The 144,179-nt window shown below is 44.0% G+C and overlaps 4 long non-coding RNA genes and 1 other non-coding gene across 6 annotated transcripts; 4 read left to right on the top strand and 1 right to left on the bottom strand.

Moving 5' to 3' along the window:
- Positions 1-46,580: 46,580 nt before the first annotated feature.
- On the top strand, positions 46,581-53,150 carry LOC144296257 (uncharacterized). Its single transcript, XR_013363419.1, has 3 exons — positions 46,581-46,719; positions 48,321-48,372; positions 52,989-53,150. It is a non-coding gene; the product is annotated as an uncharacterized LOC144296257 (long non-coding RNA).
- Positions 52,994-53,127, bottom strand: LOC144296669 (U8 small nucleolar RNA). Its single transcript, XR_013363679.1, has one exon. It is a non-coding gene; the product is annotated as a U8 small nucleolar RNA (small nucleolar RNA).
- Positions 53,151-55,719: 2,569 nt separating the features above from the next.
- Positions 55,720-56,813, top strand: LOC144296550 (uncharacterized). The gene is made up of 2 exons (XR_013363642.1): positions 55,720-56,190; positions 56,287-56,813. It is a non-coding gene; the product is annotated as an uncharacterized LOC144296550 (long non-coding RNA).
- Positions 56,814-78,693: 21,880 nt separating this feature from the next.
- LOC144296255 (uncharacterized) lies at positions 78,694-81,669 on the top strand. 2 transcript variants are annotated; one of them, XR_013363417.1, is made up of 2 exons: positions 78,694-79,018; positions 80,821-81,669. It is a non-coding gene; the product is annotated as an uncharacterized LOC144296255 (long non-coding RNA). The 2 variants fall into 2 exon arrangements; XR_013363416.1 differs by having other exon boundaries at positions 78,704-78,823.
- A 9,663-nt stretch (positions 81,670-91,332) lies between these two features.
- On the top strand, positions 91,333-120,399 carry LOC144296256 (uncharacterized). The gene is made up of 5 exons (XR_013363418.1): positions 91,333-92,096; positions 98,921-99,092; positions 112,343-112,415; positions 115,249-115,309; positions 119,743-120,399. It is a non-coding gene; the product is annotated as an uncharacterized LOC144296256 (long non-coding RNA).
- The last annotated feature ends 23,780 nt before the right edge of the window (positions 120,400-144,179 follow it).

Genomic DNA, 144,179 nt, shown 5'->3' with positions numbered 1-144,179 from the left:
GTGGGAAAAACACAAATTAATATCTCACTAAATTAGCCCTCCATACCTGATTTGATATTTGGTTTCCCACAGTGGATAGCAATTGCCTAAATTATCGTATCCTCCCCAGCAATGAGTTTTATCATTTTATTTTAATCACTGACAAGTGAAAATGTCAACTTCTTGTTATTTTAATGTGCATTTATTTCCTTGCCTTCTGGTGAGAAATACCCTTTTTATATGCCTCTTAGCATAGCGGCTGTGAGCTGTTAGGATCATGCTATTTTAATTTCCAGCTGGATGCATTTTTCTATTTAATTTTTACGGGTAATTTCTCTGTTTCTACAGAACCCCTACACATTAGGTGCTATAAAAATATTTGCTGAATGAATGTCTGAATTAAAAAAAAATAATGAATGAATAAATAAGTCTTCAAGAGCAGAGGAGGGCTTTTATTGCTGAGAAATCCAGGCTTTTGGTGTCAGGACGGGACAGCAGGTGGCCCAGTGGAATCAGCTCAGGAAAGCAGAGACCCCTCTGACATTCAAACATCCTTGGCCATATCATCCTCCAAGGAAGTTGGTCAAGCAGTAGCCAGTGGGGAAGAAGCCAATACAGAGCAGACCAAGAGACGAGAGTGGAGAGAGAAGGGGAATCACTGTGGACGGGCTTCTGGCAGGTGGTTGGGCTGCTCTGGGATGGATGGCAGTGCAGTCCACTGCTTTCTGCCATCAGAGATGCAAGACTACGTCAGAGTATTGGTTTGTTGGAAATATATTTATTATCTTTTAAAAAAGATTTTGCCAACTATTATTACAAAAGTAACATATTTGCTATTTTAAACACTTTGAAGGGTTTAGAAGTCTATCAAATACAAAAAGAAAAAAACCCTCAATCTTACTTTTCTCATAAAATGCCCTTTGGTTTTGTTTGGTTTTAGTTTGTTTTTAAAGATTTTATTTATTTGAGAGTGAGAGACAGAAAGAACATGAGCAGGGGCAGAGGGAGAGGGGGAAGCAGGCTCCCTGCTCAGCCCTGGGATCACGACCTGAGCTGAAGGCAGGTGCTTAACAGACTGAGCCACCCAGGTGCCCCATATAATGCCCTTTAGATTATGAACATAATAGTGAAAAGAAAAATGGGCTGAGCTATTAATACTGTCTGCAACATACTTTATTTTCAGTTAAGAAAATATCATGGTTGTATTTTCAGAGATACAAATTTTAGATCAGGAAACTTGGGTCCCCAGAGGTCTCCATGGATAGACTTTAGGATACTCTTGGCTTCCAAAATATTAGGTATTTTTTCAAGGGTTTGTGGACATTCCCTTGGACTCTGAGCAAAACATCTTTTACATCATTTTCAAGTCTTTTCTGACCTCATGATCATTTAAAAAACTTGAGATGTACTTGACGTATAACATTGTGGAAATTTAAGGTGCAAATACACTTGCATGTGGCAGTATGATTGCCTCTGTAATGTGAGCTAACACATCTGTCACATCACATAATTATCATTTTTTTTTGCAGTGAGAGTATTTAAGATTGACTTTCTCAGCATCTTTCGAGTATGTAAGCAGTTTCATTAACCATAGTCACAAGGCTGTGCATTAGATCCTCAGAACCTACCCAGCTTCTGTCAGTTTGTACCCTTTGACCGGCATTCATTCTCACCCAACCACCCTTCTACTCTGTTTCTACAAGTTCAGCTTTTTTTGGATTCCACAAATAAGTGAGCTCCGACAGTATTTGTCCTTCCCTGTCTGGAACTTCCTTCACTTAGAATAATGCCCTTAATGTCCATCCATGTTGTCACGAATGGCAGGATTTCCCTCTTTCTTATAGCCAAATAAGATCCCGTTACATACATCTTCTTTACCCATTTATCCATCAATGGACATTTGGTTTGTTTCTACATCTTGGCTGTTGTAAATAATGCTGCAGTCAACATGGGGGTGCATATGTCTTTATGGGATCCTGTCTTCATTTCCTTTGGATATGTACCCAGTAGTGGAATTGCTGGATTGTAGGGTACTTCTATTTTTTAATTGCTTGAGGAATCTCCATATTGTTTTTCTTAGTGACTGAACCAATTTATATTCCTACCTACTGTGCACAATGGTTCCTTTTCCTCCACATCCACACCAATACTTGTTATTTCTTGTCTTTTTGATGATAGCTACTCTAACAGGTGTGAGGTGATATCTCATTGGGGTTTTGATTTGCATTGTCCTGGTGATGAGTCATGTTGAACGTCTTTTCACATGTCTGTTGGCCATTTGTACATCTTCTTTGGAAAAATATGCATTAAGTTCCTCTGGCCACTTTTTAATCAGATATTTTTTGATATTGAGTCACATGACATTGTACTCATTTCATTAAATTCTCATGCCCTTTTATGAAATAGCTTCTTGATGCTGAATATTTTCAAGTTCAGAAACTCACTTTATATTTTAAGCAACTCCAATGGTAGATTAAGAGAACTTACTAAGTAAGTCAAAATGCTGATAAAAATCCCAACTTGTTTGTCCCTTTCTTGCCTACTGAGTAGATCTGAGCAGGACATTATCAGAGTTCTTTTGGGATTCCTTTTGAGTCTGCTCTACTCCCTGGCCTCACTGTTGTCTCTCTATAGATCTGTTGTTTCTATGGTAGTGTGGACGGCATTGGTCTTTCTTTCTTTCTTCTTTCTTTCTTTCTTTCTTTCTTTCTTTCTTTCTTTCTTTCTTTCTTTCTTTTTAGTGATATTGAGAAGTGATTCATATACATCACTGTATATATGTAAGGTGTAGAGCATGATTTGATTACCACTGGTCTTTAAATGCATCATAGGCCAATCATCAAAGCTTCAGATCTCACTTACCAGGTCTGTGAGAACAACCTCCCCTCAGAGATTTTCATGCTGTCCTCTCCCAGAGCAGTCTTTGTGTGTGTGTGGTTCAGGGAACTGCCACCACATGACTGGCAGGCATGGCTTGGGCATCTGCTGACTGAGCCTCCCAAGCGGGTGTAGGTTGTAGGAGATGGATGGGGTGGAGATGTCCAGGAAGGAATTAGGGTAACAGATGGAAATGTAGCATCTCCTTAGGAAATATTAGTTTGAAACATTTGTTAAATGTTGTGAAATTGTCCCTTTGTGTGAAAATGACATAGCGTGTTAGCCTGGGTCCAAGGACTGTTAATTCAAGCTGTGGGCACCTCTTTGGGGATGGGCATGCGTTCTGCTTCTCCATGCCAGTGGTTTGTGACATCTGAGGTGGATGACTATAGGTTCGTGAACAGATACTCTTGAACTCGCAAGTTGGGGCAAAGCTGATTTGTCTGTTCAGGTTCTTTAAGAAGCAGAAGCCAAAGATGCCTGGATGGCTCAGTGGTTGAGCATATGCCTTTGGCTCAGGGTGTGATCCTGGGGGACTGGGATCAAGTCCCACACTGGGTTCCCTACCTGGAGCCTGCTTATCCCTCTGCCTGTCTCTGCCTCTCTCTCTCTCTCTCTCTCTCTGTTTCTCATGAATAAATAAAAAAGTCTTTAAAAATAATAAAAAAGAAGCAGAAGCCAAACTGGGATTAGGCGTATGAGAGATTTATGGGAGGATATGCCTGTGAAGGATAGATAGAGAGGGGCAGGGAGGTAGGGAGAGCCTTTGGATTGATGCACGTCTGACACCTGGGACAAGAGAGAGGGAAAGAAGGCATATATAAGAAGGACATTGGACTACAACCTCAGCTGGTGGGGGCTCCCGGGCAATGGTGCCCAACAGAGGAACTCCCAGTTCTGGTCCCTGGCACCATGTTTAGTCACAGGCTGAGTGCCACCTTGGGACAGTGTGGCCATGGAACTACCACTGTGGAGGATCCAAAGCTGGAGGTGTGTGTCTAGTAAGCAGGCTCGACCAACCCATCTACCTGTAGTAGGTTCTCTCCAAGGGAGATGGGAGCACCTCCCCTTGGACCTGCTTGTCATCTCAGTGGGGAGCCACTCTGCTGAGATACTATTGTCAGCACTAGAACAGACACCATACCCATCCTGGCTGAAGAGGAACTGGCTTTGCCAGAAGCACACAGAGTTCTTCTGGAGACAGATGTTCATCTTGTGCCTTTTCTCTGCAGTGACCCAGTAACTCAGCACCCTTACCCGGAACTGACTCTGTGTCTCGCAAGTTAGAAGCATAGGCTGCTGACCCGAGCTAAATGTTTTGCATGTGTGATTGTATCTACTCTTCATGGACACTCTAGGTCTGGGCTGTTGTCACCAGCCCGCATGCAGGGGACACATCTGAAGCCTGGGGATGGTGCGTGACTTTCCCAGAGCATGCCTGTGGTCAAGAGGGAGTTGAGACCAAAACCAAGCTCTCAGGCCTCAGAACTCTTGTACCCCACTTCCATCATAAATAGGCGACTCATGTTTGTCTGATGAATGAAACATGTTTGAAAAAATGCAAACTCTTGGGGCACCTGGGTGGCTCAGTCAGTTGAGTGTCTGCCTCAGGCTCAGGTCATGATCTCACAGTCCTAGTATGAAGCTCCACATCGGGCTCTCTGCTCAGCAGGGAGCCTGATTCTCCCTTGTAGTCTCCCTCTGTGCTCTTTCTCCACCTTTTTGAATAAACAAATAAAATCTTTTTTTTTTTAAAAAAAAAAAAAAGGCAATGTAAACTTTTGGTAGTATAAATCCTAATGGTGAGGACACAGAGGTGGAAGCTGGTGTGAGAGACACCACAGCAGGCTCTAGGGAAGCAGGTAGATCGCAGAAATCAGGGTGAATCTGAAATTCATCCATTCACAAAACACACTTCCAGCAAGGTCCTTGTTTGGGGGGTGCATGGGGCACCGGGGACACACAGGCCGGGCTGTCTGGGCTCACAGTCGAGCAGGGGTAGAGTAGCAGCCTCCTGGAGAGATAGGAAAGCGGTGCTAAGGGAGGCTGGAGGAGGGAGCACCTCATTCCGCCTCCAGAGACCAGGACAGCTTCCTGTGCAAGATGAGGAGCTGGCAAGAATCGAACAGGAGAAAGGTGTGAGCAGGTGCACAAGGTGGGGGGGAGACTCACGTAGGGGGCACCGCGTGCACGAGCCCGGAGGCACATTTGTGGGAATGCCCCGCAGTGACAACGCCATGTTGGCCACACACAAAGCCCGGTGCAGGGAAACGAGGCTGGAACGCGGGCCCGGGTCACACCAAGATGACGTCCTCTCGCCTGCAGGTGAGGATCTTCACCCCGGGGTGGTTTCTCATGGACGACTTGGCTGAGGCAGGTGGTTGATCGCTCGGAGCTGGGCTGTGGTCTCTGCCATCAAAGCCGTGTGTGTGTGTGTGTGTGTGTGTGTGTGTGTGTGTTATGGGGCAGGGGGCAGAGACTTGCACTCAACAGATGAGCACATACGCACGCAATGAGAAACAAGAGGCGGCCACTAAGGTAATGACCAGAAGGCTTGAGGACACATCTGGTTTGAAAGGACCCACTGGAAGAGGCTGAAGGACAGAGGCTGGGAGTGCGGGCGCCCATCCAGGTGGGGACCGGGGGTCTGAAGAAGGTCCTGCCCATGGGAACAGAGACAAGCAGGCCTGCCCAAGGGCCGATTCCCTGGGGCTGAGATGAGAGGGTGGAGGAACCCGAGGCTCCTTCCCCAGATGGTGTCCCTCGGGGCACTACCTCCCTCTCGCCTGATGGCCGGGGCCCAGGGCTGTCCCCAGCCAGTGTGAACCGCAGTAACCAAGTCCCACAGACTGAGGGCTCTGAACAACAGGTGTGTATTTGCCACAGCTCTGGAGGCTGGAATCCAGAGTCAAGGAGGTTCCAGGTGAGGGCTGGCAGGTGGCCTCTCCTTCATGGGCTTGGGGTGGGGAAGGGAGGGGCAGAGACCCCTGTCTCTTCTTACAAGGGCTGAACCCCTCATGACAACCCCACCCTCCTGACCTCACCCAACGCTAATCGCCTCCCAGAGGCCCCACTTCCACATAACATCATATGGAAGTTAGGGCTTCCACATTCGAGTTTTGGGGGGCACAGGCCTTCAGTCTGTAACAGGAGGCAGGGCTGCCCCACTACCAAACCAGGCAGAGGCTGGAGGAGCTGAGCAGCAGAGGTAAGCCCCTGGGGCCGTGGACTCGAAGAGAGAGAAAGAACCAGAACCAGGGCAGGAGAACAGCCCAGAACAGCAGGAGCAGCCTCTGGTGTCAGAGAGGGATGTGTTCAAGGCCTGGCGTGAGTCAGCGGGGGGGCGAAAATCTTCGTGGACCTCGGAAATTGTGCCTCGGGTCATTGTCCTCTGAACGGAATAAAGTGAAAGAATATGTGTAATGATTAGCCCAATAATTTCATGGCTTCCCCAAAGAGCTCCCCGCCACCATGCGTCAGAGCACCTGTTCCCGCATCCCTGCCAACACTGGTCCTGGTTGGCTTTTTTGGTTTGTTTGTTTGTTTGCTTATGTTCAATTTTTATTAAAGTATGGCGTTGTTTTACTTTCCTCCTCGGTTGGCATGACAAACTACTGCAACCAGATAGTCATCCTTTCACAGCTCTGGAGGCTGGAAGTCTGAAACCGAGGCGTTGGGCAGGGCCACGCTCCCTCCAGAAGCTCTAGAGGAGGACCTCCTTGCCTCTTTCTAGATCTAGGTAGTCATCTGTGTTCTCAGTGCTCCTGGGCATGTAGATGCATCACCTCCTTCCCCAGCTCCATCCTCACATCACCCTCTCTTCTGCGTGTCTGCTTTTTCCCTCTGAAAGGACACTAGATTGGGGCACCTGTGTGGTTTGGTGGTTAAGCGTCTGCCTTTGGCTCAGGTCGTGATCCTGGGGTCCTGGAATCGAGTTCCGTGTCGGGTTCCCTACAGGGATCCTGCTTCTCCTTCTGCTTACGTCTCTGCCTCTCCCTCTGTGCCTCTCATGAATAAATAAATTTAAAAAATGGACACTAGATACCTGACTTAGAGTCCACCCTACTCTAGAATGTTCTCCTCTCAAGATCTTTAACATAATTACATCAGCAAAGACCCATTTTGCAAATAAGGTCATATTCACAGATACTGGGGGTTAGGGCTTAGATGCACCTTTTTGAGGTTCCACTGTTCACCCCGCTACAGACATCCATATGTAAGGGTTCACAAATCATAAGTGGACAGTTCAGTGAATTTTTGTACATGGAGTGCATGCATTTAACCACCTCCTTGAACAACTCCAGGACCACAAGGCCCCCACAGACACCTCCTCCCCGTCCCCTGCTTCCTTCTCCCCAGAGCTGGCCTCCGTCCTGACCTCTGTCACATTCATCAGCTTTGCTTGGGTTTGAGCTTTATGTGGTTAGAATGCTGTCTGCCGGTCTTGGGGGTACAATACTTCTCCACCCTCGGTTTCTTCTAGTAGTTACACACAGAAACTCAAGAGATCACTGAATAGCTGACAAAGTAATGGAAGTTAATAAAATAGCCACAATCACGGTAAGCACACTAAAGTAAGTGACTTTTCTGTTTAGAAGCATTAAAAAATATAATGTTAAAGATATAATAGATATAATGTAAAAAAAAACCCCATTTGTAACAGCACCCATAAATAGAATAGCCAAGAATATCCTTAGTAATAAATATAAGGGACCAAATAAATAAAACCAAAAATCGAGCTGAAAAACAGTTTTGTTTCACAAAGGAACAACCAAGGATCCCTGGGTGGCTAGATGGTTTGGCACCTGCCTTGGGCTCAGGGCGTGATCCTGGGGCCCCGGGATCAAGTCCCACATCGGGCTCCCTGCATGGAGCCTGCTTCTCCCTCTGCCTGTGTCTCTGCCTCTCTCTTTCTCTCTCTCTCTCTCTCTGTGTCTCTCATGCATGGATAAATGGGATCTTTAAAAAAATAAATAAAAATAAAAAGGAACAACCATGGCTTGCATTGGAAAATGCTGGGTTTTAAAGTCAATACCTCTCCCAGTTGGAACTGGAAGAGTAAATAAGTGGAAATACCTAAAAAGTCCTCTACGGAAAGAAAAATGAAGGAGAACTTGCTCTACCAGATTTTATATGTGTAGTAAATCCGAAACGAGCGATCCTGAGCATAGCTGGTACAGGAAGCAGCAGCCGATCAATGAACAGTGAATGACCAGAAACTAATCAGTATTTATCATGTGTTAAATGAGGTGTCACTCATCAATGGGAAAGGAAAGATTTCTCAATCAAGGATGACACCATAGTTGGCAAGATATTTGGGGAAAATGTTCGCTTCTAACTTTACCACACACTAAAATAAACTGCAGATTGATCACAGCTCAGTTATTTTAAAAAATAGGAAAAAAAATAGCTCCTTGGTTTCTGGATGGAGAAAGGACTTTCTAAGTTTAAACGCAATGAAAGGCAATCAAAAGGCAAAGATAGATTTGAATTCATAGAAAAATTACATGTCAAACATCACAAAAGAATGGATAGCCAATTAGTCTTAAAAGTTTTTTTTTCTTAAGTACACAATATTGAGAAAGGGTTTAAGATGTCAATAAGTAAGTTGTTCATATAAATCGATGAGAAGAGCTGGAATATTCCATTAAGTAAAGGGGACTAGAAAAAGGATAAAAAAACTCATAAAGGTAAACACGAGAAGCTTACAAACAAACGACAACTTAGTCAATCTTACTAAGAATCAAAGAAAACCAAGTTGAAGATAAAGACCAATTTTTGCCTCCTGACCTAGTAATACTAGTGTTTGTAAAGATGCAGATAAGACATGCATTTTCTTAATCTAATGAAGAATCTTTTTGAGAATAAATTTAGCAGTTTGTGTCAAAAGCTCAAAACATTCTAATAAATGTGGAAAAAACCCACAAGGGTTTAAACTATACATATATATAAATTATATACATATTATATATATATATATATTCAACATAAAGTCAATAAAAATACTAGGGAAAATGAATAAAATACACCTTGTAGTGTTATTCTCATATTTGGTGTTCTCTATACTTTTCTAATTTTCAAATGACTGTTATCTTCAGGGCGAAAAATGATTGATAAAATAAATGGAAAATGCTAAGTGCATTCTCTCTACCACCGAAGGAAATCACCGTCGCTACGTGGTAACAGGATCAAGGGTGTGAAGGCACCAACAGTGGGAAACAGACAAACATACCTCTTTGTTCATAATAAACTGAGTGGCAGCACATAAACCCAATCAATAGGCAGTTATTTGGTGATCTCCAAGTAAATAAAATCTCCCACTAAATGGAATTTACTCTACTTCATTCAGCAGAGAAGGTCATGTTTAGACTAAAAGGTTAATGAGCAGGACTGTTTCGGGCTGAACAGCCAGGGGAGGACACTCGTCCAAGAAGGACCCTGTGCAAGGACAGGGAGGTCTGAGCCAGCTGGTGAGATGGGTGGATGAGGATGTGGACAGGAAGGTAGGAGGCTGGACCACTTAGGGCTGCAAAGGCGTTTATTTTATTTTTTTAAGATTTTATTTATTTATTCATGAGAGACACAGAAAGAGAGGCAGAGACACAGGCAGAGGGAGAAGCAGGCTCCCTGCGGAGAGCCCGATGCGGGACTCGATCCCGGGTCCCCAGGATCACACCCTGAGCCGAAGGCAGATGCTCAACCACTGAGCCACCCAGGTGCCCTGCAAAGGTGTTTAGAAGGTTCTATATAGAGTGGGGTAGGAGCAGTGGGAACACTGGATTTCCAGTGAGAATGTGGCCTCATCAGATGTGACTTTTTAAAGACAAAAATAAAAACAGAACGTCACTTTTATTGACAACGTAGGGCCACAGTGGAAATAAGACAGTCCCATTAAAGCTCAGCAGTGCAGAGAATGAACACAGAGGCGGCGGGGGAAGACTCTATGGGGACTGCTGGATTCAGAGGCTTCGATAGTGGCCCTTCTGGAAGGTGATGGAATCTGAAGCAAGGCAATTATAGTTGAGATGAACTGGGGGGACTGATGAGAATGGAGAATGTCAGCTGTTTTGATCAAAGAGCTTTTTTTTTTTTTTAAATTACTCCTGTTTTCTTCACCCTCGAAAAATAATTGGCCATAGCAGACGATGAATAAATATTTGTTGAATGAACGGATCAGCAAGAAGACACAAGATATTTACAATGTAATAGACTAGAAGGAATTGGTGGGTTCCTAGATATAAAAGAGAATAATGAAAGTCTTCAGAAAGCAGACAAATAATAATAATACCTCTAAAGAACCTCACCTCAGTACATAAATGCGTGCAATGCTGCCTCATAAATCTCCTTAGATATTACTGTACTGTAGTCATTTTGGTTATAATTCTACAGGCCATCAAAATATTTCCAAGGGCCACTTAATGTCTTTCTTATAAGTGTGCCCTTTCTAAGGGCATAAACTCCCTACCAGGATTTTTCTCCCTGCTTGGTTATCCTATAATTCAATTTTAGTTGTGTTTTTTTTTTTTAATACAGAAGTTTTATATTTTTATCTTTTCAGAAGGAACGATACGGCCCTTCCAAACTGAATCATTGTGCCAATGCTGACTTGCTAGTTGAGATGTTATACTATAGCTACGCAGAAGGTCACCACTGGTGGGCCTAGCAAGGGTTAACGGGAGCTCTCTGTACTATATTTAACAATGGCAGGTGTATCTAAAATGATCTCAAAATAAAGAACTAAAAAAATAAAAATAAAAAATAAAAAACCACCCCTGAATGATTCATCTTCCTAACCAAAGACCCTGTACAGGGTGATGTCAAAAGGAAATCTTGGATTTACATAGAGCCCCCCTGGGAAAGGCTCCTTGATCTGTCTCTTCTTTATAGATGCACCCAGAAGAGAAGGCTGCCCCTCCCCTGTTGTCATTGTGGCTTTCCTTTTTTTTTTTTTTTGGTTGCGATTCCAGAGTACACACACCTCTTGTTTACGACCTCCAAATTGCGAGATTATCACCATGGTTATTGTCACTGCTCCTCTGAGCTTTATCAGCTCCCCTCCGGATGGATGCGGTTTGTTGGGCCCCCAGCAGGGTCACTGCCATTTCAAAGGAGAGAAAGATGACTCCTTTCTGAGCCCTGGGTGCTGCGACATAATGCAATCGTGTTTACCTTGATACGATCCAGTCCAGGCCGTGTGCAGAGGATTCTGGTTTAATCGCCGTGGCCCCCCGACGGCTGTGACAAGTGCAGATGCACAGCCCTGGCTGTGTGGGTGGCAACCACAGCTCCATGTCTGTTGGCAGCCTTACCTGGGTGAGGTGGGGGGCTGCTGGGGCAGAGAGCAGCCTCACCCGAGGCTCGAGGCTCGCCTCTTCCTGGCTCAGCCAGGGTCTCTCTGGTCTCAAGGCCCCGTCGCCCCCCGACCTCTTCCATCTCTGGGCATCCGTCCCCTGCAAGGCGCTCTCCACATGCCGGTCGGATTCCCCAGCCGTGTTTTCCGTCTCCGTTGTAACCGTTCACTCTTTGAACTATTGCACAGACTCCCAAATTTCTTACAGAGTCCCCTTTGGCCTTTCTCAGACCCATTTTCTGCTTGTTTCTGATCTCTTCAAAAAGATCCCTCTTTTGCTTAAACGCCTTCACTGGCTCCTCGGGATCAAATCTGAATGTGGCACATGGGCCTCCCTGACCTGACTGTGCGCACCTGCCCAGCCTCTCCGCCCCTCCCTCTGCAGGCCGCCCTCCAGCTACCTGTCCGGGGCACATGCAGCCCAGCCCCACTCAAAGGGCTCCCACAGAGCAGCCACGGGTGCCCTGGAGCCCCGGGGTGCATACTGGGGAACATTTGAGTTTGGCATCCTTGCCAGTGTCTTAGGACGTCGGGAGAGTATTCTCACCCTTGTCCCACTTTCCCCTATGTGTCGGGGATGACGCATCTGCCGGACAGCTGCACACCTGGCTTCGGAGCTGTGTCTATGCATTCTCACTGTAAGGGTGAGGTCAGGGGGGCAGATGACATGTGTGGCTGCAGGACACCAAGAGGTCACCTGCCCCAAAGATCTTTGCCTCCTGACCTACTAGTCCTGAAATCACCTTGACAAGAGCAAGTGTACTCACCACGTGGTCCGGACCCAGATTTTAGGATGTAATGTCCACTGGTACCCTCCACGAGTTCTCCGATTCAGTCCAGTTGGGCTCTCTCAAACCTTCCCAACCACATCCATGCCCTGCTCCCCACTCCTTCTTCCCTCTGAATAGGCTATGTGCACCCCTCACTCCGTAGCAGGTGTAGCATGAAGGCACAAGCTAGTAGGATATAAATGTCTGTTACTGGGGCCTTGAGAAAGGGCTTCCTGTGATGGTGAGTAGAAGGTGCTAGAATAGAGTCAGGGTTTAAGACTGCATTTGGAGAAGGACAGTGCTGGCATCCTGAACCCTGAGGCTGAGCCCTGGCATGCATCTGGTAACATCAAGGGCATTGGCCAGAACCCATCATGACCGGTGTACTAAGGTAGGTTTGAAAGATTCTAGAACCAGGTACCATATCTCTACCTGGTACCATATGCCAACCTGTACCACGTCTAGGTAATTGAGCTTAGAAACCAACCGATCTACCTCCTTACTTCACAGTTGAGGAAAACAAGGCTCAGAGAGAGTCTGAGGTCTTCTCTGTCTCACAGGAACTTTCATGAACAAGCCAGGGCCCAAGTGCCCGGATCACAGCACGATGGCTGTAGTGGGGGCAGGGCTGCTGTTTGTGGCCGTACGGGCCTTGTCTGGTTCCTTGCAGGCTACCTAGGGGTGAGCAGTGCACAGACTGCACAGCTGTACAGAGAGAATCCGAGCCAGAGTCAGGGCAAAGTCCAATAGTGACAAGGAGGTCGCATTGCATGAGCTGGGTCCATGGTGGAAACTAAGGCAGGAGGCCGATCTGGAGCCCAGACGGCTGCCGGCAGGGCCTTTCCCCAGAAAGGATGGGAGGGTTCTTCTGGCGTTTGGTTCTGAGGGAGGCCGAGGCTCAAGATGCTGATCCCGGAGCCCAGGAGCACCTGGGCAGGGCCTCCAAGGTCATCCCTCATGGGCGGTGGGCGGTGCCAGAGCCTGGCCCGGTGGTCAGACTGAGTCAGGGGTACCGTCCACCAGGCCTTTGCAATACGCGGGCCCCAAAGCTCAAACCAGAAGCCGGGCAAGGGCAGGGTCACAGTCCACACAAGCAGGCCTACCCCAACCCGCATCGGGGAAAGGTTGGGTATCGCGGGCGGTGTATCAACAGAGTCTAACCATCACAAAGAAAACATTGAAGAATTAGTTCATAGCCCCTCCTACCTGCAGACTTTACTCTTTTGTGCATGATTGCTTTATAAACACTTGCGTATAAATGCTTTATTTAACCCCATAGGAAGCCTGGGGTGAAGGCCTTATCCCACGTTCCCCACCTGGGTTTTGCAGGTTATAGGAAAGGCCAAAAGGAGAGCTTGAACCCCTCCCTGGAGGTCTTGGATGCGAGTCCTGATTTGCATCACTTCCTTCTGGGCAGAGAGGAAACTTTCCTTCAGAGGCTCAGGGGCTCTGAGCTGGGAGCCCGGACGCAGGGAGCAGGTGGGTGCAAAGGGTAAAGGGTGAAGGGATCCTTAGTGGGGCAACAGCGAAACAAGACCTTATAACAGGTGGATTCTAGCCATGGAGGCAGCACCGTGTGCCCGACTCTCCGGGCACCCCTCTGCCTCAACGGAGCGAGTGGACTCCTCCCTGCGCATCCCCGCGTTTCCCGACAGTCCTGTTCCCTCTGGGAGACGTTCCTCCCCTCTTCCCACAGGTGAACCTTTTTTCTTTTTGTGTTCAGACATCTTTCCTGCTGGCAGGCTCCCAGCAACCAACCCAGGCCAGCTGCTCCATCTTCTGTGTTCAATTCATGCCCTCTGTGATCCCACATTTCACGCCGGATTAATTTAAGACTTCCTTACCATTTTTCTTTTTTATTGAAAGAGTATGGTCACCTTGCAGATAACGTGGAGAAGGTAGAAAAATGCAGAAGCGAAAGCAAAAATCACCTGTAGTCCAAGCCCTGAGATAGAAATCCCGTTATAATTGGTATCATCTCTTTCCCAATTTAAGTATGTAACTGAGTTTATGCCTTAGTAATAACAGCACATTCCATTTTGTTGGTTAACATTCCACAACGAGCGTGTTTCGAAGATTTTTCCGAACACTCTGGGGCGGTCTTCTCGCAGAGCATCCTGTCGCTGGTGCATATTACATAGCAGTTCTCCCTCATTGGACATAGTCATTGTCTTCAAGTTTCCTCTTTTGAGCCATGCTCTGCGGAAAAGCTTGTAGGTGAACCTTTGTCCTTGGGGTTGAGCCCTAAAAGTGAAATCACCAGTCAGAGGATCCCGGCAATTGTAAAGCTCCTGACAGTCATGATCCAACATGCGCCAGGCAGGTATGAGCACCTCTCCCGCTGCCCACCCTACCCCCCAGACAGGTGGCCAGGTGTGCGCGCCTTTCACTTTTGTCTCAAAGTGCATGATGTGCTTGGTTATCAGTCGGGTTGGACATTTTCTGAACATAAGGCGGAAATCTCTGAAGGAGCCCACAAAACGGCAGCTCTTTCCCCTGCTTGCGGTCCGACAATTGCAGGAAGACCTAAGAGGGACAGAGGGACTGAAATATCACCTCCATTCTTCACAAAGGTGAAGGCGGAAGAGGAGGCTTTGTATGAGGGCCCAGCAGCACCACTTCTCTGCATCCCAGGTAATACCAGCTGCACAGCTGGACAGACAGTCCACTCAGACAGACCTTCCCTGGGGCAGGCACCGCTTGCTGAGCCTCAGCAGGGAGGGTGGTGGGGGATCACCCCCGGCAGGCATCGGGCTCCCAGAAAGAAGCAGGGAGCATCTGAGCAAGCACCCCTCTTTGCTTTGCAGAATGGCCCTCTTCTCTCAGGCCAGCATTAGGAAGGAGCCGCGGAGAGGGCATTTGGGGAAAATCCAACTCATTAGGGTGCTTGCAGGGTGACGAGGGCTCACACTCTACTGCTTTCACCAGCCAACTGTGCCTCCTTCTATCGGTGCTTATTCTGCACATTTTCTGTTGAGTTTGAGATGCACAAGTGCTTTTTTGAGCCATTTTTACATTTTCATTTGTCTTTCCCTCTTATTGAAAATGTCTTTGAATTATGAAAGTGTTTCAGTTACTCTTTAGCCAAAATGACCTTTTTTTTTTTTTTCGTGTGCCATTCCAATCCTGGAAATCAGCCACCGTTACCATCTTCATAGCATCAACTGAGTCTCCTGTGCCAGATGTTCTGTAAGACCTGCGTGTAGGTTATCTCATGAAATCATCCCAGCAGCCCCCCTCAGGAAGAAACGGCTCTCCAAGCCACGGCTTGTCAGGTGTAGGGAACTGCCAGTGGCTCAGACGTGGCAGGGCCAGGGTGGTCTCATGCCAGTTGCCCTGTCCCCAAAGGTCATGTCACCCTGGTGTCAGGAATTCTGGCTCAGGGCTCCCATCCCAGAGCCAAGCATTTGGGAAATAAAAATGCTTATTTATATGGGCTCCTAATTACTATGCCAGGAAGTGAGCATGTCATTGGTGATGATTTTGGGGGTAGGAATGATACAGATTCCAATTTAGGAATGATGCAAAGCTACAGGAGACGCTGTGACTCAGCTTAATGCTCTGTTTCGAGAAACATCAAAGCTCCTGCAGATTTATCTGTCTGCCCAGGGATTCCGCTATTCCCGGAAACTATTCTCACCCTTGATACACTCGGTGGGCCCCTTTCATTTCATTTATTATTTTTGGTCATGAAAGGAAATCATTGACATTTTTTTTCTTAAAAAAAAAAAAAACCCACAGTAATGGATGGAAAAGATGGTTCACGGCCAGCTACTCACTCCTCCCGTCAACTTTTTAAATAATACTTAAATAATCCTGAGTACTTAAATAATAAATAATACACAATTTGAAGAAGAAGAATAGTATTGATACTTGAGTAATAATAAGTGCCCCCATTCATGAAGGGCTTCCTCTGTGCCAGGAATACAGCTGAACTCATGTGATCCACAAAGCGGCGGAGTCAGGCACTCTTCCTACCGCTGTTTCACAGGTGCAGGAACTTTCACAGGAAAGTCAGTAAAAAGGTCCCACAGTCAGTACATGTCAGAGCTGGAATCTCAAAGTCAGTCTCTGGCTCTGGAGCCTCTGCTCACAGCTGCTCTCCTCTGCTAATCCTTCTGGGCAAAATTTCTGCAGATGTCGATGCTCTTGGTTTAAATAAACACACATAGATGTAGGTGAACGTATGCAGGTCGGGCCACCACCTTTTCTTTCTCTTTCCTTTCTTAACAGCAACATTACGTGTTTTACCTGAGGACGTATTTGGACACCTTTGCAGGTGTAAGCATAGGGAGTCGAGATGTTTTATAGTAGTTGCCTCGTGTACTGCGGTTGAATATACTCTATGTGACTATTTTACTGCTGTATAGGCACTTAGATTATTTCCAGTTGTTTTCTCTAGAAATAAATATCTTTATGTGCAAACCTTTACGCAGCATGTTTTTTGTACCAGTTTACTCTAAGGTTACTAAAATTGGGATTAATGCATCAGAAGGCTTAGATAGTAAAAATTTAGACACGTCCGTCTCATGTGGCCATAGGCTAGTTCTACCAGAACGTGAAGGAATGAATTTTATATGAATTCTGACAGACAATAAAAAAAAAGAGAGATTACATCCAAACTCGATTCCATGTAGTCATCATAGCCCGGTACCAATACAACTCCATGACATCATAGAGAGGGATTATTTGCGCCTGCGTAATTCACTACTGTAGGAATAAAATATTGGAAAATAGAACCCAAGAACACACATGAAGATAATCCAACACAATAAATTCGCATTTATACAGTCATGCAAAAATGGTTTGATGCCATCAAAGGCGTATACAGAATTTATTATGTTAATCTGTCAGAGGAGGAAACAACCTGATAATCTCAGTAAATTCAGGATATCATGATAAACGAAAACAACCAATCATGATTTTATTTTCGAATTCGAAATCTTGGGGGCTCCTGGGTGGCTCAGTGGTTGAGCATCTGCCTTTGGCCCAGGACATGATCCTGGGGGCCCAGGATCAAGTCCTGCATCGGACTCCCCATGCGGAGCCTGTGTCTCCCTCTGCCTATGTCTCTGCCTCTCTCTGTGTGTCTCTCATGAATAAATAAATGAAATCTTAAACAAAAGTTGAAATTTTGGAACAGAGAGGAAGGATGTCCTTGATGTAGTAAAGTGTATCCATGAAAAAAAAAAAACAGAACAAATGTCCTCCTAGATGGGGTAATGCTAAAAGCATTCCTTTTAAATTGAAAAGAAATGATTCTAGAACAGCCCATCACCACTTTCATTTGACACTGTTAGTCAAGGAGAGGAGATGTAAGTCAAGGTCAGTATTTGAGCCATTCCAGGTGACAGCTTACCCTAAATTCTGAATCATGGCTGTGCCTTCTCACTAAAAGTGGCCCCGGGGCTGCCTTCACAGAAGAGTAAGCACATAACCCGCAGAGGGGTTCTCACAGGCAAAGAAAAAGCTTCCCCACTAAGTGGATATTAACAATGGGGGAGACAAGAATAAGTATGTGTTGTGATCACAACCCCCACATGTGCTTATTTAAAATAACGGTTATAGGCACGAAAGTCAATAGCTCGTTACCGAGCTCAAAACGCAGGCAGAAAATATCAAGAAGACAACTTCCATTCACAGTAGCAACAGAAGCAGAATAATTAAGAATAAGATAAATAAGAAGGTACAAGATTTATACCAAGAAAACTATATATAAATTCTGCTGATGGGTATTAAGAGAAAAACCTATTAAAAAGAGATACAAAGGAGTGCCTGCCTGGCTCCTTGGGCAGGGCATGAGACTCCTGATCTCGGGGTTATGGGTTTGAGCCCTAGGCTGGGTGTAGAGATTACTAAAAAAATGTTAAAAATTAAAATTAAATAAAATATATACAGAGCAGAAACCCAACATTATATTTAAAACGTTAAAAAAATAAATAAATAAAACGTTTATTCTCGCCTATGTTCGATATGACCCAATGGGTAGCCCAACAGAACTTTGGAAACTTGGCCAAATAATTTTAGGTTTTATTTGTAGGGGGGGAAAAATATGTGTAGAATAGCCAGGACATTTCTGAAAAAGAAAAATTATAAAAGGAATATTTTTTTAACCAGGTATTAACATGCATTATGAAGTTAAAATTCACCTGTTCGTTCTGCAAAGTGTATTGAGCGCCTTCTCTGAGCACGATGCGACCGGAGATGCGTGCTAACCCCCGGGCAGAGGCAGGAACCATCACGAGTGCCTCTGAAGCGCTCTGCTTCCCGGCCCCGTGACCCAGAAGGCCCCGGCCCCCCACAAAAAGGCAGCTGACATCGGCTCCTCCGCCACCTGCGCCCTGAGGAGCCTTCCAGGGGGCAGAGTAGGAGCTGCATCATCTTTGTGGACCAGACCTGCAAGTCAGCATGGCTTTGACTGCAAGCGCCCCACGCCGCCCCGGACTAAAGTGGGAGGGGACCAGGCTCCACCGGAGGCACAGCAGAGGCTGGGTTCCAGCAGAGCCTGGCACAGGGAGACGGCATCGCTGCTGGCTTTAGAAAGAACAGCGTCCCCGAGCAGGGTGTCACTGTTTGCTGGGGAGCCTGGTTTCGGCTCAGGGGCAGAGGTGAGGTGAGCAAGTGCTCCCGAGGGCTCAGCAGAAAGCAGAGGCAGGCAGCCTGGGGGAGGCCGACCTGGGAGGAGGGTGTCCTGCAGGGCCTGGGCTAGGCTGGCCTGAATGAGGCGTCTGGGCACCTTTCTCAAGGAGGCACTCGCTCTTGGGGCCATGTGACTACACACTTCCCTAAATCTGGCACACCGGGTGTCTCCCTCGTCTCCCTGGAATCGTGATGCAAATGGAACTTCAATAAATATAATAAAATATAATAAAATAAACAAAGCAGTAGCAAGAGGAAGCCTGCAGAGGAGCCGAAGTGAACAGGTCACTTCCAGGGACAGGGCTGCCGGGAGCACCAGCACGCAGTGTCCCTGGACTCCTGGTCGGCATCTTTGAGGAGGCCCGTGGTCACTAACCCTAGAGCGGAGTGTGTCCAATTTTGACAAAGGAGATTCTGATATACCAAAGAAATACGTTCCCCAGGGGCTGGGAGAAAGAGGGTGCTAGCAGGCCTGCAAACATCCATTTCTTGATCAGATCAACGTGGGTCCACGGAGGCTGGAAATGCTAATGCAGTGGAACTGGGGAGGCCCCGGGAATGTCCAGAGGGAGGTGTCAGACTGCGTCGGGCACATCCGTCCTTCTCTGCCATGCTGCCAGCCAATGGACTCCACTCACGGGGTGGGTGGCCTCCTGCAGGCGACACAGGCTGGAGAGGGCACTGGCTGGCAGCGGTAAACGAAGCCCCAGGCCCTGCCCCACAAGACCCCAACGATGAAAGCTGGGTGTTCTACGTTATGAAGAACAGATCCTCAGCGTCGGCATCAGGCTCCCAGACCCGAGCACCAGGCACACGTGGGCCTAAGTGGCCACAACCGCAGTGGCACTTGCCCCATGGCGGTGTGAGCATGCCAGCCTCTGACGCCAGGTGTTCCTGGGAAGTCACTCCCTTTCGGGAGAAGATCAATGCCATCCAGTCTAGCGCGCGTGCGCACACACACACACACACACACACACACACACACAACCTGCAGTGCCTGCCCCTGAGGTCCTGACTCCTGCGGCCTCACCACATTTCATGGAAAAAGCCACGCTGGGGGGTTAGGTGGGGAGAGGCAAGAGCTGAATGGGGAGGACAGGTCACATTTTGGATCAAATAAACAAAAGAAAGTCAGAAGGGGGAGGAGGAGGGAGGGTGGGGAACAGGAGTGGGTGAACGGAAGAGCCCGCCGCTCCTCCAGTACCAAGGAGCAGCACCAAACTACGCATTTGAGGCTGAGGAGGGCAAGTGCCAGGGCCGCCAGGTGCCCTCGGGCAGATGAAGAGGTGGGTGAAGGACCAGGTGCGGGAAAGAATCGCTCTGCTCCGGCCTCCTCTCCCCGGCCCTCGGGCAAAGCGAGTCTGATGGCGCCCCAATCTTGTTTCTAGTTCTTTGTGTATTTATCCACAGATGAGAATGCAGTGAGATAGATTTTCTTTCTTCTTTCTTTCTTTCTTCCTCCTTTTCTCCTCCTCCTCCTCCTCCTCCTCCTCCTCCTCCTTCTTCTTCTTCTTCTTCTTCTTCTTCTTCTTCTTCTTCTCTTCTTCTTCTTCTTCTTCTTCTTCTTCTTCTTCTTCTTCCTCTTCTTCTTCTTCTTCTTCTTCTTCTTCTTCTTCTTCTTCTTCTTCTTCTTCTTCTTCTTCTTCTTCTTCTTCTTCTTCTTCTTCTTCTTCTTCTTCTTCTTCCTGTCATCGGTAGCACCCTGGCTGTCTGAGCCCTCGGCTGGAGCGAGGGGTGATGGGGATCTGAGTGTCTCCAGGGGCAGGGCTATGCTAATGCACCCATCTTGCTAATGAGGAAACCAAGGCCCAAAAAGCTAACAAAACTGTCTGTCCAAGGACAAGTTAGTTTGTTGGTGGCAGAGCTTGGACTCGTGCACACAGGTCTGACTGCAGAGCCCACGGCTGCCCGGCCTGGCCCACTGACTTTGTCCACTGACTTTTTTAGCTTGGCTTCTCTCTCTCCTCTGACTCGGAGGACGCTGCAAGGACAGGTATCCAGGTCCCGCACTGCACAACTCTCACTGCTTTATCCAAACCGTGTGGCTTTCTTCAAATCACACCGGCACCCTCATCACTTCCAGTGCTAATCCTTCCACGCACCCTCAAGTCCCTGCTTTCCGCTCCTGCAGGACAGGCTACACCCTCTGCTCAGTCCCTCAGCCCAGCATCAGCCTCCTTCATGCTCTCCAGCCTCAAAGGCCTCACCTTGGGCCTCTCCTCGAAGCAAATCCAATCCCCCAGTCTTCACACCTTTTGCTTCCTTTCCTTCCGTAAAAACAACATCTGAACAGAAAAAGTGACAATTGTTTACCTGCCTTTCATTCTTATCCCTTTGCAATCTGGCTTTGGTTTCGATTCTGTCGAACTTTCTCTTTTTTCTCTCTCTCTGTATCTGGGGAGCTGAATCAGAACGGCAGTGATCCAAGTGAGTCATGGTTCTCCTCCTCCTGGAATTCTTCAGTCCTTGTCCAGTTGTAGGCATCTCCTCCTTGGGAGGAACAGCCCTCAGGAGGAGGATGGGAGCAGCAGCCCTTCCTCAAGAACCAAATTCCCCAGGAGCCCATCATTGTGGCTGACTGGGTGAGACCTCTTTAAAAGCCTGGTTGGCAGCCTTCTGAATTGGCAACCCATTTCAGGATGTGGGCTCTTTGGAAACCCTTGCTTTCAGCATTGCGGTGCCTATACCTGGCACAGTACACATGCCACTCCACTCCTGTGATGCTTGCACGTTAATGGTTCATGTAATTACTCTGTGGTGTATTCATAACGTCAGCGACTTGAGAGAGGGCCACACCTTTGTGCACCTGCATGGCTCTCACATCCCCCGAGGTGCCATCTTGTGTGGAAAAATGCATAATGATATGTTGAGGTAGAGTGAGCAGCTGGCAGAGATCCCAATGAATCAGACTCACTCAATGAGATTATATTCTTATTGATTATGACTCATTGCACACGTGTAGGGTAATGGCAATGAAAATGGGAATAAAAACACCAAAAAGTGGAGTCTCTGCAAGACATTAGGCAAAGGGTTTTTTTTTAAAAAAAGTTTATCTTAAGATGATTGTAGGTTCACAGGCAGCTAAAAAAAATGCCCTCTCATGGTGGCATCCTTCAAAATGATAGTCTATTGTTCCAGTTAGGATATTGGTATTGATTTGGTCAAGATACATGATGTTTCATCACTACAAGGAGCCCCTCATGTTGCTTTTTCATAAGCACACCTGCTTCCTTCTTACTCCTACCTAATTCTTGGCCCCTAGTCACCTCTAATGTGTTTTCCATTTCTGTGATTTTGTCATCTTAAGAATGTTATATAAATGGAATCATTGTATATAACCTTTTTTCACTCAGCATAATTCCTTGGAGTTTCATCCAGGTTATTTGTGTATCAGTAGTTCCTTCCTTTTCATCACTAATAGTGTTTCATGGTACGGGTGTACCTCCATGGTATGGGTGTAGCTCCAAGGTACAGGTGTACCTCCCTGGTACAGGTGTATCACTCTCCATGGTACGGGTTTACCTCCTTCAATCGTATGAGTCTACCTCTATGGTGTGGGTATACCTCCTTCCATGGTATGGGTGTGCCTACCTCCATGGTCTAGATGCATCTCCCTCCAGAGTATGGGTGCAACAACTTCCAGGGTAAGGGTGCACCTCCCTGCATGGTATGTATGTACTTCCCTTCAGGGTAGGGGTGCATTACATCTGTGTAACCATCCACCCATTGAAGGATAACTGGGTTGCTCCCAATCTTTTGCTATTATGGTTTCAAAGCTGTTAGGAATGTTTGTGTTCAGGTTTGTGCATGAATATACATTTTCATTTCTCTGAGATAAATGCCCAAGGGCAAAGGGTTTTTAACCCTTAAAAAAGCAGCTGGGGAAAGAGATGTTTCATAGTGCCTGAAAACCAGGAGTGATGACTTCTGAGAAAAAGAAGGAATTTAGCAATGTGCCAACGTCTTCATGTTGTAGCAGGTGCGTGGAGATGCAAATTGCTGAGTCGGTTTGTATTCCACAGTCTACATGTTGGTGGTCACTTCATCTGTGCAGATGCAAATAACATAAAAATATCTGGAGAAGTAAAAATACCATCTGTGAAAACTCTAAAGATTAATTTTAAAACCCCAATCTGAGAGTTTGCAGTCACTATCTCACTTTGATAATGACTCTGACAGGAGACTGTGGGTGGATGTCTGGCCCCACAACTGGGAAGAACCCTCCAGGCATTAACAAGGGGAGTGATGGAAATCAGGGGCCTCTCAGAGATGCCTAATCACAGCAATTATGTGGCATCTATAAAGCTCTCAAAGAAGGGGGCAGCCTCTGAATATAAATTTATTGTACTTATTGAAAAGCAAAGGAGATTTTAGGAAAATGTTATTTTTATATTAATTATGCAGAAGGATGATTACAAAAAGATAAGTATAGAACTTGCATGTGAATCAATAGCTAAATAAAAACTTACATGAAAGACAATGAACAAAGATTTGTTTCCAACAGAAAATCACATTCATTCATGTGGAGGAGAATTTTGGAAATCAGAACACAGGATAAGAAATGAAGAAGTGAAAAGATGATAGACAAGAAAGCAGACATGGAAGAATTTTAACAGGAAACAATCTAGCAATATTCCCACAAAGGAAAAAAGAATAAATGGAGCAAAAGTGATATTTGAATATAGGAAAAAAATTTTAAACCAACTCTTCAGACCTAATAAGACTCAGATATAAAGAGCAAGGTGACCAAGTGAACTTAACAAATTTAATTACAAGCTGGTAACACGCAGGCTTATCTGAACTACATTTTCAAGTCAAAGGTCATCAAAGAATTTTATAAATAATCAGGGAGGAGAAAAAACCCCAGATAGGTAATGTGTTTGTTACCTTCAAAAAGTAAAAACCAGATTAACCAGACTTCTTTGCCAGTTCAATCTAAGAAAATTAACTTGCTTTGGGGGGGGGGCAATAAGATATGACCCTTAATCATTTTTTTGTTTGGAGAATTTGTGATTCACATTTGCAAGCAGGAAGCCAAAAAACATTCTTCATACATATCCTCTCTTGTAATACAGCATTATCATTCTCTTCTGAAAATAATAATTTATCAGTGTTAAGGACCCAGGCACAGAATCATATTTAAGAATGATGTCATTTTGTTGAAAGAAATTTGGTAGGTGATAAGGATTAAAATCAGTTCAACACAGAACATGAGAGACACCTAACTCTGGGAAATGAACAAGGGGTGGTGGAAAGGGAGGTGGGCGGGGGGGTGACTAGGTGATGGGCACTGAGGGGGGCACTTGACGGGATGAGCACTGGGTGTTATGCTATATGTTGGCAAATTGAACTCCAATAAAAAATATACAAACATAAAATAAAATCATAAATAAATAATGAATAAATGAAACAAAAATCAGTTTAACATATAGATAAATAAAAAACATATAGATAAATCACAGTAATTCTTTTAAATCTGCATGTGAATTTGAACTCATAACAAATAATAATTCAAAAAATAATTTTAAAATGAATCATAAAAATCTAAATAATGATACAATGTGGTTTACAATCTCAGATAAAATCACAGGAGATTGGGTGGTAATGGAATAGTAAGTCAAAACTTGATGATCCTCATCTCTCATGATAGAGAAGAAAAGGAACTTGGTTTCTTTTCCAGCATGTGAATACTTACACTTAAGTCCAAGACTTTTTGAAAAGCTATAAAGTAAAAGCTAGTAACACTAAAATCAGATTTTAACCTTCCAGGTTGCTGGAGAAGTGTAAGCAAATAGAACAGTGTTTGTAACAAAAGATGGAGAAAAAGCTAGAAGATAGAGCAAGAAGATATACAAAAGAGCAAAATATTATGGCAATGAAAATGGTTTGTTCTCTTATTAAATAGCGTGATGCGTATCATATCATTAAAACTTTATTAACCGGTTTTCTGTTAAAAAAAATCCATTAAAGGGATCCCTGGGTGGCGCAGCGGTTTGGCGCCTGCCTTTGGCCCAGGGCGCGATCCTGGAGACCCGGGATCGAATCCCACATCGGGCTCCTGGTGCATGGAGCCTGCTTCTCCCTCTGCCTGTGTCTCTGCCTCTCTGTCTCTCTCTGTGTGACTATCATGAATAAATTTAAAAAAATAAAAAATAAATAAATTAAAAAAATAAATCCATTAAAGAGAGAGAGAAGGTTAAACATAAACTCACGTTTTAAAAATAGGCTCCACACCCAACATGGAGCTTGAACTCCTGACCCTGAGATCAAGAGTGGCACACTCTACCGACCAAGCTGGCCAAGCGCCCCTGCCCCTGAATTTTGAAAGTGGTGAAGTGCCATTTATACTCAGAGTGCCATCTGCTAAGGCTCGGAGCCTGGTGGCTCACCCACTGTGCAGGTTAACACTCTTCTAATGGGGAGGGCGTTCTGGTGGCAAGCCCACCAGAACTCTGGGGTACGGTGGTGACATGATGGGACAGCACCCCTGATCTGGCCGCGTTCCCCATTCACAAGCCTCCCCTTAAGTCTGATCCCTTTAGGACCAAAGGTTTCACCCCTGTGATGAGCATCCTCAGCATCACCCCTGTGGGCTGTGCTTGAGAAGAAGTGGCTTTATAAATTTCCTTTTCTTCCAGTTTCTCGCAGGAGATGGAAAAGCTTAATTGCTGAGTGTGTGGGTTTATTTTTCTGTTTTGTGCTGCTATGAGATATTTTAAGGTATTATTTGAGGGGAAGAAATAATTCCAAGAAAGAAGCTTCTGGTGTTGAAAACTCTAGGGTTTTCATGTGATAAGATGTGGCATAAAAGGAAAGAGAAAAGACTCTTTAAATTGTCATTGTTTCTGAATTTCTCCAAGGAAAGGCTGTCTGCTTGTGCTGTCTCAGGAACGGAATTGCTAATGTTCTCTGAGGAGCCATAGGCTGCTTCTGCTTACAAGTCAGGATTCTTAGGGACACTTAGTGGAAGGAAGAGCTGGGAGGAGCCTCTGAGATCCAGGAGGGCAGGGACTTCCAGCTCAGGGAAGGGACAGCCTTGTCTCTCGCCAGGCTCTCTCCACAGGCTGCAGCCCACGTGTCTGGTTTCCACTCCTCTCCTGATAAGAAGCCGAGACCCCTTCCGGACCTTGCCTTCACTGGGGGGTCTGTAGTGTGTCAAACTCTGGGCCAGTTTGAGCGGGGCTAAACCTGATTCCTGAGAGCCCGGGGAGGGGACGTTGTCAGAGTCACACCTCCAAGTGACAGGTGTCGGCTGGCGGCCCATGTGGCTGTCGCGTGGTTTAGCGGCAGCTCCGTTTTTGGAGCCTGACCCGTCTCTATCTACTTCTGTTCTGTTCTTTTACTTTGAAGATTACCCATCGTACCCCTTCTTGTTTTCAAATTTAGTCATAGAAAGTAAGAAATGGAAGAAAAAACACTTTACCCTTCCAATCTGTTGCCTAGCATGTAGCTACTCTTAACAGGTGGTGGGTAGCCTTCCTGAATTCGTCCTAAATTCATTCAGATCTATTTATATTCTTAGGCAGACTCATTTATAAAAAACAGAATCATGATCTGTGTGTGTGGGGGGGTATTTGCATAAGTACAAATAGAATTACTTTTTTTTAATGTCATGGACATATTTCTAGATCAGTTTGTGTCGCTCTTTCTTATTTTTAATGGCTTCATAGTGTTCTTCTTTCTGATTCTACAGTAATTTATTCATTCTCCTCTCTTAGAGATGCACAGGCTCTCCTAGGATTTTCCTTTCACTGCTTTTTACGTTGTCATTGGGTGCATGAGCTAGCCTATAATCCTCACAGCAATGATTGCTTAGGTGGGCAGGATTTACCACCCTGCAGAGCAATTGGATGTACTCATTAGTTTGAAATTGCCTTAATTTGGGGGGCTCCATCTATGTGTGAGGCAGCATTCTAAGTACAGAGATATGATAGAGCAATCAATCAATTAATCTTTTTAAAATAAGTGCTGTGCTCCTGATTAAGAAACATTGTGCAGGATTTGGTTAATACTTTATATAATAATTAAGGAAGATAAGAAAGTTTAACAATCACCAGATCTTCTTCTTCCATTTATTCTTTGTTGGAATAAATAGCAGTTGTTCTATTTTATTGATTTTTTTTTTTGAAGAAACACCACTTAGATTTATTCACCAGTTCTTCTGCTTTCCTACTGATTCTTCTGTTTTGTTCTTATTGTTTTCCCACTCCTTGCATTGCATGTGTAGCTTTTAATGTATTTTAAAGTTATGGCCATGTTGAATGCTATGAATTTATCTCTAGGAACAACTTTGGCTGAATTACATTTATTTTCCTACGTAGTATTCTGATTACCATTTTCTAAATATTTGCACTGAAATTGTGATCTCCCTTTGATGCAATCAGGTTTTTTCTCCCTCTGATTGTTTGTATTTTTATTGTTAATGTTTTGTTGGTAATTCTTCATTTTCTTTTTCCTTGTAGTTAGACAATGTAGATCATTTTTATTTGGGGGGATGTATTGAGAGATTTTATATATATATATATATATATATATATATATATATATATATATAATAAAAGAATGAAAAGATCAGTAAAAGAAAAGAGAAAATTTCATCATAGATTCCAGTATAGTTGAGAATTAAATATATGACAAGTATGTCAGAAAAGCACTCATTGCTAATACACAGTGGTGACACAGCTGGCTCTCTGTGCAAGAGAAAGCACAACTGTATCCTTACATTCCTCACAGAGCAGCCACTGTGGGCCATGGAGAATGCAGAGTCAGCTAATGTAATGAAGAGCTAAGGATAAGAGGGTGTCTGGACAAGAAAGGAAGGAGCAGTAGTCTCAAATTCAGTAAGAAAGGGATGAAAATGTCTTTGGCTGGATTCAGCAACTGGGATGTGATTTATAACCATAGTAAATGCAGTTTTAAGGAGCAGTAGAAGCAGAAAACAAATTGCATTGGACAGAGCAAATGGGATGAAGAAATGAGACACTGAAAGGGGATCAAGAAGTTTGAATAAGAAGAGGAGTAGGAATGGCTGGGAGAGACAGATGTGAGAGCCATCTGGTGACACTTATCTGTGGAAGGAAAAAGAGCCTGTTCAGAGATCTAACTGTAGGCACCAAAAGGGAAGAGATCCCTTTGGATAGGGTGGCCATGCGTCCCAGTTTTCTGGGACAGTCTTCAGATGCCCCTGTTGTGAAGCATCCAATTGAGCTGACACCATATTTCACTCCCCAAAGTGTCCCAATCTGGACAATACATTATGCAGTCACTCCTCCTATGGAGCATCTTCCCAGAGGGGGGTGTAGTCCAAAGCACAGGTGGAGACAATGGCCTTAAGGAGAAAGAGGGACATCTCATCTTCTGAGGCATGAAGGAGGTGAGAGCAGAGATGGGGCTGAGTCTTCAGCATAGGATGTCCAAGACTCCACAGTCAGCCCCAGGACCTGGAGCAGGGGCATGGGAACAGCGGGAGGCAAGCCCCACCTTGAATCGTCTTTAAAACTTATCAGGAGCTTCCAGAGTATAAAGCCGGAGTGGTCTCCATCTCCCCCTGCCCCCACCCAAACTTCCGCTGCTATCTACTGACCCTCAAGGAGGCAGCTGTGGAAAGGAATGGTGGTGTTATCTCTGGGAACATGTAGCCTTGTCCCACAACCAGGATCTAAGTTGACTTTCTGAAATATGACGAGGTAGTCATCATGCCAGAAAGATTCATTCCAAAGCAAGAGAGGCTTGACTTGATAAGGAGGCCAAAGTAGGACTTGAAGAGAACAGTGGTAGCCATGATTTAGAATTTATCCCCAGGACTTTGGAGGAGGGCTGCCAGGTGTGTTCTGCTTGTCAGCAGCACCCATGATGAGAATGTCCTGATCCTGAGCTCCTAAAGCACACATGCACTGTTGATTTTATTGACTAGCTAATGCCTACAATGAAAATGGTGTAAAAATCAGTGAAGGGATGTGGCTGGGACTCTGGCGATATAAGGGGGAGCCCTCAAACAAGCCGGCTCCCTGGTAATGGAAGTGACCTTGTAAGAGCTGAGGACCAAATGGAAGGCAAGGAAGTAGAGACGCAGGGTGTAGACACCCTTCTCAAGACTGCCGAGGGAAATAGTGTGCTAGGAGGTAGATGGAGAGGCGTGTGCAGTCAGGAGAGTAGAGTGAGCTCAGTACATTCGAATGCTCGCTGGCAAGAGCCAGTAGAGAGAATATTAATAGTACAGAAGTGGAAGGAGATGTCAGTAGCGTGAGGACCTGAGAGAGAATAAGTAGGAATACTGAGCACTGCCTGATGGCCCCTTTCAAGCTAGCAGTCCCCCTGGCCATGATGCCTTGCCTGCTTCCAGGAACATGCAAGCTCTTCGCCCCATCTCTGGGCTCATCGTCACTGCGCTGCGAAAGCTGGTTTGCATCCTGGGTCCTCCTGGTCCTACAGGAGGAAAGGGGACAACATGAGTCCCAGTGTGCAAACCTTCCCTCATCATGGGCTGCCCCCTGGATTCAGGCTTGGCCTGAGCTCACTGACTTGGGAACGAACAGTCCAGCAATGGGAGGTGAGGCATCCACCTAGAGGTTAACTCAGGTCTAGTTACAGCCAAAGCCTTGTGAGCCTGCTTGAAGCTGAACTCTGATAACTTCACGGTCCCCTACTCCCCTCTGGTAACCTCACCCTCCCCTAAAGCCTTCGGTGGCTCCCTGTTGCCCACACAGAACCACCTAAAACCTTCCAAGTGGCATGCTAGTCCTTCCACATGTAGCTGTGATCGAGCTCTTCCGTATTTCCCACAGAGCTTCCGTATTTCCCACAGAGTCCAGGTTGTCCAGGTCCCTACTTTCCTTTGTTCGTGCCTTAAACTATGGTTCCTTCAGGCCCATTGCAAATGCCATTTCCTCCACGAAGCATGAGGCAACCAGATTCCTAACACTCAGAAACCATTCCTTGTTCTCCTCTGCCATAGCACTTCTTCTGCACCAGGATTCCCGTCCTAAGCCTGAGCCACCTCGTCTTGGCCCTCGGCCAGCCAGGGTGTGTCTTCAGGGCACCTGGACAGAAGCTACCAGGGATCTATCTACCTAGGAGACTTTGGAGCCTCTTAGGAAGTACTCATCCCACAGGAAGACAACTGAGGCCACAAAAGCTCAATGACAATGGATCTAAGACTCCAGACATCTGGGCATCAGAATCCATGACAACATTTCCAGCCACATTGCAGCTGATGTTATGGGTGAGGACCGGCCCCAAGGGGTGGGCGGGGTGGGTTGGTCAGTGTTGGCAGCTCCAGGGGGCACATCCAGACCCTCTGGTGACAGCAGGGATCACGTTGGCAAGTGGAAGAAAGTGAAGTTGAATCAGCTGAAGCTGAAGAGGAGGAATTATTGGCGCACACATCTGGGAAGGCCAGCGGTGGGGCTAACCTCTGGAAAGCTGGATCCCAGCAAGCAAATGATGTCCCCAGTGTGACTTTGTCTCTCTTCTCCTCTTTCTCTGTGATGGACTCATTCACTTCACCTGCAACAGGCTTTCCTGTACGCAGCAAGAGATGTGGACATAGTGGGGACCCCAGCCCAGTGACCCCAAGAGAACCTCCTTCTGCATGCTTCAGTACAAGTGAGGATGGGGTTGGCTTCACAAGAACCCCTGTGCCCACCCACAGAGTAATCAGTGTGGCTGGTGGTATGAGGAATACGAATCAGGAGCCCCACCCCGGTGACCTGGTTGTAATAGACGAGGGAGCAGTTTCCCAAAGAAAATGATCCAATTACCAGAAGGGGCAGGGGAGGTAGGAGAGGCCTCAGATGGAAGTCATGGGCATCTTCTCTGCAAGTGTCTTCTGTGGGCGTCGGGAGCAGAGCTGCCCCTGGAGCATCCCAGAGAGCTCCTCAGGAGGGGGCACATGGTGGATCTCAGAAGAGCAGAAGACCAGGGACTGAGTTTTCTGAACATTGAAGGAGGACCTGAGGAGGCCCAGAGAGCAGGGGTGGGAGCTGCTGAAAGCCCCCAGGGCAGCGGCACCCCTCCCAGGAGGGCCTTTACCCTTGGTGGTGGGGGGGGAGGGGCTGAGTGAACTGGCTGACTCAGGTGTTCCAGACCTGTGCATTCTTTTCCACGTTTCAAATTCCTTGCAGCAGAGCCAGCGTCTGCTTCAGGTGTGGTCACCCCAGAGACACGGCCCAGCACCAAAGGAGGTGTATGCAGAGGATGCAAATAACCATCAAATTCATATTTATTCTCAGCAAAAGGCCCAACTCACCTTCTTTTCTCTTTCATTTTCCCCACATCTGTCTATTCCTCCCTCTGAGTCAGTCCCAGACAGCCGAGGTACATGGGCCTCTGTGGATGGTGCCCCTCGGGTGTCCCCAACCAATGTGCCATCAGTGGGCGTTACCAAGACTCAAGTGTAAAGAGCCTTCCCTCCTCCTGTTGTGACTGTGGGTTTTGGAGATCCTCTTTCTCCTGGTCCCCATGGTGTGTCCGGGCGGGGAGGGCGAGGACTCAGGGGTGGGACCTGACTTGCTCCCGGGACAGGTAAGCACAGGGCAGGTCCAGCAGCTGCATGCTCGTGCTTCTTGCCCAGGGCTGGTCTCTGCACATCTCCCTGCCTGCTAGTAAAGACCATTCTGAGTGAATGAATGACTCCTCTTTGACGTGAGTGAGGTTCTTGCCCAAAATCTCCCTTCCTTTTGCTGCCAGCTATACCTTTTCTAACGTAACCACTTCTTGCCATGATTCGAAGACCTAGACCCATTGGGACAAGTCACAAATGAAATTGAAATGTATGTCGTCATTTGAAGCTTCGTCTTTGGATTCCCCCAGTCAAGGGACCCAGGGCTTCCAGAGCTCTAGGGAAAGCAGCTGGGTAACTTGATCCAGGTGATTTGAAAATCGCCCAATGAAATAAGGTATATCCTCTCTTTTGCTGCCCGTTCCCTGGTGTTTGCCCCGACCCCTGCCCTCTGCCTCTTCTTGGTTTCATATCTTTGGCTCACAGGACCTGCATCTGAGTCACAGGCCATCCCATACTGAATGTGCTCGGCCAGTGCCAGGAGATGGTTCCCACACATGCCCCTTAAAACGTGCCGGAGCAAGCCAGGGTGAAAACTGCATTTCTAATCTCTCAACTTTGAGAGACTATGATGCCTTTGCAGACCCTCCAGAGACATCAGACAAGCTGGCTCTGAGTAGACATTGTCTCTTGCCGGTGGGGTGACGTCCTCACCTCCTCCCTCTCCACTCACGGCAGGACGGATGCCTACAGGCAGCTCTGGCTGGAGGTAGACTGCTCTTCAAACACAGGTGGGCCCTTTGTGGCCTTCCCCCCATATTGGTAGGGTCCAGGGGTGCTGTCTCCACACCTCTAGCCTCGATGGTGAGGAGTTCAGTATAAGGGCCCGAGCTGGTTTCTGACAAAACCAGAGCTAAACTGCATGGTTGCTAGAGGGGATTTGCGAAAATCATTCCTGACATAGTGCCCGAGGGTTTGAACCTTCACCTTAGTTAAATTTTCTTTTCTTTTCTTTTTTTTCTTTTCTTTTCTTTTCTTTTCTTTTTTTTCTTTCTTTCTTCTTTTTTTTTTTTTTTTGTATTATTATGTAAGCTTCCTGAGGGCAGGATGCCAAGTCTCTTGCCCAAACCTTGAATCTCTTGGCCTGTGAAAGGGCTCAGTAGGTATTTGTTGTGATGACTGATGTTTCTAAATTCGTACTGAAATGTCCTAAGCTCAGGAAGTTAATGGAAACTTTTCCGTGGCCTCTTCCCATCCTGAGTCACCACATACTCACTCCGTGAGGATAATGACGATGCTTTTTACGTATCAGACCCAGTGTTGCACACTCTATGATGGATTCCATCATTTAACTCTCACAGAAACCAATGGTGTTGGCACTGCCATCATTTGTATCTTTACCACCAATGGAACCAAGATATTTCCAGGCTTTCCCACCTATATGCAGATGAGCAGAGATTTGAACCCAGGTCTTATTGGCTGCAGAGCCTGTATCTGTCCCTAGGTATCTGTCAAGAGGCAGATATGCATGAGGTCACCTATATGATGACCAGAAAGAAGTGACTTTTCATTAAAGCTTCAGCAGTTTTCAGTGACTTTTCATTAAATGCAAGAGTAACGTGGCAAGACTGCCATGATTTTGACAGTCAATGAGGATGAAATCCATAAGGATAGCCAACGCCAGACAGCCAGGCATCCCCTGCCCATCTCACGGAGAGACCTACAATTTCTTGAAAGGCCAGGACATGACCAGGACTTGACAGAGTAGCATTTATTCCAGAAAGATTCACCTGCTGGGATCAGCAAACTAGGTCACATGGGGCCGGGATCACTCTCATCTTGACGGGAACGCAGACCAGGGGCCATTCCCAGCCCAGTCCTCACTTTCCTGGGCTTCTCAGGAGTGACAGGATTCCTCAGTCCCCAGCTTGTAACAGGTGAGGGCTAGATGTGCCCTGCACCCCTGCCTTGGACAAGTGCCCTGATCTCCCTAGATCTCCTTAACTTATATGGGCAGTCTCTGTTTCTCTTAGTTCAACTTAGACGAGGATGACTTTTTAATATAAATTTTATCAAAGATTTTATATATATATAACATATCTTTTGTATATTTATATATATAGTTATTATTATATATATATATGACATATACTCTCAGACAATACCACACATACACACACACACACACACACACACATCTCTACCTAACCCAGAGTTCTTGGCCCATGATAACGAAAGACCATCCAGCCACAGTTGGAACAGGCTAGGAACAAAGGCCAGTGCTTAGACCTATATCTCTCTTTTTCAACCCTGACCTGGTTGAAGAAATAACAGGTTCATGGATGAAGGGACATTTGCTTTGCTTTTAGAATTTCCACACCTCAGGATGCCTGGGTGGCTCAGTGGTTGAGCATCTGCCTTTGGTTCAGGGCATGATCCTGGGGTCCCGGGATCGAGTCCTGCTTCTCCCTTTGCCTGTGTCTCTGCCTCTCTGTGTGTCTCTCATGAATAAATAAATAAAATATTTAAAAAAAGAATTTCCACACCTCAACAAGAAACTTCACAGGGTTTCTCAGGTGTCTGTCCAAATGGTGTTTCTGATTGTTTCTGTCAGGACCACCCACTCCTGGTTGTATTCAGCAATGAACGACGGCTACCCATCTTCCACTTGGACCATGCTTGGAGAGGGGGGCACCTCGCTGGGCTATTCTAGCAGCATCCAGCACTGTGAATGTGGTTCATGTCTCTACTGATATTTCGAATGAGTGACTCCTATTTCTTTTTCTAACAAATTTGCATTTAAGTATCGTTAGTTCCTGAGCTGGTAAATTCAATGCTTTCCTACAAAAAAGTGTTAACATTTAGCATTGAAGACTCTCCTGGTTTTTATACGTTGTATACATATATATTTTTTATTGTGTTTTACAGATTCTAGAAACTCTAACCACTTTGGTTTTGGAGCTGCCTGATAGTCATATCCCATCTTTCTTTTGCTCCGTGGATTCTTGAAGGTTCCAGAAAGATATATTTTGGCCTCAATTATATTTCTACTCAGCCCTGAACAAACTCAAAATCCTGATTGCTCTCCAAAGCAAATCTTTACTATAAAGATAAATAGTTACCTTGTTGATATTTATTTTAATGTTTTAATAAACATCTTGTTTCTCCGCCGAAATACCGAACAGGCGCAGTTGGCATGCAGTGAGCATGTACAACAGGCTCCTCTTGTGTGGTAAAGTACAGCACCATCTGTACCCTCCTTTGTTTAGCCAAGGTATCTTGACTGTTTCCATCGAAAACAATAAACAATGAAACCTCATCTGTTCAGGGAATGGCAAAAATGAACTTCGAATTCAATTATGTATTATAGTTATTAATTATCTAGTTACTGGGCTGAGGAATACTGTTGCCTATAGCAGCACATATTATTTTGATCAAACAGTATTTGCTTCATCAGATTTTACAAATGAACTAATGGAACGATAAATACAAGTCTCCATACCGGCCATTTGATGACGGAGTCCTGTCTTTGTGTTGAGGAGCTTACAGTCTCGCAGGTGATACACTTGTTGGTTTTTGAGCAAGATGGCAGGCCGTGCCTCTCCTCTAAACAGCCACAAGCTAAATCTGAGCATGTGTCTGTATCTCTCTGTATGTCCACAGACAGGTACCTGCACATCTAACATCATAAAATAGAAATGCTGGGTATCTTCACTGCCCAGTGAAATTAAATGTTAAACATTAATCCCATCCTGGAATCCATGGGGGAATTTCTGAAAATACAACATTGAAGGATCCGAACAGATTGATCTTGGAGAAAAGCTTCACAGCCAGAGATACATATGCCTGGTAAGGAAGTATGGTAGGCCCTGACAATGCCCTCCATCTCCTTCAGTTTAAAAGCACAGACTTTTGGGAGATGGGCTCTCCCTGGGATTCTCTGAAGCACCCCCCCCACTTGACTTTGCTTCCCATCTGCCCAGCAGAATCCCCGAACTCCACTGGGGGCATGGACTCCCTCCTGATGGGGCTGATGTCTCAGGCAAGTGTGTGTGTGTGTGTGTGTGTGTGTGTGTGTGCGCATGTGTGCACAGGCATGAATATGCAGGCATGTGAGTGCGCATGGGCAGGCACAGATAGGAACGCATGTCAGCGCATAGGAACGTGGGTGTGAGCATGCTGGCATGTGGGGATATGCATGTGTCAGTGTACGTGCCCTCATGTGTGTGCTGTGGGCATGAGCACTTTCCATGGAGCTCCCAGCAGCTTCTTTTTAGGGAGTAAGACTGGGGTCGGGTGAGATGAAGCTGCAGGCTGTCTCCACTGACCAGTCGGTCTTCGCTGACCCCTACTTCCCACCCTAGATTGCCCTGCGCACCAGGATTCTGGCTCTCCAAAGTGTCCATTCATGGCCAATGCTTCTCTTGCCAAGGAAAGCCAGAGAAAATACAGGACATCTAGCTAAATTTGAATTTCAGGTAAACAACAAGAACTTTTAAGGAAAAGCATGTCCCAAATATTCTGTAAAACATGCTTATGCCAAAAAATTCTATTGTTGTGGGATTCAAATTTAAGTGGACATCCTGTTCTGTTCATTTCTTTGCTCTTGTTAAACACTCTGCCCTGAGTGACTGATATGGTATAGACACCAATCTCAGCAAGGTGGAGAGTTAACAGCAGGGACCCTTGGCACAAACTACCAGGGCTCTACCCCCAACCACAACACTTATGGGCTGCAAAACCCTGGACAAGTTACCTAACCTTGCTGGACCTCAGTTTTCTCATCTGTAAAACGGGAATAATAATAGCACACCCCCTCCCTCATAATTTTATTGATTCAAATACCAATAGTTAGGCAAGAGGATAACTGTTGCGGTGGTGGAGGCTGGCGTTCATTCTGGTGAAGAATGACCAGAACAGACTTGAACTGTAGGGCCAAAGTGAGCTCCTGAGTGGACAATTGTATATTCCTAACGCAGATGCATGTTGAAGAGAATACTGAAACAATATAATCAAGAGGGGCTCATCTATGATGTTTTTTTTTCACCATAAAAAATGAAATTCTTGCATTAAAATATAAACAGATAAAATCTTCTAAAACGCTGGCAAAATTGTAGCCCCCACATGGGAAAATGTTAATGGGAAAATAGCAGGTGCATGCTTACCACGTCAGTTCCCACATGTGGTCCTGCTGGTTACTTGGCAGCCACCCTGGAAATCATGAACGTGACCAACACATCTATTTTCACGTGTTTGTCTGCCAAGAATGGATGAGACTAAAACAGTGAGTTTTTTTTTTTTTTTTTTTTTTGCTGTAGGACCTGGTTGCCCAGTGCTGAGAGGGAACCAAGGATAGGAGGAGGTGCTGGTGGCTTGTCCCACCAGCTCCATTGGCCAGGCATGTCTCCTTCTCGAGACCCTGCTATCCCTTGAGAATACAGATCTTGTTGCAAGTTTGCTACAAATCTCTGAACATGGGTTTATATAAGTCCTGCCACCTCCTCCATCTCTCTTCTTCTCCAACACAGATGTGTGTTCAAAAGCCAGTAACATGAGAACGAGAGCAAAATGATGTCAAAGACAGAGCCGGCATCCCACCTGAGTGATGCTCATGAATAAGGAATCAGCCAAAGCAGCATTCAATTCATTCATTCCAAACCGATTTCTTGATCTAGCCTCTACCACATACAGGTGGTACACTTCTTTACATTTTCCTGAGAAAGCCACTGACCCCGGGATGAGGGCTGGGAAGTGATGAGTTGCATTTCAGAAAATCTGAAGAGATGTTACCTTGCTCAGCAGTGGCCTCCACACATACTTTCATTTCAAAAGCAAACAAGAATTTGTGTACAATGCATTATTGTAAAGTGACCAGTTTATAATTGTCACAGGCAGCTCATAAAATCAGCTTCAATGCCACGCATCACCCAGGGCGCCTGCCCAGGCTCACTTTCTGTGGTGACCCACCCATGCTTTGCATTCAGCAGGTGGGCTTCCCATTTCATGCCATCATTCCATTTCATGCATTAGCACTTTCAAGAGAGGTTTCTCACAATTGATGAAGTGTTACGTTCACTTGGATCTTGAGAGCATGAATCAGATATTTTCTCTAAGATTATTCTTTGTCTTCTTTTTGAAAAAGAGTTATTTCAAAAGAAGACAGGGCCTCCAGAGAACCTATCCTTCTGGCTTTCTGGAAGAGAGCTGAATTGCCCCTGGCTTGAGGAGTCTTCCATTAACTTGTTGGAGCAAGGCCTGTGTTTGGCCAGAACCAGCCTATTGACATGCAGGCCTTCAGCTGGACCCTGCCAGAGGATCAGTTTAGAGTGAGCCTCGACTCAGAACTTCATTCTTGGCTCATGACATGGTCAGGACTCCAGGGATAGCTTTCTCATTGAGCCCATCTCTCTGCTTTTTCCAAGGTCTCTTTCCTCTATCCATTGTGGTTTGCTGCTTCTCTTCTGTTGTCCTGAGGTGGAACCGGAGTTGAGGCCAATCTTAATGGAGATTGAATTAAGGCCACTTTTATCCAAGAGCAAATGTTGCAGTTCCGGAACTTTGAGAACCTGTAAGGGTTCAAGGCTTTCAGCCAGTGGCTTGAGAACCGAGTGTGCCTTGGCACAAAAATCGATGGTGCTGATCAGGAGTCACTCTTTTCTCTGGCAGTTCCCCCCTTTAATAAAACACTGTGTTTTAATTACATTGTACCTGCTTTAACAAATATAAATCAACTGAAAAAAATCATATATGAATCACCACCTAGAGCTAACCATGCAAGATTTTGATGCTTAGTGTTTTCTTTCTCCTTTTTTTTTTAAGATTTTATTTATTTACTCATTGGGGAGGGGGATAGAGAAAGGGAGAGAGAGAGAGAGAGAGAGAGGCAGAGGGAGAAGCAGGCTCTCCATGGAGCAGAGAGCCTGATGCAGGGCTTGATCCTCTGGGATCACGACCTGAGTTGAAGGCCGACGCTCAACCAACTGAGCCACCCAGGTGCCCTTGCATAATGTTTTCTATCACCCATCTACCTACATTTTCTAAACAAAATGGATTGCATCTTGTGTGTTCTTTGTAGCTGTGGACAAAAATGTGACAAATATTCCTCTCCTCATTCTCTAGTTCATTCTACCACTGATTCCTGGGTTGCCCCTCATGTTAGACCAAAAGATGGGTTCTTGGAAAGACTTTGCAGCAGAGGTAAAGAGAGCTAATGGAAGAGGCACAGCTTCCCGTAAGAGGCTGTCTGCACTATGATGAACTATCTATATGGGTTCATTTCCGTATTTCTGAGACCCTGTGATCCCACAGTCCTCACATTTCCCACTTGCATGCTCTTGAGAAATCTCATCTATAGCATTTCCAGGACAGGGAAACCTGGCAGGAGGAAGATCCTGGAGTAACTGGATATGCTTGCATTTCCCCTATCTTTTTTGTGTCTTGAGTGTTGAGAATGACCTATCTGGAAAGCTATTGACTTGGAATATGTTGAAACCAGTTGATTAAAGGTAGCCAGTGATCCCCATCCACACTGTAATGTGCTTCTCCGTAAAGTATACTTTCTCTGGGAAAAGTATATTTTACTTGTGGACAAGCCTTGGAATGGACAGTGTTCAGGGTCAGCCTTGGTGGGCTCGTGGATCAGAAGCCAGGTCATCTTTCTGTATCAGAATAATCAACCTGAACACTAATTGTTAATTTGGCACAATAGAGACTAAGAGTAGAAGTTTGAAGTGAATAGCAAAATCAAAATATGCTTGTAAGGCTTCCAGGACCCACCAGCCCCAGGGCTCTAGTCTGTGATTCACTCTCTTTCCTTGACTGTTAGAAATGTCTCTCCTTGTTGACTGTCTTTTACCTGCCAGGGCTGAGTCCTTTCCTCTAAATAGTTGAGGGATGAGTCATCAGTTAAGAAAAAAAAAAGGCATAATGAATGCAAGTGTTATTATCTGACTTCACATTTATAAAATATGGTGGCATCTCTTGTTTCCAATCAGGTTGATAGAAGTGTAAGCTGAACAGCAGGAGTGTGGCACCTTGTCACCCCAAGTCTAGGACCTTGTGTAAATGCTCAGAGGTTGCATCTGCTCAGCAGTAAACCCATTCCCTTCAGCTGTTACCACCACACATACCCTCCAGTCTGTGATCTTGTTTGCTATAGATCTGTGTAAAAATTGCTTTCTAGCTGTGACCCCAGGAAGGGCAGTGAGCAGCCCAGAGCCCTCTTGCTAGTGGAAAACAAATGGAACAGCTGGTGCCCCCAGGGTGGAAAGGAGAAATCCCCTGGAGGAGACAGAGAGGCTGGAGATGCTGCAGCAGTTGACCAAGAACTTGGCACCATAGAGGAGAACTGTGTTGGTTCCGGAGTCAGAAGACAGAGCTGGATGGACAAGAACCAATATGCCCAAGAGAGCCGGGGCACTGGGTTCTGGAGAGCTGCTCTGCCAAAGACTGAAAGTTGAGGGAGGGAGATGGACGCAGGTGGAAATAGACAAGATGAAGATTTCTCACGGAGCCACAGTGAGATCTGAGTTCAGACACTTGAATTGGGTGTGATCTCTGGTAAGATCTATCTTGATTTAACTAAGACTGGATAATGAACATTTTGTATGTCTTGAACTAGCACCCTTCTTAGAGTTTGAGCTCCTATAAAGTCTTCAATGTGTTATGAAACAGCCCATTTTACCCTACTTAAAACCAGTCTAAAAGATTTCCATTAAAGATGCATCACTAGAGAAAAAATGAAGAAGAAATAGAAGATATTTTAAAGAAAAAGATATATTTTTTTCTACTGATCTACTTCATGGTAGAAAATCTGGAAAATGCAGGAAAATATAAAAAAGATAAAAAGCAAGCATACACACACCAAACGTGCACATACACATCAACCAATACAAGTGGAATTTCGTATTGTCCAGTCTTTTCCAATGAATTTAATGTAGTTATTATCATATAAAAACTATAGTTTATATCCGGCATATTTGGCTTAATATTGTAATACATGCATTTTTGTTACTATTAAGAATCTTTTTTTAAATTTAATTTAATTTATTTCTTTTAGAAAAACACAATTCTTTTTTTAATAATAAATTTATTTTTCATTGGTGTTCAATTTGCCAACATACAGAATAACACCCAGTGCTCATCCTGTCAAGTGCCCCCCTCAGTCCCCGCCACCCAGTCACCCCCACCCCCCGCCCTCCTCCCCTTCCACCACCCCTAGTTCGTTTCCCAGAGTTAGGAGTCTTTATGTTCTGTCTCCCTTTCTGATATTTCCCACACATTTCTTCTCCCTTCCCTTATATTCCCTTTCACTATTATTTATATTCCCCAAATGAATGAGACCATATAATGTTTGTCCTTCTCCGATTGACTTACTTCACTCAGCATAATACCCTCCAGTTCCATCCACATCGAAGCCAATGGTGGGTATTTGTCATTTCTAATGGCTGAGTAATATTCCATTGTATACATAAACCACATCTTCTTCATCCATTCATCTTTCGATGGACACCAAGGCTCCTTCCACAGTTTGGCTATTGTGGACATTGCTGCTAGAAACATTGGGGTGCAGGTGTCCCGGCGTTTCATTGCATATGCATCTTTGAGGTAAATCCCCAGCAGTGCAATTGCTGGGTCGTAGGGCAGGTCTATTTTTAACTCTGAGGGACCTCCACACAGTTTTCCAGAGTGGCTGCACCAGATCACATTCCCACCAACAGTGTAAGAGGGTTCCCTTTTCTCCGCATCCTCTCCAACATTTGTGATTTCCTGCCTTGTTAATTTTCCCCATTCTCACTGGTGTGAGGTGATATCTCATTGTGGTTTTGATTTGTATTTCCCTGATGGCAAGTGATGCGGAGCATTTTCTCATGTGCATGTTGGCCATGTCTATGTCTTCCTCTGTGATATTTCTGTTCATGTCTTTTGCCCATTTCATGATTGGATTGTTTGTTTCTTTGCAATTGAGTTTAATAAGTTCTTTATAGATATTGGAAACTAGCCCTGTATCTGATAACGTCATTTGCAAATATCTTCTCCCATTCTGTAGGTTGTCTTTTAGTTTTGTTGACTGTATCCTTTGCTGTGCAAAAGCTTCTAATCTTGATGAAGTCCCAATAGTTCATTTTTGCTTTTGTTTCTTTTGCCTTCGTGGATGTATCTTGCAAGAAGTTTCCGTTGCCGAGTTCAAAAAGGGTGTTGCCTGTGTTCTCCTCTAGGATTTTGATGGAATCTTGTCTCACTTTTAGATCTTGCATCCATTTTGAGTTTATCTTTGTGTATGGTGCAAGAGAGTGGTCTAGTTTCATTCTTCTGCTTGTGGATGTCCAATAGACAATACCAGTCTACTGAGACATCAAATTGTCTTATCTTTACACATTCTTGAACATTTAAGATCTGTCCAATAATTTAGTAACTGAAACAGTTTTGTAGGAAACATATTTGTAGATAAGCTTTAAGTAAGATTAGGATTATTTCCTCAGAAAAAGTCTTAGGAAGAGTCATAAACTCTGAAGTATTTTGGGATTATTCATTAATACTATCATGGAAATGCTATTTCCTTCCCATCATAACTTTCCACGATAAATAATATACAAATTGACTATAGATAACAATTTTTAAAACAGTTTAGGAAATGTCTATCATAGGTAGGCTTTTTATATCCATTAGAAATTCTGTTCAGGTACAATAAAGGAGATCTGTTTAATAGTGGTTTAGGAGAGTTTTTGTTTCAGGCAATGAGAGCATGGAGGGTAGGACATCCAAGGGTGTTGTGGTAGCTCTACAGACATTAAGGAAGCCAGGCTACTTTTAGTTTTCTGCTTTGTCATTGTTGGCTTATACCTTTCAGTCTCTTGATTGCAAGATGACTGTGCCTCACCCATCAACGTACATTTCCAGGCATGTTGAGAGCAAAGGGACTCACCTTGAAAACTCTGCTCCTTAAACAAGCTCTTCCCAGGGACTTTTGCTTATATTGCATGACCAGAACAGTGCCACATGAACATCTTCAGCAACAAAGAAAGCTGAGATGATACACGAGCACGTTGCCATTCTGAATAGAATCTGTTGAAATGTCTACATTAGGTGGACACCAGTAGTACCTGACACATGTATAATTATGTTGTGTTAAAAACTCTAACATATTTTTCCCCAAAGCCAGTTAAATAGAAAGAAATGTAAATTTTTTATAGATGTTTTGAAAAATTGTTCTAAGAATATGGGCAGTCACTGGTAGGAAGGATCCAGCTTTGACTAAGTCAAATACAGGTATCCCCACTTTTTGAAAGTTCATGTTATACCACTTCATTTTTACAAAAGACCTAGCACTAGTACGTGTTTTCATTAACTGAAGGAAATCCAAAGAGGATTTCTGCTCTTATGAAAAAGGTGAAAATTGGCAATAACGGAGCATTCAACATTGGCTCATAGCGAGCAGTTAGATGGGTAGTATATACCCCTAGCAGTGAAAAGGGCCCCATCCAGCTCCTTCCTCTGGAGCCACACTTAGCAGCCAGAACCTTGAGCTGTGTCTGGGCATCTGTGCTTTATCTTGATTTATTTTATGCATCCGTTAGCAAGATATGCCCTAAGGTATCAGAAAAGCTTAAGAGAGGTCATTTTGGGGGTCTTAGAATGCTCAAAACTTTCTCCATATAAATTGATGTGAATTGCTTCTTTGCTGTATGCTATTTCAGCTTATAAAAGTTTTCATAGGAACACTTTACTTTCGGATACTGGGGGAAACCTGTATCAAGAATTTGGGGAGGTAGGAGGTGACTTGCAAGAAAAGTAGAAGACAGGAAGTATTGTGGTAGCACATAGAGAGGCTAACTCCCAGCTGGAAAGGACCACACATCTCCAAAGGTCCTTGCAGGGTTCCCCCACAACCCTGCCCTCTCTGTCTCTTGCTTTCTCTGTCCTCTGGATGAAGGACACTTTCAGTGCAGTGTTGTCTTAGTGAAGGGAAACATACCTGTTCTGTAATGCTTACACAAAACTGGACTAAAATTTATTTTTGAAAAATCTCCCTCTGTTTCTTAATTTTTCCTCATGTTTTCCAGATCAAAGTGTCTCTAAAAATTCTAAAATATATTGTATCACCGTATCTAGGCATCTAAAACCACCTGTTTGCAAAAGCACCATGTATCTTATCCTTAAATATATAACCTCATGGAGGTTTTTTTTTACTGTGTTCTCATAGAAATTGAAGAAGGGTGCATTGTAGACATCATTGAACATTAAGAGGGACCTTATTGTCAAAAGATTTGGATTTTGCATGTTTAAATGTCTGCAAAATGTGTATCAACACCTGCCAATAAGGGTTGAGGTCCTACCCATCTTGCTCTGCCATCTGAAAGTCAACTTTGTAAAGTTACTCCTTTTTCTTCCCTTTTTCCTTCTTCTCCTCCCTCTCCCTCTTTCTCTTTCTTACTAGCAAAATAGCTTCAACCTCCATGTGACCTAGTTAACAACTAGTTGGGTAACTTTAAATAAGTACCTTTCAAAGTCTGGATTTTGATTAAAAAAAAAATTAAAGTTTAGGGCCAATCTTTAGTGTACCTTACATTGCAACAATAAATGTGTTTTTATCACAAAAATCTTGCAATTTCAGGGCCAGGAGAAGTCCTTGAGAGAATCTCTTCATATGTGAGCAAGCCAGGGTCCAGGGAGTGGGAGTGACTTTCCAGAGTCGAGTGGAAATCCTGTGGCAGAGCTGAGATCAGAACGTGGGTTTCCATCAGCCAACATGGATTTGATTTTCCAGTGCTATGTCTTGGACTTGATTTTAACAATAAAGGAATTCAGATTGTCATTAAATTTCTCATCTCTACTGTGTTCATTATTCAAATAGAAAAATAAAATCATCCTTTTTCTCAGGCCGCTCAGCCCAAACAGAAATTATATCTCTTGTTGTACTGTTAGATCTAACGTGATTGGATTTAAATATTCATTGCACATCACATTGTCTCCTGGATTGAAATGATTTCTAACAAATTTTTGAGATCTCCTTGAGTGATTAGATAACATTAGGTCTAACAGCTTTTTTTTTTTTTAAATCAACACTTGAAACTTTTGAGGCTTTCCACTGGATATTGGTTTCTTTCAGTAGAATTGCTGGAAAAAGAGTGGTTTATGAGTCATGCCATTAATAGGCCATCATACCTAAAGAATGTTCCTGTGTGTTGTTTCATCATACATGTGGCGAGAGGGAGGGAGAGAAAGAGGAAGAGGGAGGAGGAGAGGAAGGAAGGGAGGAGGAGGAGAGGGAGGGAGAGAAGAAAGGAGAGAGAAGGACAGAAGGAGGAAGGGAGAGTACTACTTTCAAGTTGAAAGAGAAGAAAATGGAATCACCAACAACAAATCAACTTATTCAAACAGAAGGAAAACCAAATAAACAATTAGCAGGGCAAATAGAAAGCACAAAGTAAGGTGAAAATGAAAAAGAAGTCTTCATATATAGTAATTATGGTAGATTAAAATGAACTAAGCTTTGCACTGAAAATAGAGTTCATTTCTAGTAAGAAGAAAACCTATGACGCCCTATTTAAATGTGACACTCTGGAAACATTTGCATCCTGCGAGCTCAAAGATGTAAGGGCTACAGGGCAAATACTAAAGACATCTGAAGCAATTATAGCAATAGCTGACAAAATAAATTATAACAATGGATAATAATGACCACTCTAGATTGCGTGACAATGCCGAGTTTGTATGATTCCTGACTAGCTACACAAAATACATAAAGCAAAAATTGAGAGACTACAGGGAGACCCTGAGATATTCTTGAGGAGGTCGCGACCCACCCTTCTCAGTAACTGATGTGTCAAACAGACACACACATTAGTATAGAGATAGGGCATTAGCCCAACACTAATTCACAAACCGGGTTCAATAGGCGTTCAAATATCTTGGCTTTCAGCGATGGGGAAACACACATTCTTCTCACGTGCGGATGGAATATCTACAGAAATGGAACCATAAAGAAAATCTCAACATTTAAAACACACACACACACACACACACTTCTTACAGATTATGTTCTTTGACAACAATGCAAACTAGTTAGAAATTAACTAAATACATTTCTTTTCTCAAGTGTAAAGTTCCATGTGTTCCATAGACAAAGATGCCTGGGAAGCACTGGGTGAAATCCAGATTAATAATAATAAGGAGAAGGAAGAGGAGAAGAAGAAGAATTTTTTGGCTGCAGGAGTTTTCAAATGCCTTCCTAAACTAATGTCTATTGTGTGTTTCCAGGTGACAGTGTTTATTTAATGCAATGTCTCACATGTTCCCTTTGCCATACGATTTTTTACTCATGGAGTAATTCGTGGGACCAGTGTTCTGCAGAACACGCTTTGGGAAACAGTGTCGTGTTTTTGTGTAGTATGTTTGTTAATGCTATTTCACTTCCTCTGCAGGCACATGGCTGGATGTGACATCTAACACCGGAATATATACAGCCTGATAAAACCACGCACCGATGCTCCTGAGGAGGAGCATCACCAGACCTTCTACAGAGCATTGCAAGGAACAGGATAGAATCACTTCTGCAGGAGGAAGCCATGTGCAGAGAGGAATATTCGTGTTTTATTTTTTTTAATTTATTTTTTATTGGTGTTCAATTTACTAACATACAGAATAACCCCCAGTGCCCGTCACCCATTCACTCCCACCCCCCGCCCTCCTCCCCTTCTACCACCCCTAGTTCGTTTCCCAGAGTTAGCAGTCTTCACGTTCTGTCTCCCTTTCGTGTTTTAAAGTTGTTCTCATCTTTCAAGATACTTGAGCTACTCAAATCGGTGTCAAAGCCCTGAGACCCGCTATACGATTCCTTAAACTTCTTCTCAAACTTGTCAGGACAGCCATGACTCTCTTGGGTTTGACTCTCATCCAAAAGCCCCACTTCCCAGACAGTTAAGAGACCTGACTTTCTTTCCAGCTCAGTGAGTCTGTGACAGGACGATGAATCACTCTTCGGATGAAGAGTTAATCTATTATGTTGCCTACAGCAATAAAGCCACTTCTGCCCCTTTCTGGGGCTTTCTCACATACTCTCCCTCTTGCATTGAGATAATTCATTAGTTCTGCTTTGTCAGGGGCCCACCTGTACCATGTTAATGAGCAACCAGATGGATCAGAGGGACAGAAAAGCAGAGAATCCCCTTCCCCTCTGGGGCTGGGGCAGTTCTGAGCCTTGGGTTATTTTCTTCAGGAATCTGAACATTCTAGGATAAGAAATAAGCTCACACATTATGAGTTCATGTAACTGTATTTTCATACATCTGAGAAGATACCTATGTTAACTCAGGGTGGTGATTTTTAAATGTGTCCAAAAATTCTTGATATTCCTTCTTCCAAGAGATGGAGCTAAATTCTCTTTCCTGTGAGTGTGGGCTGGACTTAATGACTCATGAGTGAATAGACCATGGCAGGAGTCAAGGGATATCATTTCTGAGATTAAGTTACTAATGAAGCTGCGGTCCCCTATCGGGTGTGGGCTCTTTCTCTCTCCTGTGTCTCTTGCTCTGGGCACTCCGTGGAGAGGTCCATATGGCAAGAGATGGAATCTTCCTGTGACAGCCACATGAGTGAGCTTGAAGGTGAGACCTCCAGTCCTGGTCAATCTTTAGAGCCTGCAGTCTGTGTCAACAGCATTACTGAAATCTCATGAAATCTCATACTTAAACATTAAGAAACTAAATGAAAGGAGCTTTCTCTTTCTTTCTTTCCTTCTTTCTTTTCCTTTCTTTCTTTCTTTCTTTCTTTCTTTCTTTCTTTCTTTCTTTCTTTCTTTCTTCTTCTGAACCAGAACCACCCGGCTAAACTGCTCCTGGATATCTGACCCTCAGAAACTGTGTGAGTTCTTAAGTACCTGTTGTTTTAACACGCTAAATTTGGGGTAATTTGTTATGCAAATAGATAACTAATATATCCAGTGATTGGAGCTGTTGAGGGTGTAGGGAAGCCGTCTTAGGTCACGTGTATCTACTCCATGTGCCTGGGGCCATATTGGTCTGGTGGGGAAAGGAATTTCCTATCATTGGAAGGCTCACTTATTGGAGAGGACGTGAGGATAGAAAGAAGCTCACAAGATACAGGAAGGGTCCTGCAGCTCAGCTCTCTACCAAAAGCAGACAGAGGGGCAGGATCCTGACCACACAGACAGCTGTAGGGTCAGCAAAATGTCAGACATGGAGGTGGTGACAAAGGTGTCAATGAGGATTGTCTTATCTGTGACAGACCCTGGTGTGACGAGGGTGTGGAGAAGCCAAAGTGCTAGGTTTGGTTGGCAGGTCACTGTGGCCATGATGGTCACGGGGAAAATGGACCAACTCCAGTGGGCTCCACCAAAGTCTCACTTGAGCTGCTGACAACAGTGGTGCAAAGAATTTTGCAGAACATGAAAAGGAGTTGGCTCATCAATGCCTAGGGCTTGAAGCCTGATGGATTAAACTCTGATGTGAGCAATCTTGATTTCTTCTGCCCACAGAGGATGAATAGTTCTCATTTAGGCATCTGGTTTGGAATATTGAAGTTAAAACCTGAGATGTACCTATTCTTTTAAGGTTGAGATTTACTTAAACATTAAGAAAGTAGATGAAAGGAACTTTTTCTTTCTTTCTTTCTTTCAGATTCTGTTTTTAAGTAATCTCTACACCCAATGTGAGGTTCGAACTCACAACCCTGAGATCAAGAGTCACATGCTCCACCGACTGAGCCAGCCAGGCAGAAAGGGGCCTTTTTTTAAAATCATCTCTCCAATAACTTATTTTGAGATGTCATGAAAGAAAAAGAAAACAATTCAGAAAATGTCTTGAAAATCTTTTTTTTTATGTCTTGAAAATCTTAAAGAATAAAATTTTAATAACCACTGCCACCAAGCATACCCCTCCCTCCAAATTCCTATTTCATGAAAACTAATTCCAATGTAGTCTTGTTATAATGTCTGTCTGAATAAAAATTCAACATGGAATCAGTTTTCCACTCCTGATGGGTTCTTTGTTCAAGCGCTGTCAAGGTGACGTTGTAATGATATTTTTTCTGGGGAGAGGAATTGATTCATTGTTTTAAAATCTGTTCCAAGAATAGATTTTCACTAATAATTGAGTTTCATTAACAACAAAAAACGCAGTGATGCTACACTACAGTGTCAGAGTAGATGATAGAAATAAAGGAGCAAATTTATCTGTTTCTTCGACAGGTGCTCGCTGGACGTCCGCCATGCATCAGCCAGGGTATGAAAGCCCTAGAAGGTGAGTAGTGAATAGCTTGAAATGGAATAGTTGTCAGGAGGAAGGCCAGTCCAGCCATGATGAAGATGCTCCTGCTGCTGCTGTTGCTTCTGCTGGAAGCTAATATTTATTCAGTACTTTATGTCCAGAGCTGGGCTAAGTATTGTACAATCATCAGCTCACAAAATTGTGACAATTAATACTATGAAGTGGTTACAGCTCCCATCCTCATCTTGCAGATTAGAAAAACAGGCACATTAAATTAAATTAATTTGCCTGACATCCTACGTATAGGCTGGAGCCCATACTGACAAACAAGATCTGATTCTAAAGGCTGGGTTTTTCGTTTCCGCGTTAGCAGGAGAGATGGCAAGGGAGCTGTGTGCACTGAGAGAGTAGTGTTAGACACTAGATAAATTTCAGAATTAAAAGCTGTACATGGAAGCCATAAACAGAAGAAGCGCTCTCTGTGATGGGGAGGAGGAGCTGAGAAGTTCTCTTAGAATGCAGACGAGAAGGACAAAAAAGTGGAACACTGGAGAATGTGAAACATTTCAGGTAATTGGAATTTCTGAGGAAGAGATAAGAAGCCATGGAAAAGAAGGAATAGCATGTGCTAGAATACGAATTTCCTGATTTAAGGAAAACTCCATTCTGCACCTTGAAAAGATTTATCAAGTACAGGCTAAAATTGCCAAAAATAGGAGCAATAAATATATTCTGTGTATTTTTATCATAAGTGAAAAACGAGAACACCCACAGATCGTGTTTGGTTCTATAAGTTTCGACACACAAATAGAATAGAAAATAATTCCCAAGCCCTTAATCGTTCTTACTCCTGGAGGCAACCACCATTCCGGTTTCTCTTACCGTATAGATTAGTGTTGCCTGTATTTGAACTTCATATAAATGCAACTGTACGGTGTGGAACTGTCCGGCTTCTTTTGCCTTCCGTATGTCTTCACAATCCATCAGTGGTTTATTTCTTTCTATTGCTGAGACATACTCCATTGTATGAATAAACAACAATCTGTTTGTCATTTCTCTTGCTAATGAACGTTTGGATTGCTTCCAGTTTGGGGCTATAATAAATAAACTTGCTATGAATGTTCTCGTATGAGGCTTCTTGTAGACATATGTTCTCACTTCTCTTGGGTAAACACCTAGGAGGGGATTCGCTGAGACAGGGTGAACTTGTGTTCAGCTTTACAGGAAACCACCCAGAGCCCTACAAAGTGGTTGTATTGCTTATTCTCTCACCAGCGACGTGTCAGAGTTCTCGTTGCTCCACATCCCGGCCAATTTCTGATGCTCTTGGTATTATTTATTTTAATTTGGGTCTGAAGTGATATCTTGTTGTGGTTTTGATTTTCACTTTCCAGAAGACCAGTGGCACTGAGCATCTTTTTCCTGTGCTAATTGGCCATTGTCTTCCTTGGTGAAGTGTCTGTTCAAATCAATGGCCCATTTTTAACAATAATGGCCCCTCAGGTGGGCAGGTGAGAAGTTAGGAAGACCTCAACTGAGGTTGTCATAATGGTGATAACAGAGTGGAGTGACAGTGAGGGAGGGCCAAGTGTAGGCTGACCATCAGGTGTCTGCTGTGGTGGGTAATGGCAGCAATGGTGAGTTCATTCAGACATGGGGAGCTGTGGTCCTAAGCATTTCCACTCCTAACACGCCTCAGCAGAAATCTTGGAGGAAGATTTCTTTACACCTGGTCTTCACCCAACACCCATTCCCAGCCTTGACTGTCTACATCACTTCTACACCTGGTACCCTCTTGAGAACACACCCAGAACTAAAATAACTGTATTAAATTAGAAGCTTAGAAGTGCATCAATTACATCCCCGTTAATCTGAAGTAATCTACGTCTCATTGAGTCAGGAGCTTCTAGAAGGTCTCCATGGGAGAGTTTTTTAAAGTGTTAAGTTTTCAAAGTCAACAAAAGCTACCCTTTTGACCAAAAAATGAGGTTTTGTGTAATTTTTGTGCCCCCTGATGCCCAGGTTTAATTTAATTTGGTTTGGATTTCTGTAAGAAATATATGTCATCAATCTCCAATAATCCTGTTCCTAGAACACAGTTTACTTGGGATTATCGAAGTCAGGACTCTTATATACTCTAAATAAATTGAGTGGCTTTTTCTTGGAGTCATTTGTCATATACATATAATGATATTTTCACCTACTTTTTATGGAGACCAACCTTCGGATAGAGTAAATCCACTTTTCTGTTATCCAGAACTCTTGCAACATGTAAGTATTTATGCTTCATTTGGAATAAGCTTAGTCATAAGATGCTGCACTTCATGAAGCCATGATGAAAACCTCTTTTTAAAAGCCTTTTCTGAGTCTTTTCCAGAAAAATCCTGATGCTTTTGTTGGCTTCCACTTCCCATTATTCCCCTTCACTTGAGCATGTGTTTGAACACATGACTCATTATAAATGCTTTTAGGTGGAAGTTCCCAAAGCAGGAAGTATGAAATGAGCTCAGTCAGCTTTATTATATATAAGTTTAATTTTACTTAGCCATTAATGTGCAAATCATGGTATTAGTTGTCTAGTAATCACATTGGTTCAATCCAAGAACTATGTTTGCACAAAATGAAACAAATACAAAGTGCATTTTCGATGGTGTGAAAGCCAGCAGCCTAACATCACCTAGATTGTAGCATATACACCATGGACCCATGGGTTGTGATGTTGGTGTGCTGTTGATTTCTGATATATCTTGCTTCATTTTGCCCTGAGAAGTATGGAGAGACATGCAATGCTAAACTGTAATAAAATACTGTATTATAGCAGTTGATTGAAAAAAACCCAACAGCATGAGATGTTGATAGTAGAGACAAGAAACCAACTCTAACTATGAAGGGAATTCTAAGAAGCAGATAATGTTGAGTGGGAGTAGATTCAGTAGTCATAGAAATAATATCCAAACAATTTTCTTGGTTGAAGATAGATACAAGCCTACATGTCAAAGGGTCTACCAACACCAAGAAAAATGAGTAGAAAGAGACCCATAGATCATGATGATGTATTTCAAGGGTAAAGGGACTTTATTCCTAGACCTAAGGAAAGCGTTTTAAAGGTGAACGTGCAGTCAGATTGGCTTCAAACTTATCTTTTGCAGGACAAAAAGCGAAAAATCAACATATCAATATCTCTACAATTCTGAGGGAAAATTATTGTAACCCAGTTCTTTAAGTTATCAAGCTATTGTTTATGTGTGAGAGCAACATACAGATTCTCAGGTATAGAGGAATCTAGAAAGTATACCCTTTTAGTTGCCTACTGTTGTCATAACAAACCACCACGAACTTAGTGGCTTAAACAATGCAGATTTATTCTCTTAAAATTCTAGTGGTGAGAGGTCCAAAAATCAAAGTCTGCATTCCTTCTGGAGGTTCTAGGGGAGATACCTCTTCTCTGCCTTTTTCAGCCCCTAGAACTCATCCACATTCCTGGTCTTGTGGCTCCTTCTTCTGTCTTTAAATCTAGCACAGTTGCAACTCTCTGACCATTCACCCATCCTACCAGCTCCCTCTGATGCTTCTCTCTTCCATTTAAAAGGATGCTTATGATTACACTGAGCCCAACCGGATGACCCATCATTTCCCACCTCAAGATCCTTAATCTAATAATATCGACGAAGCCCCTTTGTCAGGGCAGTTAATAGTTTCACAGGTCCTGAGAATTAGGACTAGGACATGAACGTCTTTTGTGGGTGGGGAGCATTATTCTCACTACAGCATATACCAAACAAGGCTCTTCTTGAAAAAAGGTAAAGATCATATAAATGTAAAATTCAGTTGTAAGAAAACATGAGAATAGAAAAAAATTGAAAATAGAAAAGTAATGATTGGGACATACCCTAATAATCTCTAAAGTTGTAGAGCAACCGTACAATTGGCACCAGGACAGATTGGAAGTCCACTAATAGGTCCAAACATCCATATGAATTTAAAACAATGAGAAAATGAGAAAAAAAATCCAAGTGAGGTTATTAGGAAAACTAACAAATCATTTGAGGGGGGATAAAAGGTTAAAACCTGAAGTCACATCATATGCCCGCAGACAGTAAAGATATAAATATGCATATTTTTAAAAATGAAACCATGAAACTATTGGGAGACAATTTTATTAATTTATTTTAAACGATTTTATTCTTAAATAATCTCTATACTCAATGTGGGTCTCATACTCAAACCTGGAGAACAAGAGTCACACACTTCACAGACTAAGCCAACCAGACGCCCCTCCTGGGAGAAAATTTTAGTGAATGCTTCTGTAATTTTAAAATGAACATGAATTTCTGACTGTAACTGCCAAGCCAGAAACCCTTAAAGGAAAATAATGGGTGTATATGAAAATGTAAATAGCTAAGTAATAATAAAAATGATTTCTACGTGACCAAATAGTTGAAAGACCTATGATAAATTATTTATAACAAAATTGACAGAAGTTAATATCCTTCTTATAGAAAAAACTCTTACAAATCAATAATTAAGAGACAAAAGAAAAGTGGGCAAAGGTTGCAAATTGAATTTTACAAGAAAAGGAATTGAACAGAATGAGAAAACATGAAAAGAGCTTTACCTGTCACAGTAACCAATGATTTTTTTTTTCCTAGAAAGAAGCAAATAGGAGCAATCAGGGTGCTGAAGTCCTGATTATGCAGAGATGCTAATCACAAATCATGCAAACTTCAATCATCATGTTCCATCTGCCCTCTAAAAGGAGGAACTAGTAAAGATTTTCCTACCTGATGATTCCAATTATTTTTTTAAGCTAGTATTCTGTCTTTGTGTGAGTGGTTTTCATTGGTTCTAACTTTCTGCAAACTAAGAACATTTAATAGAACTTCAAATGTGTATATTCTTTGTAGCAGCAAGTATAATTCTTCACCAGGTGGCGGGAATAATGCCTTGGCCAGCAGCGGGGCAGGGGTTATGCAGCTCCCATGGGCTCCTCTCTTAGTGACGGGTGGGGAGATACTTTATTTTCACTCAGTATCATCCTTCTCTCCCTCCCTTCCACTCCCTTCCTTTCCTCTCCTTCTTATGTGCTGACCCAGCAGATCCCTTTAAGTCCTACTCAACTATTGTGAATTCAGGGGTGGGGAGGGTAGTCACGGCCCTATGAGAACAGCCTGAGTGTGGGCAGGCATAATGCATCCATTACACCTATGGCCCAGGTTGGGGCTGGCGGAGCCTGACACACCTGAGACCTTCCATGAATTCATGGAGAGTCTCCTCTCCTGTTAGGTCTCCAAACACAGCAAAGTCCCCGCCTTTTTTTTTTTTTTTCTTCTCAGAGTTTGAAAGATTTATGGCAGGTGAGTTTCACTCTCTTCTCTGTTTCTCAGGAATATTTGGGAAGTTTCTCTCCTTGGCCATTCAGTGGGGAACAAAGAGGGGGGTATGGTTACCTTAGCTAAACTTGAAATTCAAAACAAAACTCTAAGTCATCATAGCATTTGACATCCTAACAGCCTGTGTGTGTGTGTGTGTGTGTGTGTGTGTGTGTGTTACCTCTATAATTAGATGTTTACACCTTTGAGGATACAGGTCTGTTGCTTCCCTGGGGAAATAGAGTCTGGCGTCTTAAAAACGGAATTAGCTGTTGCTTAGCCAGCACGCATCAATAACAAGAAATACATTTAAAATAAGTTAATCCCTTATATAATTAGAATATTAATGCTGACTCTGGGGCGTGTGCCTTCACTTATGCACACATATACTTTCTCCTTCAAAAATCAGAGTTTTGGGGGATCCCTGGGTGCCTCGGTGGGTTAGCACCTGCCTTCGGCCCAGGGTGTGATCCTGGAGACCCGGGATCAAGTCCCTCATCGAGCTCCCTGCGTGGAGCCCGCTTCTCCCTCTGCCTGTGTCTCTGCCTCCCTCTCTCTCTGTGTGTCTCTCATGAATGAATGAATGAATGAATGAATAAATGAATAAATAAATAAATAAATAAATAAATAAATAAATAAATAAATAAAAATAATCTTTTAAAAAAATCAGACATTTTTTATTAACAACACGTTAACTTCAAATGGGCAAGACAGATCCCTATCTCCAGATTCAGAGCTTAAAACATCAGGAGACTCTAATCCATCATCTTCTATGGCCCAATCTCGTCCTCACGCCAGTCCCCACCACTGGCGGGACCGACGGGCAGGTGTAAATTCCAGGATGGATGCAGGAAAGGCATAAATGTGAATTAATTTTATTCCTCCTAACAAAGCCGAGTAAGAGTAGCAGAGATTCAAGAATTGACTTCCACATGGTACAGGTTCCTGTCCCTCTTAGGCTCTCAGGTGGCTAACCTGAAGGGGCATCTGTGTAGAGAGGCGACGGGCCGATGGCCTCATCCTAGACTGTCCCTGCTGTCAGCCTGGGCTCCACCTGTGTCCTCTGGCTCGCAAATTCCGTGTCTTCGCTGTTCCGGAGAATCCAGCTCCCTCTATAAAGTGGAAACTGATACCGTGAGATGTACTCCTGATTACATTCAAATACATCAAGAGCCATTCATTTCTGAGCCTCACAAGGCAGCGGGAAAGCCGAAGGGTATTTTCACATAACTACTCGCCAAAATAGAAAGACCTCACTAATGTTGCACACTTGTCTGTAATTGCGCTAGCCCCGCATTCTCATTAGAATAAAATCATCCTGTTTTTCATCTGGATGAGCTGCCGTTTCTGTTTTTCCATTGTGAAGGGTGGGGAAGACTTGATTGCTTGCGTCAATGTAAGATGTGCAATTTTTCCAAAAAGGCTACTTACGCAGATGCATTTTCAATCAGGGCTCCAGAGCCCAGAACACAATTTTGATTAATAGTCCATTGAGGGTTTCAACATATGGTTCAGTGTTTAAAGGATTTGAGATAAATCCACCAAAGGGGATGCAACCCCGGTTATGAATTTAACAGTATCTGGCTTTCTGGTGGAACCGTAGCCAGTTGAATATACAGACACGGGATGTGTCCTTGGTCACATAGGCCGTAAGCGCCTCGCAGGCAGGAACCTGGTGTTATCCGGAGGGGCATCTCTAGCATGTAGCCTAGCACCCAGGACACAGTGGGGACAATATGCATTCCATGAAGTGTTTTTCAACCTAATGAGATATGTGAGCAGAAACTGTGAGCAGAAAACCCACAATTTTTTTTAAAGATTTTATTTATTTTTTCATGAGAGACACAGAGAGATACAGAGACACAGGCAGAGGGAGAAGCAGGCTCCCTGCGGGGAGCCCAATGCAGGACTCTATCCCAGGATCCTCGGGGTCACGCCTTGAGCCAAAGGCAGATGCTCAACCACTGAGCCACCTGGGAGTCCCAGAAAATCAACAATTTTTGACAGATTCTCTGCAGACCATGTTTCTGCTGTTGCTCCCATCACTGCATAAACTAGCTAAGCTCTTCACTGGGCGTGTTTAGTCAGCAAGCATGCGCCGGGCACTCGCCTCCTACTAGACTCTGACCCTGGATGTGGCAAACAGCCTGTCATCAGAATCCATTTCCTCTTTTTCTCTGAGTCACTTCCCTGTCTCCCTCACAGTGACTGAGGCCTGTGGCTGGTTCTAGCCATTGGGAAATGAAGAAAAGGGTCTCTCTTCAGGCCTATCCTATGAGTCCCCCAGTTCCCACCTCCATGCTCTTCCTCCTTCAAATTGGCTGCATCAGGAACACCATGGTGGCCATGGAAGCCGTGTGCTGACGATGGGAGAGACCTTGAAAGAACCCACCACCTGAACACCTGCCCGTGACTGTTAGGTGAACAGAGAAAGAGCTTCTATTGTGCGGAGCCCAATCCCAACCTGAACACGTGATTTAAGGTCAGAGGAGATGTGGCCCTGCCCTGTACCGGGGCATCTAACCCCAGCGTAGACTTCAAAGGGCAGATCACCATGTGGCCCTTTATGCCTCCACAGGAGAGCTGCAAACAGAGAGGGTCCCTCCAGGATGCCCGCTCCAAGATCACCAGGCCTTTCCAAAGTCTTCAAGAGAAGGCCCTGGTTGGACACCAGTGGTCAGAGACTCTCTGCCCTCAGGGATGAACCCAGTGCTACAACCGGTCCGATGTGGGGCTGATGACTCTGACCACTCACGTCTCACCAAAGTGGATCATCAAGTGCTTGCCAAGGGGACGCTCACCAACGGAGCACTTCTGACGGAGGCCCACCTCCCAGCACGAGGCATTCTGTTTGCTAGCAGGCAAACTTGTTTCTAGTATATTCATTTGAAGGGCCTTGGTATCCTCCACTTTTAAACTACTTTTAGGGACACCTGGGTGGCTCAGTGGTTGAGCATCTGCCTTTGGCTCAGGTCATGATCCTCGAGTCCCGGGATCGAGTCCCACATCGGGCTCCCTGCAGGAAGCCTGCTTCTCCCTCTGCCTGTGTCTCTGCCTCTCTCTGTGTCTCTCATGAATAAATATTTAAAATCTTAAAAAAATAAACGATGTGTATATGTATGTCTCATTTAGTCCTCTGAACGATCTCGCTGACCAGTGAGGCAAGTTGGCTCAAGGTCATGCAGCCAGTGGACGTGTTGGAACTCAGATGTTCTGACACCCGAATCGTTCAGTGTCCTCGCCACCAGGTCAAGCTCCGGTTTGTGTCAGGGCTGGGGACACACTGTCCTCCCCAGCCCCTACTATGTCTTAACATCCCCTGTGAACTCACGAGCTTGCAACAGATTTAAGCTCGGCCATGGAGCCGGGACCACGGATGCTCAGCCCCACCCCAACCACTGCCCCACCCTGGAGGCAGCATTATGGCTCTGCAGAGCTTCCAGAAAATGTCACGGGTAAGGTTTAAATGTCACGGTATCAATCTGGGTCTGGTGTTCAGTTCCCCAGGCAGCATACAAATGAGGAGGACCTGAGGACCATAAAGGGAAGTTTTTTTTGTTTTTTTTTTTAAAAAAAGCTGAGCTATTTATTAAGAATGTCAGGGTGATACTGATAGATCTCACTGAGGTTTCACTGGTACATTTGAATTTCAGTGTCCATAGAATCAGAGCCCAGAGCCTCAACCGTTATATTCCCCTCCCTCTTGCACTTTTTGCACCTCACAAATATTCCCTCCACATGACTTAACTTCAATTCAATAAACATTTACTGGGCATCGAACCAAGGGAAAGGCTTGCTGCTGTCTGCCTGCTGTCCATCCCCATGATGGCATTATGTCAAGTGCGGAAGATAATTATTTACAAACATGGAAATTGATTGTTCCTAAGTTCTGCAAGCTTCTGGAGGCCCTGGCCGTTAACATCCAAATGAAACTACCTGAGTCCCCGCCGTTGACGGAGGGAAGCCAGCGCTGTGGCTGGGATCTGAGGGTAGTGGGCAGAGAGCAGCAAGGGTCCAGTTACCACTCAGGACGAAGGAATGCTACGGGCCCAGCTCTCAACCCGAAAGCTTCTCTTTCGTCCCTTAGCTTCATTCACGTAGGTCTTCAGCAAGGGTCTATGGGACTCTTACCAGTTCCCAGGCCCCATACTGCACGATGAACAAGGCAGAGAGCCCTGCTCTTGTGACCGTGCTCCTTACAATCTAGGAAAAGACCCAGACAATTTACCAACCAGCAGTCACATAGTCGAACAGCTACTCTCTCTGAACATGGACACACCTGCTCCTCCATCCTGCCCTCCCAGGCTCCACCAACTCAAGGACGCTGTGCACAAATCTTTTTGTTGCCAGTTTGGGGGAAATAAACTGATGATTATGGATTCGTACTGAGAATACCTTACAATTTAATGCCGTACGTCACTATTGCTAAAATTTCTCTGCCCATTCTCCCACCATATGGCATCCTTTCCAGAGATCCCGGGGAATTCAATTCGACCTTTGAGCATTTTCTTCAATCTTCCCCTTGTTATGGGGTGAATTGTGTCCCTTTCCCAAAAAAGATATGATGTTGAGGCCCTAACTCCCAGGACCTCCGATTGTGACCCTGTTTAGAAAGAGTCTCTTCAAAGATAATTAAGTTAAAATGAGGTCATTTGGGAGGGGCCTGCACCATGATGACTGGTGTCCTCATGAAAAGGAGAAAATGCAGAGACAGACATGGATGCAGAGACAGACATGTACAGATGCGAGGACACACAGGGGACTGGAGAGACGTGTCTGCAAGCCAAGGGGTGCCAAGCATTGCTGGCCAGACATCAGAAACTGCAGGAGGGGGATCCCTGGGTGGTGCAGCGGTTTGGCGCCTGCCTTTGGCCCAGGGCGCGATCCTGGAGACCCGGGATCGATTCCCACGTCGAGCTCCCGGTGCATGGGGCCTGCTTCTCCCTCTGGCTGTGTCTCTGCCTCTCTCTCTCTCTCTCTCTGTGAGACTATCATAAATAAATAAAAATTAAAAAAAAAAAAAAGAAAGAAACTGCAGGAGGCAAGGAAGGATTCTCCTCTACAGGTTTCAGCGGAGCCTGGCCCTGCCAACACCTTGATTTTAGGCTTCTGGTCTCCCGCACGTGAGACAACACATTTTTGTGGTTTAAAGCTCCAAAATGTGGTCCCCTGGAACAGCAGCTCAAGGAAGGTAAAACACTCTCATCACGGAGACTCAAGCTTCTCACGCCACCTCTGGAGCCCCCATGCATTAGGCTGCCTGCAGAAAACTCAAACGCTTTGCTATTTCAAGGCAAAGTAACTAACTTCAATCTCCCATAACCTGACCCCCTATAAGGCTTTCCAAAAGCAAAAATATACCACACTCCCACCCCATGAATTTTGCCACTTCCCTGCAAGAAGGAAAAAGATGTTGGCAAGTTGTTTCAAAATGATGAAGTGTCAAAGCTCTGGGTGACACAGGGGCTGGGGACCTGGGTCTCTGCCCACCAGGGCCTCTGTGGCACCCAGTTGGGAAGCCCTTGGGTAAACTACTGATAGTTGAGTAGCTACCCTCCCTGTGCAGGTCGAGGCACAGCCGGGCTTCCAGATTTGAGGTCCAGCTTCCTGGGAATCTGAACGCACAATGATGCCCAATTTTGGCGTCTCTCAGGATACCAAGAGGTAGGCAGCCCCCCGCCAACTCCCCTTCCTCAAGGATCTGAATCAGAGTAGTTGGATGGGCTGTTTGGATGGGGTGAGACGTCTCAGTTCTGTAGCGGAGAAGAACCATGAAGAGAATTTTGGCAACAAATGGATAGAGTTGGGTTCAGGGAAAGAATACGAAGACAAAGATGGCATCCAGGCCTGCATGCTGGCTGAAGGGAGGAGGCAGAGAGGCAGGAGATGCCCTTGATGAAACCAGAGGCCTAGATGGGCTGAGGAAAGGGAATGTGCCATGTGTGAAGTACATGGGGTTCCTTTCCCTCCCCTGCCCTGGAGTTTCAAATCTGATCCCAAAGCAGGAGGATGATGTGCGTACGTGTAGCCTTTCTGTGGCTGAAAAGGCAGTAGAAACACACTTGTCCTCATGGAAACTCCACTTTAATTTACAGAAATAGGCCAGTATACATGATTTGTGAATTAAACACCTAGTGGGGGCATTTGAGTGTAGAATGACACCAAGTATTTTGGAAAAGTTGCAAGGACTAATGAGCCATCCGCAAAATTGATCTCTGTGGCCCAACACAGGTCAATGACAGTTCAGTTAAAGGTCATTAACAAATACAAATTGTGATCAATTATTTAAATATAATTTAAGACAAACGTAGTGCAAAGCCTTTCCAAACCAGACACCATCGATTTACTGAAAATAATGTTGTACTTCCAAGAGGCCAGCCAGGCCCAAATCAATAAAATTACCTCTAACTATAAACCTTTTATCCAAGACCGATTCATCATTATCAATACCTTTTAACAAAACAAGCATTTGATGTGCCACTTAGAGGATCCTCAGTGGTGATTTTCCTGAAAAAGCTTATAAGCAAACAGTGATTTATCCCTCTGTTCACACATGCCATCCCCTCTGGGTGAGGTTTTTGTTCAAAGGAATCCATTCTGTTATCTCTATGCTTCCGTTCTGAATAGAAACTGCAGGATTCAGTGTTCAATCCAGCCTGACAATCACTCATTGGCATCTCAACAGTGGATCTCAATCTTTTTATTCCCCAAGAGCAAGATAACTGCCCCATGATGGTCATACACACAAAACCTTCCCCAGGGTGGCCCGAGACAACCCTCAGTCCTGCCCTTCCTTTCACACTTAGAAACATGTATCAGGATCCAAGAAAAAAATGATTGTGACAATTTTCAAGGATAATCTTAAATGCATTCTAATTCTGGCCAATAAAAATAAAACTCATAAACTTTGGTGCCGAAACCGTCATTAGAGCCACTCTAATGACACATTAGTGGTCGAAAGCCACAGATGTACAAGATGTTCAGTGTTTGTGATCAAACCTTCTTCCATGAAATATTATTTTAATGACTTTTAAAAGAGATATGCATTCATGGAGAAGAAAGGAGTGTGACCTTGAAACCTGTTAATTAGACAAATGAGCGTCTGGTTCCTCTGTTAATGGCTCAAAACCCATTCTGCCTCTCAACGTGGTTTTGCAAATCTCTACTCAGAGATCTTGCAGCAAATTTAACTCTTTGTGGGGCAAATCTGGTTTTCCCACCTGCCAAGTCCTTGGAAGGACCCTGGAAGGGGGTCGCCCTAGATTACAGGCAGAGAGACCAGAAAAGGTCTGGTGTGCAGATCCACTTCTCCTCTGGCCACTTCAGCAAGGCGGGTAGTTGGGGTAGGTGACAGGGGCTGGGACTAGTCGGTTGGCATCTCAATTGCACTGAGAGTTGGTCCTCAACTAGAATGCACAGGTGGGGGCCTTCCAGTGATTTTCAGCATGCACCTTCTCATCAATCCTTGCACCGCCCTCACCAAAGCCACATGTGCAATACACTTTGAACCTTTATTATGGAAATTTTCAAACACACGTAAAAGCAGAGAGAGTAGTAGAGTGAACCCCATTTGCCACCACCAGCCTTCAACCGTTACCCACTCATGGCTGATCTTGTTCGTCTATACTCTCAGATTCCCTCCTCAACTGGATTATGTTAAGAATTTTAAATTACCGCAAATGCCCCCATTACTCACCTGCTACACTTTGGCAAATTCCTTCATCTCTGTGATGCTCAATCTCCTTGTGTCTAAGAGAAGAGCATTTCCGCTGGGGAGATGGTGGAAATTAAGTGAGCTAATACACATGGAAGCCTTACAGACAAAGCTTAAAAGGTGGTAAACGCAATGTTGGCTTATCCCTGTGTTCTCTCCTGCAATTCTAAACGTAGTCAGCATATCAAACCAGAGGATGCATTGCATAGAAGGGTCAAGGGATCTTGTCTTCAAATGAAATCTGTAGTACTGGGTTTTCTCTGCCTTGATGAAAACCTAGGAAATCTCATGTTTTCTGGCCATGCTTAGACAACATGCAGTCCCCCTCTGGTTGTCAGAATGTCCAGTCCATGTAGGGGTTCAAGCTTATGCTTCATTCAGATATGCAGCTTCCCCTTCCTACCCAGCCCAGGCCTGCAGGCATAACTGGGCCTCATTTGGACTGGGGCTGTTCCTTCTTTATTTCCCCTCATCCTGTGCCCTCATACAACCACCCCCTCTACACACACACACACACACACACACACACACACACACACACTGCAGAGTGCCTGCTGTGGAGAAAAGAGCTGTGGGAAAAGAGGTAGTAATCTGAGTAAGAATGTTCTGAGTTGAATAGCAGATGTTTATATCATTTGTGGTGGAATTTCTAGGTCCTTTGGAGAAATCCTGCCCTGATCCCTGGATGTTTCTTATCAATGTTGTTCCCATAACATGGATAACCTCCAGCCAGCCTCTTACCTTTTTTATTCCCCACTAGGAACTCACCAGCACCTCAGGCTTGTCTCTGATCCACTTCATCACAGGACCCAATGTCTTGCACTGTGGGCTGACCCATATGGACCCAAATGAGGAAACAGCCCTGAATGCTTTCCCCCAACAAACGACACACACATTAGCCCTGGCATGCCCTCCTCTCCATCCACTCACCCATCAGCCATGAGACAGGTCCTCCCGCCTTTCGTATTTGCTCTGAGGAGTCAGGTGCCAGTTCACTGTGTTCCCAAACTACAGGGAACATGCCTCAAGCTTTCCAAGAGGGCCTGGCAAAAACCCTCAAGCCAGCCTTGAAGGATGAGGAGTAGTGTTTACAGCCATGATAGCCTCCTCCAAAAACCAATCTCAATATGGGCAAGGTTCTTAAAGAGCTATACCACTGGGTTTTTAAATTACTAGGTTGAAATTTCTGCATGGAGGCTTCATTGTTATACCATTTTACAACCAACGAATATACTGGATGTAACAAAGCACGTGGCCAAAGTTGGAAGTGTGTGTGGACCCAGCCAACCTGCCAAAGTGGTTTTCCAAGGGGAGGGAGACTGAGCACCTGACCATGGGGACAGGACCCAGAGCTTGGAGCCCAAGGACAGGGCACCCCATGGTCCCTGCTGGGGCATAAGAGGCAGCAGCAGCACCTGTTGTGTAGAGATGCCATTAGAATGTGTGGGACATTTTCAAACGTTTCTCTGTGTGGCAGCAAGAGAAGTGATGCCATTGCCTACTCAGATGCTTCAGTTTTCTCTCCAACCAGCAATGAGAGGCAGGGGACTTCTGTGGGCCGTGGGCTATAAATCACCAAGCTTCCGGGGCTTTGTGACATGGTGTGGAGATAGGCCAGGGTTTTGGGAGGGGGATGCTAGACTTCTTAGTATTAAGGGAAGTTGAGAACTAAGTAATTATTTGAAAAATGAGAGAGACGTGTGTGCTTTCAACTGATCAATCAGTTATTTTTTGCAATACCATGCTCAGTCCTACCCCTGGGCCTCAGCACATGCTACTCGCTTTGCCTGAATGCTCTTCTTACGGCTATCCTTTGCTCTCCCACTTTCTTTCTTTTTTTGTTTGTTTGTTAGTTTGTTTAAAGACCCATTTATTTATTAAAGAGAGAGGGAGTGGAGGGGGGAGGGGAGATATAGAGGGAGAGAGAGAATCTCAAGCAGACTCTCTGCTGATGCAGAGCCCAATTCAAGGCTCAGTCCCTGACCCTGAAGTCATGACCTGAGTCATAATCAAGAGTCGGATGCTCAACGAACTGAGCCACCCAGGCATTCATTCTAGCCTCTTCTTAAATGTTACCAAACCAGAGAAAACTTCTCTGACCACTTATTTTGAAGAGTCATCTCCATCCCAGTCAAGACCTGTCTTCCCTGCTCTATTTTTCTCCAAAGCACATGTGATACTTGGTATGATGCATTTTCATCTTATTACCTATCTCCCACTGAAAAACACAAGTTCTGTGACAGATTGGGTTTTGTTTTCTTCATTGCTCTGTCTCAGTCTCCAAACATTGCCTGGCACACAAGAGATACTCCAATGCTTGTTGAATGAATGAATGGACCTACATCCTGTTGTTCTTTGGCTTTTGGCCTTTGAACTGTTTTTCCACTTCACCAACTCATTTTTTTTTTTTTTTTGCAGTGGCCAAACTATGATCCCCACCTCCCTTAAAATAAAAAATATTGCAGTCCTGTTGTTCACCTGAAATCCATTTCTTCTGACCTAAGTGGAGGTTTCCATTTGAACAATTCAACGTCATTCAGGATTTTTGTTAGTGCATTCTGAAGTGCTTGATTTCTTGCAGTGGGTGTGTTTCATGGGGAGAGACACCTCTGCTCTGTTTTCTCAGATTATTTGCCCTTTCTTGGCCTCTGCATCTCTGCATGTACACCGATGACTTTTCTGTGTTGGTCATTCTTTCAGGATGTAATTCTTCATAAATATGGAAAGTTGAGATGAGTTTTGCTTTCGGTATCAAATGGAGAGAAAAGTAATAATATATATTATTACAAAAACTATAAAGTTTTTGTGAAAAAACCACTAAAAACAAATCTAAGATAAATGACAAACTAGGGGGAATATTTTCGATTTATGTGAGCTTTACTATATAAAGACCTCTTAAAATCAATTAGTGAGAATACTCTAAGAGGAAAATAAAAAAGACATTTAATTAAAAAAGAATAAAAATATATGGTGGTTTAATCTCAGCATTAATCAATAAAATGATTAAAATAACCACATGATATTATTTTTCATCTTTAAGCTTAAGGATAAAGAAGAATCATATCCCTTGTTAGCAAAGACTAGGGAACTTTCATATATTTCTGCTGGAAAAATAATTTACTATAATTTTCCCTGAAAGGGCATTTCTTCTGTTGGAATCAAGAAGCCTAAGCAAAATGCATGCCATATGATGCAGTAGTGTTTGCTCTGGCTCAGGGTTAGGGTGCTGTTCCAGGCCAGGCTGTTTGCTGAGTCCGTGGTGAGGTCTGAATTAGGGACAGGTACCTCAAGCACTGTGACACAATGCAGGTGCTTTTCTAACAAGGTCTGCATGGAGGCGTGGCCAGGCCAGACTCTGAGCAAATCCCGACGGACCATGTTAGGACTGAGCCACATATAATCACATCTAAGACCCCAGAGCTCCAGCCTAATTTGCCTTTCTATATTCATCATCTTTTGCTTCCGCTCAAATATGTACTTGTCCTCTCCAGAGGGCTAATTTAGAAACTAGAATAAAAACAAAGGAATACAGAGCAAGTGTTTATTGTAATGAGGATGAATTTGATTTGCTTCCATAATTATTCATTACGCATACAGACATTCTTGAAATATTCGACAGTATTCCATATATATTCCCCTATAGCGGGAGGAGCATATATACCAAGCAGACAGATTTAACCTAAGGGAGAGGGTGTTGATATATACCATCCCTTTCTTCATAGTCCGTGCTTTGAACAGATGAGACATGGAAAGAGAAGCCAGGCAAGAGATGAGAATATTAGCTTTATCAATGGCCAAGGTTCAGTGGAGATATGGCTTGAGATTGCAGCCAGGTAGGCTCCTAGTACTTGGCCACCGAATTAGTAGACACCCTGCTAGCCATGAACAGAGCTAGACACCCATAGGACGTTGCCTTCAGGGGCTGGCCCTGACTGCAGGGCAGGTCTATAGACCAGAACACACTTCTCTGCAGGCAGTCAAGCAGGGCCAAGAAGTGAGGTGAGCAGGAGCTGGGCTGAAGTGCCCAGATGACTCCCCAGGAGTCACCCAGGAGCCATGCTCCTCTTCTTCCTAGGGAGATAAATGAGTGGCAGGTGAGGAGGAAGGAGGTTAATGATTTTCAGTCCTAGAACATTAGAATCACCCTGGCTCCCTAAAAAGCACAGATGTCCCCACCCTACCAATGGGATGGATGAGGGTGGTAACAAAGCACAAGCACTTTCAAAGCCCCAAGGTGACTCTGATGTGCAGCCAGCATTGAGAATCCCTGCTTAGGCTGAAGCCCACTCATGAGGAAGCCTCAGGTATGGGGACCAGTGCCACATAGTGAGTGGAGTAGCCTGGACCGGGGGGACCCAGTGGTGGTCCTGGAGATGACTCTGGGGGCTCTATTATCGGTTCTTCCTACCACCCACAGATGATCCAACCAGGACCATCGACCATATGAACTTTCTATGGATCAGGCCAGTGACCTCTTCTCCGAATGTCCTGACTGTATTGATCCAACCCTGTGGCTTCCGGCAAGCCTGAGTGCTGGAAGTACACACCAACAGTAGGAGCAAGGATAGGGAGAAGCCACTTGCGACACAGATATTTTTCCAACTCATGTAAGTCCAGGCAGTGGCAGCAAGTCCAGTCATGTCCTGACTCCTGATGCTGACACGTCACAGAAAGAGACACAGGTCATGCCTTCCACCACTGCAGAGCTTCTGTGGAAGGTCTACCCAGGCTTTCAGTCAACAGGTTCTTATGGAGGCTGCTTCTAGCAGGTTCCTAATCATACCATACTTCAACTAAAGGGAACTAAATGGAAAGACCCAATCTGTGGGTTGTAAATAATGATTTGTGCAAAGAAAATGAGAATCATTTTGAGGCATTAACGACAAAATGAAGGTTTTTCATCAGAATAACTTGCTGCCACCAAAACAAATAAGTTTAAAGTTGATCCATACTAAATGTTCATGTACCTGTGGATCAGGGTTAATAGTTACACACTTTGCTCACGTGCGCAAACATACTAGTGCTCTTTTGCATCACTGTCTCCTGTGGATGTAAATCCCTCCTCTGGGATCCGAGAGGTGTCAGGGCAAGGAGGCAGGACCAACCATGCCAGTTTCCTGCTGGAGGGTGTTCTGGGCTCTCTTTCTGTAATTCTTGTGGCCCCTCCCAGCAAGATTCCACCTGCATAGAGAGGAGAGTGGACCTGGTCTCCCAGCATGGGAGCGGGAAGGGCTTGAGTCCACAGCTGGTTCCCGGTGCCATACCTGGGTGTTGTCCACTAGGTGCCCACCTGCCCCCGCCCCCACACTCTGGGCCCCGCAAAGCTGGCCCGAAAGGACCCCATCCATAGGCCTCCATATCCTGTGGCTGCCTGCTGGTTCAGCAAATGGGGATGTTAGCAGGAAGGGAGAGGAGGGGAGTGAGACCAGGGAATATATTTCCCTGGTTCCTTCCCTGTGGGGTCCCTGAAAGCTGCCTTGTCCTTTGACTAACGGTCTTAGCCCCCGGAAGGCAGCCCCCTCCGTGCAGCCCTCCCTTGTCTCTGGGTTTAGTATGTACTCCCTCTCCTTGCCCAGGCTCTGCTCTGTCACTTGTGGTCCCCTGCCCTCAGACACACTTTGGAGATAGCTCCTCTATCTCTACTTCAGGTATCCTAACTCGAGTGTGTTTTGTGTTCCCAGAAGGAATTCTGAACAAGGCTTGGGTCCCTCTCAAACCTCTGAGCGAAGCTCTGGTTCTGTTTGTGTACTTCAGGCCCAGCTGCAAAAGCCTGAGGCTCCCTGGGCAGAGCCAGGAACTCCCTTGGTCCCACATCCATTCTCACTGGAGCTGTGGATCCTCAGGGTCTCAGCCACCCGAGCAGCCTTGGCAACACGGGCAGCCCGCACACCCCTATGGGACCTTCCAGAACTCCTTCCTTCTCCCAGATCCCATTGGACCACAGTTTCTGCCCCTGGTTGGTGTGATGACTGGTCATCAAACCAGCTCAGCTGGTCTCCCTGAGCTACAAACAGGAAGTGGGACCAAAGGCCCCCTGCTTTCAACTTTACTTCTTTTTTTCTAGGGTCTCTATCCTTTTCTATCCCTAGAGAGTGCCGCCCTAAAGGGAGTCAGAATTCTGACTTTCAGTTCTTTACCTTTGTCCCCTTTCCCTCTTTCTCTCCCCTCCCATTCTGAAGATTCTTCACCCGTTCATTCCCCATGGGGACCTCCTCCAAGTCAGATGCATCGCCTTTCCCACCCTGAGAACCTTTATGCTCCAGAGTGTTCACCATCTTCTTCTTAGAGCCATCAGGTCACGTGGCTGAGTCTTAAGGACAGACGCAGTACAGGGAGAGGAACATACCAATACTGAAAATTTCCCTACTATACCAGGATAGGTTCAGAAATTCATACTTGACGAACATTTGGGTTAGTATCTCCTTGAGGGCTTCAGGCTGTGATAATGGTATAAGCCTTCTTGAAAATGTAACTCAGGAAGAAGGCAAAGACATGTACTGTAGGACTTGTCAGAGCATTTTCTGCACCGCTGTACTTTAAGACTGCCTTAGGGGGTACACAGTATGCCTCCTTCCCCATGAGGTTTGACCACAGATCTTTTTCCCACAGAGCATCTCACAGGGCCAGTACTCTGCCAAACACACGGGAAAGCACTGCTCTGATAGGATTACATTTAGAATGTCAAAGTTCAAAACATTTCAGAAGATAAGAGCAAGCTAAACGCATTTCTCTATGGCAAAGGGCAGATGAGAAATGGACTGGCAGGGAGCTTTCAGGCCGAGAGCACAAAACACAAAAGCATAGCAGGACAAGACATGGATTAACCCACTTACTAAAATACAAGATGCTCCCTGACATGCTACTTACAAAAATATCCCCCCAAGGGGGAAAAACAGGGAGATGAAAAATAAAGGGATGAGCAAACATACAACATGTGAATGTTAGCACATAAACAAAGAAATAGAATTGCAGGTAAATTGAATTCCAAGCAAATATTATTTCATGGAGCAAGTTGGGCCATCTTTAATGGACACAAAACCCAATCTAATGTAAGAGGATAGTGTGTTAGAGACTTATATATATACTGACTCAAAATTGGTAAGGCAAAAACTATTATAATTGCAAAGGACACTTAACAGAAAAGCAACGACAATATTGTCAATATTGTCAGTCCAAGGGAGATAAAACACACACAAAATGAACATTAACATGGGAGACTTGATCAATGTAATTAATAAGGAGAAATGAATAGATATTTTGTGATTTTTCCTAAAATAAGTAAGTTTTCTTATTTTTGTGTCTGTGAAAATTTAGAAAATTGGACACGTTTACCTTGACAGATCTCACACATTTCCCAAACTAGAAATTGCACAAAACACATTTTATTACCAACAATACAGTGAACTTACAAAATAATGAGTTCAAAAGAAAGCACAAAAATCACTCAGAAATTAAAAAATAAATAAAAATGAAAACTGATAGGAGTGAGATGTAAATGAAAATATACTATGATCAGTTTCTCAGATGAGAGTAGAAGCGAGATCACACTATCTCAAAACACATATGCTACAATAAGGTCATCAGACAGAAAGGTACACTTTTAAAAAAGGAATAACAGAAGGTACATGTACTAATATTGACCTCAGGCCTCATTTTTAAAATTTTGCTTTTAAATAAAATTAGTCCTAAAGAAATCCAGGAAAAGGAATAAGAGAAATATGGCAGAAATTAATCAGCAAAAAGAATGGAATCCATAAATACAGCTAAATATTGCTTTCTTTCTTAATTAGTAAAATAGGCAAAACTTTGTTAAATCTAATTTTTAAAATTCCAAAATGGAAAGAAATAAAATTAGAAATTTATATGTTGCTATAAGAAAAGGCATGACACCATTTCTTAATGAGTCTACTTCGTGAAACTGTATAATAATAAATTGAAAATGTCAATAAAAAGAAATATTTTATACACATTTTTTAAATAATAGAAGCTTTTAAATAACAGGGCCAATTACTAAAAAAAATACTATAAATGTTTTCAAATGATAACTCCTTAAAGTTCTGATTTCAGACATCTTTTTAAGTAAATTGCATTGATAATGTAACAGGAAATATGTTTTTGCAGTGCTAGCCTAAACCTGATTTCTACATGTGACTAGCACAGCACAATTATGACAACTGTAAATCAGTCTCATATTTAACTAGAGTGTAAAGATCCTAATTAAAAATCCTACCACACTCTTGTGTACTAAATCTGAACATACACATACACAGAAATATAGAATTTATTTATTTATTTATTTATTTATTTATTTATTTATTTATTTATTTATTTATAAGAGAGAGAGACATGGAGAGAGAGAAAAAGAGCACAAGCAGATGGAGCAGCAGGCAGAGGAAGAAATAGAAGCAGGCTCCCTGCTGAGCAGAGAGACCTGGGATCATGACCTGAGTTGAAGGCAGACACTTAACTGACTGAGACACCCAGTCTCCCCAGAAATTTAGAATTTATATCTAGGATCGGAAAGATCCTAGGGCACTCTGAAACCTGGAGGGGGCTGGAATGGGCATTATGACAACGGCTGCTAATTTATTCATTTATTCAACAATACTCATTGCAGGCCTGCCAGGCTCCAGGTGTTGTAGGTGTTGGAGACCTCGTTAGGCTCTGAGTGGTCATATGATTGCTACACTTGTTGCTAAGAATGCTGCTGTTACAATTACATCGCTCTTGTGTTGGTTGCCACACACCTAATATGCCAAAGTGCACTACGATGTAGCGCATGTCAGCAGGGAATCCACCCAAGTATACAGACAAATTCAACACCTGGAGTTTCCCCATATACCCAAAATCCCAAGGGAGAAGACTTGATGGTAGAAGAAGGATCCCATTCACTATAGTAACACAAGATATCCCAAGGAATACCTTGAAATCATCTTGAAGACTAGCAAAAGCTACACTGAGAGCCATAAGAAAGCCTTGCTGAAGGAAAGGAAGAATGTCGATTCTGCACCCCAGTAAGTCAGAATATGGTAAAAATAGTACTTGCCTCCATGTTAATTTCTAAGTGTAGACAATTTCAAAAAGTCATCCAAATCGAGGTGGTTTTTGTTTGTTTATTTTAGTATTTGGGAATGGGAATTTTGAAAGTTAGAGTTCTAACTTTCCTTTTACAGAAAAATAAGCAGATAAAAGAAACAAAAACATTTTTTAAAAAAGCATGATGGGAAAGACCAGGTCTATTGGATGGGAAAACACGGTAGTGGCAAACACTCACTCATTCATGAATTTCATGGATGTTGATTGCATCCTCCCAAGTGGCAGACACTGTCATGACTGTTGCAGGCTACGACTGTAAATGAAGAGACTCTGTCCCAGCTCTCCTGGATCTTGTGAGCCAGTGTCAGGCCACATCAGGAGGTGGTAAGTGCCACAAAGAAAAGGATGCAGAGTAGAAGGGTAGAGAGTAATTGAGAGCACAGGGCAGAGCTCTTCTGGATTGAGTGTCTGAGGAGGTGACTTTGACCAGAGACCCCAGTGAAGAGCGGATGGAGCCCAACAGATACCCGGGAGAGCTGAGTTCAGGTGGTGGGGACAGCACCTGCTAAGGATGAGAGAGTATTTGACAAGTTTGAGGAAGAGCAAGGACACCAGAGTGATGGGGAGACCTGTAGGCACAGAAGTCAGGAGGTGGCCAGTGAGCAAAGGCTGTCATCAGTACACTCCACTGGACATTGTTCCAGTTTCCTCAGGACAGGTCTTGTGCACTCCTGCTGGCCCTATGTAATTGATAGTGCCTCATTTCATCCTCTAGTTCTGTTTCTTCTCTTTATAGTCCACCACAGTTCCACAATTCAAGCAGCATCATGGATCTACACACTAAAAATAGGATATTAAAGCCCATAGAAGAAATCATGGGAAAAACATTTCACGATATTGAACAGAGCAGAGATCTCCTAATTGGAATACAGAAAGTGATGACCCTAAAGGATTTCATTAAGAAAACATGCTCATCAAATTACTCTAATGATGAGCCTGGAATATCTTATGCCATAAAGCAAGGAAGTGTTCAAAGATTGATCCCAAGCATGGCATGTTAGGCATGAAGGACTTCCCACTGGTTAAATTTAGGGTGAGTTGGAACACCTAGGTGGCTCAGCAGTTAAGCATCTGCCTTCGGCCCAGGGCATGATCCTGGAGTCCCAGGATCAAGTCCCACATCAGGCTCTCTGCAGGGAGCCTGCTTTTCCCTCTGCCTATGTCTCTGCCACTCTCTCTCTCTGTATCTCTCGTGAATAAATCAATAAAAATCTTTTTTAAAAAATTAGGAAGAGCTGATTCTCCAAAAGAATGATGACAAGAAAGAGTAACACACTGAATGGACAATGAATATGGGAGTCCACACTCTGCTAATAAATATAGAGGAATGAAACATAAAGGAAAGAAGGGAAGGATCCTTTTTTAATGACCAAATGCCAGCTAACAAGTGTAGAAGGCATCGTGAAGTTGGAAAATCATCATTTTGTGACTACCACAGCGGTAATTATTTCAGACAAGAACTTGGGTCAATGTTTGTTGGGGAGTCTGGTATCAACATGGTATTATCTCTCCATAGATTATATACTAATTACATAGAAGGAAAAGATAACTTTATGGTGGAGAAATTGGGTAGGGGGCACTGGGTGGCTCAGTATGTCTGCCTTCAGCTGAGGTCATGATCTCAGGGTCTTGGGATCAAGCCCAGCATCAGGCTCCCTGCTCAGGGAGGAGTCTACTTCCCCCTCTTCTTCCACATGCCACCCCACTCCCATTCGTGTGCACTCTCTTTCATTAATTAATTAATTAAGAATCTAAAAAAAGAAGAAGAAGAAATTGGGTAGAAATCGCTTTATTTGAGTGATCAAAGTGACATCATGACTTCCGGAAGTGATACATTGAGGGCACAGCATCAATTATGAAATCTCCAGAGAGGAATGAAAATCCAAACTGAATCCTGAAGAAGCAACCAGAAATATCCATACTAGAGTACATTCTACAAAACAAGTGACCTGTATTCTTCAAGAATGTCGACACCATGAAAAACACAGAAAGATTAAGAACCTATTTTGACTAAAGGAGTCTACAGATCTGTGATGATTAATGTGGTCCTGGATCAGGGAAAACACTATCACAGACACAGTGGGACAACTGCTGAATTTCTAATATAGATTACAAGTCATATAATAGCAATATAAAAATGCTAAATTCATCCAATTTAATAGCAATATTGTGGGTTTGAAAGAAATGTCCTTGTGCTGAAGGCATCCCCTCCATAAGTATTTAGAGATGAAGGGTAACAGCGTCTATAACTTATTCTCAAATGATTCACAAAAACATTGATAAGTAGGTAGATAGATACATACATAAATCAGTAGATAGATAAAACAACTATGGCAAATTGTTGATAATTGATTAATCTAGATGGAAAGATATATGAGTGTTCATTAAATACTTCTTGCAACTTCTCTGTAGATTAAAAGCTAAAACAAAAAATTAAAAATTTATAGAAGACAAAATAAGATTTTAGAAGTCCAATGAAAGAAGACTCAGTAGAGAAATGGACAAAAGTTATTGGATAAATGGTTGATAAACATTTGAAGTGAGACTCGACATCATTAGTCACTGGGAACAGCATTAGCAATAGAATAAATAAGTTGTGATTTGATGTGGAATACTGTATAGCAATGAAAATGAAAAATAGTTGCTGGACTTAATACAAACGAAACTCACAATCCTAACAGTGTGTGAAAAAAAAAAAGCAGACAAATAAGCATATAGTCTGATTCCACTTACATAAATTTCAAGGCAAAATACTCTTTAAGGAGTTAGAAGTCAGGGGGCACAAGATCCAGCAATGCCACCTCTGGGTACATATCCAAAGAAAATGAAATCAATATCTCAAAGAGCTATCTGCACCTCCATATTTATTGCAGCATTATACACAGTAGCCAAGACATGGAGATAACCTAAGTGTCCATCATTGAATGAATAGATAAATAAAATGTGAGATATAGGTATTTATATATATATGAACATACATATATTTATATATATACACACACACATATTCATATATATAATTGAATTTTTTTAAAGATTCCATCTATTTATTCATGAGAGACACACAGAGAGAGGCAGACACATAGGCAGAGGGAGAAGCAAGCTCCCCGTAGGGACCCTGATGCAGGACTCGATCCCAGGACCCTGAGATCATGCCCTGAGCCAAAGGCAGATGCTCAACCACTGAGTCACCCAGGTGTCCCTATATAATTGAATATTAATCAGCCTTTAAAAAGAAGGAAATTCTGTCATTTGTGATAGCATAGATGAACCTAGAGGACATCATGCTTAGTGAAATAAGCCAGGCACAGAAGACAAATACTATATGATCTCAAGGTATGAGAATCTTAAAATTTCTAGCTCACTGGGACACCCAGATGGTTCAGTCGGTTGAGTGTCTGACTCTTGGTTTTGGCTCAGGTCATGATCCTAAGCTTGTGAGATTGAGCCTGAAGTCAGGCTCCATACTGGGCGCGGAGCCTGCTTGGGATTCTCTCGCTCTCCCTTCCCTTTGTCCCTCCCACCCCCCAAGAAAAACAAAAACTAAAAACAACTAACTCACAGAAGCAGAGATTAGAATTGTGGTTTCCAGGAGCTGGAGGAGTGGGAAATGGGGAGATGTTCGTCAGGGGTACAAAGTTTCAGTTACGCAGGATAAATACATTCTGAAGGTCTAATGTACCATCTATGGGATGGTAATTAGAGTTAGTAGGACTGTATTATATATTTGAAATATGCTAAGAGAGTAGATTATAATTGTTCTCTCACACACATACATTGTGAAGTGACAGATACGTTAATCAGCTTGATTGCGGTAATCATTTCACAATGTATATGTATTAAAAAATCATGTTGTACACCAAATAAATGTGTGTGATTTTTATTCGTTAATTATACCTCAAAAAAGGAGGTCAGGGGCACAGGGGCTTTTAGGGTGCTGATAATGTTCTGATTTTTGCTCCGGTTGCTGGAAACACCAATGGGTTTATGTTGCTAAAATCTAAGCAGGCGATATATACTTATTATTTATTTATGCTTTCTTCTGTATTTTATGCTTCATTAAAAAGGATTTCCAAAAGAAAAGCAAATATAATAGTCTTCTTCTGCAAAAAAAAAATATCAAAACCAAAAAAACAAACAAAACGAACTCTTAGAAAAAAACTTTCATTTCAAACTCAAGAGAAGTGGAAGGAGCTTGCCAGCTTACTTTGCTCTCACTCATTTCCTGAAGTACCGACTGGATAATCCCTGTTATTAGCTCTGGAGTTGAGAAAAGGTGAGTCACACTGATTAATGCTGCATAGTTTTGAGAGGAGCCTTGAGTAATTCCCACATGAATAGGAACCTGCAATTAATCACTGATTATTAAAGCAGTAAAAGTGTTTGAATTAGTAGCCAACAAAATAAAACAAAACCTATTAAAACATGTTTTTTTTTTAGCAGAAAATTTATGCTTCAGAGTGTGTTCCAGACAAAACAAGTGTGTCATCTGCTGCACCGACAGGAGTTCCACTTAGCATGTGTGTGAGGACGCCAAGCCCATCACAACAGTGCAGGCAGCACCAGGCTGTCTCATACAGGAATCCCGGCATTTTAGCCTTGAGATTGCAATTGCAATACAATGGATTACTTTTTAAAAAACTCTATTAGCATCCTATTATTTATTTTTACCCTTTGCATTGGAAGCTAATGACAGCAGAAAGTATTAATTTGTCACAAAAATGGGGTGCTATTGGGATGCCTGGGTGGCTCAGCGGTTGAACATCTGCCTTTGGCTCAGCGCGTGATCCCACAGTCCAGGGATCGAGTCCCACATCAGGGTCCCTGCATGGAGCCTGCTTCTCCCTCTGCCTCTGTCTCTGCCTCTCTCTGTATGTCTCTCATGAATAAATAAATAAAATCTTTTTTAAAAATGGGGTGCTATTAACCTGGGAAGAAGACAGTGTGGAATTTAAGAATACACCCTCCCAAGATAAGGCCACCAGCCTGGTTGTGCGGTTGAAAGATATGAAGGCTGAAAGGTACTATCCAGGAAGATCACCCTAAATCCCACTGAGCAGCAGCACTTGGGTGGGTCCCCAAGTTTGAGGTCCCCTCCCTGTCCAGAATCTCGGTTGGTCAGTATAGCCAGAGCTACAAAGTGTCATCTTAACCAACATCAGCAAAACCTAGAGCATGCTCAAGATTACCAACCTACAAGTTCACAATGAGGAACACAGAATAAACTCATGAAGTTGGGCACATTTATGGTCATTGTACCAACAAATCTACAGAAGAAAGCAAAATGTCAACAGAAAGTTATTCTGAGAACCAAAATGAAATAGGCTCATTGGATATTCTTAATGACTAAAATTTTTTTTTTAAAAATTGTAACAGCCAGGAGAAGAGAGATATGTATGATGGGCATAAGCTCTCCCTTAAGAGGGCAGAATTTGGAAGTGATGGGTTTGGACCTTGATTCTGCCTTTTCCTGTTTGCATGGCCTGGAGCAAAATTGCTTGGTTTACATGAACGCCAGGTCCTGATCCATGAGATGTGGATGCTAGTACTTATTTCTAGAATGATAGGGAAGATGAAGGAGATGATATATGTGGTAGTGCCATATGCATGGAAAACATAATCTTTTCCATCTGCTCTGCTCTGTACAACTCCTCAGGACCTGAAAATCTCACTTGGCAGCTGGGTCCCACAAAGGTCCTGATCCATCCTTGGTAAAGCTTGGGGTACACCGGCCCCAAGGGTAGTATGATTTCAATCAGTGTTGTTTCAATGAACAAGATCCTCTCCAGGGTGTCAGACCTTTGCCCAGGGCACACACAGGCCACAAAGTTCTTTCTAGTCTTCCTCCAAAGTCTTCTGTTCTATTCCAGTTGATGTATCAGGCTTCCCACATGGTTCTTGCATTGACTTCCATTTCTTTGTTAAGTTGGTTTTACTGATACCCATTCCCCTCGCCTGGATGTTGATGGCCTTTCTACACCTTACCTGGTCCCTCTCCCTAGAGTCCCATTGGATTTCCTTACCATTACCCCAAGTCAGTGTCTGGGCTTCCTCTCAGTATTGGAACTTCGTGGAAACAGATATAATATTTCCTGCAGTAGGGCTTGAAGTGCCCTGGAGGTCAACATAGCCTCACTCCAGCACAAATTTGCCATGAATCAGGTCACTGTAGCATTCATTATGAATACCATCAATTATAGCATGTGGCATTAGGTATTTATTTTGCTCCCGAGCCTGTGAATTGGCTGAGGATCAGCAAGTCTAGGCTCAGCATGGCTAGAGGTGGCTCTGCTCTGCGTGTTTGTCATCCTCCTTCCAGGAGCAGCAGGGCCCCTTGGTCATCTATCCCCTTGGACAATGGTAGAAGCACAGATGTAAGTAGAATCACACGTGTACATTCCATGCCTTCTGCATTCAGTCTGCTAACATCCCATTGGTCAACGCGAGTCACATAGTTGGGCCCATCACGGAGGCATGGGGAAGTTGCCCTGCCAGCAGGTCGACACTGAGAACTTATATGGTGAAGAGAATGGCTACCAGGAGTTCCAGGGCACTCCGCCTTATCCCTGTCTTTCTCAGAGGCTGGTTCAGATGTTCTCATGTCTGTTATATCTAGCCCTAAACTTAATCACTTAATTTAAAGCCAATTTTATTAATTTAATCATTTAATCCCAAATATCCCTGCTACCCCTTAACAAAGATTCTCTGCTTGACCAAACTTCAGTCAGACTCCTGAACACATCTGTGCACCACCTTGTAAAATCTAGTTTTAGCACGAACCTTGGTTGGGGAGATTGACCAGGACCACGTACCCTGGATATCTGATCGCCCTCAATATCTGATCAGGATCCTCGTCCTCCACAAGCCCCCAAGTGATATCTGGTCACTCTGGCATGTCTTTAGCAAGAATCAGTAGGTAGGTTTAGTGAGAACCCCCTTTACTTCTGATGTTTCCTCTTAGAAATTTTCCATCCACTGATCCCTACCCTGCTTTTTGGCTATCAATCCCCACTTGTCCATGCTATATTTGGAGATGAACCCAATCTTTCTCCTACTGTAAAACCCCATCATGGCGATCTCTGTGCTGATCACAGCAGTCCCAAATGGAGACTACCTTTCCATGTGTAACAGATGTCATCAGATTTATTTTACTCTTTATAAGCCCCTTTTTCTCCTCTGTTGGTACACACTGCAATTAACCACTTCCACTTATGCTCGCATCTCTCCTCAGAGGAGTCTTCCATGGTCCCCCAAATAAGTGGGGTCCTCCTATTTCCTTCTCTCATGGTGCTCTGAAGTATCCCTTCTTGGCATTTATTTCTGGGTGTGAGAGTAAGTAAATCCTGGGATCATAAATACTGAGAGCCTACAAAGACCTGTAGATCCTCTGGTCCAAGTTTCTTGCTTTGGCGACATATAATCTGAGGCTCTGGGGGGAACCCATGCTTCTCTGGCTGGTGAGCAGTCATTTAGTTAATGTTTCTGCAGACAAAGGCCACATTTGTCCTGAACTGGCCAAATCATTCAACAAAAAACATGAGCAACCAATAAGCACATGAAGAAATAAAAAAGTAAAATGAAATGTAAAAGGAAAAAATGAAAAGTAAAGTGTATATGCATAAGGATGAGAATACATGTATGTATATAAGTATACATATGGACTTATATGCATATACGCAAATTTTGTTGGGTATAATTGTTCCCAGGCCCCAAAACAAAAGAAAACACATTTTATTTTATTTTTTTTTAATTTTTATTTATTTATGATAGTTACAGAGAGAGAGAGAGAGGCAGAGACACAGGCAGAGGGAGAAGCAGGCTCCATGCACCGGGAGCCCGATGTGGGACTCCATCCCGGGTCTCCAGGATCGCGCCCTGGGCCAAAGGCAGGCGCCAAACCGCTGCGCCACCCAGGGATCCCGAAAACACATTTTAAACTTCATAGAAAACATCTAGCAACACTGATGAATAGTATGAATCAGTAGTACAACTAGGATAGTCCCACAACATGTTACTCTGGTTAGTTGTTTTTGATTGTTTTTTTTTTATTTGGAAGAGCAGGCTGGTGTTAGCTCCCCGGTTTTACTTCTTCCCAATGATTTGTTTGGGAAAACTGAGCTGAGAGCAGCATGCAGAGAATCAATTGACAGGAAATGAGGCAAACAATCCATTGTTGCTAAGAAACAGCACCCTTAAAAGAGCAGCAGCTTTAGCCACCCTGTGCCTCTGGAGGCTGAGTCCAGGTAGTCCAACAGAGAGCCCTACAAGGGAACCAACACCATAGTGAAGAAGAAAGTTAGCCATGGTGAGCAGCGACATGGGTCTTGGTAGAAGCAGGAAGTAAAGTTTCTGTACCAAAGGGTGTATAAGAGGAGTAAAATCATAAAAACTGACTTTGGAAACCCATTGAATAAAATCAGCATAAATTCAGAGACTCCTGGAAGCTGCAGCTACCTGCCATCTTCAAGCCATGCCCGGTAGAAACCCTGAGTTTTCCAAGGTAACTGTGCAGACTTGACCAAGCAGTCAGTAAGCAGTAATGCCTGTTGGCTTTAGGGGACAGGACAGGCTGGGCAGATATTTAATGGTGTTTTGCAGGGAGTGTCAGGGCTACTATCATCTTCACTGGAGCCTAACAGGAGGTGATGTACCCTTTCCAAGGGAAGGACCATCCTTCCCCGCAGGGAGACTAGAGCCATGAGAGGTTGCAGTGAGGGGTCTCCAGAGGTAGAAAGGTGAGATATCCACAGTTAAGGTCACTAAGATTGCCTGGAATCTGCAAGTTTTTCATTTTTACCAACAAATAAAGATTCAAACCCCAAAGCTTGAGGTTTGGACAGATGTATAAGAAGTAGCCAAGGCTTAGCAGAATTAAGTCAGATATCTTAGCAAACAGAAATCAGGCATCCTTGCAGGATAGAGTGAGCTAGAGCAGGCTGGACACCACAGGAGAGAATTCTGGAGCCCAGAAGGGAGGAATGTAGGTCAACATAATTGGTCTCTTAACCGGCCTGGCCCAACAACCGCCACACCCTCAGCACAGCTGAGCTACAGAAGAACACGTGCTCATGCCATCGATTCTTGATACATCTCAGTCTATGCACATGCGTGATGAATTCTAGGTGGTTGTCACATCAATGTGGGTCCCGGTATTCTTTTTTTTTTTTTTTTAAGATTATTTATTTATTTATTCACGAGAGACACACAGAGAGGCAGAGACACAGGCAGAGGGAGAAGCAGGCTCCATGCAGGGAGCCTGACATGGGACTCGATCCCGGGTCTCCAGGATCAGGCCCTGGGCTGAAGGCGGCACTAAACCGCTCAGCCACTGGGGCTGCCCGGGTCCCAGTATTCTTAAAGCAGTCTTATCTTCATCAAGATATCTAAAGTCTTTTTTTTTTTTTTTTCTAAAAAATCCTTAGGTATTGCTATCTGTAAATAGCTGGACTGGGTGCACCTATTTCTTAGCTATCATCACCATTTCCTGACCCCAAGTGTGCAAAACAAGGACATAGCCTCTAGGTGCTACTTAAGTTTCCTGTTCTAAAGGAAGAGAGGGAGGAAGGGAGGGAGAGAGGGGGGAGAAAGAAATAATAGTGAACTGCTTATTAACAATGGACTGATTTTAATTTTAAAAGCTATATGTGTGTCAATGTCATTCCTATAATTGTCAGTATGGCATCACTGGGGTCCTTTCCCTAGCATTGATAATTCATCCTAAGAAGTACTTTTGTGACATAGTGTGGGGCTGGTTTAGAGAGCTACAACAGAGCTCTGAGCTAATTTCCTCTTGTCTTTTCCTATGGAATATAGTTGCTACAGGAAATTCCCTTTAGCAAAAATATCTTCAAGGTGTTTTTGAAATGTTTTGAACTCTCCTTGGCATTTAAATAAATATATATCCTTAACAACCAGCATCAAAATGCTAACTTTATAGATTTAGAAAGCAAAGCTCTGGGAAATCATTGTGATAGAGATAACTTGTGTGTGTGTGTGTGTGTGTGTGTGTGGTCCGTGCCTCGGACATGCCCAAAGTGTTCCACACATTTCACTGTGCGTAGTTTGGGGTCTGAGAACCGCATCCCGACACATCCAGGTCTCCTGTCCTCCTAACCCATCCTGAGCACTTCACCCAGACCTCTCACCACCTTCTCCTGCATGCATTTGGTTCTCTGAGCTCCCACGACCATCCTGCTCTAGTTCTGCACACTCTGGGCACACCCATGACCATGTCCAAAGCACAGTGGCCCTCAAACCCACGTGTTTAACCTCCTATGTCCTTTTCTATGCCAACTATTGCAGCGAGCTCTCCACCCAAGCATCCTGGCTCACCTGGCACACCAAGGAATATACAACTGACTTCAAATTGGAAGTTACTGCCTGTGCCACCCTCTGCAAAACCACTGTTTCCTGCCCTGATCAATGAGATCTGTGTGGCCAGTGTTCACTGGAAGCTGGAAGTTGTACCTCAATCTCTTCTCTCACCTCACCTCCGTATAACCCCACCACTGCTCATCCCCGGACTCTCTGATGCATCGCCTAAGGCCCCACGACACTCTCCCTGGACTGGATGAACTGCAAGGCATCATTATGTTTGAGGTCTCCCAACCTTGGCCCTTCCCTTTCAATCTATCCTCCTTGTCACTCCCCGGTACATTCCTAAAAATTCATGTGCTTTTGTTTTAATATTCTCCACAGCACCTACAAAGTAAAGTTCTACTCCCAGCTACCTTTCTGTCTGGGATGGGCCTTCCAAGCTCATTGCTTGTTGCTCCCAGACTCTCCAGACCTTCCAGTCCACCACCTTGCTGCTCCCAGACACTCCAGACCCTCCAGTCCACCCAAAATGCATGGAACTCCTCTAATACAAATGTTCTTTTAAGGTTCTGTGCCTTTGCATGTCCTGGTCCTCCTGAAAAGCACCACCTCATCCTCACTGAGGCTCTCACTTCAGGGCCACCTTTTCTGGGCTGGTCATGCTCCCCTCTGTATGTGTACCCCACATTTTGGCATCTACTTCAGCATTTATGAGATCTTTGTTTATGCATTTGCTCCCCTCCCAGAGGGTGAACCCCTCGGTGTCCTCATCAGCACAATCCTTGGCAGTTTACAGAATGAGCGCACGCATAAACATCTGATGATTTCATATTATTAACCATGGTTTCATGGGGAAAGCAATGGAGGCACCTAAGAATTAGGTACATCCCTAACAGTTGAGATAATGCTAGTGTCAGTCTAATACAAAATTAAGCCAACCAAGCACACCGGTACTGGGCAGAATAGTGTCCCCCTCAAATTCATATCTGCTCAAAACCTCAGAAGGTGACCTGGTTTGGAAATAAGTTTGTTGCAGATGTAATCAGTTAAGAAGAGGTCATACTAGAGTAGGGTGGGCCCTCAATCCATTGTGACTGGTGTCTTTAGAAGAAGAGGAGACCAAACCCAGGCATGCAGGAAGAATGTAATGTGACAACAGAAGCAGAAATGGGACAGATGCATCCACAAGCCAAGGGACACCAAGGATTGCCAGCAACGCCATCGCTGAGAGAGAGAAGCTGGCACAGGTTCTCCCTGGAGATTCAGGAAGCATTTGGCTGGCTGTGACCTTGATGTCAGACTTCTGGCCTCCGGAATTGGGAGAGAGTATAAATTTCCATTGTGTAAGCCACCTAGTTTGTGGTACTTGGCTTTGGCAGCTCTGGAGAACTGATACTCGAGTATCCTAAGAGGAGGGGACTGGTGGGAGCACCAATGAATTGCTGCATCTCTTCACCCTGGAAACAAAGGGCTTCCCAAAACAGATGATCCACGTGAAATGTGCTGTGTTAACACTAGCTTCCTTCTTCCTTTCCACGAAAGCCCCCAGTGCAGCCATGGTGCTTGAGAACACACCTAACAGAGAAGCTGTCACATTGGGGATAGAATATGTGACAAATAAACACAATGGCAAAGATTGGGGGCCAAGGCCAGAGTTACTTCTCTTCTTTTCCTCTTTGATTGATCTCTCAGTGTGGTCCTTTAGACAACCCTGAGATTCCAAGTGACCTATGGGGCCATTTTTAGCTCTAAATCCAATCCCGCTCAAAAGGGATGAGAGGTGGGGGAAAGGCAGCCAGCAGGTCTTGGGGGTGGTGGTGAGGATGACCCCTAGAGCTTGTGAGTGTGGGCTTTCTGGGGTCTCAGTGGTGAGAAAACATCCAGGATTACTCCCCGGCCCATCTCTTGGCTCTCTGCTGGTGTCCACTAACTGATGTTTATCTGTTCAGGAACAATTACTATACTGGCTTTTCAACATTATTGTTTTGGCTTTGCATGTACTTGAATATGTGATAGAGCAAAATCCGTCCTCCTTATATTCTGTTCCTAAAGGTGACACCAGTGACCCAGAAAGCTCCCAAGAAAGAAAAGGGCCCCTGTAGGATTTCTGTTTGAGTCTGAAAACTCTGGTGGTGCCTTGGCCATTCATGTACTTTTATTGACTCAGGTACATGTTTCAGTAAAGTAGTATCTATGCTGGAAAAACCCTACCTGCAATTTTGGTTGGCAATGTATTGAATCGATAGACTCATTTGAAGAGAAACATCTCTAGGATGTTAAGTTATCCTATATGAGATTATGGAGTTCCCCCCTGCCCCCCATAAATCTAGATTATTTCCCCTTTCACTAAAATTTGATCCTCAGGAATATTCTACAGGGTTCCTGATTAATTCCTAAATACTCATCAAAGTTTTGATGCTTTTGTGAATGACTTCTTAACTCTTATGTTCTGGTTACTTATTACTGATATTAGTAAATCACAAAGATTTTTCTGATTCTAATTGTTAACCTGTTAAGTCTGTTGTTTTCCTTTTCAGGCAGATGAAGACATTGATCCTCAAAGAGTGATAATTTCATGCTTCACCTACTAATCTCTTATTCCTCTTTCTTCAGCTTGGGCCAGAATTTCCAGTTCTACAGTAAACATTTGCACTGATAACAAACAGTCTTGTTCACAAACTTAAAGAGAATGTAGCTAAAATTTTGCCATTTAGCATATTTTCCATAATAGCTTGTGAGTATACAAACTTTCTCCAGTGAGGAGATTCCCTTCTCTTGCAGGGTTGCAAGGGGTCTAATCTTACCCAACGCTTTTTCCTCATATTTGGAGATAATTGTGTGATTTTCCTCCTTGAGTCTATGAATGTGGTGAATTACACTGATTCCTTGTCTGATTTGAAACGTCCTTGCATCCAGAGCCAACCATCCTTCATCATGAGAAGTTAGTTTTGAGGGCACTGTTGGATTTGGATAGCAAGCCCTGCTGTAGAGGCTTTGCTCTTCTCTTCATAAGTGAAATGGGCCGATGGCTTTCCCTTCTGGTGTCACCCCTCTTGTCTAATTATAGAATCAAGATTACAGAGGACCTTCCAAGGAATGGTAGCCTATTCCTTCTGCTTTCTGGAACAACATTTGTGATACAGAGTTACTGTTCCTTGAAAGTTTGGTAGAACTCATCTGTAAAACTTTTTGGAATTGAGTTTGGGGGAGAGGTAAGATCTTCAACGACAATTTCAGCATCCTTAATTTTCCTGATCCATTCATGTTTTCTTTCTTCTGGCTCCAATTCGATATTTTACTTCTTTTTTTCTGGGAACGCATCTACTAGGCTTCTGTATTTTTAACTCTCACAATAGGCTTTTTATTATTTTTAAAACTGTTAGGCTGTAGTTACTTGTTTTGTATTTTTTATTTTGATTATTTGCCTCTTTCGTCTATTCCCACCCCCACCCCCCACCCCGGATCAGCCTTAATGGAGATTTTAATTTTTTAAAATTATCTTGTCAAAGAGCCAGCTTTGATTCTGTGACTCTTCTTGGTTGTTTTATTGTTGTTGTTTTATACTCCACTTGATTGATTTATGTCCCTAAGTGTATTATTCCCTTCTGTTATGTCTCCTTGGGTTTGCTCTGGTGTTTTTTGTTTTTGTTTTTTTTCAACTTCTTGAGTTGGAAACTTCTACTACTTATTTTTATTTTTTTAATTTAAATTCAATTTGCCAGCATATAGTACATCATTAGTTTCAGATGTAGTTTTCAATAATTCATTAGTTGTGTATAACACCCACTTGCCTTTAACTTACCTGTTTCCTGGTAACTGTATTTAAAGTGATGAATGTCTCTTTAGATGTTGTCTCAGATATATCTCAAAATTCTCAACATGAGCTGTTTTCATCCTTATTCGGTTTTAACCAAGTTACTTTAACTGAATTAATCTTAATTTACTTGATAATTTCCCTTGAACTTTACAAAGATAAGGGATTTTAAAGCTGGCCTTTCATCATTCTTTTACAATTTGTGTTACATTATGATTGGAGAACCCAGTATGCAAATATTAGTTTCATAGACTTTGCTATATAATCAAATGCATCCATGTTTTTGTGTAAGTTTTAGATGTGGTTGAAAAGGACATGGGTTCTTTGTTTATGTGGTACTGAGTTCTTTTTTTTATTATTTAAATTCAATTTGCCAACATGTAGTATAACACCCAGTGCTCAGCACATCACATGCCCTCCTTAATGCCTGTTACCCAGTTACCTCATCTTTTCTTTTTATGATACACTTTTTGCTTTAAATTTTCTTTTATACAATATTGATATTTCTTTTTTTAAGTTTTTAAAAACTTATTTGAAAGACAGAGTATGAGTAAGGGGAGAAGGAGGGGAAGCAGACTTGACACGGGGTTCTATTCCACTACCCTTAGATCATGACCTCAGCCCAAACCAAGAGTCTGACACTTAACTCACTGAGTCACTCAGGTGCCTCCCAATATTGACAGTTCCACCTTGCTTTCTCCTGGTTTTACTTAAGTGGTTCTTTCTCTTTTCACCCTTTCCTTTCCAGCCCCCATGTGTCCTTTTCTCTCAAGACTGTCTTGCTGACAACATCTTATTGCAAATGCTAAGGGCTGGGCCCACGTTTGTGTGAACCTAATTAATTTATGGAGGGATGGGAATTGACTCCAGCAGGGAGAGTCCAGAGCACACAGGCCATTGGTCTCAAACCTACAGCCACCACGGCCCTGGTAGGTGCTCTGCTCAGGGGCAGGCAGCACCAAAAAGGCAATCCCTTGGGCTGAAATCCATCAGCGTTGGTGGCTTGGAGGCAGGGATGGAGATGGGACTGCCCCCGAGAGGCTGGGCACTCTCTGTACACCTGTTCTCTTAGGTCCCCACCCTGCCATTGGTACTCTACTGTATGTGCATGTGCCGTAGCCCCTGGGTTGTTTACTTCTTCACTGCTGATGAAGACATTTTACCTCAAAAGCTCACTGCTGCAAGACTCAAATTTTACACCCCAGTTATTTACAAAGTAGCCCAAAGAAGTAAGTTGCATATCCTCTGAAACCTCACCCAACATCTGTTATATACTCATGAGATAGAGCCTGTGGTTAGAAGGCCCTAAGCCCCACTAATCTTCATTCAGTGATCTCTGACCTAGACACTGTAAGGCCCCCTTCCTAGAGCTCCTCAGTCCTCTCTCCTTCTGAGAAGCCACCCCTGAGGGACTTTCCTCCTTTGCAAACCTGTCAAAGCAAGGCAGGAGAGAGCTTGCATGTGCTATCACAACCTTGTGGTCATGTCTTTTCCCATCACACAGTCCCCAAAACCCTCCAACCTCCAACCTGGCCCCCCAAACCTGATGTACACTGGTCACCATCAAGGCGGGAGCTGCCAATTTCTGCATTGAAGTGGCAGGTAGTGACTGTGGGGGCAGAACCTACGATACTATTCTCTAAGCTGTCCTCTGGCTATGCCTCTGACCACCTTCCTTCCACTCCAGCTTGAGACTTGGCCTCAGCCCCTAGCACTGAGTTCAGGGAAGCACCCATCCCCCAGGGCTCTTCCTATTTTCATCAGTGGCAGTAGAAACATGGTTTACTTCTTTGCTTGTTCTTCTGCTATTGCCAACTTAAAAAAAAATTCCTATTATCAAAGTAATGCTCAAGTATTTTTTTTTTTTTGAGTTTGGAAACTAAAAGAAAAGTAGAAGAAAGAAAAAAATTGCAAACATTTTTGTTATCAAAGACAAGCACAGTTAATATTTGAGTGTATTTCCTCCATGTCTTTTTTTCCATTTGCTTTTCATCTTACAGTTCTAGAGGCCCTGTGGTACATTCAAAATTGTGCATAATGATATTCAAGTCTATTTTCCCTGGTTTATAAGGAAGTTGCATGCTCATCACAGAAAAGCTGCTTCTTGGTGGTTATTGACTATTCTCCTCTAAAAAATATCCCAAGACTCAGGCCCGTCATTATGAGTTTGGAAGATGCAGAAAACTTCCACTTTCATTTTTTGGCACTAGAAATGCCATTTTGTTGTTCTGTGCATCTCTGCTGCTTGTGGAGAGAAGAAAAAGCCTTTTTGTTCAGCTATTCTTGCCCCACAACCACACAGAGCATGGCTGTTATTAGCAAGTGCCAAAGCAGAATGTCAAAGATCCTGTCTGAGTGCTTCCACCAGTCAAGGAGAATAAGGGTCTAGCCAGAAACTGGGTAAAATAAAACACATCCCCGTCTGCAAGGAGAGCCATACTCACCATGAATATATAAGCCACTTGGAATTTTGTGAGACGCTGGGGTGCCTGTACCTTTCTTGTGATGTGCTGGAGGTGGTGTGTGGGTTTATGAGAGCTGACTGTGCACCAATCTTCCCACTCCATATTTAGTGAATCCATGTTGGTAGCTTGAAATTGGCTATAGTGGTAGTAAAAAAGTGGTAAATGCTACAAAACAGGGTTTACTCCCCTACTCTGAAAAGCTTATTGTTAATCATTTATAAGCACATCACTGTCTTTGATATTTTGAAACAACGGAACATAGGAAAAGCAGCAAATTGCATGTGCAAGACCAATAAATAGTCTTATGTCCTGCATGTATGAACTACAACTCTTGAGGTGCAATGTGCCACCAGGACCGCACCCCACTTCCTGTTCTGTGGTTTTCTGAATGTAAGGTGAAAAAGAGAGAGATGGGGATGGGTGCCACGGGTGGAGCAAGGCTGACTTCCTCAACCAGCTGCTCCATGTAGCAGAATGTTGCCAAATTACCTTATTGGCAGAGAAAATGTCACTTCTTTCTTCTTTGCTATATCTCTCACATGTTTTCTTCAACTCATGTAATAAATATTTTTGGCACCTGCTGTGAGCCAAACCCTGCTCTCTGTACTTCAGGTATGGAGATAGACTAGACAGCCAAGGTCCCTGCCTTCATACAGCCTATGTCCTGGAGGGAGGAACTATCAATAAGCACACAACTAAATAAACAGGAAAACAAAAGGCAGCATAAGTGTTCTGCTAAAAATAAAACAAAGTGAGATAATGCAGAGAGACGGAGAGAGAGAGAGAGAGAGAGAAGGGAAGGTAGCTTGTCTCAGGAGGGCAAGCATGGAGGTAGAAATATGGGAACACCTACAACTACTCTAATCAGAAACAACTATTTTTTTTTTTTACACAACAGAAGAAACTCTTAAGAAAGGAGCTCTTAGATCAGCTACTGAAAAATTATGAAGACTTTTGGAGTCTATTCGAAATATTATCAGGAACGCAAAGGCCAAAGAAGTGTTTTTAGAAAGGCCACATTAGGAGCTTATTGTCCAGACCCTTAGTGTGTGTGGCTGAAGTGGTTTAACCACACCCCTGTCAGTGCATCCTGGGAGCAGATGCCTGAGTTCCTCTTGTGTGCTCTCCTCTGTAACCTGCTTTAATATTCTCCTCGCTGGCATGGCACAAGTAGGCCAGCCCCTCTGGGAGGCCTTCAGGACCATCGGAGCCCATCTCTGCCTCCAGTTGTCACATGGGTTTCTCCCTGTGGGTCTGTCTCCAAACCTCCTTCTTATAAGGACATCAGTCATTGGATGAACTCCATCCTAATCCAGTATAACCTCATCTAAACTTGACTATATCTGCCTACTTCCAAGTAAAGTTTTATTCACAGGTTCTGGACAGACATGAGGTTTGGGAGGACACTGTACAACCCAGGACATAGGTCACTAGGGGAGGACGTGAGAACAAATAGCCATGGTTGCCTGCCAAACATGCATCCCACTGCTGGGGAGGAGCCGTCTGGGTTGGGTGGTACCATTCCCACAAACAGCCTGTGAAGACAACCTCTATGGTCCCATCCTCCATGCCATGGTGAGTGGTTCAGAAACCACGAAGACACATTCCTCTGCTACAGCTTAGTTTTAGATGTGGATGAATGATCCAAGTTGGTCCATTAAAAAGGAAGCTAGGACTTGTATTCCAGGGTTGAGGAAGGAGAACCTCTTTTCTTCCTCTGATTGTTTTTTGGTTTGGCTTGGTTTTTCAGTAATATTTTTAATCTTTTAAAAATATACATTCATTATAGAAAATAGAGGAAAGTACCAGAATTGTAAAATTGCTCCTAGGCAACTAGAAATAATCCACATCATAAAATACTCTTTCAATCTTTTGTAACATTTATACACTGTGTTTTTTTTCAGTTTTATCGAAATATAACTGATGTATAACATTGTGTAAGTTTAAGGTGTGCATAGTGTAGGTCAATTTTTTTTCAAATATTTGTGTAAGTACAAATGTATGTAAGCACATAGGAAATGTTCTAAAATAGTACCCATTTACTAATCTCTGGAGAAAAGAGTTGACATAGAAGTCGCAGTGAAAGAGGCTTTCATATTTGACTCTATGTTTGCCCGTTATGGTAATTTAGCAATGTACTACTGGGTTGATTTCTAAATAATTTCAGAAAAGCAAGAAAGAGATAAGCAGAACTGAACAAATAAATTATAAGGCAAATATAATATTTGGAGCATATTCACGGGGTCATTCCTCAAAATCTATTTCAAATGCCCCATCTGCTTGACTTCTTTTTTGACCCTTTCGACCAAATCTATTCTTGTTCTCCTTCAAACCCCTCTTTTCCCAAGGCTCCTATCATCTTCAGCTTTAGCTACTCTCAGGGTTTCTCCTTCCCTAGACTGCCAGTTTCTTGAGGGTAAGTAAGACTGTTTCTTCCTTGATTTATTCACTACGTAATATCCCTCATACCCAAGCACTGTGTCTGCACACAGACGATATTACTCAATTATTTATTAAATGGATTTTGAAATAGTCCTTTATGGAATCCACTAATCATCATTGATTCTCTTATTTTAATAAATATTCTTTTCTTTCCAGGACTATAATCAATACCACTTTCCAGGGCAAATTTGTATGCCCTGGCTGATGAGCTCAGCAGGTTAGACCTCTGTATTAACAAAACCATGGTCCTGGTTGGCACTCATCCTCTGGTCCATGGCCCCAAACTGTGCCCCTAGTTCCAGCCAGCTGTTGCCAAATGTCAGTTTTGTATAATAATTAATATCAGATGGGAAAGCCAAAGAAATTGATCTAAAACTGTTGCCATTGCTCTGCGTAAAGACATATTTACTAGACATGCTCTCTTGGGATTATTTCCACTCTCACCTGCTTTTTTCATTTGACAACAAGCCTCATTTATCCTTGGGTCTACTTCAGTGCTCAAAGCTATTAGTGTGTGTGTTCAATAAACAATCACTGAATTGAATTTTACCAAGAATGAGTATTTTGCTGGTGGCACATTATTGCAACACATGAAGGTCAAGTGGAAAAGTAACCAAGGAACTAGTATTTTAATTGCTTTCTGTGTTACAAGGACTGTTAGTAGGCTTTTGAATCTTTACTATCTTCAATCTGACAACAGCCTTAAATGATTCCATCACTGTTCATAAGAAGGAAAAAATGAGACAATTAGGACATTTATGTAATAAATGGTTGAAGTGATATGTAGCAAATTTAGAATCTAAGCCTATAAAAGTTATTGTTATGATTTAGAAACACTTAGATTTCCAATCCAGCTAATCTTAGCTTATAACAATAGATCTCTATTGTCAATGGCCCCAAATACCATAGTGAGGTCAATAGAGCATGCGCAAGTCTTAAAAACAATCACCAGCTTATGAGGTCATTGGATCTGAATCGTTCTGGAATTCACTTTGGGTTTGCTTGACTATTGCCTGAAATAATAAGACTGTAAAATTGAGAGGGCTTATATCAGTAAGATAGAAAAGGCAGGCCCTAGGAGGAACAGGACCTCCTTTAAGACCATCTTAATAAGTGATATTGAAATTTGGATTTCTTCCTTCATGAAACGTAGCAAAACCAAATATGGGAGGATGAGTTATGTTTGACTTTTCATTGGTTTCAACATAGGAGTGTGATATGAGCCATGTAGAGGGAAGATCTTGAAAACTAAATTGATGTCCAAACCCAGATATCCAACAGCCCATTCTGTATTCCCTCCAATTGGCACAGATATCTTAAATCTAAAATCATGCGTGCCATCTTTCCTGAGAAATCTGGTGTGGTAGGCAGAAAAATAGGTTCCCCAAAAATGTCCACATCTTAATCCTCCTAGAACCTCTAAATTTTACCCCATATGGAGACAGGGACTTTGAAGATGTGATTCATTTGAGGATCATGAGATGGAGAGATTATTCCTGGGTTGTTGGGGTGGGTCAGACACAGTCACAGAGTCCTGATAAGATGGAGGCAGGAGGGTCAGAGCCAGAGGAGAGGTGACAGCAGAAGCAGAGGCTAGAGGGAGGTAGACTCACATGTCAGGCCCCTAGAGGCTGGGTGAAACTAAGAAACAGATTTTCCTCTAGCGCCTCCAGAAGGGATTGCAGCCCCATCATCCTATTTTAGACATCTGATCTTCAGAATTTCAAGAGAACAGATTTGAGTTCTTTAAGCCGTTCAGTTTGTGGTAATTTGTTACAGCAGCCACAGAGAACTAACACATCTGTCATCTCCTATGAGTCAAAAGACCTGTAGGTAACAGATGACTCATTCAAAACAAGTAACTGAAGACAGTTTAATAAAGGAGCCAATTTCAAGATGTGAGCACAGTTGAAGAAAAACAAAGGGGTGGGGAGAGGGTGATGCATCTCTCCTTGCATGGGTAGCATCAGGCAACCATCATTCTGCAGGACCAAAGGAGCCCTAGAGAGAGCAGCAGGGAAGGGCCTACAGGCTGGCAGGATGGGGAACCAGTGAATAAATGCCCTCACCACTCCCTCCTCCCACTCTCTGGTCTCTGCTGGGGTTGCCCAAGGGCTAAGCCCAGCTACAAGCCACAAAGCGAGGGAGCCCAACTGAGCAGTCCTTAGAGATGGGCCCCACTGGGCACGGAATGGAAAAGGAAAGAATGGAGAGGATAATCAGCGTTCTTCTACATGCTCTGGATCTTGGGGGATGGTAGAACCATCCTCTGGCAACCTGGCCACCTTGGCCTACCCCTGGTCCTCCCTCATCTCCTCACAGATTCGGCTCTCTCTGGTAGTCAAGGTTCCCTGATTCCTCCTATCTCTGGGGCATCTCCACACTGCATCCCCCACACTTAAAAAAAAAAAAAAAAACACTCCCATAATCTATTGTAACCAGAAGCAAAAAGAAGAAGAAAACCATTAAACAACAGGAGAGTGAGTTGTTTGGTCACTACAAATCTTCACTCCGTCTCGGGACACAACTCCATTGCATTCGTAAGATTATACTTTTTCACTAAAGATGCACTATAATTCTTCACTTGAGAACACTCACATTTATCCCCATTGTGTGGAAACTTTATGGGGTGATGAATTTGAGATATGGAAGTACAATATAGCAGAAAATTAACTGGTTATGTTGCCAGCATTCAGAGAACTTTGAATAATACAGTGAAGGCAAGGGAGACAATTCTATGAGGAAAGTAAGCTGAATTGATTGGCCCCTCGCCTCGCTTCCCGCAAGAGCATGGTAGTTTAAAATGATGTATGTTTTTCCCAATTATAAAACAGCATAAAGCATTGTAAGGATTTGAGAAAATATGTAAAAATATTAAAGTAAAAGATGGTCTTCCAAAACTGGTATTGTATAAACCCTTCACTTTTTTTTTTTTTATCAATACGTTTGCTTGAGATACAGGGCGCATTCTATTTGTTACAATTTTGTTTCATTCAACTCATTTTATATGATGTCATGATGAGTATGTTCCCCTGTCAACAAAAACTGCATAATTTTAAGTCACTGGGGATTTGAGAAATGGCTTAATAAATAAAGTTGAGACAATTTATTAATCAGTTGGAAAAGAAAAGAAGATTCCATCAATTCTTGAATGAGTTTGAATTCTTACTACAAAATAAATTCCAGATTATAAAAATTTTAAGCATTGAAATACAAAAACATAAGAACTCTAGGGTAAAGTTTTGGAGAATATATGTGATTTTGAAGTGGGGAAGCATTTTCAAAGCATAAGACCTTTCAATAAAGAATAAAATGTGCCTGTAGAAACATTAGTTTTTATGTGAAAAGAAATTGTGAACAAAGTTTAAAAAACATGACAAAGAGGAATAAAATGTCTGCAACCTATCTGGCAGATAATGGGCTAATGTGCAAAGATTATTCACAATAAAAGTCAGTTAAATGACTTAAGGGGTCAGTCACAGAAGGATAACTACAAATGTTCCATATTTTCATGTTTGTACCTTGTACTTTATTTTCATGATTAACATATATCCTTTAAAAGCTTGTAAAATATCTTTATAATAACACTTCTAAATATTTTTATAATAATCCATTAGGTGGCTGAACCATAATTAGGAACCCTTTGCCTTATCTTGAAAATTTGTATTTTTCCAAAGGTTTTGTTGAATGCATAACACTACCATAAATATTTTATTGCAAAATAGGTTTACTTGAGTTTCATTAGGATGGATTGCCATCAACAGCATTAGTGGATCAAATGGCATGAACGTTTCCTGACTCTCCTATTGTTGGTTTTTTTTTTTTTTTTAAAGATTTATTTGTTTATTTGAGAGAGAGAGAGAAAGCACGTTCATGTGAGGGAGTAGGGGCAGAGGGAAAGAATCTCAAGCTGAATCCCCACGCAAGGCTCCATCTCACGACCCTGAGATCACAACCTGAGATGAAATCAAGAGTGGGACAGTTAACTGACTGAGCTGCCCAGGTGCCTTACGACTCTCCTGTTTTCTTATTTTTCATACCACAAAATATAAACTTAATGAAATAAAACAGAAGAGAATAGGACAGGAAGAAAACTGATATTTGGAGAAATTCCCCACATTGGCAATTTGTTGGTTGATAGTTTTACTTTGCAGAGCAGTGTCGTTTTACAAGCTTTATGGGCAATTTCATGAGAAATAAGTCTGGGCTCACTGGCCTCCACCCTAACTAAGAAATCCAAGCACTCATATGGGGCTCAAGCCACCCTGAAATCCTATTTCCAGTTCACCACCTCTGAAGTGCATACAGAGCTTTGGGCTATTTATTTAACTTCCCAAGCCTCAACTGACTACAAAGAGAGATCCAAATGGCCCCCATCCAGTGATGTAAAATAAATATTTTGGAGTGGGCTTTTAACATGTATGAAGGACCTGGTTTGTAACTGTCTGACAGGTGTGGCTCTGCTGCATTGGTTGGTAACTGCCTTAGGAAACTGTTGCCAAGGATGGAGAGCAAGGGGGCTGGGAGCTCTGCTGGACAGAAAAAGAATCAATACATTGATTAAAACACATTACTGTGCGGTCTTTAAAATGAGCTCCTTCCTCTCGTCGGCTCTCCAAAGCCCAGGGGAGTGAACCTCTGCTGGAGAAAGGATTTTGAAAGGGATAAGAAGGGTGCTTTTGAGACCTGTAGGTGACCAGACTCATCCTTGAGCAAAGATAGAAGTCACTTTCTCTAACTCTGGTTGTCAGCTGGGGTGATCTTATGCCCCAGATGATAATTTTGGTGGCCAGCAATGTACAGTGGTGGGGACGCTGATACTGGCATTTGGGGGTGGAGTCCAGGGGTCCCAATAAACATCCTACAATGCACAAGGCAGCCCCCCCACACACACACCAGGAATTATCTGGTCCCAATTGTTATTAGTGTCAACGCTGAGAAACTGCTCTATTCTAAAACGATGTATTCTAACACTTAATCCTATTTTTCTCTATTTAGCAATATCTCTTTAGTCTCCAAATTTACACACCCACATTAACCACTTTACAATTGTGATTACACGTCAAGATTGACCATATGTTTTCTAGTTGGTTAGAGCACTTCAGGTCTTTACTGGCACTAAATTAAAAAAAAAAAAAAAAAAAAAAGTAGAGGTGAAACAAAAACCAAGTGAAAAAAATGTAAACGTGGCTTTAGTTAATAAAAGGAATCAATGTGTAGTTACATTCAGAACATAAATACCGCTTATCAAATACCATAGAATTTGGGCAAAGCTATCCCCAAAGGAAATGTCAATGTTTTAAAAGCTTCTATTACTTAGCAAAATAGAGAAAACTAACAATAGACCAAGGATTTATCTTAAGGACTTAGAAAAGGAGTAGGGGAAGCAAAACCCTGAGGGAAAAAATAATGAGTCTTCAAACCAAAAATCCATGAATTACAAAAAAAAAAAAAAAGAAGAAGAAGAAGAAGAAGAAGAAGAGTTAAATTAATCCAAAAATGAATTGTTTGAAAAGGCCATGGCATCTACCAGTTTTTCAAACTTAGGTGATCCTAAGTGAAATTTCCAGGTCCTTCTACCCTCTTCCCCAAATTTAAATCCAGGACTTTGGAGGAGAGGCCCTGAAATCTGTGTTCGTAACTCCCTCTCCAGGAGACTCTTGCAAATGGGCAACTTCAGGAAACCCTGAATGTAGCCAGTCTTGAACAAAACTCATCAAGGTAAAAAAGGAGAGGTAGTTCAAATAGAGAAGCTCATGAATATAAGAAGAGCCAGACCCACATTTATGGGGGAAAAAAAACTCAAAAAGTATGAGTGAATGCAGTGTCATCTGTGACAGGAAAACCTTCTATCATGGCTCTGTCTTTTGTTGCTATTTCCATTCTGATGACAGATATTTCTAATCTCCTGAATTTGTCCTCCATGTCACTTACTTATCTCTACGTGTCTCTTGTGTATTTATTTATCTGGCTAGCTCCGCTCCTCTCATTAATCTCTGCACACTTTTCCTCTGAGGATCTCCGAGCACCTGCTCTGGACTTCTCTGCTTCCACTGGCTTTTTTTCCTGTTGTTCCCGGGGTTGTACTGTTTATCAGAAAACCTTCTTCTCTGCTCACATGTCCTTCTCTGGTCAGACACACTGCCCACTGGGAACCCAGACTGGAGAATCTCTAAGCCTCTCTTTGCGGCCAGTCCCTTATTCTACCCCCAGGAATTTGGGGCCATGGTGAGGTGATGTTTGCCCATCATCCCCAGAATGATCTCTTTGGGAAGGATCTTTCCAAGCATCTGGCTGTTTTTCTCAATTTGCTCATCATGTGTAGTTATGATGGGGCACAGGTAGTGGAATAGACTTCCAGAAGTGATGCAGAGACCATGCAGCATGCTGCTGGAGGGGTCTAAGCCCAGATAAGGGACAGAGGAAAGCCATGACTGATCATGCCTTTGACTTTCATAGGTCGGAGGGCATGTTCTCCACAAGGGGCTTCCTCCTGGCTTTTTCATGGCCGAAGAGCTTCTTTGCTGAAGGAGGCTGGGTTGCTGGTCACTTTTCCAGCTGCTATGGAGCCTCTTGTTAGCAGTGGGAAGTTATAGTGCCCACAGCGTCAGGGGGTCCCTACCTCCACATGGGGACCTTGTGACGAGGCCCTCCAGTGCCATCTCTGACTGTCAGCTCCAGGACACCCACTAAGAGGGAGGGTGGCTTTCCATTGCCCCTCAAGTCCCCCTCTGCCTCTCGTCTCTGCAGCATGGCCATAAGGTATAGATGGAGCCCTGCTATGGCATTCCCAGAAGGCGTGGGACACACATGCCCTCCATCTGATTTCCATTGCATGACATTTTGCAGAGATCCCACGAAGTTTCTGGCATGCTTTTGAAATGCACCGTTCCTGGTTTCCAGTGTGAATGTATTTTCTTCTCTTTTGGATTACTTTCTTGATTTAAAATGGGGAACGGAGTCGGGGGAGGATGCAGTTTTTCCATTCACCATTTTAACTGAGAGATTCGTAGGGAGATTTCTCCTTTCTTGCTAAATATAGAACAAAACAAGGGGGATATGGCACAAATGGGTTTCTAAGGTGAGGGACAGCAGATGCCAAGGAAGCCAGCTCTGAAAGGTCCCAAGCCTCCAGCCAGGGAAGTGACATCAAGAGCTGTTGGGAGCCTAGGACCCATGCAGCCCCAATCCCGGGAACCTCAGCTCCCTTGTCACCCACCTCCCAGCCATCTCCCCACCTTTCGACAGCAGTCAGTGGGAAGACCATCTTTCCACAATTGGCTTCTAGCAACCAGACAGCTTCCTACTACTATTTCATTTTAGAAGGTTGAGATCTGATTTTCACAGGAAACTCATTCCAGAGTCTTTCCCTTTCAATTCAGATCCAATTATTGGAAACAAAGATGCACATGGCAACCCTTTTTAAAAAAAAACTGAAAATAGTTCAAACTAAAGAGCAGGAGAAAATGAAACCTCAGCCATTTGTCAAAAGCCCCATTAAGCCCATTATTTTCTGAAAGGAAATCTTTCGGCAGCCTTTTGTCAGTTCCAAATTTAGAGGCGCTCACTCAGGATGTGATAGTGGGAAGGATGAAGCTAATAGAAGCTCCATGTGGGCTATTTTTAGGCCAATCCATGTGTCCTCATCAGGAGGAATGCAAAATTCATTAGGAAAGGATGTCTTGCTGGCTGAGAGGTCCCCTTCCATTGCTGTCAGCGTCAGTGCCTCTTAGAACCATCCAATGACCCCAGCTGCCCCAGAACCCCTACAGCTCCACAGCTGGAGGCTGGCAGAAGCTGCAGTGGCCCCAAGCACAAACCAGAGTCATTCCTGGCCTTCCCAGCTGGGGCTCCAGGGGACTCCCAATCAAGGCAGCTCTCCTCCTTCCCCACCCCTAGGCTCCCTTCTCCTTTCCTGAAAGGAAAAATCAGGTGTGAGTTCTTGGTGATCCACAGGTCTGGGCATTCATATCCTCTTGACTGGACAAGCCCTTTACTTCTGGTACTTTCTAACTTGCTGGCTTCTGATACACATCACCCCTCCAGCAATATCATTGGTGTTTGCAAGCAAGGAGCCTTGAAGTTGGGTCTTGAATACCTGTTCCATGGCTTTGAACAGCTGCTCTGTGCCTTCCTTGTTGAACGACCCTAGAAAAGCTCCTTGATATCTCCAAGACTCAGAATGATCAATGCCCTTACAACTGGGCAATTGCGAGGACCAGAAAGGATTATATTCATGGAACACTGTATTGGGTTGAATAGTTTCCTCCAAAACCCTGTGCCCACCTGGAGTCTGTGAATGTCATCTTACTTGGAAATAGGGTCTTTGCAGGTGTAATCAAGTAAAGATTGAGGTCACACCAGATTACAGTGGACCAGTGACTAGTGTCCTCATAGAAGAGGAAAATTTGAACACAAATACACAGAGGGAAGAAGGTCCATGTGATGACGGAGACAGACATTGGAGTGATGCAGCTACGAGTCATTGTCACACAGGGGCAAGCCAAGAGGTGCCAAGGATTGCTGACAGCCATCAGAAGCTGGAAGAAGCAAGGAAGGATTCCTCCCTAGAACCTTAGAAGGGAGTATGGCCCTGCCCACACCTTAATCTCAGACTTCCAGGCTCCAGAGCTATGAGAGAATACATTTCTGTTGATTAAGCCACCCAATTTGTGGTCATTTGTGGTCATTTGTAGCAAACAAATTCAGATGCCTTTAGCACAGTATCTAGCAAATATTAAGCACACAATCAATGTGGAGGTATATTTTGTTAGCCCAGCAAGTGTCTGACACATAGTAGGTGTTCAGTAAATGTTTGTGGAATGAAATGAGTTAACATTAAATATCTCTTTGAAGTGTATTTTGAGAACATATTTCTAAATAAAGAAAACCTTTACTCATAGTAATATTTATACTAATGGCAGAATTATATAAAGTAATTAAAAACATTTGCAAAGATTTTAATAATACCATTGAATATTATTAACATAAAATGTATTATCTGATCTCCTAAGATTTTTTAGTATCATAGAAAGTAAGTTCTGAAACGTATTCATTATGAAACTAAATGTGCTAATATAACCATAGTTAATTTATATTAAAATATATACTAAAAAGCTGGAATAGTAGTTGTCTTCGGGTCATTGTGATTGTTTTTCTTTTTTGTGTGGCTCTTTTCCATCTACATCCGCTACAGTGGGTGCATATTATATTTAAAACAAACAGAAACTTTACCTTTAAAAAAAACAATTCAAGTAGCAAAGGCAATATATATGAAAGTTACAGCATATAACTCCCCACCAATCCTTCTACCCTAGCACAGATTTTGCAAACTAGAGTAATGTGTGCTTCTGTCTGGTAACAGCATTTACAAAATGAATTACGTGGGACCAAGTTGATATCTGCAGCATGAAGAGTAATCATTTGTTGGCTTGAGAAGGCACTGCATCTGGCAGAAGCTATGTTCCTGTGAAATGATTGACCAAGGCTAAAAAATAGAAGATGGAAAATGGAAGATGTGTGAAATCAATCAGTCAGTAAGTCCCATTTTAATGTTCATGGTGTGCCTGTTATTATACCAGGGAACTGGAGGTTAAAAAGAAATGGAACCTGGGAACTCCAGAATTTGAAGAGGAATCACTGGTCATCCAGTTTAACATCCAGCATAGAGAATAAATCTTCATAATAAAATATAGCTAGCTGGGTACTGTGATGCAACATGGCTTTGGTGGCCTCCAGGAAACTTGATGCATTCACATCCTCATGCAGTTCCCTCCCCTTAAATTTTCACGGACCCAATGACCTGCTTCAGGGGGTGGAAGGTGGAGGAAGTGATCCCATGCTTGCCCTAAACCTCAGTGGGGCCTAGTGACTTGCCCTGGTTTATGTGGAACTTGCTGCAACAGAAGAAGTCCGGCCTCCCTGTGACCACCATGCTGTGAGAAGCCAGCCCAGTCACGTACGGAGGCCACGTAGAGCAGCAAGAGGCTTCCAGTCAACAGTCCCAGTGGAACTTCTAGGTGACAATCAGCACCAGCCTGCCATCCCTTAGTGAGGCCATCTCCAGGGTGGATCTGAGCCTGCCACATGAGGTCCCATGAATTATCCTTATCAAGCCCGGAGCAAATGCTCAGAACCCTGAGCGAATCAATGCAATAGTGGCTGCTTGCACCACTGAGATGTGGGATAGTTTGTTGCATAGAGGTGGATAACCAAACCGACATCTAGTCTCAGCTCAAACACTTTTAGGAACAAGAGACTATGCTTCATGAAGTCATCCGTTCCATTTTTAATAACAATAATTGCTAGAACATTCTTTTCTGTATTTAAAAAACCTGCCTTCCTCACTCACAACCTGTCTCTATGTAGAGTAAGTCTATGGTAGGTCTTCTAGAATCTTTAGAGGATTGTGACCTTCATTCCCTACCCCTCTAGCACAAGACATGTACACATCTCATCTTTTCTTAGAAGTAAAAATCTCCAGCTTCTTCAAGTCCTGATTCTTTCCTTTGAAAGCTCAAACTTTTTTTGGTAAAAATTTGATTTATTTATTTGAGAGAGAGAGCATAGGGGGAGGAGCAGTGAGAGAGTGAGCGCAGACTCCCCACTGAGCACCGAGTCTGACTCTGGGCTTGATCCCTGGACCCAAAGATCATCACCTGAGCCAGAACCAAGAGTTGGATGCTTAATTGACTGAGCCACTCAGGTGTCCCCCAAAAGCTCAAACTCTTATTGGTAAACCAGATGCCATCTGGAGACACACAGGAAATCCACATTACTGGATAATAAAACAACACAATCTAAAAGCGTACCAGGGCTAAGTCGAACGTGTTTCCTCGACCCATCCAATCTGTCCTGTGGGTGCATACCTGTATGTACGTATATAAAATCATTTTTGCCCTTGCCCTAAGATATTTGTGATAGCATGGGAAATGCAATGGCCAATAGCACCGTAGGCTGGATAACCAGATGGGAATAAGCTTTGGGTCTGCCTGTATCTGGGAGACGAACGATGTTGAATGGAGTCTCCTCCAGCTACAAAATATGAAAAGTTACATGCTTTCCTTGCCTTTAAAGGAGCACCAGTATTTCAGTGTATGGTTGCTCAGAAATATTTTCCTCAGAAAACTACTGGTTAGAAAAAATTTACGACTTAACATCCACTGCAACCACAGGGAAGATGAAGGAGTCTGTTAGCTCTCCAAGGCTGAGAATTATCTTTGAGTCATGTGTGTTGCTCCTCAACAGCCTTCAGGACCAGGCTGTTCTTATGCAGATGAGGATTTCTCTAATATGGCACAGTCTGTTTCTAAGTTACTGCTGAAACAGCCTGTGGCACTGGGAATTCAATTATTGATCCAACTTTAGGATCGATGCTGGTCACAGCATCACAACAGACATACGGAGCTCTGCATTTGGAGGGAGATAGCCAACGGATGGGATGGATGTGGTGCAGGAGGCAGTGTTCCTTTGGTCCTTGTTTGAGTAAGACTGTGTGTTATAACAAGATGACAACTCAGCCGTTTTTAAGAGTCATTCGGGATGGCGTTTGGGGCCAAAGTGAATGCCTATCATTGCTCCAGATATTTTACTTTCCCCAAATACTGTGGTATTTGAAAATTGTGGTATTCCACAGAAGGGTCTATAAGGGGAGGAATGCATGCATCCGAAGGCTGAGTTTGTCCCTCCGACTCTGTCACTCGTTGGCTTTCTTATAATGAAATGGGTTACTAAATCTCTCTATGAATTAATTTCAACATTTATGAAGCTGAAATAAATACTTTGCTGAATTGGTGGAAGCACCAACAAGCTCCCTGTTAAATATGCTATAAATGACAAGTCGTAGAGACGGATGGGCCACAGTGTCCATGTAGATGTCCTTTAGTACACTAGACTCCTCAAATTCCAATGACCTTCACCTTTACTGCACTGTCTCACTATTAAGAGGAGCCCTAACAGAGCTGTAATACCTCCGAGACTCCGTGTTTGCTGGAGTGGCTCGTCAGCCAAGAGTAGTCATGGTTGCCTCTAAGTATTGGCTTTTCCACCATGCATTACACGCATCTACACCAGCGGCTTCCTTCACTCTCTATACTCTGATGAATTCCACATTGTTTTACCTCCACTCAGGCTGAGCCCAGGCCCCAGCACATCTGACAGGCCACACCTCATTTCCGCGTGGATGGATGACCCACAGGCATCTCAGCCTCAGCATGACCTCGAACTCACACTGCGGGTTCTCCTTCCCAAACCCACACTCCTCCCATCAGCGTTGCCCGGAAAACACAGAATACTCAGTTACATTTGAATTTTCTATAAACCACAGTGAATATTTTTTTTTAGGAACTGGAGGTCCCATGTGATATTTGCAACATTCTGATACTAAAACATTATTCGTTGCATATTTGGTTGCATGGATAGACTACAACTACTTTTTTTTAGTATCAGAATATCCCAAATATCACAGAGACCATACTTATAAGAATGATTTCTATAAAATTCAAATTTCTATAAAATTTCTATAAAATTCAAATCTCACTGGGTGTCCTGGATTCTTATTTGCTAAAGCTGACAAGCCGACCTCAGCATTGTTGGCCACCCAAGGGTCACCTTCCACTCTCTAAGTTTTGCATCACCTCCCCCTTACCCTCAGGACAAACCCTCGGCCTGAGCTAAGGTCCCTTGTGATCTGTTTCCTTCTCCTGCCACTTCTTGCTGCTCCCCCCATGTCCCAACCCATGCGCCCACCAACCTCACTGGGCTCTACCTCTCGGGTGTCAAATTACTTGCAGGCTGCCTGAAATGTGCATGTTTTCATCTCTAGATCTGCATCCAGGTAGCATTAACCCCATTTTAGATCTTCCTTGAACTATCCTAGACAGGGAGACTTCTCGGGGCCCCCAGGGTAGAGACCTCAGCAGGGCTTCCTGCATGATTTCGTTCCTACTCTGCTCTCTGTGACCTCGCATGTGACTCTGAGTGTGCAAGTCTTCATCGGGGTTTAGGGAGGCATGTGATTCCCCCATGGGAGTGTGGCCGCGCAGCTGGGTCTCAAGTGACAATGGCCGGTGACAGTTCCTTCCTGACCCATGGAGTGTGGCTGTGTGACACTTCCCAGGACCAGGACGACTGTGCTAAGAACACAGATTCTGACTGTATCAAATACTTGCTGTGTGGCAGTGGGCAAGTCTCTTGGCCTCTCTGTGCCTCAGTGTTCTCATCTATTAAATGGGAAATGTTGGTAGCCTCTGTCTCTTTCTGTTGTAATGATGATTCCATGAACTTATGTTTGTGAAGTGGCTGCAGCCCTGCCTGGCCTGCCCGAAGTGTGACTTTCATGGTGACATCACTCAGTTTTCTCACTCTGATCGCACTGTATTTTATTTGGCTCTTAGCTTGGCATCTCTCCCCTCGTTGGAAAGATCTTGGTGGATGGAGACTTTCTTATCCTCCTTTGCATCCTGGGGTCTGGGGACTAGAACACATAGAAAGTTCCAGTAAACATTTATCCTAGCCACGGCGGTGGCTGAAGAAACCTGACAGGGTGAAGATTAACTCTGCCTTGAAGATTATAGAATAGCTTTTCAGAGAAAATGACATTTATGCTGCATCTTGGGGTGATGTAAGAGCTTTCCTGGAAGGTAGGGGCAACTAGAAATCCAAGCAGAGGAAATTTCAGAGAGAGTCGGGATCCTGGGGCAAAGCCCAGTGGGCACTGCTGCCTGTGTGGGATCACTGTTGGGAACGTGTAGGAAGCACTGGGGTGGTCATCTGGGAGCTCAGATGTCTTCTGCCGGGAGTGGCCGCAGTTGTCCTGCAGGCATCAGCCTTGTCCCTGGAGGATTTGAGGCAGAGGTGTCAGGGAAGTCATCTTGGTGGGTTGGCCTGTGGGAAGCAGGCAGGCAAATGGGAAGATTGTTGCTCAAGAGGTGTCAGGAATCAGTGACCTGACACAAGGCAGGGACAGCCAGTGCACCAACAGCCCGAGGGTGCCACACACGCAGAGGGTCCTGGGGATGGTACCCCTGCAGGGAAGGAAAGGCTGGCACCACAGACCCAGGGGCTGGAGGGACAATGAGGACAATGGGGATTCGTGGATCCACAGAGGGACCCTGGGGAGGGATGCAGAGCCCCTCCCTCCCGCCTGTGACCTCTGTGGGTCTCTGAGTCACCAGCATGTGTCCATCAGGGCCAAGCCAGCAACAAGTCTCCCTCCCAGACTTTTCTTAGCTTCTGATTTATTGGTTCTGGTTCAGAGGCCCACAAGATAGTCACAGGAGCAAAATGTGTGAAGTTTGAGGAATAAAAAGATGATATAAATCTCAAAGGAGACTTCACATTCTTCCCCATTATAGGTCCAAACTGTGCACCATAATCATCCCTTGGAAACTGGCAATGTCCTCAAAGGAAGAAGGGAACCCCATCCTGTTGGGTGCGGACCCTGTTCCATCAACATCTTGGATGCCTTCACAGCTCAGTGTCTCTGGTATCCCAATATCAGCCTCAGAGCTAACTGGTATCAGCCCACTTGACAGATGTGAAGGCAAAGGCTCAGAAAGGCCACATGACTTGCCCAAGGCCACAGCCCTCCTGAGTGGCAGAGCCAGGGTTCACCATCAGGCCAATGCCTACAGACAGGCCTACACCACTAGGCAGGGACCTCACTTGATGGCCCTCTGCTCAGGGTTTCAGAAGCTGGAAGTTTTGCTCAAGGCTATTCTTGGACAGTCTTTCCCTCGAGTCATCAAAGCCCTACTAGGTCTTCAAGGACCCTAGGCTCCTTTGCCATTTAAAGCCATCTCCACAGAAAAACTCCCATGAACGTGGCCAAGGACATAGCCAAGGTCATAAGAAGGTCCATGTGGAGTGTTAGTGCATCCCTCACTGATGACCTGAATCTGGCCCACGGCTGGTCTCATTCCTGGGTGGAGGTGGGGGCCCTGTATGATGGGCAGCCTTTGCCCCCCCCCCCCCCGCCCCATGGTTTAATTCTGGACCTTGTATTGCACTCTTGTCTCCTTCAGTCCTCTCCTCTTCCTTCCTAAGAGTCTGGGGTTCCTGAGGTGGACTTCCACTTACATGAGCATTGTGAGCAGAAGCTAGGAGTTCTAAATGAAAGAGGAAAGGAAATGGCCCACACAGCAGCCCTGAGCCATTGGCACTTGCATTATTTATGTGGAAGACGGGAACGTTTCTTCCTCTCATCCAAATGAAACCCGGTGTTCATAAGAACCTTGGGATGCATAAATATGGCTACAAGCAGACTTCATGATAGAGCTAAATGAGGGTGCAAAGTCAGGCGTTCCTTCCACATGTGTGATTGTCATTCGACAAAGAGCTCGAGACATCAGGGAAAAGGAAGCAGCAGCTAGGGAGGAACAGATGCAAACATAAATAGTTACCGGAAATAAATGCAGATGTCAGGCCTGCAAGGCATAGTGGGCTTCGTGGGGGAAATTATTGATCAGGTCTGAAGATTAGATAAGATACAGGACGTGGTGCATACTTGTGTTTTACTCCAGTCCTCACTGGGACAGAGGCAGAGAAACTCAGACTCGTGTCTCCTCCTCTGACCCTCTGTTTCCTTCCGGCCAGCCTCAATTTCGGATCAACAGACATTGTTGACCTCGAAATAACTGTCCACTTCTCAGTTATCCCATGAGCGTGGCTGTCCTAGCCCTCACCTGACCAGGTGTGGCCGGTCCTCTGGGGGATCTGCCGTTACTGTGAGCTGCCTCCTGGGCCGCTGTGGGACTCCCTGGCCAGACCCATATCGCATCCCCCCTCTCTAGATCAACCTCTCTTCCTGACCTTGAGCCTGGTTTGCTAAATCTGCTTCTATTCTCTCTTGGCACTACACACACACGTGTGCATGCACAGCTGCCCACACCGTACACAACACATGCATACATATAACCCATACAGAGCTCACATACACATACACACAACCTGTACAACAGACACAGCACATACGAAATGCACACACAACACACACATGCACAACACATACACAATAGACATACAATACCGATGATACACACCCACAACACGTACACTACACACATACCACACACACACACACACACACACACACACCTTCTTTCTGTGTGCACTCTAGGATGATAACCTCATCAGATATCTCGTTTCTCCCTTTGCCTAATTATGACCCTGGAACCTTTATGACTCACCCTGCCTTGTAGACCAACTGAAACTCTTCAAACCCACTGGGCCGACTCATCACGCAACTATGAACTTGGTCCTGCCTATAGTGGGTGGTATGGAAAGCCTGAATTGAGGCTCATCATTTTGAATACTGGAGTCCTTCATCCAGAGTGATTTGAGCTCCCATTGCCTAAATACAACTCACCTAAGGCTTGTCATCGGGTCTGGAATTGTATCACTAACGAATCACTATACTGACAGAGCAACTCTTTGTGTGCATAAGATACAATATGTAAAAGAAACCTTAACACGTATGTGTGGGACTTACAAAACACACTCTAGATTATTCATTAGGATCCAGTTGTTCCATCAGTTGGTTGGTTGCCCACATCTGTTTGTTCAAGTGGGTGCTGACAGCATTCTGTGGGATAGACAGGATAGGACTGGGGCCTCTTCCTCACCAATGTGAGTACAGTTTACTGAAACCAGAGGGTGGTGTGCTTTCCTGGCTCCAGAGAGTTTTCAAAGTCTAGAGCACAAATGAGTATAATTCAGTCTCTCAAGGAAACACCTGGATAATACCCAGAAACAGGCACCATCAATAGCTCTTTTTCACTACACAGCCCCAACTGTTTGTAAGAGACATTTCCAGGGCCCCAGAGAGCACCAGGTGATCTTCAGACATGTCACCAAAGGAGGAGGGGGGGAAGATGTGGGTCTCCATCATTTCAGAATAGGACAGGGGAGAGAACATGGGATTTGAGGTCAGAAAGAACTGGGTTTGAATTCACCCAGTTGAATGAGTAAGTTTCCTCTGGGCAGACCCAGTTTTCTTATCTGTAAGATGGAGATTACAGCCTACTTCACTGAGTCATTCTGCTAACTAACTGAGTGTGTGGGACCCATCAGCGGTGTTGAGGACATGGGGGGATGGTCATTGTGTATACATCAGGCAATAAGTTTCCTGAATCATTTCAACTAAAAAGTCTCCCCAGATACATCATCTCAGGGCACAGATGGCATTGTGCTGGGGGGTGTGCTGAGCTGAGAGTCCCAGGAACATCATGGCAGGGCCCCTGGCAGGCTGGCCTCAGCTGGTCTCACCTGGCCAGGTGGTCTCACCAGCAGGATTCTTAGGGCTTTAGACATGGTGACTTGGACCCCAAGAATAAGAAACGGAAGCTGCCTATTTCTTAAGATCTTAACCAGAGAACTAGTGCCAAGTCCCTTTCTTTGTGTTGTGCGGGTCACACATGGACCCCACATCTCAAAGAGAGGAGTGTCAGAGAATCAGGGGCCACCTTTTATCCATCACCCTTTCTCACCTCCCTAAATGTCACCTCTTCGCTGAGCCCCTCTCCCCACTTTAGTCCCTCCCTGCAAGCCCCGCACTCCCCAACCCCTTCCATGGTTTATTTCTCTCCACAAAGTGGTGACCAGCTGATACAGTGTATTTTGCCTATTTGCATGTTTACCATCCATCTCTCCCCGCTGAAGTGCAGGCTACTTATGGACTCGTATTTTGGTCCATGTTGTTCCACGCTGTAGTCCATACGCACAGCCATGCCTGGCACATAGCAGTCATTCAGTTCACAGCTGGGGAAAAGATGACCATGTGCTATGGCAAACAGCAGCCTTTGGTCCATAATCAGATGCACCCTGTCTCCTGTAGACATCTGATGGAAAGAGCTCAGACATAGAGGAAGTTTTCCAATGTAGACACAAGGTCTTTGACCTCCTTTTCCTCAAGGGGTGGGGTTATTGCCCTTGCATGTGGGCAATCTGTGACAATTGCCTTGCATGTGGACAATCTGTGACAATGGTGAGAGTGACACTGTATAACTTCTGAAATTGGGTCAGAAAGCTGAGGCACCCTCCACCCATTCTCTGGGGAAATTTGCTCTTATGAAGTGCCACCATCAAACCATGAGAAGCCAAGGCCACCCAGAGAAGCCACATGCAGCTGCTCTGCTCAAGAGATCCAGCCAAGCCCAGACTCCAGTGGTCTCAGCTCGAGGCCCAGACTCATGAGTGATGGATCCTCTGAAGACCCCAGCCTCTCTGCCCTTCACCTCATCACAGTGGAGGCCCCAGACCCCATGGAGCAGAGAAGAGCCCTTCCTGCCTGAGTTCCAGACTCATAGAACCTCTGAATGTAATGGAAAGGTGGTTGTCGTATGCCACTAAGTTTGGGAGTGGGTTTTTACCCAGGAGCAGGTGACTGGAACCCTCATCTTTACTTTCATCAATCGAGTGCATTTGGTCAGACCCCCACCCACTGAGGTCAGGACATCCCACTCAGTTGGGCTTTGGGAGTTCTTTCTTCACTACCATCTTGGGGCGTGGACTAAGAATGTGAAAGAATTTTCTGTCCTGATTACTTTGGGAATCATCTCTCCTCAGCTGGAAGCCCATCTTTTCAGGCTAAATGAGGGAGCATCATGCACAGATGTTTACTGAACTAGGCTCTGTCCCAGGCTCAGGGACACAGCAGGGAACAAACAGAGCACGTCCCTGCCCGCCAGAGTTATGTGTCAGTGGGGGACACCAACAGCAAAAACAGGCAACCACTGACTGAGGTCTAAACCTTTTCACTTGGTGGGAGGGTCTTGTTGCTGCAATCTATCACTTCACTGCACACTCTCTACTGTGCAGCTGTGGGGATCCCTCCACATGCATCTCACCTCCCAAAGCCAACCTGAAAGGGCAATGTGTGGGCTCATCAAATTCTCATAAGCAGAGTCACATGTGTACCTTGACTTTCATCTTCTGCTCAGTGAAGCTTTGCACTCACTCTCACTTTGGGACTGGTCTTTTCTTCCCTGGCACTTGCATTAGAAGTTTGTCCAAACCCTCACCTCTCTGTCGATTGGTTAATGATCTGAAAACAATCAAGACTAGAAATGCAAGCAGCCCTGGTATAATTTAAAGACCCATCACTAATGTGCTTCAAAAAAAAAAAAATTCAGTCTCTCAATGCCCATATAATTGTTTTTTAATGTATTGGCAATCAAAGACACAGACAATAAAATTTTAGTCAATCCTAGATGACTAGATGTGGAAGAAATGAAATTTCTTAAATTTGGTCTCTCTCTCTCTCCTTTCATCTTCACCCCAAATATCTGAGTTTCCTCCATTGTATAATCCAGGACCTTGGTTTATTCTGTTCATTCTCCTGGGCACTCTGCTTCCATTCTCACACCCAAGCATTGCTTAAGAGATGTTCCATTTTAACAAGGACAAAATCCCATAAAAAATGAGGTGTGGAGAGACCTTTAGCAACAAGTTGGCCCAACCCCTCATTTTGAAGCTGGGGAGCCAGAGGATGAGAGTGGAATGACTTGCCCAAGGTCAGCAGAATCTTGGAAGCTGGAGAGAAATCTCTGGGAAGGGGATGAAGGAGGGACTCTATACACTCTGACAGTCCAGAAGAATTATGTTTTTGCAAAGGGGCTTCAAATCACACTCTGTAGGCAGTTCTAATCAAAAGGCAGACTCTAAATATAATTCATGTGAAGTGTGTTTTGGAAATTCTTTTTGCTTGATATGTCTTCAATTATTAAGAATCTTTCGTTGGGGCGTATATTCTCCTTAAATCAAGAATCATTATCTCTCAGGGGCAGAAATGTGGCTGATTGTTCTCTTTAACTTTTCTCTTTCTACTTGACTTGGATTCTTTACCCTAATTGTATATGATTTTTACAAAAACAAAATAAAGTCTTCTTTTTTTAAAAAAAGGAATATTTTAAGAAATATTTTACTTGAATTCCATAGGTAATTATAGCTTTGCAGACCTGAACTTGCAGAATTGGGTTAAAAGCTAAGTATGCAAGATGATAAAAGAGTTTTTCTTTTAAAAAAATTCTTAATATACCTCATGATTAATGTGAATATCCCTTGGAGCAGTTATAAATGTCCGCAGGTACATTTTCATCTGAACATATGCTGGAGTGCTCAGCCCTTGAATCATTCCAAAATGGAAAGAGCTCTTTCAGAAAGCAACAGCACAGATTTTTGTAGATTGATATATCATTGAAAGTTAATTTTCTTTCTTTAAAAAAGATTTTTGTTATTTATTTGAGAAAGAGTAGGAGAGGAGGGGAGGGGCAGAAAGAGAAGCAGACTCCCCACTGGGTGGGGAGTCTTACCTAGGGCTGGATCCCAGGATCTGAGGATCATGACCTGAGCAGAAGTCAGACACTCAATCGACTGAGCCACCCAGGCACCCAAACTGTAATTTTCAAGGACGACTACTAGATTTATCCAGAAAGATGCATAGGAATTGCTTGGAGTTAAGGGTGTGGGAGGGGAAGATCCAGATAATTCACAAAAGTAAAGCAATAAAATTAATTAGAAGGAATCACTACTGAAATGGGGAGATTTGTTTGAATTTTCTGAGTAATTTATGCTAAGCATTCAATTCGATGCCCAATGTATAGTCAGCACCCCATTGATACTGGCAATCATTGTTACTATTATGCACTTCTGGGGACTACAACTCCCAAATGCACTGCTCCACAACTCGTCTTCCATTCAGCCTCCCTTCCTAGTCTCATCACCCTTCTGGGAAGAGTAGAGAGGAGAGTGGGTGGGGAGAGGAGATTCAGCCCCCAAGGAGGAGAAGCAGATGACCACTCAATTCCCTTGATGGTGGAGGCCCTAGTTCACTAAATTCACAGATAAACAGAGTGATTTTGTTTTTAAGGTCCTCTGAATTCTTCTCAGGCAAAGCTTGGAGTGCCATCCGTGCCTGGGAATTCCCAGAATTGTCTGTGTGTATTTGTTTGCTGCTTTAATTTTACCCAGCTCTGTTTTGTGTTGTAACTTTCATCAGTTCTTCCCAGATCATGGTGTTAACGAGTCTGCCAATTGAAATGAGTTTTAGTATTTGCTAAATACAAGGCCGTGTTAGTAAGAACTAAGAGAAGATCCTGCATGATTTTAGACTGTAATTTTGATAAAATGTCTGAGTGATTCTTTGAGCTATTTTAGATTTTAGAACAATCCAAGCATCACGTATTGCATAGAAAGATATCACACAGTTTGTTAAAATACATATGGTGCACTCTTTCTCATGCCTTAAAATGATATGAAGCATAGATTATTCAAGAACAGGATGAAATGGCTGTGACTCCACCGAGACCAAGTCTAAAATTTTTGGTAATCATATTTTATCTTGAAACTATTTTGAAAGCTGGTAAGAATAATATCTATTGTAATTTTAATGAGATGGAAACTACTGCATCTATAAATTAAGTTGAGCCCTATGAAATTGTTGGTTTTGTAGGTTGAAAAAAATAGTTGTGTATTGGCGTTTCATATGGCTTATCCTAGAAGTTGGGTTTTTCACCAAATATTTCTTAAGCCACCTACTACGTGCAGGACTCTGCTATAGGGCTCATAAGATTGACTAAGACCTAGCCCTTGCTCCCCAAGGAGGTGTGGGCATTGTCTTTGAGGAAGCTTAGGAGCAAAGTGGCCTAAGAGGCAGCTCATCAGAGATTTCCTCTAGACTGATAGAGGTGAGGCTGACAGATCGACACATGACATGTGTAGGCAGTGAAAAGCTTTTGTGTTGTTTTTTAAAGTAGACATGGAATATTGAAGTTTAAGGAAGGCACAGAGGGCAACAGCTAACATCCATCACAGGGACCAGCCATGATTACTATGGCACCTGTTTGCTCTTGGATGGCAAAGCCAGTAGATATGGGCTGCTGGTCAAGAAGCTATTAATGTAGCTGCCAAGAGGATTCACCATCAATTGACAGCAGGTTGGCTTTAAAATCCACACCATAAGCTGGCTCTGGTAAAAGGTGATGACATCAAGGAGTACTGTGAAAGCAACCATCATCAACCATGGTCAAAAGAAATCATCACAAGGTGAAGAGAAAGAATCCAAGTGGGGAGAGAGGGCCTCCCCTCATCCCACTGAAACCCACCCATGGCATGCAGAGGAAACAATAAAATGTTGTTTCATTATAATTATCGCTCTGGAAAAAAAGATGAACAATTTGTCAAGGAAATCTATTGAGTTTGAAGACCTAAAATTTCAGGGTGAAGGCTCACATCAGCTACCAAGAGTTGAACATTAGCCAACTGTAGGATGCCCAATGAAGACCAGCCAGAGAACAGACTGTAAAGGGTCATTCACATATAGGAAGCTTATATATGGTATCAATCTGCTCAAAGAAAAGATGGGCATTTGGAATTGCTTGCATTTTTCTCAGTGAGTGAATGCATTTTAATTTTCCCTTAATTGTGTTAATATGTGGCAAAGGGAAGACCTCAGGAGAGTCAACAAACATCAATTTTTTTTTTAATGTTTAAATATCAAAGTGAGGATGAGTAACATATTGTGGTACAATTAGGCATAAAACAGATTAATTGAATACAATTACAGAAAATATATGGTAATTTAAGTAACTAAAAGGGAAGAAAAGATTCTCTTTATTCAACCATAAAATTATCAATAAAGAAAGTTTCATGAGTGCCATCTGTTGAGATATTTAATATTAAACTAGATAAATAAATTAAAAAGACTACCTCCTGCAGTTAGAGGCAGATCCCAAACTGAGTCACAGAAGATCCTGAGATAAATACAATCATTTTTTTTTTTTTTTACTAGGGGACATGAGATCTTGTAGGAATTGTAATTAGTTCATGAATAGCTGCCATGAAGCCCTCTTCATAATTTGGAGGTAAGAGAATTGTTTTCCTAGTAATATGAATATTTCTCAAATATAATCAAGGAAACCAGTGTGCTTCCAAAATCTCCCAGAATAATTATAAGAAACCTCACTGAATTTGATGTGAAATTGGAAGTAGCTATAAATATAGACACATACACACACATACTCTTCTATATACATACACAAACACACAAAATATAGCTAACTATCTATCCATCATCTATCTATCCATCATCTATCTACCCATCATCTACTTATCCATGTATGCAATAAAAAGACAAAGTAATAAGTGAATGTACTACAAAATGTTTGCCACATAGTAATATGCTTACAGAACAGTGCACAAAAGTAAATGGATACAGGAAGCCCTCTTTCTCATGGCCATAAGTAATCTGACCTCTAAACTGAATCAGTAGAAGAGCAAAGAAGGCCTATCAGACTCATCGTAACAGTCAACACGACACATCCTGGGACATAACATATGAGGTAGGCACGAATTTATTAGCTCTTCTTGTAAAAAACAAGGGCATATCCAGCCTCTGTTTTGTGGTTTATGCCCACTGACCTCTTCCTGGTAACTTCATTTCTTATGGGCTTTACTGTCTGGAGGAAACACAGACATAGGGATTCCAGCGGTTAGGAAGAGGCATCCCTTGCAGGAATCAGTGCACTTCTCCAATATTTCTAGTTCTTTTCACTCAGGATGCTCAAGGAATTGTTCTCTGCTCCTTGGAGACCAGATGTGGTTGCATGACTTGCTTTGGCCAAGCCATGTGACTGGAGGTGGCACATGGAGAAGGCATTTAAGTAGCAGACAGGAGACCTTGCAGTGTGTTCTTTTCCTGCCTCATCAATCCTAGCCGTATCGTCAGCCCCAAACTACCACAGGGAGGACAGCTGCCCTGAAGAGTTCTGAGGCCTGTAGTGGCCTTTGCACCAGCAGCAGCTTTGTTGCTCTCTGGCCCTGCCTTTTGGAGCTGTCATGGCAGCACAGTCATGCCTATACTTATTGATACAAAACCCAACAGTAAATGAACCACATTCCCAAGAGATTTGTGAATCAATCTCTTATGAGTGTACTTAGTACAAATCCATTTCCCAAGGCCTCATTGATCTTAGGGCAATTGAAAACATGAAATATCTAAGTCTTTTAAGCTAAAGAAAAGCCCCGAAATTGCAGAGACCCACTGGGGCACAAATTCAGGAAGAATCAGCTGTGTCTTATCATCATTAGTCAACAGAGGATCAGGAGAGGGCTACAGACCTCAGCTCAGGGAAGGCCCCTGACCATGAATGGAGGGGAGTCCACATTCCCTGTGTCTGCACACGATGCTAAGTAGCATCACTCCAACCCCAGGCAGAGGTGCTTGGGCAGAGTATGACCTCCGATCAGGAGACTAATTGGTGCCCAGAGTACCCTTGGCACCCCTTATATAGCCCAGAAGTGCAGTAGACTCAGCTTTTCGTATACAGCCCTGTACACTAACTGTCATGCAATTGAAAGTGTTGAAACCTGGGCCAGATCATAGGAAAGAAAAAATGGGAACTTGTGCATGCAAATGACTGACTATTAAATCATTTGCCTTAAAAAACTGTCAAACCTCTGTCAGGGGAAAGTGGACGGGGGAGGGAGGGACATGAATATCTGCCAGTAGTTGTATTTGCTTTGTGAGCCCAAGTGTAGATAATGCTCAACACACAATACAACAACATAAATGAAGTTGAAAATATTATGCTGTTGAGATATTTAATATTGAGTGAGGAAGCCAGACATAAAAGGCCACTCAGTGTATGACTCCATTCACATGAGACACTCGGCATTTGAAAATGCATAGAGGAGAAAACAGGTATGTGGCTTATGGGGACAGCCAGTGCTTGCTGGATTGAAGTTTCAGCCTGACCCACATGCCGGGACCTCCCGTCCCTCCAAGTCAGCATTTGTTTTTGTGGCCTCAGGGGTCACCTCTCCCCTTTGGGCCTCTGGCCCCTGTGCCCACAAATGCCGGGGATGGAGAGTCACATTACATGAACATGAGCATCTGAGTCCATGTGTAAGTGGCATGCAGAGGCACCACCATGGAGCAACTGTGTGATTATTTTCCCATCTCCCCACTCTGGGGGATTCTTTTCCATGGCCCCAAATGAGAGGAAGAACAGTTGGTCTTATTCTTGGCCTAATTTTTCTTCCTTGATGGAGTTGATTCTGCCAGCCCCATGAATCTGTTCCTGCACCATGTGTTGGCCCACAGACGATGCTCATCTATCTTCACCCATGACACACAGTTCCTTCCTTTATTAGAACTAATATACTAATTGCAAAAGGATTCAGCCTGGAAACTCTTCCAACAGCCCCAAGGCTCTGCTTGCATTCTTAATGAGAAAGAACTTTGACCACAAACTCTCTCGGGGTTTTAGGGGAAGCTGAGCAGGTCTGACTGAGCCAGCAGAAAGGGATTATGTTCTAAATAAGCCATCAGAAGGCCCTCTGCTCAGAGATGATTCTGGTTCCCCCCCCAAAAAAAATTGAGGCAAGCTGTTTGTCCAATGCAAGTGAAGTTTGTGACCAGTACCTTCTGCTAGATCAAGGCTGGCTGAGATCAGTTACCTACAAGCTCTGGAAATCAACTTCAGGCTGAGAGGGGATGCCCCCTGTCCTCAGCCAGCCAGGTCTTGTTCAGCTCTGATCCCCCGCTGCAGAATAGCATGGCTGCCCCACGTGAGCAAGCAGAGGAGTAGAGGAGGCCCCACCTCAATTGTGCCCAGCATGCTGGGGATGAGGATGAGCAGAGAGCAGGTTCTCTCCCTTCATTGCCCTGCATCTTATGTTGTCTTCATCCCCCAGGAAGTCACCCTGGAACTCCAGGAACAGTAGAGAGGGGACAGCTCCAGGCCATGAGAACTGGGTAAGACTGGCCTATGTTGGGAGTTTGGGGAAAGGGTCACACTGATGCTACTGACTGTTGGATATTCAGATGCTGAAAGAAAGAGATGACCAAATGTCGTTGAGTTCAGGTGGCTTTGTGTCTCCTCCCACATCCTGGACAGGAAGCCCATAATGAGGGCCAGCAGGGTTCCAAGCAAGATTTGGCACGGCTGGGTCTGCCCCTGCCTCCCAGACTGGCAGGAAGAAGCACGTTCTCCTCTCTTTCTCCCCAAGAACTCGCCTTTGTGGGGAGTCAGGTAGGCAGTAGGTTCCCCTAAGGTAGAGTCTTCAAGGCTGGGACCCTCCTGACAAGGCCACTCTAAACCTATACAGAGAGAAAGAGGGAGGTCTGGAGAATGTACTGGAAGCAGACTGAGGGCTGTGCAGATAGTCGCTATCAAAAAATTCAAGGAAGTTAGGCTTAAGGTACGTATTAGAAAAACCATAGGCTATCCCTTCATATTTCTAGCTTCTGGTTCACCCAGCCAAACTCAGGCTGCAGAATTGAATTCATCTGAAATTGCTTTGTTTCATGATTAATGTTGCAGCAGTGTTGCACTTCAGCTTTCTGAGACAGAATAACCAGCACAATTCTAAATAGATATTCGTCATACATAATTTTCCAAGCTTGGGTATGCAGGGTAGACTCTACCCTCATACTGGTCATCTATAATTCAATTTTCTCTACCTGTCAAGGCAGAAACAATACAGAAAGCATTTCTGAAGATCAAGACTCAATTCTACCCTGACTTGTTTGAAAAGCAGTATCCGGAGTTGTGACTTCCTGTCCCTTTGATCTCATTATCTGAGTCTATAATCTAAAGGCGCTGAGTAACACCGTTAGTGGTGGGATACCCTGGAAATGCTTTGCGGAGCATCTCTGCAAACTAGTTAATTATCTACTAGTCTTACTAGGCTCCCCTTTAACAGTCTAGAGGTCATTGCCAACTGGGAGCCCCTGGGTCCTCTGGGTTAAATCACTTGTTCCCACAGAGCTAACTGGGAAGAAGGAATCACCGATGCTTTGCCAACCTGTCCCCAAGACCTCCGGTCTCATGAGTCTATTGGGTCACTGAGCCCACAGCAGAGCCTCCTCACACCTTCCCCAGCCCATGAGGAAAGTTGACTCCCCATGTCTTCATGATGACAGCTCAGCACCCTCTCTGGTGGGACCCTGAGACATCCAGTCAGATTCGACCCATTTTATGTAGCGGCCAGCAGGAGGGAGGACCAGCCCTACAGGAAATAAGAGAAAACATATTAGAACCTGAAAACGCAGCTTCATAAATAACAAGCATGACACTTGGTATTTGGCAAGAGCGTCCTCTCCCAAGAGTCTTCGTTCCACCTCTCAGTTCTCTGAGAATCCGGAGGCCCCTGGAGGCTGAGTGAAGAAGCCCACCTCTCATTCTCCTTGGAAAGGTGAACACCAACGATTCCATCTGTGCCCAGGCTGACACTGGGGCCATTTTGTGGCTTCCTCCTCCAGGCAGCATGGTTGCCTCTTCCTTTAACACTGACTTTCTGGATGACCTTTGCTGACCTTGGGGATGGCACACACTCCTTAACATTAGGAAGTCTCCCTCGGTGTCTGTAGATGTGATTAATGTCTGCAGAACTCTCTGAACACTCACAGTCTCCTGTTAATGAGAAGCAGGAACAGGAGACAGGATGTGGTCTTTCCCTGTCCTGAGTTAGTCAAGTTCTGGGCCTGGTGCCCCACCCTGAGTCACCCGCCTGCCCACCCACCCCCTACCCCCATCCAGCTCTCCTGTCAGCTTCGGGATATGGAAAACACACTGACAGCTTCTCTTCATAGGTTTAGCAAAGGGTCTAGCGTAGATCTTTGCAGTTTAGAAGTAAAGAACCCCATGTTTGTTGAATGAATTTTGTGTTTAAAACCTCTTTTTATAGGCTTGGCAGATAGTAAGAGCGCTTAAGGAGAAAGCGAAACAAGAATTGTCATAACATGCTTTGGTGATTCTAGGTACTCTTTTGAGCTTCAGGCAAAAAGGTAGCTAACAGAAGATAGAGATCCTGCTAGTAAATGCCTGAGAGCCCTTGCTCTCATCAGCCAAACCCTTCTGGAATTTCTGCAGACGGCCCAGATACCTTCCTGTTCCATTCTCCCCCTTGCAGAAATCAGATTAATCTGCTATCACGAGGGCCCCACGATGGCTCTTCTGGGCCCTCTTGCCTTTGTAGCTCCTTCCCATCCTAGTAGATTTTTGTGGGGCCTGTTATGGCCTCAGTTGTATCCCTTGCAAATTGATATGCTGAAGTCCTAACTCCCAGGACCTCAGAATGTGACTGCGTTTGGAGATGGGGCCTTAAAAGAGGTAATCAAGTTAAAACGAGGCCGTTAGGATGGGCCCTAATCCAGCATGACTGGTCCTCATAAGAGATCGGGACACACAGAGACCCCAGGGATGTGCTTGCACACACACAACGAAACACCGTGTGCAAAGGCGGCAGGAAGAAGGTCCCCTACAAGCCAATGAGAGAGGCCTCAGAGGGAAGCAATCCAGACAACACCTTGATCTTGATGAGAAAATAAATTTCTGCTGTAAGAGCAATTTTTGTCTGTGGCATTTTGTTATGCTAGCCCTAGTAAACGAACACAGGCCCTAAACTTTTTCATTTCTTTCTGATGTAACAACATTCCGTCTTTTTTTTTTCTGATTTTAAAAGAAATGGATAAAGTGTGTGGGCTCTGAGCCCCCTGTGGGGATGGAGACACAGCTCTGGTGACCTGGAGATGGTTTTCCGCTGAAGCTGGCTTCCCTCCCTGCATTCCTCATTGGTGCCCTTGGACAGCCGCTCACATTTTATTCCGGCCTAGAGCTAGGTCGCCGGAATAAGACAACTTTGCCACTTAGTAACCCAGCCTCCTCTGAGAATCTCTGAAGGGTGAGGCAATTTAGAAACACTTTGATAAACGCCAATTTAATAATCGGCAACATAGGTGTCAGATGACATAATCATAGGACAGTGTCGCCTCCAGGTGTCTGTGCCCCAGCAGCCGGCAAACCTCCAGTCCCTTTATTAAACTCTCTTTTGCATTCGAAATCAAAATAGGAGATGGGAAGTAGAAATGACTAGTAAGAGGTCACAGTTAGTGTTTTATTTAGCATGAAACAATTAAACAAATTTTATGTGTGACTTTGATGAAACAGCGAGATTATTAATTAGATCTAGAAGCCCCTGGGGTTCTCCTTTTTGCCATGACATTAGCTCCCTATTTGGCAGGGCTTGGGCAGACCTGGGGCCCAAGGCCAGAAGATTCTGCAGTGGCGTGTGGGTCCTCCAGTGTAGAAGGAAGGGACATGGGCTTCCCAGGCAGGAGGCAGGATGTCTACAAGGACACAGGCATGGAACAGGCTGTTGCCATCAAGACAGCCAAGTGGGCTGGGGCTGAGTCAGGGTGCAAAAGGAGGAGAGAAGACTCAAAGGTAGGAGGGCTGGACCGGTGATGGGGGCTGTATGTGCTCCCCTTCACAGAGCCTCATGGAGCTGCAAAACTAAGAGATCCTGACATTTCCCAGCATGCAAGATGTGAATCTGTGTGTAGAATGAGGAATAATGCCCCATACCCCCCCCCAAAAAAAAGATGTCCCATCCCAATCCCCCAAACCTGTGAATATATTGCCTTCAATGGCAACAAGGGACTTTGGAGATGTGATTACGTCAAGGATTCTGAGATTAACCTGGATTATTAGATTCGGGTGGGATCCCAGTCATCACAAAGACATGATTATAAGAGAAAGGTAGCAGTGCCAGCGTCAGAGAAGGAGGGAGACGGGGAGGCAGGGTGATGTGACCACGGAGAAAGGGTTCATGAGCCAAGCAACACAAGTGGCCTCTACGAGCTGGAAGCCAAGGAAGCAGATTCTCTTTTAGAGCTTCCAGAAGCAACACAGCCATGCCAATCTATTTCAGACTTCCGCCCTCCCGAACCGTAATATAATAAATTAGTGCTGTTTTAAGCTACTCCGTTTGTAGTAATTTGTTATAGCAGCTGCAGAAGACTCCTAACACTACGCAAGAAATGGCATTTCATCCAACCCTGGGAGCACACAGCCAGCCATCTCTCCGGGTGGTATGACAGTCCTGCCCAGGGGATCCCACATCCAGCCGGCTCACGGTCCAAGTGCTATACTCCTCCGTTCTTCATCTCGAACAGGCATTTTTGCAGTGAGTTGGGAGAAGCTATCTCAGAGGCTGCTAGCTCAGTGCAATTTTAAACCAGAGGTCCCCTCCCCCACCCCATCTAGCAGTTTGCTAGATCTTTAATGATACTCAAAACAAGAGTAGTTGCCATGGTAAAATACTGTAAATATCACCCAAGCAACTCTCAGGGATGCTTTTGCTTCAATAATTAATTGCCATGTTGCCATTTCTCCTGCCCTGTAGGTAAACACCGGCAGTGTGTGATCTTTCACAAGATGGTTGATCTCCAGAAGTGGATCCTAGTCCTGTTTACTTCCTCTTCTTTTAAATAGAATATCCAGAGCTTCCGAGGAAATGCTTTGGGTCTGAAGTGAGTTCTCTATCTTTGACTTAATAAAAGACATGTTGCTCCAGAATCACTGGTGAGAATTACAAAGATGATCATCTTCAGCTCTGTTCATGGAAGGGCTTTCTATGAATTAGATCAGGAGAATGGGATCTGGAGGAGGGACCCCCTCCCATAGGAATTAAGCAGAATGGTGTGAGATACGAGATCTTTTGCTGCCCTCAGAAGTTACCCAAGAATGCCTCCTTTGCCATGAAGATGGCTCGCACAGTGAATTGTTACAATCCTCCAGGGCCACCATCAGAGAAGCCTTGACTCCCTGCACCCCATGGGACAGAGAGGCCGAACTATCCTTGGGAGAAGTCCTACCCCTGGAAGCAGGACTGGAAGAGTCAAGGTTGAAGTGTCTGTGTGTGTGTGTGTGTGTGTGTGTGTGTGTGTGTGTGTGTGTGGACATCTTTCTATGTCAGTGAATCTATGGGTGTAGATGGATATTCATCCCTGTTAATGGCCGCAAAGCATTCCACTTTACTAGCATGTCACAATCTATCTATCCCAATCCATTATTTCTTTTTTTGTTTTTTTCAAATTTTTACTTAAATTCTAGTTAATTAAAGTATTGTGTAATATTGGTTGCAGGAATAGAATTCAGTGATTCATCACTTGCATATAACACCCAGTGCCCATCATCACAAGTGCCCTCCTTAATACCCATCCCCCACCCACCTCCCTCCAACAGTCCCCGGTTTGTTCTCTATCATTAAGAGTCTCTCTCTTTTTTTTTTTTAAAGATTTTATTTATTTATTTTAGAGAGAGAGAGAGAGAGAGCACAAGCACAGAGGGAAGGGAGAAGCGGGCTCTCTGCTCAGCAGAGATCACAGGGCTCAATCCATCCCAGGATCCTGAGATCATGGCCTGAGCTGAAGGCAGTTGCTTAACCACCTGAGCCATCCAGGCGCCCCTCATTAAGAGTCTCTTATGGTTTGTTTCCCTCTCTTTTTTTTTTTCCTTTCCCAATTTTCATCTGTTTTGGTCCTTAAATTCCACATATTAGTGAAATCATATGTTTGTCTTTCTCTGACAAACACCATTCTATGTATACTATATGTGTGTATATATGTATATAAACATACCACTTCTTCTTTATCCATTCATCAGTCAATGGACATTGAGGTTCTTTTCAGAGTTAGGCTATTGTTGATAATGCTGCTGTGAACATCTGGATGCATGTGCCCCTTCACATCTGTATTTTTGTATCCTTTGGGTAAATACCAAGTGGGTTTTTTGGTGCAGAAAACTCTGAGTTTAAAAAGCCAAACACATACATCCCTCCTCATCTCTCCGTGAACCTCGTTAATTATGTGTATACTTTTTTTCCCTTCTTCTTTTTTTTTTTTTTAAGAGAGGGTGGTTGAGGGGAGGAGCAATGGGGGTGGGAGAGAGAATCTTGAGCAGGTTCCATGCCCAGTATGGTGCCCAATATGAGGCTCCATCTCACAACCCTGAGATCATGACCTGAGCTGAAATCAAGAGTCAGATGCTTAATGAACTGAGCCCCTCGGGATCTTCTCCTCTTCTTTAATATCTCATTTACTTTTTATCATTATTATTATTATTATTATTATTATTATTATTATTATTATTTTAGAGATTCAACTGCTTCATGTTTTGAGGTTCAACAGCCTTCCCTGGCTTATCAATTCCCTGATTGTCAAAGACAAGCTTTGGTTTAGTTGGGGAGGGTGGGTAACCACAGAAGAAATACACACACCAGTCCATGATGGCAAACTAAGATGCTACTAAAGGAAGGGAACACGGTGCTGTGAGTGCCTCACAAAAGGACTCACCCAAATGGTGGAGGGGCTTGAAGGCTCCCCTTCATAGGAGGCTTCCCTAAGAAAACGACATTTTTGCTAAAGTCTGAGGACCATCTCAAGCTTCTCCAATCACTCTGGTCTTGCATCATCTTGCCAGGAATTTAAATTTTGATGCTCACAAAACTTAAGTTGAAAAAGAGAAAGGTTTGAATCACAACACCAACAGCAAAAAAAAAAACGTGATTTTAAATTCTGCTTTCCAGCCCTTGTGTCTTGGTGGAGGTTGGGCACAGGAGGGTGTTCCCATGCTGCTTTGTGCCCCGTCTGTCCACACTGGAGTGGACCATGGGGATAGAACTCCATCCATGTCAGTCGGGGGCCTTCGAGACCAGGAACTTTACTGAGCCCAGAACGTCTCAGGTGGTGGCCCGGTGCATCTGGGTGATGTGTCAGTGCCATTGAGCTGGCCCCCAGGGGCTGTTCACGTTCACCTTGTCACCTAGAGAGGTTTTACCTGACTTAACGGGCTTTTTAAAGCTTGACCTAATTGCACTGGGCTGTGTGGGATTCTTTGTGGTTCACATTCAGTGTTCCCACCAAGATCCAACTAATGTCAAAAACTTGACATCATTATAGAAAAAAGAACTCCCTTCAGTGAAGTGAATCACGAGTTGCAAATGTAACCTCAGGCATTTGGGGCTGAGGTAGTTCTAATATCTCAGAGAACAAAGGCATGGCAATTTGACAGCTTTTGTCGAGTGTCATAGAAATTTTCCATGTGAGGGAGTCCATTGCTTCATCCTAGGAGGTCCGAAGAAGCTTTATCCTGGCCTTAGGAAGGATGCAAGTGGAGCTGTGGCAAACTAGGAGTCCTTGACATTAATTCTGTTTTCTGCTTCCATGCTCTCCCCCAAAGATAGATCTTGCTGATCTTAAGGCTGCTCAGAAATGATGCCCAGCACTCTCCTTACTGTGCAGACTCACACGGGGATCTTCTAGAAAGTGCTCTGACCAACGCATGCCACAGCCTGGGGAAGGAGCCACAAGTATCAACAACTTGCCCCCAGGCCCTGCTCCCCACCCGCCCAGGCAGGACTATTGTGATGCTATAATTTCAAGGCCATGGAAAGAACCCTCTGGTCCATAAATGAACTGAGTTGAATAAATCTGTCCATGTTGGTCATTTCAAAAGCAACACAAAACAATGTAGAGTAATGACTCTGGGCCAGGAGCCCTGGCTCTGAATCCCAGCTCTGTCATCCACCAGCAGCATGATTTGGGGCAAGATCCTGAATCTCTCTGTCTCGGTTTCTATGTCTGCCAAGTGACAATGAAGACGTGCCCCCCGCCCCCCGACAAAGTGTTAGTGTGAGGATTAAATACGTTGATATATGGAAAGTGCTCAAAACAGCACATGGCCAGTGGTAAGAGCTTCATAGATGTGGTTACTATCAGACCATCCTTAAGAACCATCTGGGTGGTTGCAGGGTAGCCCTGGGGTGCAGGCTTGGAGCACAGTACCTAATGGGACTTTAAATACCCATCACCTCCCATGCTTGTGGGACAGATTTCAGCAGCTGCACAGCACCCTGACCAGTCTCCCCTGGGCTGGCTCACTGGCTATGCCCCACAGCCTCAACAGGCTCAGGCAAGCACATGGAGTGGGCTGCGTCACACCACTTGGATTAAGAACCAAACTTATGATCCTCGGGCGATGTCCTTGGCCCCACTGAGCCTCTCTGGTCTCCAGCCCAGGGTCAGGATGACAGTGCCTTCCTCATGGGGCCACCAGCCCAGCCCAGCCCAACCCAGGTCTGCAGGTCCCAGGTCTGGCCAATGCCTGGCCGCCATCTAGTGCCCAGGAAGAGGAAGTGAGCCTCTCCAGGCACAAAGGGACCCTTAACTCCAAGAATGTATGAGGGAGGACAGAGAGACTGTTCAATCCTGAGGACAACCCACTTTAGGAAGCCCTTCTAAAGGATCCCAGACCTGGTCTTTGCTTAAAGTCTCCCAGTACAGGGACTTCCTACTGCATTTTCGGACAACTGTAAATCCTAGAGCCCTATTCCTCAGCTAGAGTCCTGTTCCTTAAATTTTTAACATGCTGCTTTACCCCAAAGCTCCACTGAAGAATGGCAGTAGAAAGCAGGGAGAGATGAAAGGGGATGGGTGTGTGAATCACTGGTGCGGACTCACTGCTTGCAAGCTTCCACTTCTGTATCATTTCTCTCCCCTGCTTGCGAAACACCTGCCATGGTCCCTCCATGAAGATGTGGGAATAGAACAGTAACAAAAAACATCCAGCTTTGCCCCCCCATGGCTGGCTAGGAGAGAGCTGCAGTACCTCAACAGAAAGGAGGGGATTAACTCCATGGTCCTCATCCTCACTGCACATCGTGGCCACCCGGGAGCCCTTGAAAGCCATGGCCAGGTTCTCACTGAAGGTCAAATGTAACTCTCCCGGTCCAGGAATGGAGCTTTACAACTCTGTAAACTCCGTGTGGTTGCCTCACGGAGGGTAGAATTGACCCCCACCCCAAATTGCTTAGGATGTTGAGACTGGACCCCAGGAAGACATGAAAAGGGATATTTTTCACTCAATGGAACTTCTAGGGAGATGAGCCAGCTCATGGGCTTGAGCGGAGGCAGTGGTGGCAGTGGTGGCTTTGGTTTTCATCAGGGTTAGGAGTGGGCCAGGTTGACGGTTCCTGCACATGGGCCAGGTTTGAACTCCCCACGTGCCAAAGAAGGGGCTATCAGCATCCCTCTCAGCTTTCCCAGATGTGGGGCAGCTGAGGAGCAAGATGGGTGGTGCCTGGAAGCTGTCAGTGGCTAAGCATGGCAGGTGGAGTCTTTCTCTTGTTTATATCCCCAAGCAGCCCCGGCCCAGAACCACTGGATGAGACTAGTGTTTCCTCAAACCCCTGAAGAGAAGGATTATTAGAGGGAACTTGTTAAAACACAGATTCCTAGACCCCAATCCAGCCCCACGAGAAGAGGCTGGTAATCTGCACATCTGTCCAGAGGGTGCTCATCCAGTGGGAGGGCTGGGCAAGATGCTACAGATGGGCTCAGCGTCACTGTGGCCACTTCCTCTGTGAGCCCCTTTACAGTTTGCACAGGGCTTTCACACGCCATGACTTGACCACCATGTGAGCTATGAGGTAGACAGGGGACGTCCATGCTCTTTTGGACTGAGAAGGCTCAATGCTGTTGGTTTCTGTGTCTTACTCCCCCACAGGCACCAGCAGCCCTATCTGGATGGGGGTCCTGGGACAGAGTGCCTTTAGCATTCTGAGCTCACACCTCATGGGTGGGCCATAATCTCTACATTTTAGATCTCACTGTTTTCAAGTTGATAGACACGACTGCAAGAACTCTGTAGAGTCTCCTATCGAATGGAGCACGGGAGGCGAATGCTCGCCCAGTGGGCCTCCCCAGCCACACTGTGGTCCCATGGTCACCAGTCCACTCATGTGAGGGGTCAGCTGGATTTGGAGAGTTTATGTTAATAATTTAGCCACTCCAGACAGAATGCGCCAGGCACTAAGTCAATTATTGCATACATGCTCTTGCAGAGTCTACACCTCTGACAGGACAGTACTTGCTCCACCAGGCAGCAAGCTACATGTTTCCAAGGAGTTTGCTCATCTGGCTGGCGGATGGGTCTGGGACTTCCTGCTGGCCCTGTCCACAGTCTCAAGGGAGGAGGACAGTGACAGTGTTGGGGCACCAGGTATAAAATAATAGTCTCAGTACATTGTGTGTTTCAAAGGAATCAAAGTCTGGTTGGGTTGGCACAGCCACTTCTGAAAATAGTTTGTCAGTCTCTTAGTTCAGCACAAGCTTATCCCATGACCCAGCAGTTCCATTCCTACATAGGCATCCAAGAGAAATGAGAACGTGTCCACACAAAGACATGAATGTGAATGCTCACAGCAGCATTACTCACAACAGCCAACAAGCAGAAACAACCCAGAAGTCCTCTGACCATGAGTGGGTAACAAAATGGGATCCATCCATGCAATGGGAAATTACGAAAAGGAACGAAGTACTAATACAGGCAACAATGTGGATGAGCTCCCCAAATGTGCTGAGAGGAAGTAGCCAGACACAAAGGCTGCATATTGTATGATCTCATCCATATGAGATCTTCTAGAAAATGCAGAGCTGTGGCAGCAGAAACCGGGCCAGTGGCTGCCTGGGTGAGGATGGGAAGAGGTACTGACCATTTTGACCGGGTGATGGAGGTGTTCTTAAATTTGACTGTGAGGTTCATTGCACAGTTGTATGAATTCACAAAGTTATTGGACTGTATGCTTTAAAAGGATAAAATTTACCTTGATAAAACTCTTGCAAAAATCTAGTTGAATTAGGAAGCAACTGGTGAGGTCATGGAAGGCCTCACCTTTTCAGGGTATTGCTTGATTGTGATCCATCTTTGATCCATCTGCTTCTCCAAAGTAGATTACACAGGGTCTGTGCCCCAGAGGACATCCACAATGTGCAGAATGGTGAAGAAATGTGTTGGCATGCATGCTCACTCAGGGCCAGGCACCAATCTGAGCATCCCACATGTTACCATCCCAAGGTAATCATAGGAGGCCATCATTTTAGCAGTATCATCCCCATTGTAGAGCTGGGGACAGAGAAGTTGTGGAGCTTGTCCCAAGTCACTGACTGGTAAGCAATGGGCTAAAGCGGCCACCCAGAGCCACCTTCCAGGTTGCCCCTACACAGTGTGCCCTTTTATCAAGGGTTCTGGCCTTTTCCCACTTTCCCCTGGTCTCAGCCTTGTGGAGTAGATGTCATTGCACACGAGCCTCATTATGCATGAGGCCATGCCCAGAGTCTGTCTATGGCTCCGAGCCAACCCCTCCAGCAATGGCCTTGCTGCTCGCAGTACCTAGGCATTTCCTGCTGGGTGGAGGAAGCCCCGTAGGAACGCTCTGCTAGCAGCTTGTCCTTGCAGGGGCCAAAATCAAGCTGTTTGCCTCCTTTTGTGCTCCTTTTACCCCATTTGTGCACTAGTATGCTTGGGCTGCCATAGCAAAGGACCACAGACTGGGTAGCCTAAAGAACAGAAATGTCTTCTCTCATACTTCTGGTGGCTACAAGTCCAAGACTGAGTTGTCAACAAGGTTGGTTTCTTCTGAGGCCTCTCTCTTTGGCTGGTAAAGGGCCATCTTCCCACTGCCTATTCACATGGTCATCTCTCAATCAGTGTGTTCCTACGTCCTAATCTCTCTTCTCCTTATAAGGACATTGGTCATATTGGATTAGGGACCGCCCCAATGACCTCAATTTAACTTAATTACCTCTTCAAAGGGTACATAGAGTCACATTCTGGTGTACTCTGGGTTAGCACTTCAGCATATGACTTCAGGGAGGACGGGGAGGACACAGTTAGGCCTGTAACACCATGTCTCCATTAAAGGCACCATCACCTTCTGCCTCCAGGACAGAAGCCTGGGGTGCTACCTTCCCTCCCCTTCTTTCTCTAATCTGCCCACACTCACTGCACCCCTCCATTCTGACCTCCAATTCCTTGGTCTAGACTCATTACCTCCTTCTAGATGGTGACAACAGCCATCCTAACCCAATGACGTTCGCTTCTGAATAACCTCTCTGCAACACAACTCTCTGACCTGACTGTAGATCACCTCATGTCTTGGGCAGGGGCCTTGTCTTGCCTATGCCCCCAAACCCACAGGGTCCCGTGTGTCACACCTCTCCCTCCCCTGCCCCATTAAGTTCTAAGTAGCTCTTGCACCTCACTGACAATCAGGACTGCCAATGCCTACAGACTTTTGATGAATGGCCATTGAAGATGAGAAAGGACATGAGGGTAGTTGACACAAATAAGAGATATCCAAAGGGAAAGAGGCAAGTGAAATGATGAGGAAAGTTGCTGCCAAGAAGAGCCAGAGGATGTCTGTGAGATCTGGCCCAGAAATAATGAGGGTGCAGGCTGTGAGCAAGTGCTGTGCATCCGAAGCTCACTTGGACCTTGCTCATGAGAACAAAGAACCAGCTGTGGTCCTGAGAGTGGCCAGTTCTCTGCACAACAGCACAGAAGTGATAGGAACAATGCAGAGTCTTACAAAGATTCCAGAAATCCAGGATCCACAGGGAATCCATGGGAGCCATGGCAAAGACTGGGATCACAGAAGAGATGTTTAAGGACACTTTAGAAAATGTGGACCATCAGCAAGAAAAGGAAGAAGCAGCAGAAATGGAAACTGCCAAAATTCTGTGTGAAACTGCAGGAGGGCTCTGGGCAAAGCACACAGTCAAGGGATTGACACCTTTCTAGGGCCCGGACCTCCAGGAGTGATGGCCGCCTCAGAAGAGGAGCAGAAGGAGGAAGATCTGCTGGCTCGCCATGCACTGTAGCTAGCAAGCACCTAGCCATGTGCACCCCCAGGCCCCCCACCCACAATCTGCGCTCTGTGGTGATAGCCACTGCTTGTGTCTCTTGCTCTGCACCTGTCATGAAGCGTTGCATTTTGGAGAAGATTCTCTGCTAATATCTCCTCACTCTCTGCAGAGGTCTGGGGAGCTGTCTTGGATTCCAAAGGAGTATTTCTTATAAGAGATGGTATAATTAAATGCATTATTTCCAGGTGTATAAACAGAAGTATCTTGCTTGAGGGAGGACAAAGAATACTACCTTTTTACAAAGTACTTCTGAGAATAGCTTTGCATGTTCTTGCCTGAATGTTGGAAACTCTGCACATTTTTTACATCAGTTAAACATTGTATAAATGGATTTTAATGCATTTCTGCTTTGCAAAGAGGGAATGGTACCCAGGGATTGGGCTTTCCCTGAATGCAGGTCATATCTTGAATATTCCACATGCCCAGCATATAATAAATACTAATAATAAAAGTTTTAAAAAGTTAACTATGAAACAATGATGATGACGATAGTAGTGATACAAGAGTTGATGCTGTTAGTGATCTAGTCTTACCTCCAGTCCAGGCCTGTTCTGAGACCTTTGGCCTCTGTGTGTTGCTGATGCGGACGCTCTTTGCCTGTTCGAGTCTCCCTTTCTGGTTTATATTTCCACCTGACTTATAGGTACAGGTACATCATCTCAGCTGATGGACATCCTCCTAAGAAATTCTCTTCCTTTTTTCATTTCCTACCTTCTGTCCTAGCCCTACATTTTTTTTTTTTTGGTACCAGTTCCCCATTGAATTTCTTTTCTATCTTCCAAAATCCTTATCTTGAGATTTTTGGGTTAAGAGTTCATGAATCCTAAGTCAGTTACAAAGGGCATAAATGGAAAAAGAAGGGACTAGAAACTGAGAGTGGAAAAGATGGTAGAGTTAATGGCCAAGACAAGGGAGAGATATTTACAAAATGTCTTGGAGAAGATGAAGATAATGAACCAAGCCTTGGGCATGTACCTGGGCAGTCTGTAAATGGGGCCTGTGGCCTGGCTTTGGTATGAAGCGCTCTCACGGGCAGAGCAGGTGCATATTAGCCTGTGTCTGCTGGTCAGGGGGATCTGAGAAATAGTGAATGGGAACCAGGAAAACTCATTGCTGAGCTTCTCACCTAGACAAGGACACTTACATCTATCAGTGCCTAGAATTGTTACAATTAACAAAAGCCTTTTGGTTTCACCCCATTCTACCACAATCTCATTCCCATATTGTCTATCCTTCTACTCTCACTCAAGTTTTCATTCTTCCTCTGTCTCCCAAATAAATAACCTCCATGGTTCATATACCAGCCTATATCAAGAAATACTTCACCAAATGTTCCTTCTCCATCCTTGCCTTTACAGGAGTCTGGCTGCACCTGGCGGCAGTGCTCCCCAATCATCCTTTAGTGGAGACTGATGGTTCTCCTACACCCCCATACTCTCTCCCTTCCCTGCTACAATGAGGCAGTTATTCCTCCCTCTTCATAGCAACTTCCCACCAGACATCTCAACCTGGATGTCCTATCTCAATTCACCATGGCCAACCTTAACTCACATTTTCATTCCCAACCTGCCCCTCCCACCATGTCCCCATCTCAGCAAATGACTCGCCATCAATCCAGTTGCCAAACACAGAATCCTTGCCCCATTCTTTATTCTTCTCTTCCCCCTACAGGCAGTCAATTACTGAATCCCTTGGCTCTGCTCTCCAGATATCTGTAGCATCTTCTCCACTTCTCTCTGCCCACCCTTACAAGCACTACACTAATTCAGGGTCCCATTATCTTTCTTTTGGGTAACTGCAGCAGTTTGGTATCATTCTACCTGCCTTCCTTCTCCCATGACAATCCATTCCCCATATAGCTAAAGATTTCTAAAATGCAAATCTGATCACGCCATTTCTCTGCTTAAAACATTTTAATGACTCCCCACTGCCTAGAGTAAAATTCAAATTTTTCACCACGGATTACAAGGTCATTCATAATGGAACAGGGATAAAACAAAATCTACTAGGTAAGTATTTACATTCCCTCTCCCCTGTGAGCCCTCCCGCTGCCCTCCACACACATGCACACCTTCTAATGAAGGAGGCAACCGTGATCTGAGCTTTAATTCACTGCTCAGGGCAATGAGTGAGCAGCAGAACTGGAAGAAATCCAGAACGCCTAGATTGATTCACTTCAAAAACGAATGAAATCAAGTTGCTAACAAATTCAAAGGCCTGGCCTCAGGTCCCCAACGGGAAGGTGGGCTCAGACCTCTGGCTTTAGGACTGCCTGGGAAGTGCAGCCAGCCTTGTCACAGGGGCCTGGCATCCAGGGGCAGGGCCTGAAAGAGGCAACTTCCAATGGGATCCCATTATTACAAATACCAAAAAAATAAATCAAAACCACTGCCTGAAGAACTTGCATAATTATTTTAGATGTGAAGAAAAGTGTACACATGGAGCTTAAAATTTTAATGAACATATTTCCTTAAAAAGTGTGTCTACAGACTCAACTTTCTTTTAGAAATTATAATAATAATAAATATCTCAGGCACTTACTCTATGATGTGCATTTTCTACATGTTCTCTTTTTACTCCTCTTACCTTTATTATATCCATTTTGCCGGTAAGAAAACAAACTTACAGAGGTTAAGCAACAAATATACATAGCTAGGAAGTGGCAGAGCCAAAAAAAACAAACTCCAACTTGCCTGGTGGCATAGCCCAAGCAGATAGTGGCTGCTTTAGAGTATCAGACATCTCTTCTGAAACAAGACCGATGTCTCAGCTTAAATTCCCTAGAAGCAGAGCCTGAGTCAGAGACTCAGGTACAGGTGATGTATTGAAGAAGGTGCTCTGTAGGAGATACCTCTAAGGGAAGGAGAAAGCAAGAGAGGAAGGAGAAAGAGCAAAGCAAGAATGTGCCTTCAGATAAAATCTAGTCTTGGATTAATCAACAAAATGGAAGGAAGGGGTGTCTCCACAAAATTGTCCCATCTGGAGGCAAAGAGAATAGGCTCTATTAGTCAGCATGCTGAAAGATGAGTGCCCATTAGGTAAAGAGTATCTAATAGATTCTATACTCCAAAAATACACAAATACTCAAGCAAAAAGGCCGTGAAATTTCTCAAACTCTCTAAATCTAAGTTGGGAATAAAAACGCCATTCTTCTTCATTCATCAAAACAAGTCTGTAACCCCCTTAGATAGTCCTAAAGCATTAGGCTGGAATCACAAAGCATTGGCCAGTAGTAAACAAAATCCTAAGGTGGCCCCATCACCCTCAACCCTGCATTAATGCCCTGAGTGAACCCCTCCCCGTGAGTGCTGCAGGGAGATGCAGACAGCTGCACTGTGAACTGGCTATGGAGAGGGCCATGTAGAGGGAACCATGGGAGGCACTGAAAGCCACCAAGAGCAGTCCCCTGCTAATGGCCAGCAAGAAAACCAGTACCTCTGTCCTATTGTCCTAAGATCAGTCATGCCAACGGCAGGAGGGAGTGTGGAAGCAGATTCTTCCTCAGTCAAGCCTCCAGATGGGAACGCAGCCTGACCAACACAGAGACTGTAGCTTTGTGAGACAGCAGGCAGAGAACTCAGCTAAGCCATGTCCAGACTCCTGGCCCATGGAAACTGTGAGATGATGAAGTGAGAAGGTGCTCTGTAGGAGACACCTGTAAGGAAAGGAGAAAGCAAGAGGGAGGGGAGAGAGCAAAGCAAGAATGTGTCTTCAGATAAAATCTAGTATTTGATTAATCAACAGAATTGAAGGGAGGGGTGTCTCCACAATATTGTCCCATCTGGAGGCAAAGGGAGCAGGCTCTATTAGTCAGCACACAGAGTATGCTGATTTATGCTACTAACTTTGTGATGATTTGATAGTAGCAACAGAAAACTAATATAAGGCAGCATTGAGTATTGGACTAGATTTATGAGTCATGCATTGATTGACACATAGATGTGTAAATATATTCCAAAAGTGCAGGGGCTATTATTATACCTGTAGGAAAAGGGCTCAGAAGACTACTGTCAGGTACAGTGTACTTGTTCATTGAATAACACGTAATTAAGTGCAGCAGAGTTCATTTTGGAACTTATACAAGACGTTATACATATAATTTCAAGCATATCAACACACAACAAATCATAATTTAGCAAGCTACAAAAACATCTGATTCTCTAATTTGTTAATAAAACCCCACATTTCACATCTCAAATAATTGCTCTATATTATTTATAATATAATTACAATTGCTCTATATTGTAGCAATAGGAAATTTCCCATTTTATTTTCTTTTTAAGAAATAACACTCAAACCTCAGGGTTAGAATAACAAAGGTTGACTAGCTATATTTTATCTTATTTATTTAATTTTTTTAAAAGATTTTATTTATTTATCCATGAGACCTAGAAAGAAAGAGGCAGAGACACAGGCAGAGGGAGAAGCAGGCTCCATGCAGGGAGCCCGACATGGGACTCAATCCTGGGACTCCAGGATCATGCCCTGGGCCAAAGGCAGGTGCTAAACTGCCGAGCCACCCAGGCGTCCCTTGACTAGCTATATTTTAAACGACTTCAACCCATTTCTCATTTTAAAAATCATAAAGATAGTCAAAAATGGAGAGGAAAAGCCAGAGGTCAATTTCAAGGTGAAATTTCTGCTGTGGTAGAGACTAAGGTAGGTGGATCGAGAAATACATGTGCCATCTTCTGAACTTAAAAAAATGTATACGAGTCATTGATTTTCTACAATTTCTTGTTGACAACAAAAGTCAAAAAGCCAGCTAGCCATCAGTCAGCTTTGCAGACACTTTTTTCTGAATGAGGAAGATCAGGGCACAGCAGCCTCCCTTCCCACCCTTGACCCATGAGCACCCTCCCCGCGCTCCCCGTCACAGACCATAACCCTCTGCAGGCAGCAGAAGGGCAAAAGGGGGGAATGTGCAGAGGCCACCGCTTTCTGGGATGCTCTCTAACCATGAATAGGGTAGCTTCAAGCCAGGAGCCCAGACTGCAGGGGAAGCCCGTCCTGACAACCACAGCACTTAGCCAAAGAACCACACCCTACGCATCACCACTGATTTAGTTACAAAAAATAAAATGACTGATAAGGCAGGACATGAGTCAATGCTAGTCATGCACTGGAAGTAATCAGAATTTGCTTACTGTAGCCCTGCAGCTGTGCTCATCTGGTTGAGTTAAGGTCTAACTCTACAGCCCTGACTCCTCGCCACCAGGCCATTGCCCTTCCAGAATTGGGAATGCCTGAAAAGCTTTGCAAGTTGGCCATGGGCCTAGATACATAGACACATGATAGATGGATAGATAGATAGATGAGATGATAGAGATAGATGGTATAGGTACAGGTACAGATATAGGTACAGGTATAGGTACAGATGAAGCTGCATTTGTGTTTAGATCTTATTTCTGGAAGCCTCCAGCCTTGGGGAGGGGCAAATCCTGCCTCAGCCAGTCTGTTAGCAAAATGCTCAACCTAAGGTGGAAGTCTCCACATTCCTGAATGAATGGGAGAAAAAAACAAAAAAAAAAACAAAAAAACAGCAGCCTCTGCCCTCTGTAGCTTCTGCCTCATAATGGTATGCAAATGATGATGCAAGTAATTAGCATTAGTAATTAGAAAATGTGTCGGAGATGCTGAGGACCTCTCCCAGAGATGCCGTTTGCATCTCGAGCAGAGGAAAGATTTGTTAGCAAATTACTTCCCAACAAGTCTATTAGAATTTCATTTCTGGACCATTTATTTATTTATTTATGCTGCTCACGATATTCAGGAATCAATTTATTGCTACCTGGAGATGACTTTCACTGATGAGGACAAAGACATTTTCCCGTCACTCTTAATACCATCATTTGCATGCGTCCCTGTGGCCTCACTGGCTGCCCAGGAGCTGCCAGTTTTAACATCCCAGCACGATTTGCAAATGCAACCTTTGCTATCTGAGGTCTCATCGGTCTCCAGGTAGAGCCTGGGTGTGTGGCCAGGAGAGCCTCTGGTACCTGTGACACCCCGGAGCTTACCCCCGACCACTTCTGCCTCAGGGCAACCTTGACTCTGTCCAAGAGGCCACCATGCCCCTCTGTTCCCTAGCAAGCTGGCACATGGCTCTGGCTGTTAGGACAGACCTCCTTGCCCTGATTCCCAGCCTGCCTTCCCGGACTCACACCCTGGTATCCTCGTTCTGGGGCCTTGCAGAGCATGGAGTGTGCCCAGGAACACCCGGAGTCCTGAGAAGGAAACAACTCCTTTTCAGAAACCAGTCGAGCTATTTGGCACAAGGCATGCCTCTGTGTACTGTATAAACAAAACAAATTGACAAAATGATGAGGGAAACCTCTTCCCCTTCCAACCTGCCCTCCGGGAGAGCTGGGCACAGCTCAGTGTGGAGGCTGGAGGTGAGTGGCAGGGCCGGCAGCAGGTGATTGGCAGTGTGGAGAGCCTTCTTGAGCCCCAGGACCCCCAACCACGGGATGGAGGACATGGTAGATGGTGGACACCCACCCAGGGGTCTAAAGACAGCAGCAGGGTGATGTGAAAACCACCCCCTCCTCCCACCATGGACTCCAGGAAGATGAGATTGGGCAAAAATCTCCAGGAAGAGCTGACTCTGCGTGTTAATCAAGCAGGCAGGGGTGGGGGAGGGTTCGGAGCATAGATATTTATGGGATTCCCATAAAGTAATAGTTTTATAATTATCGATGGGGGCAGCTGGAAAAACCAAAGGACTCCCCCTTAGTGATACTCTTATCTTCAAAAAGATGGTCCTTCCAAGATCGGAAAAGTTTGTGTTGATATCTATGACCATTGTTTTATGCAATCATCTAACTCGTGTACTATTAATTAAAGCCTTTTACAATTTGTTATTAATTATCCTTCCTCCTCCTAAGTGAATCAAAAGAGGCTGTCTATTCCTCACCCAAGAGGAATCTGGAACTTGGGCAAATATGTGTTTAATGGATAAGAGGTATTTAATAAAACTCCAGGCTTACAAATAAAAATATAAAATCCACTTAGCTCAAATTATCTCTTGGAAGGCCTTTGGCTTCATCAGATTAGGCTATAGAAATCTGCATACTCCAGTCAGGAAGCTAAAGAAATAATGTCAGAATAGGGCTCAGAGGGGTGCTTTGGATGTTTCTTTTTCTCCTTTTCTGGTTCAAGCTTTTCCCAGATTCCTGCTGTTTATTGGGGTGTTTTTGTTGTTGTTGTTGTTGTTTTTTCTTAGCAGCCTGATACAATCAACCAGGCCTCACCAGGAGCCATTCCGCATGATGAAGGACGGGCAGTCACAGCCAGCGCTCCATCACCACATAGATGAGGTTTCTCTGCTACGGGCTCGTTTATTTTCTCATTGTTCAACTACCTGGTTTCTTATCTCACCTTTACCCCAGAGATTCTCCGGAGATCATTTATATGATTCTATGATAGCCTTGCAATATCCACGCTACCGAACATCACAGGGAGCGGTCTTGGAGGAGGATCTGCAATCAGAGCTGTAAACGTTGATCTTTTGTTTCAAGACTTATAAGTCATGGATTTGTGTTGCTAGGGACGTCTATCTGTGTCTTTTACTTTGTTATATTGGCACCGCAGATTGCTCACATAATTCGTTACAGGGCATCCACGTTTCATAGGAATGTTACGGAAAGTAGTTCATAGTCCCATCTTTGTGAGATTTGAAACAAGCTCGACACGGACACTTTTCTACTTTTAGATTTAAGCCAAGGTCGGGCTAAAAGCAGGGGAAGAGTGAGAAGTGGCCCAGAATTTGCTACACTGCCCATCCTGGTGCTGGACGCTGTGCCAGGGGCAGGACACACCATATGCTGTGTCAGCCTTCCTCGTGGTTCCGTCCAAACGCACAGTTGTACACAATCATCTTCCCATTATCTGTGGGAAGGGGTAGAGTGTGCAAGGGGGAGGAGAGGGAGGAAGTTACAGAGATGTCAAAATCACCGCAGGTAATCCAGAAGGTCCGGGCCGGACTGACCTCCTCTAAAACACAGGGGGAGGGGCAGGCTCATCTCCCCATCGGACTGTGTCATCAGGCAATCTCTGTCTATCCCTGATTTCTTAGGATCGAGCCCTGGGAGGAATGGGGGTGGCCACGCTGGTGGGATCAAGTTCAACTGAAGCAGTTGTAAAACAGGTTCAGGATCACTCAGAAGCATGGTAGAAATGGGGGCCCCACTTGGGCTTGCATGAGTATGTCATGGATATTACAGGAAGGGCCTAAAGGCAGCTGAAGCAGCATTGTTGAATTAGGAGAAAACAGTCATTCCTGGATAAACACAGCAGCTGTTGGATACTTTAAAGGTAAAATCATGAAACACGATGATACTTGTCATTTTTAGACCCTATCCTGATTCTGGACACTAAGGTAAGTTGCTTTGTGGATATTCACCCACTTTATCACTTTATCCTCAGAGCAAGTCTATCAGAGGGGCATTTATACTCCACGTGGCTCAGAAGGAAGCTGTGTGACCCATGTGGTTCTGCTAAGGTCATACAGACACCAAGCACCACACACAGGAGCCAGCCCAGCCTGCTGGACTCCCCCGTTGGTGCTCTCCAGGAAGGACAGTTCCTCAAAGGGGCTCCTGCTCTAGCACCCATCACAGGCAGGCTGGCTCCACTGGCCCAGAAGAAGGAGAGAGTCAGCCAACACAGTTAATTTTGAAGAAAACAAAATTTCTTCAATCTAAAGAACATTCTTTTTTTTTTTAAGATTTTATTTATTTATTCATGAGAGACACAGACAGAGAGAGAGGCAGAGACACAGGCAGAGGGAGAAGCAGGCTCCATGCAGGGAGCCTGATGTGGGACTTGATCCCGGGACTCCAGGATCACACCCCGGGCTGAAGGCGGCGCTGACCCGCTGAGCCACCCGGGCTGCCCTGAAGAACACTCTTTAACTTTAATATTGTCCTTCTGAAGTTTTCCTTGACATTAGAATGTCTTTTCTTCCGTAAATTGATAGTGCTAAGGGTAAGTAGTATTTTCTTTAAAGAATATCATTTTTTAAAAAATAGAAATCTGGGATCCCTGGGTGGCTCAGTGGATCAGTGCCTGCCTTCAGCCCAGGGCATGATCCTGGAGTCCTGAGATCGAGTCCTGCGTTGGGCTCCCTACATGGAGCTTGCTTCTCCCTCTGCCTGTGTCTCTGCCCCCCTCTCTCTCTATGTCTACCATGAATAAATAAATAAAATATTTTTTAAAATTAAAAAATAAAAATAATAAAAAAATAGAAATCTGCCAACACATATGGTAACCCAGAATATAAATCTACACCATGTGAGCCAGGTTACCCAAGGGTCTGTGAGCGACCCATCCAGCATCTGCATCTGTCACATGTGTTGGCAAAGAGAGGATGGTGGCGGGTGAGGGGCAGATGTTCACCATCCCTCTGGCCTCAAGGCTGCCCTCAGGCCATTCTGAGAACATCCTATCATCACCGGATCAGAGGGAGAGGATCTGCTTCACGTCCCATTCCTGGGACCAGGTGCCCAAGTCCACCCTCTACCCAGTGGCCTTGCCTGCTAGAAAGCAAGTGTCTCTAGAAGACATGTCCGTGGGATCCATACTCAAAGAGGCTAAGTGGTTGTTATGCTCCTTCTGCCCTGCCCTCAGGACAACCTGCAGGTCCTTCTTCCTTTTGTGTTGGCAGGATTCTGTTCTTCTTCTTCTATCTCCCCAGTGGTCTCTTTCCAGCAGGCTTCCCCTCCCCACCAGCTGCCCTTGCTGGTCCCTGGGAGTGGAGAAACTGGTTCTCCAAGAATCCTGTGGCTTGGTGCTGAGCTTTTTTTTCCTCAGAGGTTCCTTTGAGTCTTTCTCTCTGCTTTGGTGTAGGCTGCGGTGACCTGGCAGATGGAGAAGAGCAGAGGGGAGGGTCAATATTCCAGCTGTGCTATGGACTGAATGTGTGGGTCCCCCCGAAGGCATAGACTGAAGCCTAAATCCCAAGGTGATGGTACCTGAGGCAGAGCCTTTGGGAGGTGATTAGGTCAGGATGGGGTGGTGGGGAGGGACTGGTGGTGGGGAGCCTTCATGAATGGGATTAACACCCTTATGAAAAGAGGAGGAGACTCGGGATCACCTTCTCTCCGTTCTCTGCCATTGAAGACACAATAGAAGGCCGTCTGCCAACCAGGACCCAGGCCCTCATCAGACACTGGGTCTGCCAGTGCCTTGATCTTGGACTTGCCGCCTCCAGAGCTGGTCAGACCAAGAAGACTCGCTCTCCATTTAGTCCTAACAACAATTCTATGTGGAGACTTTTATCATCCCGATCTTGCAGATGAGAAGGCTGACATAGGATGAGTTTGAGTAAATTTTTCCAAAGGTCATGGGTGGTGAATCAGGACCAAGTCTCAAATCTGTCTAACTCCCAATGCCGCCTGGTCTCGGTCACGCAAACAGCAGCTGCCAGCACCTGTGTAGTGTAGTGTACCCCGGTCGTGTGCCTCCTCCTCCTGTCTGGAGGCACTTCCCTTATGCATAACGAGGTGCCTCTCCTCCTGGCTGGCTGAACAAGTTCAGCTGGCCCCCCACTACTGCAGATTCCCTCCAAAGGGTTAAGTTTCCATGGGTAGAAAATTCATCAACAGGCCCTGTGCTTTCTTCATTCCCTTATTCAGAATACCAGATGCTTCATGGGAAAATGTATTCAGAAGATAAAGCTTCCCCTTGGCCTACCTTACAGGGCTTCCCTCTATCTGCGCAGTGAACTCGATCTAAAAAAGCCTCTCAGCATTTGAAAGCCCTTGCCCTGTGTAGTCAAAAGATCACAGACCTTAGGACTGCTTGCTGCCAAGAGTAAGAGCAAGATATCACTTACCTCCCTCTACCCACCTACTTTCACTACCTCTATCTGGAGATCTTAAGTTTTACTTGAGACTTGGATGCAATTCTCTCCTCCTGTCACCAGTGATGACAGGATCAGTCAAGGGTCTTTGAGTGGATCCAGGGTAAACTGCAAATACCAGTGCCTTTTGGCCAGGTAGTCTGAAAATATTACATGGATGCTGGGAATCCATATATTGGAGCAAGGCAGAGGCTCCCTGCTTCTATATCTGGTTTATGAGGATCACATCCAGAACATAGACCCACAGCCTAGACATCAGAACACATGGACACAGGGTATTTGGGTCATGGGTAACAATGAAGTCTTATCTCAGAAATATACATATAAAAAAGTTTCAGTCCAATTGTAAAATGTCAAAGAACCTTGAATTCCAGATTTTCAGTAGTTTGAATATAGTTACTAAGGTTGTATCACTTTAACATTTTACTCATCCCAACTGTGATGCCAATAAGAAAATCAGTTGTGCAAAAAATTTATTTATAATCTGGGGGAACGACTCTAGAAATTTTCAGCAGATTTGAAAAGAAATACCTGAACAATAACGGGAATAATGATAATTTTGGAGTAGGTATTCTTTTGAAACTTAAAGATTTGTAAATGGGACTCTAGGTAATAAATTACCATCTACTCACTCAAAACAAGTTGAGAAAAATAAAATATACCTGAAACCTACAGTCAAAAATATCTATTTCTCATAAGTATATGTTTGCCGTTATTGAGTTTTTATTTTTCTGAAGAAAAAAAAAGGAAAAGAAAAGCTTTTGCAACTTATTAGTAATTGACCTAAAGATAAAAAGAAGAAAGAGCTCAAATGATGAACTCAGTTTGATTTCTATAAAAGATCCAAAATTCTAAAATATATCATTAGCACATCTATTATTTCCTATTGCTATATAACAAATCATCATAAAACATAGTGGCTTAAAACAACTATAATTATATTTTACCTCTCACAGATTTTGCAGGTCAGAAATTCCAGAGCAGCTTGGTTAAGTGGTTCTGGTTCTGAGTTTCTCATCAGGTTGAGTTAAAAAGTTGGTTGTCCATAATCATCCGAAGGCTTGCCTGGGGCTGGAGAACAAAATTCCAAAGTTGCTCCCTCATGTGACTGGCAGGTTGGTATGACAAGTTATTTCCCCTCCACGTGAACCTCAACATGGGGCTGCCTTTCCAGTGTGGCTATAGCTTCCCCCAGAGTAAGTGATCGGAGAGATCAAAACAGAGACTGAAACCCCTTTCATGATCTAGCCTCAGAAATCACAGGTTGTAACTTCCACCATATTCTACTGGGTTCCAGGGCCAGCCCTGATTCAATGTAGATGGGGTGATACAAAGTGTTCATACAGGGATGAGAACCATCAAGTGCCATCTTCTTGCTCTTACAGAATAATAAGACTGAAATGTATGAGTGAGGTCACCATTATCTAAGACTATAAGATGATACATAATAATATATTGTTCAGGTGCAATGAAAAAATAATAGCCAATCTAATAGTTCATATTTTCTTTTAAAAAATATTATATTATATTTTATTTATTTATTTATCTATTTGTCTGTTTATTTATTTATTTATTTATTTATTTATTTATTTATGAGAGAGCATGAGTGGAGAGAAGGGCAGGGAGGAGCAGAGGGGAGAGAGATAGAGGAGGAAAGAAACTCAAGGAGACTCTGCACTGAGCACAGAGACTGACATGGGGTTCAATCTAATAACCCTGAGATCATGACCTGAGTGGAAACCAAGACTCAGATGCTTAACCCACTGAGCCGTTCAGGCACTCCAAATAGTTCATATTTTCCAAATAGTTCATGATTATTTCTCTGAATTTTCTAAAGAAAGGCAGTAGAATTGATATTGCATAGGAAAATAGCAATCTCTACCACAATTGTTAGTTTTTATAAGACATTTTACCAAATATTTCCGTTGTTATTATTAACAAAGAGATAACTAGAATCAACACACATCAGTTATAAAAATATTTCTTCAAAAAAATCAAAATTGATTTTGGTGAAATAGGGTGTGGTCTGGGATGTCACTCCCCATAGGAGGTGGGGCCACTCAATTAGGAAGGAATTTTAACGATCCTCCTGAAGAATATGCTAATCACTACCAATGTATAATTGCTCTATAAATATATCGATTTCTTTTATATATAGTTTTGCATTTCCTTTCCATGAGATTTGGTGAGAAATTGAATAATTTTCAAAATGATATTAGTTGTATTACTATTAGTTTATGTTTTATATAACAGAATATGTAAATAAAGTGGCTTAAAACAAAATAGAAGATTATCTCTCTGTTTTAAAAATGAAAGCCAGATATCAGTAGCCCAGGGCTGGTACAGCAGCTCTGTGATAATCAAGGACCCTTCTGTCTTCCTGCTATACCCTCCAAATGCTTTGTCTCCGTTGTTATGTTTGCTTCATAATATAAGTTGGATGACAACAAGAGCTCCATCAGTCTGAATTCCAGGCTATAAAGGAGAAGGAGGAGGAGGAGGAGGGAGGAGGAGGAAGAACAGGAGGAGGAGGAAAAGAAGAAGTGCAGCCAGTTGACTTGAAGGAACTTCTTAGAAGTCCCACTTGATGCTTCTGCTCATACTACATTGGTAGAACTTCATTACATAGCCACATCTGCCTGCAAGGAGAGTTGGAAAATGTAATCTTTGTTCTAAGTGACTAAAATCATGATTATTTCTCTGAATTTTCCAAAGAAAAGCAGTAGAATTGATATGCATAGGGAAATAGCAATGTCTACCACAATTGTCAATTTTTATAAGACATGATTTATGCATTTACAAAAAAAAAGTTTGACAAATTAAAAATATCCAATAAAAAGAAAGTAAAAATAAATCATACTGGAAGCTACCCAATAGTTCCAAACATGTTGATTGCTTGTTGTTCTAATTGAGATTTAGGAAATTTTTAAATAGCTGAAATATTGAGAGTTTATTGAGCAATTCTTCAGTGATACAAGCAGCCAGTGAGTCGGTGGCTTGTGAACATCAGTATAAATGTAGATTGTCATTTCTTTACCAAATGCTGAGTGTTACAGACGTTTAAAAATATGCTTCATAGAGAAATGAGAGATATTATTTTTTTTCTCCAAAAGGAAAAGAAATGCTGTATTTAGATTCGATAGAAATGACAAAAGTAAAGGAGTTATGCTAAGATTGATTTATAAGGATTTTGAAATCATAATAGTCTTCTCTTTAGAAGAGATGAAATATTTGGAAGGCAAGTATAAGAATGTGGAATGCGGAAATATGGTTAGCAGATTAAGAGAAATTATATATTATATGGGTACGTAAGTGTATATGTAAATATATAATCAGTAATTATTACCAATGTTTGGATACATACTATAAAAATATACTTTAAATATTTTAAATTATTTTTTGTTGAAGTATAGTTGATATACAATGTTAGATTAGTTTTAGGTGTACCTCATGGTTATTTGACAAGTTTGTACATAATGCTGTGCTCACAACAAGCACAGATACCATCTGTCCCCATACAATGTTGTTACAAGACCATTGGCTATATTCCCTATGCCAAGCTCTTTAACTCCATGATTTATCCATTCCATAACTGGAAGCCAGCATCTGCCACTTGCCTTCACCCATTTTGCCCATCTACCCACCCCAGTCCCCTCTGGCACTACATTTTAATTCTTAAGGTAACTAAAAAATGAAAAAAATTTCATTTACTGAAAAATGAAAAAAAATCAAAATTATATTTAAATGAAGAGTCACTGTATGAAGTATAAAAAAAATTAAATGTGTGTGAATTTTACAGATTCATTGCAAACCTCAGTCCAAGAAATGCGGTATGCCTGGTGCTCTGAAACCATTGTTGCTCGTCTGTTGCTATCCATGTAAGTAATCTTGGCTGTTTCTAATACGGTCCTCGAAATAAAAAAATAAAGTTACTGTGTTGTCAGCACTACTAGATTTTGGGTTGACCTAGCCAATCATGGCAGTGAGGGCAGAGGGCTCGTTTTCAATTCTAAGTTGCCTACAAATATACTTACACAGCTCAAGGGGGAATGGAAGCTAGAGGTTCAGAGACCTGACACAGATTCCTACTGAGTGGAAATTGTGACCGAATTCATGGAGCCTGAAAGACTCGCTGCTGGTGTACAAAACCTGGCCGTTAAAACGGAGCAGAGGTGATGGCTTATTAACTTAATTTCCCCATGAGGATTTTATACTTCAGTTATTGTGAGTTAAAGTTAGAAATGTAAGATAGAGCTCTAAAATTGCTCCTGCGATTTTAATTGTGTCTCTCTCCTTCTTTCTAATGAAGTTAAATTTTAAAAATTGAAAAGCCATTTTATGAAAATGTTTCATACCATCCTAAAACAAAGAACTAGATATTTCCGGCCAAGATGGATTAATAGGAAGCGTTTTTTTAGAAAGTGAAAACCTGAATGTACAGACTCCAGTACTTCAATCAAATAGTAATCCAGGTGGTGTCATTAGAGTTCATGATCAGTTGACTATCAATAAATGGGATTATCCTAGAAGAATCTAGGTGGGCTTCATTCAATCAGTTTAAGGACTGAAGAGCAGAGCTGAGCTTTCTTGATGAAGAAGAAATTCTGCCTTTGAAACAGCAGCTTCAGTTTTGCATGAGAATTCTGGTCTGCCCTTTCTGATAGCCTCCTCTGCAATTTTAGATTTGTCCAGCCCAATCCCGCATTCAAATAAATCAATTCCTTGCAATAAACCTCCTAATATATATTTTCTACTGACTCCCTGACTCTAGTTGAACGCTGACTGATATGCCCATCAATTAAAGGATAGAGATTTTCCAAATACATACAACAGCAAAGTTCACCTACATGCTGCCTACAATAAATCTACTTTAAAGATGACACAGGGGCATCTGGGTGACTCAGTCTGTTGGGCATTTAAATCTTGATCTCAGCTCAGGTCTTAATCTCAGAGTTGTGGGTTCAAATCACACATTGGGCTCCACAGCTAGGCATGGACTATTACTTAAAAAAAAATAAATGAATAAAAATAAAAATAAAGGCACAGGCTAAAAGTAGATGAAAGAAAAGACACTGATCAAAAGAAAGCTGGAGTGGTTTTATTAATATCACACCAAGTAAATTCCAGAACAAACAATATTAAGAGGAATAAAGAGGAATATTTCACGAAGCTAATTATTTATCAGGAGGACTTAGCAATTTTAAACGTGTA

Source organism: Canis aureus, chromosome 24, assembly GCF_053574225.1.
Source record: "Canis aureus isolate CA01 chromosome 24, VMU_Caureus_v.1.0, whole genome shotgun sequence".
In the NCBI taxonomy this organism is placed as follows: Eukaryota; Metazoa; Chordata; class Mammalia; order Carnivora; family Canidae; genus Canis; species Canis aureus.
The sequence above is the reverse complement of the archived record's forward strand: the minus strand, read 5'-3'. Positions and strand labels throughout refer to the sequence as shown.